This window comes from Coregonus clupeaformis, unplaced genomic scaffold (assembly GCF_020615455.1).
Source record: "Coregonus clupeaformis isolate EN_2021a unplaced genomic scaffold, ASM2061545v1 scaf0810, whole genome shotgun sequence".
NCBI lineage: Eukaryota > Metazoa > Chordata > Actinopteri > Salmoniformes > Salmonidae > Coregonus > Coregonus clupeaformis.
The window spans coordinates 62,435-174,214 of NW_025534265.1; the positions used below are offsets into that span (position 1 = coordinate 62,435).

The 111,780-nt window shown below is 45.0% G+C and overlaps 1 protein-coding gene and 1 pseudogene across 1 annotated transcript; one reads left to right on the forward strand and one right to left on the reverse strand.

Annotated features, from left to right (window-relative positions):
• Nucleotides 1–2,259: 2,259 nt before the first annotated feature.
• Nucleotides 2,260–21,037, forward strand: LOC121533277 (centrosomal protein of 95 kDa-like). The gene is given in 22 exon segments (XM_045216821.1): nucleotides 2,260–2,661; nucleotides 5,351–5,479; nucleotides 5,815–5,922; nucleotides 6,716–6,829; nucleotides 9,227–9,344; nucleotides 10,048–10,169; nucleotides 12,754–12,968; nucleotides 15,777–15,843; nucleotides 16,008–16,075; nucleotides 16,286–16,370; nucleotides 16,372–16,477; nucleotides 16,739–16,871; nucleotides 17,174–17,291; nucleotides 17,591–17,787; nucleotides 17,909–17,998; nucleotides 18,228–18,381; nucleotides 18,681–18,859; nucleotides 19,126–19,200; nucleotides 19,346–19,498; nucleotides 19,826–19,972; nucleotides 20,152–20,223; nucleotides 20,353–21,037. Coding segments are annotated over 22 exon segments (2,652 nt in total). The 5' UTR covers nucleotides 2,260–2,636; the 3' UTR covers nucleotides 20,530–21,037.
• A 1,975-nt stretch (nucleotides 21,038–23,012) lies between these two features.
• Nucleotides 23,013–90,654, reverse strand: LOC121532596 (annotated as a pseudogene).
• Nucleotides 90,655–111,780: the final 21,126 nt, after the last annotated feature.

Here is a 111,780-nt window from a genome sequence, read left to right on the forward strand (position 1 = left end):
CACAGGAACACTACATTAGCTACAGCTTCTACTCAATAGTCTACTGAAGGAAGCGACAATAAAATTTCCCCCAAAAATTGGGAACCAAAAATGTACAAAAGCAAAGAGTGACCACCCCCAACCTTTGCAATTAATACCTATCTTCAAATAACATTTTACCAATGTTCATTTTAATGCAGTCAACAGTACCGGTTACTGGTAGATAGATACCAGATCATGGATACCAAAGACAGTATATTATTAAGATAGGCAGAAACTGCTTCTCTAATAGAAAACCCAGATCACACTTGTAGGCGATGTCATGGCGACTTTGGCTAGCTAAGCTCATGCGCAGAAACACGTCATCGGGTCTAACGGACTGCGCATGTGCAAGCCGTCAAATCAAAAGGCGTTCCTTCCATATACGGTTGTTTTTTAACGAAAATGAAAAAGTGTCTGTTTGTCAATTTCACGAGGTTGGAGTAATAACATGTTCAACTACTTAAGACATTGGCTCGAATCTAGGTTGTGACTTCAGATTTCGACAAAATGAACAACTAAGGAATCATTTTTCACTTCTGTTATTAGCAAGTTTCCATTGACCCAGGTTTATTCGACAAAAAAAAGTTGCCCCACGAACGGAAGAAATGCAAATATAGGAGACATTTTCTAAAGATCTACATTTTTATCTGTTAGACAGGGGTGGATTTTTATTTTGTCAAACTTTCTTTATTGCGACAAACGATTATGGAAACAGTGTTTTTCGAATAAATGATGATTGCCGAATAATTTTGAAGGTCACTGGGCAGGTGATGTCATCAAGTAACTATAAAGCTCCACTTCACATTTACTAAATGCTTACAAAATAATTGTTTTAAACTATACTAATATTGTTTCTTTCGAGACAAGGATTGTCCTGACTTTCAGGAATGCCTTAATGCTTCGACTTGCTTTTCTGTTTCACCATCCAATTATTATCGATCTACAGGAGTTCAAGTTTCACCATGGCACTGACTGTGGCATATGTTGGCACATGAGAATTATTGGAATATGGCAAATATGAGTCAATTCTCACATTCTATCCATGCAGGCTTTTGCAGCTACCCGAGACATTAAACAGAAAGGTGGGAGGGCATACAGGCGGTCTGCCAATTTATTAATGCACAAGTTGCCTAAATAGGTAAACACTTCAATCACTACATTTTTATTTGACACTAGGTTTTTGCGGAAAAAGTTGTGAAATTATTTTTGGTGTGGTGTCATTATGTCCAGCTGTTTTTATAAACACAAGATAGTTGAAGCTACAATATGTAACTTTTTGGGCGACCCAACCAAATTCACATAGAAATGTGAGTTATAGATATTTCAATCTCATTGAAAGCAAGTCTATGAAGCGGTAGATCTGTTCTATGTGTCTATTTCTAGGCTTCCCGTTCTTAAGTTTAGTTTTTGAGTCTTTTACTTTCGGTTTTGTACACAAACTGAAAACACAATATTTTTGGTTATGGAAAATATATTTCACAGCAGTTTAGATCAGTGTTTCCCAACCCTGGTCCTCGAGTACACATATTTATTGTAACCCTGGACAAGCACACCTGATTCAACCAACCCACAAGCCCTCAATGAGTTGAATTAGGTGTGTTTGTCCCTCGAGGACCAGGGTTGGGAAACTGGTTTAGATGGTACAATGATTCTCTACACAATGACTGTTTGTTTTGTCACATAAACTGAAATAAGGCGAACTATTAGAATTTTAGCAACCAGCAGGCAATTGTCGCATCTATTTTCTATGCGAACATTCTAAATGTCGACAAAAAAATCCCTGTAGAAGTTAATGGAAACAAAGCTAATGACTTCTCAAACCCCAAACCCAGTCCTGGTCTGATTGGTCTGTTTCTCAAGCGTTCCCGGAAGTCTCGCGACGTTGCGCCTCTGGGTTTAGAAACTCGGGAACTACTTTAAGACAGATACTCGGAAGAACACCCTGTCTAACATGTGATATTTTTATAAAAAATATGGTTAATTTATTAAATGTCTGTCTCGGCTATCTTGTAAAATAACTGAAGAGTAAACTGGACAAACTAGAACAAACAGACAAGAGGACAGCGAACCCATTTTCATGAACGTTCATACGCTACTTCCGGAAACAAAGTGCCAGTTTACCTTGGCCGTCACTAGTTACCACAGCCACAAAGTCATAAATCCCGCCCATTTCTACAATGTATTTTCTTAAAATGTGTATTTTAAACCTAACCACACTGCTAACCATATGCCCAACTCCGACCTTAAATTAAGACCAAAAAGCTAATTTTAGTTTTCATGAATTTATACAATATATCAAATTCTGACTTTGTGTCTGTGGTAACTAGTAGAAACCGTTTACCACCCAATCAGAAAACACTTGCATTTTAAATGTCGATTACTTTCTTGTTGGCAGCCAGCAGCCCTTTTCACTTCTGTTCTCCTGATGAAGGTTAATCAGTGAGTGACTAACCTCGAAACTTTGAAAACGTACCGCTACTAGCTAGCTATGTTAGTTCTTATTTTCAGAGGTCAAGGGAGCCAGTATTGTTGCCAACTGCTTCGCCTTCGTTGTTGCCAGCTCAACTGACTACCACACAGCTAGTAAGCTGGCTAGCTCGCTAGCTAATGCCTAAATGGGAACACAAGAAGATGAGAGAGGTATGCTAACGACTGTTCATTTATAACTAACTAAGAAGAAATAGCACCTAACTTGGTGGTTACTGTATTTGGTAGCTAACAATATCAATCAGGAGAATAACTAGTAGGCTATTTAAGGAGTTATCCAGTACATTTCGTGAACCTAGCTATCTAACTTAGCTACTGTAACATACAAAGCCAGTTTGCTAACTAGTGATATTTGCGCTAGTATTAGCTGGCTTACCACACTGTAGTTGGTGTTGCTAACATTTCTAAACTTAGCTACTGTGAAGTTAGCTAGTAGCATACTGTGCCTGCCTTCTGCCCGCGCATGCCACCAAATTAGCCGCCAATATGTCAACAATCATGTTGGGATGGTTGCCACCAACTGAGCAGTTTTGTTGTGCATTTATGTCAACAAACTGAATCAAATCACATTTATTTATAAAGTTATTTTTTACATCAGCAGATGTCACAAAGTGCTTATACAGAAACTCGGCCTAAAACAGCAAGCAATGCAGATGTAGAAACACGGTGGCTAGGAAAAACTCCCTAGAAAGGCAGAAACCTAGAGAGGAACCAGGCTCTGAGGGGTGGCCAGTCCTCTTCTGGCTGTGCCAGGTGGAGATTATAAGATTACATCAATCAATCAAATTGATTTATAAAGCCCTTTTTACATCAGCAGATGTCACAAAGTGCTGTACAGGAACCCAGCCTAAAACCCCAAACTGCAAGCAATGCAGATGTAGAAGCACGGCCATTAAGGCCAGATCGTTCTACAAGATGTTCAAACGTTCATAAATGACCAACCAGGGTCAAATAATAATCAAAGTGGTTGTAGAGGGTGCAACAGGTCAGCACCTCAGGAATAAATGTCAGTTTGCTTTTCATAAGCGAGCATTCAGAGGTCAAGACAGCAGGTGCGGTAGAGAGGGGAGAGAGAGAGAGCGAGAGGCAGAGTGAGGGTCGAAAACAGCAGGTCCGGGACAAGGTAGCATGTCAAGTGAACAGGTCAGGGTTCCATAGCCGCAGGCAGAACAGTTGAAACTGGAGCAGCAGCATGACCAGGTGGACTGGGGACGGGGACAGCCAGGAGTCGTCAGGCCAGGTAGTCCTGAGGCATGGTCCTAGGGCTCAGGTCTTCCGGGAGGGAGAGATGGGAGATTACTTAAATTCACACAGGACACCAGATAAGACAGGAGAATTTCACCAGACAGGACAAACTGACCCTAGCACGTAGACTATTGCAGCATGGAGGCTGAGACGGGGGGGTCAGGGGACACCAGGCAGGACACTCAATAATAGGACCTACTGAAGAGATGATTCTTCAGTAAAGATTTAAAGGTCTAGATCGAGTCTGCGTCTCTCACATGGATAGGCAGACCATTCCATAAAAATTGAGCTCTGTAGGAGAAGGCCCTGCCTCCAGCTGTTTCTTAGAAATTCTAGGGACAATAAGAAGGTCTGTGTCTTTTGACCGTAGGTACGAGCAAGTCCATGTAGCAAGTCCATGTAATGCTTTGTAGGTTAGCAGTAAAACCTTGAAATCAGACCTAGTCTTAACAGGAAGCCAGTGTAGAGAGGCTAGAACTGGAGTAATATGATCACATTTGTGGGTTCTAGTCTGTATTTAACACTAACTGAAGTTTATTTAGTGCTTCATCCGGTTAGCCGGAGAGTAGAGCGTTGCAGTAGTCTAAGCTGGAAGTGACAAAAGCATGGATTAGCTTTTTTTGCATCATTTTTGGACAAAAAGTTTCAGATTTTTGCAATGTTACGAAGATGGAAAAAAGCTGCCCTTTAAATATTCTTGACATGTTCGTCAAAATAGAGATCGGTGTCCAGAGTAACACAAAGGTCCTTCCAGTTTTATTTGAGACGACTGTACAACCATCAAGATTAATTGTAAAATCAAACAGCAGATCTCTTTGTTTCTTGGGACCTAGAACTAGCATCTCTGTTTTGTCCAAGTTTAAAAGTAAAACATTTGCTGCCATCGACTTCCTTATGTCTGAAACACAGGCTTCCAGGGTAGGCAATTTTGGGGCTTCACCGTGTTTCATTGAAATGTACAGCTAGCTTGTGTGTCGTCCGCATAGCAGTGAAAGTTGACATTGTGTTTCCGAATGACATCACCAAGAGGTAGAATATATAGTGAAAACAATAGTGGTCCTAAAACGGAACCTTGAGGAACACCGAAACGTACCATTGATTTGTCAGAGGACAAACCATCCACAGAGACGAACGGATATCTTTCCAACAGATCAGATCTAAACCAGGCACAAACTTGTCCGTGTAGACCAATTAGGGTTTCCAATATCTCCAAAATAATGTGGTGATCGATGGTGTCAAAGCGGCACTACGGTCTAGGAGCAAGAGGACAGATACTTGGTCTGAAGCCATTAAAAGTGAATTTACCACCTTCACGGGTGCAGTCTCAGTACTATGATGGGGTCTACAACCAGAATGGAGCGTTTGGATACGTTATTTGGCTTCGGGAAGGCAGTGAGTTTTTTTGAGAGGAATGCGAGATTCGATATAGGCCGGTAGTTTTTCCTGGTCAAGGTGTTTTTCAGGAGAGGCTTTATTACTGCCACTTTTAGTTTTAACGTAGCCTAGTTCATAACTGCTCTGAGAAGTATGATCTACACTATGCATTTTATTAATAAATTCAAGGTCTACATTTAGTGTGTGATGTCCCTTTTTACAGATTGGGTGGACGTGGCGAATGATATCCTTAGCAAGTGTCACATTAACCTGAGACTGAGGAAGGTGACGGACTGTAATGCCAATGTTTTTGTCGCCTTGTATGAGGCCATCTTGGGGGAGAAAGTCCCAGGTAAGTTTACACCAAACATGACACAATAAACATGCCCCCCAAAAGAGCAATATGTGTTTTTTGAGACATCTCAACTGTCCCATGTTAGTTCATGTTGTGATTTTAAAAAAAAGCTGCTGCACTGCATACTGTTAAGGCCAAGAACTGAGTGCTTTAGAGGAGAGTATTCTTAGAATTTCAAGAATGCCACACAGTGCTACTTATGATCGTCAATCCTGCCAACACAAGACTGTGTTTGTCAATGAGCTCGTTTGTGTGTACTGAAGTGATCATTAGTAAGTGGCCAAAGTGCACAAGAGGCTGTGATTTGGACCCGTGTGTGTGTGTGTGTGTAGACTACATCGCCGCCCCGGGCAGTCAGGAGGATGATGTCCACAACATCCAATCTGTGATCGACTCCCTGGCTCTGGATTACCTTCAGATCAGCCTTTCACACATCACAGGTGAGCAGCTCTTACACTGCCTTTACTCAGTATTCACTAGTTAATGAACTGGTAACTGCTACTCTATTCCCTAGGTATTCAGTCGTTCATCGTCTGATCAAATCAAATGTTATTTGTCACATGCTTCATAAACAGGTGTGGACTAACAGTGAAATGCTTACTTCCCAACAATGCAGAGAGAAAAGAGAAATAATAGACAAAATAATGAGGAATAAATACACAATGAGTAATGATAACTTGGCTATATACATGGGGTACCAGTACCGAGTAGTTGTGCCGGGGTACGAGGTAATTGAGGTAGATATGTACATATAGGTAGGGATAAAGTGACTTGGCAACTGGATAGATAAAACAGTAACAGCAGTGTATGTGATGAGTCAAAAGAGTTAGTGCAAAAAGGGTCAATGCAGATAGCTAAATAGTTAACCAACAGCTACCCGGACTAACTATTTAGCAGTCTTATGGCATGGGGGTAGAAGCTGTTCAGGGTCCTGTTGTTTCCAGACTTGGTGCATCGGTACCGCTTGCTGTGCGGTAGCAGAGAGAACAGATGATGAATGCTGAAAGAAAATCAAGTGATCTATTTAGCTACAACTAGAGGGTCTCTGGCTAAATTGCTGTTTGAATTCCAAAGCACAGCCTTGTTCAGAGCAAACGCAACCCTCTTTGTTTTGGGAAATTCACTGTAACAAGATGCAGACTGGTTGGTTCTATTAAAAGGACAACAATGTGGTGTTGATTATAGTTCCACTGATTCATCTCTTGTCCTAATGGGTTTTTCCCCCGGCTCTAGGTGAGAACATTGTACGAGGGGACAAGGAGTCCATCAAGAACCTGTTGGAGATCTTTGACGGGCTGCTTGAGTACCTCACCGAGCAGATCAGTGAAGAGGAGTCGCAAAATGGAGGTAGACAAAATACTTCTTATTCTTACTCCATTACCCTCTCAACTGTTGTATTTAGGCCTTTATTTAACCAGTAAGTCCTATTGAGGTCAGAAGACCTGCCTGGAAACATACCTAAATCTACAGCTTTAAAGAGAAGAAGAGGATGTTAAAGCACTGTCTCCTTCTTGAAGCCTCGTTCTTCCTGATCTGATATCACCCCATCTCCCTCAAGCTTAATCTGTGTCACTGAGTGAGACACACAACCCTGTTTGGGTGAGATCACCCACACATATCAAGTGGACATAGTGGCCTTTATAAACCCGGTTTAGAGGCGGCTGGCGCTGGGATTACTGGGAAGCGGTTGGCCCATTCAATTGGCAGCGCTCCGCATGCCTTTGTGTCCGTCTATGGTGGAATGCTGGTCTGCTGGCCCTCTCTCCCATCGCAAAACACCAATTAGACTTTTAATGACCGACTATCTGCTCTGGAAATGAAAATGACATGCACTGAAAGAAGGCCCTGATGAAAAAGGCTGGTTTATCAAAACTGATGGGGTTGGCGACTTGATGTAAATCTAAAAGGAGCTGTGTGTGTTTGTCTGTGATGCTACAGAACGCGGTTCACCAATATTATCGACCGATATTGGCCTATTACAGCTACAGTGGGGGAAAAAAAGTATTTAGTCAGCCACCAATTGTGCAAGTTCTCCCACTTAAAAAGATGAGAGAGGCCTGTAATTTTCATCATAGGTACACGTCAACTATGACAGACAAAATGAGAAAAAAAATTCCAGAAAATCACATTGTAGGATTTTTAATGAATTTATTTGCAAATTATGGTGGAAAATAAGTATTTGGTCAATAACAAACGTTTCTCAATACTTTGTTATATACCCTTTGTTGGCAATGACACAGGTCAAACGTTTTCTGTAAGTCTTCAAGGTTTTCACACACTGTTGCTGGTATTTTGGCCCATTCCTCCATGCAGATCTCCTCTATGTTGATGTTTTGGGGCTGTCGCTGGACAACACAGACTTTCAACTCCCTTCAAAGATTTTCTATGGGGTTGAGATCTGGAGACTGGCTAGGCCACTCCAGGACCTTGAAATGCTTCTTACGAAGCCACTCCTTCGTTGCCCGGGCGGTGTGTTTGGGATCATTGTCATGCTGAAAGACCCAGCCACGTTTCATCTACAATACATGGCCCCATTCATTCTTTCCTTTACACGGATCAGTCGTCCTGGTCCCTTTGCAGAAAAACAGCCCCAAAGCATGATGTTTCCACCCCCATGCTTCACAGTAGGTATGGTGTTCTTTGGATGCAACTCAGCATTCTTTATCCTCCAAACACGACAAGTTGAGTTTTTACCAAAAAGTTATATTTTGGTTTCATCTGACCATATGACATTCTCCCAATCCTCTTCTGGATCATCCAAATGGACTCTAGCAAACTTCAGACGGGCCTGGACATGTACTGGCTTAAGCAGGGGGACACGTCTGGCACTGCAGGATTTGAGTCCCTGGCGGCGTAGTGTGTTACTGATGGTAGGCTTTGTTACTTTGGTCCCAGCTCTCTGCAGGTCATTCACTAGGTCCCCCGTGTGGTTCTGGGATTTTTGCTCACCGTTCTTGTGATCATTTTGACCCCACGGGGTGAGATCTTGCGTGGAGCCCCAGATCGAGGGGAGATTATCAGTGGTCTTGTATGTCTTCCATTTCCTAATAATTGCTGCCACAGATAATTGATATTCAATATATAGGATGAAAAAAGGGACTCTCATGCTTACCTTAATTTCACAATGTAAGAAATCAACATTTGAACCATATTTATTGGACAATTTTTGGATAGCAATTTATGCGAATTCGGTGTGGGAAGATTACACTTTTAAATTTTCCCGGCATAAAACAGTATATCGGCAGATATATCGGTATCAGTAAGTTTGTCCCCCCCAAAAAATCAAAACCAGTATCGTACCCAGAATAACATATCGGACGGCCTCTAGTTTAAACCTCTTGATATTTCGGATTGCTGGGATAAACTATGCATGAGTCACTACAGGTAGTGTTACTGTCATACTCGATGAACTCTTCGATGCACTTTCACAATGACATGGCAAGAACAGTTGCTTGTTTCACTTCTGCTTTTGGAAATGGTTGTATCATTTGTGTATCTATGAGATCCGATGTCTATGGATAAGTATGTCCAGTGCTGATTCTACTACTCTAACCGAGTGTGTTAATGTGACTAAAATATTTGTATATTTACGGACTGATTGGTGGTCTGAAAGTCGACTGGGAGCTTGTTCGTTTCCTCATTGCATCACAGCAGGAGCCTGTCACCGTCACCACATTGTGCTATGTTGTAGTCACCAATCTCTCTCTCCTCCCTCCTTCAATCCTCCCCCTTTCCCCCCTCCAGACAAAGAACCAAACGATGGTCCCGTGGAGGATGCCCCCCTCCCTACAGGGCCAGTGGTCCACCAGACAGAGGAACAAGAGGCCATAATGGAGAGAGCCTCCCAGTATTCTAGTGTGCAGTGAGTGTTTCAATCAACAACTAGATATTCCACACTACAGGTGCTATGTACATTTCCATGGTTTCCGATTCAGTTCCGTGTTCAAGCAGAGTTCCAGTTCTGTTGATACAACCAAAGACACTACATCATGAGACAAGACACTTATAAATGCTATTTAGCAGACGCTTTTATCCAAAGCGACTTTAGTCATGCATGCATACATTTTACGTATGGGAATCGAACTCACTACCCTGGCATTGCAAACGCCAAGCTCTAGCAACGAGCCAGACAGGACCACTTCAAATGTCATCATCGTGCAGGGCAAGTCGGTACATCCTATTGACACAACAGCCAGTCAGGCAGTCACAACACAAATGTCAACAGTAACTGCGAATTCTAAGGTTGGACACGGAACACAAACATCTGTAGCATCAGTATGTATACACAGCCTGTTCCGATGGCTGTCGCACAGAAAGGCTGGCTGGAAAGTCAGCAAAGCTGAATGAGTCATTGTGGGTGACGTAAACCTCTGTTCCTAAACCTGGAAACACAATGGACTGTTTTGAATACGTGCACGTTGTAATTCTCTAACTTGGACTGGTATCACACAAACCAGACACACTGACGCACCTTTAAGTCCATTTAACTGTTTGGGTGGTCTTTTCTTTGATTGACTTTGATAGTGATACATCTGTAACTTTAAGATTGTTCTTTTATCTTCCAGCTCTGCAGTCCAGTCTAGCAGCAAACATTCCCTCCACTCTTGGAATGCGGAGGAGACGGGCTCGACCAATGAGCTTATCCGGCTGGGAGACTCCGCCCGCACATTCACGGCCAAACAAGAAGGTAGGCGGGACCAAAACCTTGTTCCTGGCCCATGACATAGAATGCTAAAAAATGAAAAACTTTCCTCTGTCTTTCTCTATTTACATTTGGACTCATCAAATCACATTTTATTTGTCACATGCTTCATACACAACCGGTGTAGAGTAACAGTGAAATGCTTACTTACGGGTCCTTTTCCAACAATGTAGTAAAGATAAAAATATAAATAGTAACACAAGGAATAAATACACAGTGAATAACAATAGCGAGTAAAAATAACATGGTACCTGTACCGAGTTGATGTGTTGGGGTACGAAGTAATTACATTTAAATTACATTTTAGTCATTTAGCAGATGCCCTTATCCAGAGCGACTTACAGGAGCAATTAGGGTTAAGTGCCTTGCTCAAGGGTAAATCAACAGATTTTTCCCTAGTACGCTTGGGGATTCGAACTAGCGACCTTTCGGTTACTGGCCCAACGCTCTTGACTGCTAGGCTACCTGCCGCCCCTAATTGAGATAGCTAATTGAGCTAATTAATGTAGCTATGTACGTATAGGAAAAGTGAATAGGCAATAGGATAGATAAGACAGTAGCAGCAACGTATGTGGTGTGTGTGTGGTGTCAGTATGCATGTGTGCGCGTGTTATGTGTGTGTTGGGTTACGTATGTGTGGGTTAAGTCCAGTGTGTGTGCATAGAGTCGGTGCAAGAGAGTTGGTGTAAATAAGGGTCAATGCAGGTAGTCCGGGTAGACATTTGATTAGCTATTTAGCAGGGGCCTGTTCAGGGTCCTGTTGGTACCGCTTGCCATGCAGTAGCAGAGAGAACAGTCAATGGCTTGGGTGGCTGGAGTCTTTGACAATTTTTTGGGCCCTTCTGACACCGCCTGGTATACAGGTCCTGGATGGAAGGGAGCTTGGCCCCAGTGATGTACTGGGCCGTACTCACCACCCTCTGTAGTGCCTTGTGATTCGGTGTCTTGTAGTTGCCATACCAAGCGGTGATGCAGCCGGTCAAGATGCTCTCAGTGGTGCAGCTCTATAAGTTTTTGAGGATCTGAGGGCCCATGGCAAATGTTTTTCAGCCTCCTGAGGAGGAAGAGGCGCTGTCGTGCCCACTTCACAACTGTGTGGGTGTGTGTGGACCATGTTAATTCGTTAGTGATGTGGACACCAAGGAACTTGAAGCTCTCGACCCGCTCCACTGCAGCCCGTCAATGTGGATGAGGACGTGCTCCATTTCCTGTAGTCCACCATCAGCTCCTTTGTCTTGCTGACGTTGAGGGAGAGGTTGTGTTTTCCTGGAGCCACACGGCCAGGTCTCTGACCTCCTCCCTATAGGCTGCCTTATCGTCGTCGGTGATCAGTCCTACCACCATTGTCGTCAGCAAACTTCATCCACCTTTCGCTTATCAAACAGCACATGATGCTGATGAGGTATCCAGTTTTTCCGGTCGTTTTTGCCGTCTTTCCTATGGAATTGTGTATGGAGACAGTGCGTAATGGTTATTTTATTATGTGGTCAGGGGGTTCGTTTTTCCTCAAGTGGAAGTTACAAAAATAACCAGGATTATGTCACCTTTTCCTTTAAATAGCCCCTGTCCTCTCATTAGTTTCCACTAAGTCCCTCTCCTGAGTCGCTACATTAACTGTCTTCAACAGTTAGTTAGAATATGAATGGCCTGTATACTTGTCTTTCCCCATTGTATGGATCTTGTGTATATTCGCCAGACAATGCCAGGGTCATTGGCAAGGCTAGGCATTGATAGCTAGGACTACAGAACTGTATCTGAGAACATCATTCAGAACTGTAGGCTACTTAAAGAACAGTCAGTGGTGGGAAAAAGTACCCAATTGTTGTACTTGAGTAAAAGTAAAGATATCTTAATTGAAAATGACTCAAGTAAAATTGAAAGTCACCCAGTAAAATCCTACTTGAGTAAAAGTCTAATAGTATTTGGTTTTAAATATACTTAAGTATCAAACGTTTTTAAAGTAATTTCAAATTCCTTATATTAAGCAAACCAGACAATTATTATTAATTTTTTTAATTTACGGATAGCTAGGGGCACGCTCCAACACTCAGACATAATTTACAAACAAAGCATGTGTTTAGTGAGTCGGCCAGATCCGAGGCAGTAGGGATGACCATGGATGTTCTCTTGATAAGTGTGTGAATTGGGCCATTTTCATGTCCTGCTAAGTATTCAAAATGTAACGAGTACTTTTGGGTGTCAGGGAAAATGTATGGGGTAAAAAGTACATATTGTCTTTAGGAATGTAGTAAAGTAAATGTTGTCAAAAATATAAAATAGTAAAGTACAGATACCCCCAAAAACTACTTAAGTAGTACTTTCAAGTATTTTTACTTAAGTACTTTACACCACTGAGAACAGTGAACCAGTTAGTGGCAAATATAATATTTTTCTTGAACCCTTGGTCATACAGCCTGCATAACACTATAATATAATATAACAGATGCCATGAACAGCCATAACATCTGATAATCATGTACAATACTGTACAATGTACACATACTCCTACAATACATTGCCTACAAAATCTATAGCTCTAACTGCTACCTATGTTACCTCTCCCTAACAGTGGACGCCTCTTCCACGGGCCCCCCGGGAACCCCAGGCATCCAGGCCACTCTACTGAGGGAGCCCCTGCACTCGGCCATCCCCCTGCAGCCCCCCTACCAGACCACCCCCCACAGGCCGGACAGAGCTCCCCACTCGGGTAGCCAGTCTCCCCCAGCCAACGGTCTCGGCAGCGGGTCCGCAGTGGAGCAGGAGGCACCCGCTGGCACCTCGGAGGTATGTCCATCTAGTTAAATATATCCATGCTGAATCTATTCAAATTACGCTACACTCTTTTGTTTATTGCTTTGTAATACAGGATCAACTTTCCCAAGACACGTTTTTAATCAGTGTTTCAAAGGTCTCAGCAAACTACTGTGATCTGAAACACATTCTGAAGTGACCTCAGCCAAGTACAGTTTACAGAGTAGCTTCCTTCTATCTCTGAAAAAGGATGAGCTGTTGCTGACTCATGCCGACTCATCCAAAATGGCCACTAGACGCATCACAGGAGTCACTTTTCCAACGCGTTCCTCCTCTCTGTTTATGGGCGACAACACTCCTAACCTGGGAATGACGTCACATCCCACCTGCATGCCTCTGGCAAGTCCAGACACGCTAACAGGGGCAAATACTTTCCACTTTTTATTCCATTACAAACTGGGGCTCGCTCTGTCTGAAGAAATTCGACATCGGTGGATCTAGAGTTGGAGAGACCTTTATGGTCTATGTATGCTCTGCCTGGCATACCTCAACAAACTTGGCTAGCTCTGACACTGGTCGATGAGTTGACTGAGAAACAGTTCTACATTCACATGCCATTTACAATATGACCCAGGGCCAGAGTGGGGAGAACAAGTATTTGAGTCAGCCACCAATTGTGCAGGTTCTCCTACTTAAAAAGATGAGAGAGGTCTGTAATTTTCATCATAGGTACACGTCAACTTGAACAGACGAAATGAAAAAAAAAATCCAGAAAATCACATTGTAGGATTTTTAAGTAATTTATTTGCAAATTATTGGAGACATAAGTATTTGGTCACCTACAAACAAGTAAGATTTCTGGCTCTCACAGACCTGTTATTTTCTTTAAGAGGCTCCTCTGTCCTCCACTCGTTACCTGTATTAACTGGCACCTGTTTGAACTCGTTATCTGTATAAAAGACACCTGTCCACAACACTCAAAAATCACACTCCAACACTCCACAATGGCCAAGACCAAAGAGCTGTGTAAGGACATCAGGGACAAAATTGTAGACCTGCACAAGGCTGGGAGGGCTGACAGGACAATAGGGAAGCAGCTTGGTGAGAAGGCAACAACTGTTGGAGCAATTATTAGAAAATGGAAGACAGTTCAAGACGACGATCAATCTCCCTCGGTCTGGGGCTCCACGCAAGATCTCACCTCGTGGGGTCATCAAAATGATCACAGGAACGGTGAGGGAACAGCCCAGAACCACACGGGGACCTAGTCAATGACCTGAAGAGAGCTGGGACCAAAGTATCAAAGACAAACCATCAGTAACACACTATGCCGTCAGGGACTTAAAATCCTGCAGTGCGACGACGTGTCCCCCTGCTTAAGCCAGTGCATGTCCAGGCCCGTCTGAAGTTTGTAGGGGAGAGAAGGTCATATGGTCAGATGAGACCAAAAATAGATAGTTTTTGGTAAAAACTCAACTCGTCGTGTTTGGAGGACAGAAGAATGATGAGTGCAACCCAAAGAACACCATACCAACTGTGAAGCATGGAGGGTGGAAACATCATTCTTTGGGGCTGCTTTTCTGCAAAGGGGACCAGGACGACTGCACCGTGTAAAGGAGAGAATGGATGGGGCCATGTATCGCGAGATCTTGAGCGAACAACCTCCTTCCCTCAGTAAATGCATTGAAGATGAAAGCGTGGCTGGGTCTTCCAGCATGACAACGATCCCAAACACACAGCCAGGGCAACTGAGGAGTGGCTCCGTAAGAAGCATCTCAAGGTCCTGGAGTGGCCTAGCCAGTCTCCAGACCTCAACCCCAATAGAAAATCTTTGGAGGGAGCTGAAAGTCCGTGTTGCCCAGCGACAGCCCCAAAACCTCACTGATCTGGAGAAGATCTGCATGGAGGAATGGGCCAAAATACCAGCTACAGTGTGTGCAAAACCTGGTGAAGACCTACAGGAAAACGTATGATCTCTGTCATTGCAAACAAAGGGTTCTGTAACAAAGTATTAAGTTCAGCTTTTGTTATGTACCAAATACTTATTCACAATAAATGCAAATATAATTCTTAAAAATCATACAATGTGATTTTCTGGAATAATATTTTAGATTCGTATCTCACAGTTGAAGTGTACCTATGATAAAAATTACAGGCCTCTACATGCTTTTTAAGTGGGAGAACTTGCAAAATCGGGTGTGTTCTCACTGTATGCACACCAACACAAGTCATCCCTTTCTAATGAGTTTCCACCTTCTAGTCTCTCCACTGGATAAGGCCCAGTCAGGATATAAATATATATATATATATAACCCATGAAGTCACATTATGGGTGATGGAAAAGAGCTGTGGTATGGATGAAACAAAATACAGTATTTACCCCAATTGACCTGCACACTACTGCTATTCTTTCTTTCTGTCTCTTTCTCCTTCTAATTCACTCCAATGATAAGGCAGTGTACTACTTTACTACTGTATTTACTTAGCATTGTTTTACATTTGAGTCATTTAGCAGATTTACAGGCGCAATAGGATTAAGTGCCTTTCTCAAGGGCACATTGACAGATTGGGATTCGAACCAGCGACCTTTGGTTACTGGCCTAACGCTCTTAACCGCTAGACTACCTGCCGCCTGTGACACTGGTATTTCAATGCTTTATATTGACCCTCAGTCATTTCCTGGTAGCGGTAGTTAATGCCATGCATCTTTTGTGTGATATTTCGTTAGCATCCGCTAGCTAGCCACTGAGACTCCTCCTCCCCCATTGAGTGGAAATGCATCCACTCCTTTGTCTCTGTCCCCTTTTCTCTTAGTAATGAATAACCAGCTCTTTCTCTCAGTCCCCAAGGCCAGTGGCTGACGCGGTTACCAATGGATTGCGCTCGCCAGCCCTGCACCACTCACCCGGTGAGTAGACAGAACGGACTGCTCTGAATAGCACGTCTGTAGCCATTGAACTAAAGTATTTTTGCACACAGTTCAATGCATCAGAAATAAATGTGTAGCACCTCAAACCATGTATCAATTTGACTTATTCAACCTCTTACTCCCTCCATGCTTTTCATTTGTAGTCGAGAGTGAGAAGTCTGTGTCCAGTCAAACCAAGGCCAGGCTAGAGGAGGCCAAGGAGCAGCCGGAGGTAAGGCATGACGAACCGCTCGCCCTCTAGACTGTTGTAGTTACAATGCTTCAAATGAGGGCTAATTCAATAATTGAAGTCTACCTCATGCCTAATTCAAATCTAATTATTATTTGCCAATGCATGTCCAGTTTATGTCCAATTCATGTTCAATTTACAGCTAATTCATGACTAAATTGTTTAATTTGTCACAAATGTCTCTGTCTATAGCCTACCAGTGTGGGGTCCAGGAGGGTTCTATTCCGGACACAGCCAGACATTCATTTCCTCACCCTGCAGGATGAGCTTGAGGACAGGGCACCACTGGACACTGAGGAAGACGAGCGAGGAGGAGGAAGAAGTTGAGGAAGAGACCTTCACGCAGCAGGACAGCCGGGCTCACAGGGGGCGGACGGGCCTCAGGTAAGTACAACAAAATGGGAGGTTGTTAGAATAGCATAGCGAAAAAAGCAATATATAAGTTAGTTACACACAGAGGTCCTACACACTGCCACTCAATCTAACATTCACCTCCCTGCCTACCTCTTTTTCTGTCTCTACTCTTCCTATCTCTCTTTCTACCTTTTGCCCCCCCCCCCTCTCTCTCTCTCTCTCTCTCTCTCTCTCTTGCTCTCTCTCTCTATCTCTCTCTCTCCCTCTCTCTCTCTCCCTCTCTCCTGTCAGCAGTAGCAGGGTACTAGATGAGGAAGATTGTAGGGAGCCTCTCTCCTGGCGTAGACAGAGGAACAGGAAGGCAGAACAGGAGCTGCACCACATGTCTGAGAAGCTGTCCCGACGGCTAGAGGAGCTGGACCTGGTGAGTGGTACACGCTTGTCTTTATGTGGACCTTACTGTGTGTGGCCAGCTATATTTCCATTGTCGGAGATACGGGACGAGTTCGGAGCAGTCTAACCACGTGTCGGATGCCTTCCAATCCCATTCACCTGGAGAATCTTCTCACCCGACGTGATTTCACTTTGCATGCGCCACGGCTGACCATTTAATCGCACCGGTAAATTGTGTGCGGGGAAGAACGGAGGTGTCGAGAGCTGGGATTGTGTCACCCCCGCATCTCAGCAATGTCAATCTAGATTTAACGGTGTGTTTCCACTCCTCAGATGTTAAAGAGAGCGCTAGGAGAGAGCGGAGAGCCCGATGAGGTCAAAGGGGAGGACAAACAGTCCCACCACAGTGACAGTGTCATGGAGTGTCACAGGCCCCAAAGGAGGCCAACAGGTACACACACTCCTCCACCTCTTCAATCACATCAGGGCCCGTATTCATACAGCATCTCAGAGTAGGAGTGTTGATCTAGGATCAGTTAGCCTTTTAGATCATAATGAATAAGATTGTATGGGCAGATCCTAGATCAGCACTCCTACTCTGAGATGCTTTGTGGGTACGGTCCCAGATTGCACCACACTTCTCCAACAAAAGCACAGTTGACTAGCCTGAATGTAGAATTATAATAAGTAATTATTGACCAACTCTATGATTAACATTTCCTTGTCTTTAACCTCTGACCCTTCTCCCAGGTACGACGCGAGCCACCGCAGCCCCCTGTACCCGCTCCCTGTCCCCCTCTCCTCCCCGGGCCCGCCGTTCCCTTTCAGGTCAGCTAGAGGGCGCCATGAGGGAGGCGGTGAGTGGAGGGGTCACACAGAGACACAGCGCCGCCCGTACGCGCCGACGAGAACTCCGCCATCTACAGAGCCAACAGAAACACAGCCAGGTCAGAGGGAATTGCCATATCATCACATTAACCAACGCCATATTCAGTGTAAAGACTGTCACCTTTTTAAGAGACAAGTTGAACGATCTAACATAGTTGGTGGGTACACATCTCTCTCTAGCTGGAAAAAGCCTATGAGGAGGAACTGAAAGTGTACGAGGACAGAGAACGGGCTGCCATGGCCAAGGAACGAACCAGAGCACAGGAGGCGGTGAGAGAGAGAGAGAGAGAGAGAGAGTGTGTGTGTGGGTAAACAGCATCGGCCCTACTCGTTGTAGCCCTGGGGAGGTGTGAGCATTAGACACCATGTGACTGTGTATACAGTATCCCTCCGGCAGATCATGTCTTGTGTGTGTGTGTCCATATGCATGTGATAGAGACTGTGAGTGTGTCTCAATATTATCTACAGCTGACTTTCTATATGTGGTTGTGTCCTGTAGGAGAGGGAGTACAGAGAGGCCATACTGAGAGATGTTCCCAGAACCCCCAAACCGTCCCAAGTGTACACCACAGCAGCCCAACACCGCTCCCCCAGGACCAGACAACCAACACCGGGCCGCAGACGACAGGACAAAACCAGGAGAGCCCCACCAAGTAAGACCCCCAAGCTGGAGTCTCTGCCAGTGAGATGGAGACAGTATCAACTCAATCTGATCTAAGTACAAAGTGGCTTCCTCTCCTTCGTTTGCCCGGAAGTGAAAATGCAGTATTGGCCTCGGTGAAACTAAAATGGAGGATGCCTACTTGGCTATCTATTCAATCCTTTCAGATCTACATACGCCTTAGGAGGAGCTTGATATGGATTTGCGCAGTAGTCTAAGTGCACGGTATGGATTTGTCCCTCTATATGAACCGTTTGTGCTTCTCTCTCTGTCTCTCTCCCCCTTTTCCAGTGAAGGTGAAGGACAACGACCTGCTGCCCCTGCTCCTGGAGGAGTTCCCCCACCTGCACCTCTCGCCCCACGCCCTGGGCAGGATGTGGCAGCAGCAGCTGGGCCAGGTGGACCGCCTCAACGCCTCCCTCTCCCTGGACAACCAGAGACAGGGGCCACGCACTAAACTCACCAGCCAGGTGGGGGCGCTAAAACACACTATCACCATATAAACCACAGGGAGAGATGGGAGGTTTTAGCTTAGCTCTGCTTGCCAGATGGATCTCTGCAAGTCTCCTACCTGTCTGTAATGTTAAAACAGATGTCTAAGTGCGGAGCCTGTGATTGAGCGGTGACCCCATCATGACCCCAGAGACCAGGGTTCACCCTTCCAACTTTGCCACATCGATCTCCTCCTGTTCCCAAAGGGATGATTGATGTTAACTCATCAATGTTCTCTCTCCAGGTGGAGGAGGCTCAGAGGAGACACAACCTGCTGGTGGAGATCATCCGCAAAGAGCAAGAACACAACAGACGCCTGGTGAGCCACTCAAAACATGCACAAGCTTCAGCGTACACATTACCAGTCTTATGTCTCTCACACACTCTCAAACAAACACGCGCAAAGCAATAATAAAAAGAGCCCCTCTAACTGTAGACCCGTCTCGCTCCTCTCCCCCCTCCAGAGGGATTTTAAGGAGCGTATCCAGCAACAGAAGTCGACTCAGAACCGTCTGAAGGAGCAGAGGCAGCAGATTGCCCGGGCCAAGAAGTACCACAGTGACTACCACGTCCAGCTCCGCGCCCGCATGATGAGGGCCCGCACGAAAGAGGAGAGGGTCAGTCAGAGCGACGCCACGCTAAACCTCAATACCCAACACGGTTTAGATGCTCCTAGAATTTCATGTTTCAACGCTTCAAACACTGTACGGTCTTGTAAGGCTGCACTTTCCATTCCATTTTCCATCCATTTATTTTTCGATGGAAGGATTTTTGACACAATTGTTATGTATTTAGCTCTATTGTAAAGTAAACCAGGCCATGAACACAATGACTATACAAACCTATGTAATGATATGATTGGTTGTTTAGTGGTTGCATGATGGTTGTATAGTGGTTATGAAACTGTTGTATAACAGTGTGTGTGTGTGTGGTGTGTGTTCCAGATGTTTAAGCAGGTGTTTGAGGAGGGCTTGGAGGTACAGAAGGCTCGTCTCCGAGAGCAGAGGGCCTACGCCAAGGAGCAGCGCCAGGAGCACCAGAAAAAACACAGAGAGCAGATCCAGTCTATGGAGAACTATTACAAGGACCAGGTAGGAGCAACACACACACGACCCTCTTTCATATTAACACACACAAATACTATACAGATGTAGTGGGAGAGTAAACCCAAGAAACGGCTTCCTAATCTTGTCTCTGTTCCTGTATCTGCACTGATGGGAAAGAACGGGACAGCTGAATGCTAATTCCACGCTGTTCTGCACTCTTTCAGTTTTCATTGTTGGCTGAAACTCTCGCTATAGAGAGACAGGATATCCAAGTACGGAAGAATGCCCAAGAAAAGGTGAATGCATGCTAATGTACACATAATTTACTACATATACCTGTACTTTATTGAGTCTGTACATTTTGGGGAGATTGGGATGAATGCTCATACTTGACAGGTGAACTTATTCAAAGCGTTTCTCTGCAGGCCCTTCAAAAGATGAAGCGAGAGCTGCGCTCCAAGATGGAGAGGGAGATAGGTGAGCTGCAGAAGATTATCGTCCAGAACGACGACGACGACTACTTCCACGACCTGGAGGTCCAAAGGTTACGGGGTCGCGTGCAGATGGCTTCCTTCCAGTACAACACCAGCTGTCTGCACTGACCCCGCTAACGAGCTAGCAATCTGTAGCTACCTACCGCTAACTTTCCTTCGGCTGCTAAAAACAAACTCTCTAAAGTCTCTAAAACCCACGGATCTGAGTCCTACTCTTCGATTGTTTTAAATACTTGATTATTTAAGAATATTTTAAGAAATGACTCCCTCACTGTGCATTTTGATGGTAGTTCCACAGCCAAATGGGACCATTGTGAAAATTGCATGCAACACTAATTATGAGAATGTCTTGCCAGGACAAGGTTTTTGATTCCATTGTTTTCCCTATTCCTTTTAACTGTATGCTGGATTTGTCTTCCGTAGCGTTTTTAACAATGTTGATGGATTATTTATTTGATTGTACTGTAAATGACCTATTAGTCCAGTTTCTAGGTTATTTAACTAACCTGTTACGCTTTTTGAACACCAGAGAGCGCTGATAATCAGAATTCTGTAAAAGTTCCCTTTGCCAGTAAACGACCATACATACTAATAAACAAATCAGACTGTTAAGACATCCTGAGTTGACAAGGCCAGGTAGCATGAGAACAGGCTGTATGGGGCTGATTCAGACTCAGGAAATGTATGCCTTTCCTATGCACTTCTCAGTAGTTGGTATTCAGACTTGTTTATGGAGGTGCATAAGGAGGTTTGCGAGCGTGGTTCCATTGCACGCACTGAATACATTTAATTAAACTCCAGAAAACACACCCAATGGGTGGCCTACAAATTTGATCATGTCGTTTTTGTTCAATTAGTTTTTCTATTAATTTCTCTAAAGCAATCCCTTTAAATATGGTGTACCTTTTAATTTGATCAGTGCAAGACTTGAATGTAGACTATGGAGAATGGTTCAGAATATAGAAAGATGGCCATGAAAACATTTGCATATTTGTCTCCGTTCAGTACACATGGGTAGCTGTAAAAACACAGATTTTACAAATAATTTATTTTTAGGGAATGAATCCTACTTCATGGAAAATGTGCCTTTATAGCACAAAATAAAAAGGTGGTTTGATTCATTCTGAATGTTGCCACATTCAGTTAATCAATGGTAATGTTGGAAGTATGATGCCCATATAATTATACAATAGTATGGTATAATAAATATACGCTAATTGCCTGCGCTGATCATGAGACTGTGTGATGGCAAGTGCCAAGTCTTCAAAGAAACGGTGTGAGCTCCATAATGATTAATAAGCCTATAGGTCCCGATTTATTTTTACTACAATTTGCATTTGGCCTTCATTAAATATTGTCCACTATTACTTCACTCTCAGCCACAACCACAAGGACGTCACCGTGTTTACAGAGGAAAGAAATAAAGGTAGGTTAAATCAAATGATGTAATGGAATGATGCATATGTAGGGAAGGGAACGAACACTAAATTGGGGATATAGGCCCTACCTGGTTATTACTTATGGTCGCTACCGATAGTGGCTAATAATATTGAACAGATGCTATAGTCTACAAATTAAATTGAAGTTAACAGGAAAAGTAGGGGCATATGATTAAAACATAGGGAGCACAAAGGTTACATTTGACGCGACTTGCCTTGTCATCCAATTTGGCTTGCGTCTCAATCCCTACAAATTATAAGGCCATACAATAAAAATTCGGCATAATGGCACAGCATTTCATACTTCACTGTAGGAAAGGGGCATAAATAGGCCTACCTGTCATGTCAGTTTCCTGCCATGACTAGATTCACATTAATCTCCAGGTAAAATAGATCTAAACACAATTGTAATTTAGCCTATATTTACAATGCCCCTTATCCAAACGGATTACTCATTTCACATAATTATTAATTAGGACATGGAGATTGCTGTCATTTCTATCTGAAAATAAGAAAGTAGATGCTTTTTCTACTTGAAACCGACAGGTTCTCTTGCACTTATTCATGGAGTATCTGTAGACACAAGCCGCCACACCTCCATTTCCTTGATCTCCAACCCAAATGCCTACCTGCTGGCACTGGCGATTTCCCCCATGCTTAAGGTAAAAATCAGAATATCACAGAGAGAAAACTGCATTAAAATAGGAATAAAGATCATTTTACGCTAAACTCGGGTCTAAATTTCCCCCATATGAACAGACATTATTATATAGGCGTGAGAACATCAATTATCACTAATCAATCCTGTGTGTTCTGTCAGTGTCAAGGACACTCGTTCCAGGGATTGGCACCGATCTGAACTGACCAAAAGCATGTTAAGGCAAAGTCCATGATGCTTTTGGGAAATCAGCCCTGGTGAAAGCCATCTTAATGAGCTCCACTACATTGTTTTCACCTGTCAAGACTTTTCAAATCATTGCAGATGAATGGGAGATGAGGAGAGGATGGATTTTGAGCAGGATTTTGCAATTGAGAGCCTACATGGGAAATAATTTACCCTCATTGTGTGTGCAATTTATCTTACATATGAAATGTCTTACCAATTCCCTTCATTTTATGTGAGACCTAGGAAAGAAAAAACATAACACATCATTCTATGAAACATTATGCATTATTACAGCATAGAGTTTATTGCTTGTTTTCTGCAAGGGTACAAGAGGTTTATAATTTCCGCTTTTATTTTTCTTATTTACAGTGTCAGTTGAAGCTCACAGAGCAGCTGATGTGAAAAAACTATGAACACACACTGTAATAAATACAAAACAGACTGAAAAATGAGAAATAAAAACATGTTTAACATTTCAGACAAAAGTTTTGCAAATTTAATCAGAAGAAAACTCATTTACACACACAATACTTACACACACACACGGAAGAAAGGAAAGTGGGTTTTACACCATGTGAGAAATTGCACCGGTCGGCTACTAAAAGTGGCAGCACTCGGCTGGCAAAGCATGCTACGAGAAGCAACAGTCCATATTGTCTGATCTCTTATCCAGAAATGACTCCACCTCTTCCAATACCATCTCCTCATAAGACTGAGTGAAAGTCAATTATGTTCGACGTAGATAATAGAAAACGGTACTGTATGTGTGCACTGGACATGAGCTTTGTGTGTGCATATCTATACGCGTATATATCTACAAAAAAGTCAATCAGTCCATTAACTATTTAGTAAATAGATGGAAGTTGCTGATTATAACGGCAACACAAGTCTGCGTGTGCAAAAATGTATTGTTTTTTTAATGCATTTTATTCATTTTCTGTAAAATTAAAAGGTTGCTTGTGATCCACCACATATGAACAATATCTTATACTGCACAAAAGCACAATTTCAGGACACTTGATAATTGTCTTTCTGAAGAAAATCAGCTTTACCTTTGAACATACTGGATTGGGTCTATTTTGTTTTGCGTGTACGCAGGTGAATACAGTCCATGGTCATAGTCCACGTCCATTGACTATTAAACAGGCAGCATTAAAAAACATTCAACAGAATTTTTCGCATGTCAACACACATTTTGCTCAGAAGGGACAAAATAATAGCAAATAAATATTGTTAAAAAGTCCATTCATGCAAGGGCTGTGGTAGAGGCTCTATTAGGGTCATTTCTAGATGGGATACAGCTTTTGTCAAATTGATGTCAAAAGGTGATTTTTATTAGCATTTTAGCTAACCCTAACCCTTTTCCTAACCTGTGACGCTAATTCTCCTAACCTGCTACGTTAATTCTCCTAAAACCTTCTACGAAACGTCCATTTTGACAAAAGCTGTATTGCATTTAGACAAAAACCTCTAGTAGGGGAGAGCGCCCTCTGGTCCCAACCTCAGTCTCTTAGGGGCCAAAAGGTTAAAGGTTATGCACTCAGCTCTCCCTCAAAGAGAGGTCACAGGTTTGACCTGACAACGGCTTCCATAACCAGAAGATACTCTTCCATTTCACAAGTCAGCCTCACAAAAAAAGGAAGATGACTTCACCTGAGAATAGAGGTCTGTGATAACACCAACATGCTAGCATGTAAATGAATAGAAAGAGGAACAAGCCATATACAAAATAGGTATGCATTTGTACACATATATACTCAAAATTACAGGTAGATATACTTTATCTGTATATTTCCATTGAATGCAGTATGGTTGGAATAAAATGTGGTATATTTATTTTAACTTAATAATATGAAGAAAGCATGTCCTTTGTCGCCATTCAGTTTGTAAAGTGCTCTAGAGTGGCAAGGGGAAAAAAATCTCCTGCCATCTTAGGTTGGATGTCACTTTGAAAACGCCGACATCTTCCTTGAATTGCTTTCAACTAGCCTGGTCCCTGGGACAGAGTTCCACTCAATAAATGACCCACTTTGAGCGTTTGATAAGGAATTTCTATGATGTGATTTAAATGTACAATGTGCTATAATGATCTTTAGCGTTAAGTTAAACTCAGACTATCACCAAAGCGCAACAGGTCTACTTTATGTGTAGCTGGACGGGGTGAGGTGTTGAGGTTAGCATGTCTATTAGCTTTTGATGTCAAGGTGGCAGGAAGTTAGCTGTGTGAGACTGTATTGGTCATCAGTAAGACCTAGTTTCTCCTGGTTAGCTCATGGTCAGGAAAAACTCCCTGGCCCTAGTCATCTACTCAGCGTTGACCTTCATATTTCTCTCTCCCAGACCAAAGCAAACATAACTTCTCTAAAATACTCTTGTTGCAGTCTGGACCTTGGTATTCGATCGCATCAGATGACCCCCCCAAAAAAAAAATGCTTTCACGGAACGCACGTACTAGGCACCAGAGTTTTCTTCGGTCAGGAAAAACTCCTGGTCCAACACAAAACTGGTTGTATTTGGACTGTGGATTTCACCGTTATAATTACATACATACATACATACATACAAGCTACTACAAAAAGAAACAAAACAAAAAACTAAATAAAAGCTGGCATTCTCGCAGGGTTTCAAGGTAAGTAATCGTCAATCGTCTGTAGCAGCTGAAAAAGGAAGTGATATTTCTAAAAAAGAATGCGGTGAGAGAGGAGAGTGTTCCCGTGTGGTCTACCTCTCAGTCTGTCCTTCTGCAGTCTTGGTCTCCATATTGTCTTGGGGGACTGGGCAGCAGAAAGGGGTGTGGTCACAATCCTCGTGGGCGTGCCTGAACGTTGCAGGGTTCCCTTGGTGACAGCAGAGTCTATAGTCTTGCTGCGCTGACCGCACAAAACACACACGCTGACACACTCACTTCCCCACTGATGTGTCACTCATTCCACAGCAAAGCCGCACGTCTCCTCGATGGCTGTCAGCAGCTTGTCGTACAGCTTGTCATAGTGCTCGTAGGCGGGAACGTCAATCCGGTTAAAGCTGGACAGAGAGGGAAGGGGAAAAGGGGGAGAGAAAGAGTTTGGAAGAGAGAGGAGTACATTTTTAGTCTGAGTGGACAGTTTCGAAGCACCTTTATAACTTCCCCTATCGATGAATGAATTACATTTTATTTTTGTGTCAAATTGCCAGTTGGCAACCCATCCCTTACGGGATTAACTGACACAAACAAACATTTCAATAATTCACTGTGATAATTTAGTGATCATTCTATCTTTAAACTGTGCTACATACAAAACATGAATATTGGATTTGGACATGCATTTAAAACCAGTAATACTATATTAGTTGAGAGATTGGACACCCTTTTCATAACATGTCTTTGCCTCATTGACAGGTCATTGTAATTAAGAATATGTTGTTAATTGACTAACCTGTATAAAGGTTAAATGTATTGGGTAGCAGTCTTGTAGCAGTGTGTATCTATGTGTCTAAGTGGAGCAGGGGGCACTGAGGGAAGTGGTACTGTAACTGTACTCACCAGGTGTGGGCTTTGGGTAGATTGTTGGTGTTGGCATCGATCTGGTGGATGGTGAAGAGCCTGGGCCCCGCGGCACCTGGAGGGTAACACACACACAGAAAAAGAGAGTCAGCATAAATTCTCAGGCTGTCCATCATTACATTTCTCTACACATAGATGTCAGACAGTTCAGGACAGTTGACCAGTTGAACTCACTGTTTAGAACATGAACAAACATGGCTGCTGTTTTAACAACACTGGGTGTATATTTGATATACTGTATATTTTCGTTCAGAAAGCCAGCTGGGTCGGCCTCAGACACAGACAGAGACAGACAGAGACAGACAGAGACTCACAGGCAGGCGCACACAGACAGACCGACACGCAGACACACATACACAGAGACTCACACACACGGGCACGCACGGCTTGCACAGAAAGATCAACTCTCAAACACACACACTCAGAAACACACACACAGCTGCACTCTGAGGACTTCTGTTCCCCCAGGGACTTCCTGTCTGTCTGGATTTAACCAAACCCACTGAGGTCGACCACGACTCTGTCATGGAGACGGGGTCACCTCAGGCAGTCTGAGAGAATCGCAGTGTTTTCCACTAGCATCGGCCGTCGGCTATATAGCCAGTTACAAAGTCACTTTCAGCTGGGTACTTTTCCCACTTAAATTAATTAGTTTTTTTTTACGAATTCGCAAGTCAGATTTTTACATATTCTAGCGATCTATTGATAGGACAGGCGCCTGTCAGTCCCGAGTGGCGCAGTGGTCTAAGGCACTGCATCGCAGTGCTAGCTGTGCCACTAGAGATCCTGGTTCGAATCCAGGCTCTGTCGTGACCGGGAGACCCATGGGGCGGCGCACAATTGGCCCAGTGTCGTCCAGGGTAGGGGAGGGAATGGCCAGCTGGGATGTAGCTCAGTTGGTAGAGCATGGTGTTTTCAACGCCAGGGTTGTGGGTTCGATTCCCACAGGGGGCCAGTATGAAAAAATAAAAAAAATAATGTATGCACTCACTAACTGTAAGTCGCTCTGGATAAGAGCGTCTGCTAAATGACGTAAATGTAAAATGTAAATGAGCGTGAAAGTGGTGAGCCTCGCTACCTGGGTGTGGGAAGGGAGTCTATGAGTCAATTTGCACGTCCCATATAAATGTGGTGATGAGTCGAAATCCACTTAGCCTATTGTTTTCTGGCACATTCATTTATTTTCTTTTGCGTATTTCATATGCCACAAAGTGCTAGCGCAAAGGCTTACTGTGATTTGATTGACAAAACATGACTAGTTTAGAACTGGTGTCGAACTGACTGAATAAAGTCGATCTCACATATCCTTGCTATTCATAAATCATACAACGTCGCATTGGTAAGATAGCCGTTCATTTGTCTCCCTAATTTGCATACTGGTAGGCTTTTTGGTGATCATCTGCAGATAAATTATGAAAACAATCAATGATAGATGGTGAATCCTATTCACTGCAGGTACAACAGGTAGGCTAGTGGAGCGATAGCCTCACTCTGCTGCAAAATATGACAAAAGAAAACAGATTTAATTGTTTTAAAAGCTAATGATGCTTACAGTTGCTTCAGAAAGTATTCACACCCCTTGACTTTTGCCACATTTTGTTGTGTTACAGCATGAATTTAAAATTGATTAAATTGAGATTTTGTGTAACTGACCCTACACACGATACCCCATAATGTCAGTGGAATTTAAAAAAACTAATTAATAAAAAATTAAAGCTGAAATGTCTTGAGTCAGTAAGTATTCAACCCCTTTGCTAGGGAGGTTTTCCAATGCTTCGCAAAGAAGGGCACCTATTGATAGAACAAAAAAAAAAAGCAGAAATGGAATATCCCTTTGAGGATGGTGAAGTTATTAATTACAATTTGGATGGTGTATCAATACACCAAGTCAGTACAAAGATACAGGCGTCCTTCCTAACTCATTTGCCGGAGAGGAAGGAAACCGCTCAGGGATTTCACTGTAAGGTCAATGGTGACTTTAAAACAGTTAAAGAGTTTAATGGCTGTGATAGGAGAAAACTGAGGACGGATCAACGACATTGTAGTTACTCCTCAATACTAACCTAAATGACAGAGTGAAAAGAAGGAAGCTTGTACAGAATAAAACATATTCCAAAACATGCATCCTGTTTGCAATAAGGCACTAAAGTAAAACTGCAAAAAAATGTAGCAAAGAAATGAACTTTATGTCCCGAATACAAAGCGTTATGTTTGGGCCAAATTCAACACATCACTGAGTACCACTTCATATTTTCAAGCATGGTGGAGGCTGCATCATGTTATGGGTATGCTTGTCATCGGCAAGGACTAGGGAGTCAAGATGCTAGAGGAAAACCTGGTTCAGTCTGCTTTCCAACAGACACTGGGAGACAAATTCACCTTGCAGTAGGCCAATAACCTAAAACACAAGGGCAAATATACACTGGAGTTGTTTACTAAGACAACATTGAATGTTCCCCAAGTGGCCTAGTTACAGTTTTGACTTAAAATCGGCTTTAAAATCTATGACAAGACTTAAAAATGGTTGTCTAGCAATGATCAACAACCAACTTGACAGAGCTTGAAGAATTTTTAAAAGAATAATGTGCAAATATTGTACAATCCAGGTATCTTAGAGACTTACCCAGAAAGACTCACAGCTGTAATCGCTGCCAAAGGTGCTTCTACAAAGTATTGACTCAGGGGTGTGAATACTTATGTAAATTTGCTATTTCTGTATTTCATTTTCAATAACTTAGCAAACATTTCTAAAAACATATTTTTCACTATGTCATTATGGGGTATTGTCTGTAGATTTGTGAGAAAAAAATCAATTTAAATCAATTTTGAATTCAGGCTGAAACAACAAAATGCGGAATAAGTCGGGATGAATCCCCCTGACAGACACACACACACACACACACACACACACACACACACACACACACACTCCCCTTCTCTTTACCTTGTAGAGCCTTGAATCCCTGCAGTGGGACTCTAGATGACCCGGTAACAAACTGCAGCAGTCTGGCCCTCCTCTCCTCATCGTAGGACTCCACGGCCTTCCAGAACCACTTGACCACGTTGCTGTCCGTGGTGCAGTGCTTCAGACGTGTGTTGCTCTTCCAGTCCGCTATGTCGATCTTCCCCAGGCCACACACGATCAACTGGGGTAGGGAGGAGAGGGGAGAAAATAGTTGATTAGATGGTTTGAAGGGGTGTATATTCGTGGGAAATAGTATGATAGCTGTCACCTTTCATTTCATTTAAAAAGTATATCCCAAGGTCTCAGATTCATCGTGGAACCTTTTCCCCCCGTTCAGGACACCCACACAAAGATGTATGCTCTTGAGAAATGATGTCATGTTTCCAGTAAGTGAATCATTTCTTTCCTAAACCATGTTAAATGCAACTGTCTACATACCTCTAGTTCCTTCTCGTCAAAGGACTTGAGCAGGTGCTGTGGGATGACCTCGTTGAAGCCCTTCTGCAGGGCCAGGAACTGAGCCTCGATGCCGTGGAGGAACCGCCAGTTCACATACAGCCTAGAGAGAGAGAGAGAGAAGGTAAGACCTAAGTCAACATAAGTCAATACAACATTGCAACATGTGAAATCCACACAGCACAAGGTATGTTTCAGGTGTATACTTGAGATGTGAGGGATGATGATGATGGTTGCTGTGTGTATTGTGTTGGTTGTGTGTACGTGCGTGCGTGCGTGGACCCAGGCAGCGGCTGCGGTCTCCTCCTCCATACCTGACATACTCCTTCTTGGTGTCCTCGGAGACAGAGACACTCTTGCCGTTGGGCTTCAGTTCATGCTGGATGATCTCTCCATAGGCATTGTGCTCCACACAGAATGTATGGTCCAGCACCCCTGTAATGTCATTGTCCCTGGAGGGGAGAAGACGGAAATGTTAGTTAATAGTTAACAGAGGGCACTAGTGGACTGTGGGCGTGCTCAGAGGACTGAGCACGCCCCCATTCTCATCGACGGGGCTGTAGTGGAACAGGTTGAGAGCTTCAAGTTCCTTGGTGTCCACATCACCAACGAACTATCATGGTCCAAACACACCAAGACAGTCGTGAGCCGACTAGGTGAAAAATCTGTCGATGTGTCCTTAAGCAAGGCACTTAACCCTAATTGCTCCTGTAAGTCGCTCTGGATAAGAGCGTCTGCTAAATGACGTAAATGTAAATGTGAAGAGGGCACGACAAAGCCTATTCCCCCTCAGGAGACTGAAAAGATTTGGCATGGGTCCTCAGATCCTCAAAAAATTCTACAGCTGCACCATCGAGAGCATCCTGACTGGTTGCATCACCGCCTGGTATGGCAACTGCTTGGCCTCCGACCGCAAGACAACAGAGGGTAGTGCGTACGGCCCAGTACATCACTGGGGCAAAGCTTCCTGCCATCCAGGACCTCTATACCGGGCGGTGTCAGAGGAAGGCCCTCAAAATTGTCAAAGACTCCAGCCACCCTAGTCATAGACTGTTCTCTCTGCTACCGCACGGCAAGCGGTACCGGAGTGCCAAGTCTAGGTCCAAAAGACTTCTCAACAGCTTCTACCCCCAAGCCATAAGACTCCTGAACAGCTAATCATGGCTAACCCGGACTATTTGCACTGCCCCCACCCCATCCTTTTACGCTGCTGCTACTCTGTTAAGTATTTATGCATAGTCACTTTAACTCTACCCACATGTACATATTACCTCAACTACCTCAACTAGCCGGTGCCCCCGCACATTGACTCTGCAACGGTACCCCCCTGTATATATAGCCTCCCTACTGTCACTTTATTTTACTTCTGCTCTTTTTTTTCTCAACACTTTTTTTTGTTGTTTTATTTTTACTTTTTTTGTTTAAAATAAATGCACTGTTGGTTAAGGGCTGTAAGTAAGCATTTCACTGTAATGTCTGCACCTGTTGTATTCGGCGCATGTGACCAATAACATTTGATTTGATTTGATTTGATGGGAGAGTAGTTGGTTCATGGTGTTGTTTTAGTGGCATTTCATGGATACAAAACAACCAACAACATGTCAGGTTAAGGTTGGAGTTTGTATTTTGTATACAAGTGCAAACTCAAACATTACACACTTGCTATCCTGTGTGTGTATGAATATGTATGGCTGTGCTTGTATGTATGTCTCCGGGTGTTCACGTAAGTTCAATTGTGTATAATTGTGTCTGTGTGTATATGTGTGCATCTGTGTATGTACGTGTCCAGGGCTCTAAAATCATTTTTTTTGCACTGGTGCTCCCAACTTAAAGTTAGGAACACCACATACAATTTAGGACCACTAGAAAATACGATTTTTCAATTGATTGAGATAGCCTTTATTGGGCCTATATGAATTCTAGCAATTTTTGAAGCAGATTTTGTGCCCTAGAAACTAATATGTAAGCCTGTAAAGGCATTTGTTTATTATAATTAGGTTTCTACATTGTGTAAAAGCACTGTTTCCTATTGAGATGCCTTACATTGAAAATGGTACACTGTCTCTTTAAGAATGTCAGTGACTTTCTGAGTGACAACATGCAAATCAGTCATTCATTCATTGCTATGATCATTGATCTCCTGAAGAAGCTATCCCTTTTCCATTCTTTCAGTGCCCCCAAATGTTTGCATATACTTGTAAAGTTACCAGGTTGTTAGCTAGCTAGCTAATAAGGTACCATGACTGAACAAGGTGTTAACGGCACGCAAGTCATTTTCGAACGGCCCACGACATGGTTTATGAATGTAAAATGCGTCCTGTCACTGGAGATGCTTCCAGCTGCAGCGCCAATGCGCTATAGAAGGAAGAAATGTAGCGCAGATAATATGGGTCACAACCTTTGAACAGTTTGGGATAGAGACGAGAATAGTGATTTTTTCTTCTCTAGGGCACTCGGAAACAGCGGTACAGTGAAGCCTAATCATTACAACAATTATTATCTGGCAGTTTTTTTTTTTCTAGGCCCACTGGTGCTCCCAAATTAAAATTCCAAGTCACACAGCAAAATATTTAGGAGCATATGCGGCCAAAATGGTCGCACTTTAGAGCCTTGTATGTGTCTGCTTGCATCGGTGTCTCCTACTCACAGGATCCAGACGAGGCTGTTGTGGAGGTCTGGGTCGACTGACTCCATGTCGTCCAGGGTGATGGGTTTCCCCAGCAGCTGTTTGTAGAAGGGCAGGGTGAAGCCCCCGTCTATGTAGTGGCCGTGGAAAACCGCCATGCCCATGATACGACCCACAAAGTGGAAGTAGGACAGGTGCTCCTGGAGGACAGGAAGGGAGAGATGAGGTTGGCATCGATGCATATTTTTGGGATTGACGTGTGAGTGTGGTCACTATTGTGTTGTAGAGAAAAGCTTGATATAAAATGTAGCTTATTATACCGAGGTGCCCTCCCCTCTGACCTTATCATCCAATGAGTTCACGAGGAATCAAGAAAATGCTATTCACATTCTCCCCATATCTCCACCCTTCAGTCTCCCTCTCTCAGGAATTCTTTATGCGGCTCATTCTCCTTCCTCCTCTCTGTTATTATGTGTCTCTCTCTATGTATCCATTTCTCACCGGGTTGACAGCGCTGTCGGGGTTGATCTGCAGGGTGTAGATGTCGTCTCTGGAGTACTGGAACAGGCCGTAGTAGGGGTTCAACATCTCATGGGACAGCAGGTACAGCCACTCCCTATACGGACAGACAGACATCTTGTCAGTCACGTGACACCAGCATAATAAACACACCATTATTTTGGGTTGCATGTTGGCCACACGCCCCAAAAAGCTTTTTTAACGTGAATTTCCACAGAGGTTGTTTGTTTCTGGACTACTGCCCTATGAGCAAAATATGTTGAAAAGTCATGTTTTTGGTTGAAAAGACATTGAAAACCACTGAATGACTGTTTTGCTCACTAGGTGGACCTCATGGTATTACTGAACGGTGTTTGAGCCTGGTGTGGATGACTGCAGTACCTGGCCACTCCTCCGTAGTCCAGGCCCTCCTCTCCTCTGAACTTGACCATCAGTCTCTTCCACAGGTCCTTGGGACGCATCTTCATCACCTGGCGGTACGACTCCTGTAACACAACAAACGAGGGCATGGGTATGTTAACCTTGGGTGTGTTGAACTAGGAACCAAACGGGGAGGGTCCTACCTGAATTGGTCCAATAGAAACTCTAGTTTTTGTTGCAAAATGTCAGTTTGCACTAAGGAATACACCCCTAATCTTAAAATGGGCCAACCTGCAGGCCATTCAACTTGACCCTCAATCATACTGTTTCTGTTCTAAACAGTGAGTTGTTTTATGCAGCAATAAGAGCAACAGTGGATTACAATGTGCCGGATCCGAATTCCACCTAAATCGCTTTATTTTTTTAAGTGGGGCAGAGAGTACAACAATATGCAGTCGACAATTTACCATTGTCATAATACTCCCTCAGATTAGTAGACTCACCATCCAGAACTGTTTGACAGCGCTACACTCCTCTCCTCTTTCGCTTTCCCTCTTTCTCGCTCTCTTGTTCTCTCTCTCCTGGTAGACTAGGCCCTAGTGGTGCCTGGGGGAAAGCAGCAGGAATGCACCAACACCATGACATCTGTGCCTGGGCAAGAGAGTGTGTGTGTGGGCTCTATGTGCACTAGCACCCTTTACATTACGTAAGGGCTCGCTCTCTCTCTCCTCTCCCCTCCCCACCCCCTCCCCGCTCCCCCCTCCCCTCCCCGAAACTTGCCACTACGGCCTCCTTCCCACTCTCTCGCTTCCCTCTTTCCCCCTACTTTTAACTGCTGAAATCATCCTGAAAGAATGCCTTGCCGTGGAAGAACAGAGGATTGGGAGGAGGAGAAGGAAAGATGGAGCTGTGGTGTTTGAAGGGGCCTTTTTGGCTTGGTTTATACTGCGAATCGAAAGTGCACAGTTGTCGTAGGCCTTTTCTTGTAGACTGTAAATGGGTGCAAAGCAACCTAGAAATCGTATGGTGTGCATTTGTGTGCATGTTTGTAACTTGTAACGGAGTGTGTTTAAGTAAGTTTAGATATATTTTCACTTCTTACAGTATAAAGGCTTGTTTGGGTTTTATGATCATGCACTGTATTATCAGTTTTACATGTATGCATTTGAGTGTGTACACTGAGTATACAAAACATTAAGAGCACTTGCTCTTTCCATGACATAGTCTGACCATTAGTCTGATCCCTTATTGATGTCACTTGTTAAATCCTCTTCAAAATCAGTGTAGGGGAGGAGACAGGTTAAAGAAGGATGTTTAAGCCTTGAGACAATTGAGACATGGATTGTGTATGTGTGCCATTCAGAGGGTAAACGGGCAAGACAAAATATTGAAGTGCCTTTGAACGGGGTATGGTAGTAGGTGCCAGGCGCACAGGGCTGTCAAGAACCGCAACGCTGCTGGGTCTTTCACGCTCAACAGTTTCCCGTGTCTATCAAGAATGGTCCACCACCCAAAGGACATCCAGCCAACTTGACACAGCTGTGAGAAGTGTTGGAGTCAACATGGGCCAGCATCCCAGTGGAACGCTTTAGACACCTTGTAGAGTCCATGCCCGACAAATTGAGGCTGTTCTGAGGGCAATATTAGGAAGTTGTGTGTAGGCTACTTTAAAATGTATGCTTGATTTGTGGTAGATGAGTGAGTTATGCCTCTCAATGTAAAGTGAAAAAGCACTACCTATATACATGCAAATGCAATCCATTACGATACAGTATAAATTAAGCCATCAATCATACACTTGTACAGGGTTTTCACACAGGGTCCCTTAGTTTACCTCAAAGATCTCCTCGCGGCAGACCTCGATGCGACAGTGTCCTGCCTGGGGCTGCTGATTGGACAGCTCCTGCCGGAGGATCTTGAGCTTCTGCACCAGGTCCCTCTTGTACTTGGGCACGGTGAGGCACTCGGCCTCCTCGGGGAGCTGGGCTGGGGACAACACCGGGACCTGCGGGGGGGGCTGCTGCTCCTTCAACTGGTTCGACTGACGACTACTGGGGAGGGAGACACGAGCAGAAATGATAAATGTTAACAGTAAAATAATGCAATATGAAATCAAACACAAGACAATTATAAAATATGGTATGAAATGATTAACACTATCTTTCTCTCGCTCTATTGAGTATTGTTTTGGCAATAGTGGACTGCTCCTTTAATGGCAATGCAGCTCATTTGAATTTAGAGAGAGAGAAAGAGAGAGAGGTGGTGTGGACTGTGGAGAATACGGGGTTAAAAGTGCACGGGTTCAAAAGAACCCCTTCAGGGAAACCTTAGGACTTCCGACAAGCCCTCTAAGCACTAACCTCTAACTGGAACTTTATAGAACCCCGCTATTTCTCCTCCCCAAATCTCAGAGTCGATCTGAACTAGATCTTTGGCTAGACTGGGACTTCACTGCGCGTCAAGGTGATATTACCACAGGGCCAAGAGAAAGAAAGAAAGAGAAGAAAAAGAGATGCACACAAACGCCAAGTGTTGTGAGCTGTGAGGTGCTGGTGGCTGGCGCCTCTGGGCTCTCAGCTCGTGGTAGACGAGAGGGAGTTGTGGTCTGTCTGCCTTTTGCCCTCCGCCACCTCATTCTCTCCTTCCCTCTTTCACTCTCATTCGGTGCTGGCAGACTAATTAAATATGCAGGCTTCGCTTGGTAAGACACCTCCGTTTCCCTTTAAAGCCTCAAAGCGCCTTCAAAGTGAAACTGGCGCCTTCGTCGCTGCCCTCTGCCACCCTGCCCCTGGCTAACCGCGGCTGGGGCCACCGCTGCCCTGGCTCTGTACCCACGTCAATCTATGGCCCGTATGGGATGGTTACATGCCTGGATGGGCCTCGTAAAAACACAATTCACTCAACAACAAAAAAAAAGGGCCAGAGTTTCCAACAGGACAGTACTGTACAGAAGACGGAGCTCCTAATAAAAGGACCTACTGTCCAGTAGAAGTACAGTTGTGGTTCACAGAGAGGAAGTTCTTTAAACCTGTGTCTGAGAGGGGAGGCCACAGGCAGAACAGAACATAGCCACCCACACATTCTCTCACACACCCTCGTTCACCCCTGTCACTCCCTCATTCTTCAGGGGTGGGAAAAAAAAATAAGTGTTATATTTGGAGTTCTCCAAACTAAACGGGCCCAGTGTTCCGCCGGTCGGTATCCCTGTATAATCAAGTCAGCTGGTATTTATTTTATTGGCAGTGTCGAGGCCCTTCCATGTCAAAGTGAGGGTAAGGCTCGGCTCGCAGGGCTGAAAACCACTTTAGGAAGACACACACGGAAAAGAGGCCCTTAAACAAAATGGAATGAGTTTCTCTTGGCTCGGGTTGGGAAGCCCTTGAACCATATAATAAAGCATCATTTGAGCGTTTTCGTCCAGGGCGCGGTGTAATTAAAAATAGGTTTCGCATATTTCGCCGTCTCGGGTTCCCAATTCGGAATGACCTCGGCATATTTCTAACTGTAAATATAGAAGTACAAGTGCGGCTCAGTCAAAAATCACTCTGGCACGGAGACACACGAGGGGAAAGAGTCGAGGGTTCCTTTCTGGGACGGGCCTCGATGAAATACGACTATCCGGGTAGAAAGACAAACTTTCAAATTCAATCTAGGAGTATTATTGTTATTCCAAGGTAGGAGAACAAGGCGAGGCGAGAGCGAGTGTTGCCAGAACAGAATTCGCTGGACCGAAGCGGTCACGATCATGAAGTTGGCACAGGTTCGGTACAGAGGTCCCAGCGAATCAAAAGCTCCTTTATTGAGCCTGGCGCTGGCGGGTGCTGGGAGCACTAGCCCGCTCTAACCTCTCTCTCCCTGGCCCTTTATACTTGGTGTGAACAGTGGGGAGAAGGCCGCCAAGGGTCGTCCAAGCGGTGCTGCCGTGCTGACTACTACCCACAAAGGAGAGTGTGTGTGGCGTGCCGTGGCGCTGGAGCTCAACCCTCAATCATCTTCCCTGGCTCCGGAAAGGAGGGGAGATGTTCCCATTGGCAGTGAATGGGAATGGATGGCTAAGTTCTCCCTAAGGGAAGACAAGGGAAGTATTGCACTATATAGAGAATAGGATGTCAGCCAAGGACTACCCTAGCCCCACAAAGGTAGCTTTCACAAGCCTGGGGCTGCCTCACTGTCTGACACTCAATCAGAGCCCCCATAGACACTGACAATAACACTGCTTACAGACAGGATGTTTATAGTTTTTAGGCTACATAAAATGCACCTATATGCCACAAAGACACAAACAAAACATGAAACTAAAAATACAAAGACCCATCCAAAGACCCTGACAATATAACACTGTTTACAGACAGGACGTTTACAGTATTTAGGTTACATAAAAATGCATCTACAGTGGGGAGAACAAGTATTTGATACACTGCCGAATTTGCAGGTTTTCCTACTTACAAAGAATGTAGAGGTCTGTAATTTTTTTCATAGGTACACTTCAACTGTGAGACGGAATCTAAAACAAAAATCCAGAAAATCACATTGTATGATTTTTAAGTAATGAATTTGCATTTTATTGTATGACATAAGTATTTGATACATCAGAAAAGCAGAACTTTATATTTGGTACAGAAACCTTTGTTTGCAATTACAGAGATCATACGTTTCCTGTAGGTCTTGACCAGGTTTGCACACACTGCAGCAGGGATTTTGGCCCACTCCTCTATACAGACCTTCTCCAGATCCTTCAGGTTTCGGGGCTGTCGCTGGGCAATACGGACTTTCAGCTCCCTCCAAAGATGTTCTATTGGGTTCAGGTCTGGAGACTGGCTAGGCCACTCCAGGACCTTGAAATGCTTCTTACGGAGTCACTCCTTAGTTGCCCTGGCTGTGTGTTTCGGGTCGTTGTCATGCTGGAAGACCCAGCCACGACCCATCTTCAATGCATTTACTGAGGGAAGGAGGTTGTTGGCCAAGATCTCGCGATACATGGCCCCATCCATCCTCCCCTCAATACGGTGCAGTCGTCCTGTCCCCTTTGCAGAAAAGCATCCCCAAAGAATGATGTTTCCACCTCCATGCTTCACGGTTGGGATGGTGTTCTTGGGGTTGTACTCATCCTTCTTCTTCCTTCAAACACGGCGAGTGGAGTTTAGACCAAAAAGCTCTATTTTTGTCTCATCAGACCACATGACCTTCTCCCATTCCTCCTCTGGATCATCCAGATGGTCATTGGCAAACTTCAGACGGGCCTGGACATGCGCTGGCTTGAGCAGGGGGACCTTGCGTGCGCTGCAGGATTTTAATCCATGACGGCGTAGTGTGTTACTAATGGTTTTCTTTGAGACGGTGGTCCCAGCTCTCTTCAGGTCATTGACCAGGTCCTGCCGTGTAGTTCTGGGCTGATCCCTCACCTTCCTCATGATCATTGATGCCCCACGAAGTGAGATCTTGCATAGAGCCCCAGACCGAGGGTGATTGACCGTCATCTTGAACTTCTTCCATTTTCTAATAATTGCGCCAACAGTTGTTGCCTTCTCACCAAGCTGCTTGCCTATTGTCCTGTAGCCCATCCCAACCTTGTGCAGGTCTACAATTTTATCCCTGATGTCCTTACACAGCGCTCTGGTCTTGGCCATTGTGGAGAGGTTGGAGTCTGTTTGAGAGCCGGAATTCTTACTGGTTGGTAGGTGATCAAACACTCATGTCATGCAATAAAATGCAAATTAATTACTTAAAAATCATACAATGTGATTTTCTGGATTTTTGTTTTAGATTCCGTCTCTCGCAGTTGAAGTGTACCTATGATAAAAAATACAGACCTCTACATGCTTTGTAAGTAGGACAACCTGCAAAATCGGCAGTGTATCAAATACTTGTTCTCCCCACTGTATATGCCACACACTGTGATACAAAGAAAACACAAAACATTAACTTCAAATATATAAAGATCGCTTATAAAGACAATTATTTTATTCATTCACTCGCCTTCATTTCACCAGGTAAGTTCAACGCCTCATGCGCACCAAATATAAACGACTTGCTTGAAAAATATAACGCAGACATTGACGTAATGCTGCAGAAATATACATGTGAGCGACAGAGACAGTGTGGCTGAGTGCAGACCACAGCAGCGTGGATGTGTGAGACTAGCAGTCTGAAGGTATTTTCCAGTCTGAGGCTGAACCAGCCAGTCAAATAAAAAAAAACGGTCGGTGCTGTGTTGACAAAACAGCAGGCAAATGCCACTCCACCTGATCATAGAAATATAATCTATTTTTTTCTCTATTCTATCGATTGTCTTTCTATCCCACTGACCCCCAAACCACTAGCAGTGGGTTAGTCTGTCATCTCAGTCTTTTTGATTATCTGATTTAAATGAATTCATCTTTCTACTCTTCTCCATCACTCTTCTTTCATTCCTCCATTACTCTCCTCCTTTCATTCACTCCCTATCCCTTTCCTCCACATCCAATCACACCTCTATTACCACTACCTCTCTCTCTCACAAATCACATCTTATTCTACCCCTTACTCTCTCCATTCCTCTGTCTCCTTTTCTCCTCCAATCACTCGCTCTCCACTACAGCATCCCTTCATTTCCTGGCCACTAGTCTAGGTAGGGTGGAGAACGCAGGAGTGAAAGAAAGAGGAGAGAGAAAGAGCGAGAAGAAAGGGAAGAGAGGAACCTCATTGCAGAACAGTAGTCTGCACTTTGGCGCATAACTCTCACATTCCTCTCCTTCCACATCCTTCTTTCTCTCGCGCTCTCTCATTCTCTAAATCTCTCCCTCTGTCTGGTATACAACTATGCATTGAATTCCTTCCTTTCCAACCTTGTAAAGTGTGACAACGTAGCGATAATGACAAAATCCTATGTTAAACACGCCAATAAGTGGTCAGGCTATTTTCCTACCTTTGCCTTACATGGAATCAAATAAGAACTTCGAAACCTCAATCAAAAACCATAGCAGCATTAGCTAGGGACTCGGTACCTTTCCGTTTTTCTAGGGGTCACACACACTGCAACACAGCATGCTGTCACCACACAGTCTTTAACAGTGAGGTAACACTTATGGTGAGGTCATCATCTACAGCATGTCCTCTCTGAAACAAAATTAAATGGCCCAAGGAATCCCCGCGAAAAACATTTATCAAGCGTGTTGTGGGCCACGGCGGTTTGTTGGGTGAAATATTCTGAAATCCTGGGGCTGATCGAAGACAGATGTGCTGCTGATGGCAGGCCAGGCCTGGCTGCAGCACCGCTAGGCTAGGCTAGCTAGCTAATATGTTTTCCAGCAGCTCAGAGCAGAGCTTTCTGGGATGGGCCAGTAGGGGTGTTACTGGAGCCAGGGGAGCCCTCAATGTTTGGAGGGGGTGACACACACACACACACGTAAACATGCATACACACACCAATCATAAACTCACACATAATTGTGCAACACACACACACACTCAATTCATAAAACAGGGTTCACACACACACTTTGTCCTCCCTCCCGGTCACAGATAACTCACTCTGCTCCCCAGACAATGCTTCTATCAGCTGCATCATCTGGTCTCACTTGGTCTGTTTACTTGCCTGTTTTTCAGTCAATAAGGACTGTTTATAGTTCCGGCTTAGAACCAGTCAACAATCAAACAAGATGTCCATGTTCTGCTAAATGCTTTTAATACCCAATAAAACACGATTGTGCGAGTGCCAACAAAGCAATAAAATATAGAAAATTGTGTCTTCATAGAAGGGTACTGACTGAGGGGGTGGAAGAAATGTTGCCGCATTGTAGCATTGTTTAAATGGAGTGTACACTAGTAGTCTGGGGGTTAAATTCCAGGGAGAGAGACGATTGGCTCCTGACTAACTGCCATCTGAGGAGAAAAGTAACACACACACACACACACACACACACATTAACACACCTGTGCTCAGCACACACACACTAACACACATTAACATACACACACACACACTAACACACCTGTGCTCAGCACACAGGTGCTTATCCCTACTTGTATCTACTTACACAGCTACACAGACAGCTCTCTAACAGTATTTGGTGTCTTTTAAAAATACTAAACAGCACTAAACACTAGAACACGTAGGGTAGTGACTAGTGATGTAACGCACTTTGAGGTACAACAAAGGCCTAAACATAGCCAATTAAATAAGACACTATTGGAGCCGACTGCTGCCACCAAATGTATATTATGCAAGTCTACAATATGTGGTAGTTTATTACTTTGGTTTGCATTGCTTTACTTTTCCCTCATCTGTGAATAAAAACGACATTCCAAGTATCCAAAAGCAGCTTCTTTCAGTGTGGTGCAAATATTGCCCTCGAAAGGGAATAAGACAGCGTTGTGCATCACCGTAAACTCACTAAGCTAGCTCCCCTACCGGCGGCCATTTTGACACATATGGATACTATTTCGTGCCGAACGACCAGATGTTGATTTCACAAACACGCATCTCGTGCCAGGCGCTGTTATTGCAAGGTTTCGACTGAAAAATCATATCAAGCTCTCTATATCATAGCTTAGATTTACCTCGTTCCAAACGGGGTTTAGATACTGCCAAATAAAATAAACAGTCCCTTCACCTGCTCCCTCCTTGTCCATCTTACTGTGTGCAAAGCAGCGTGGGTAATAGCGTGATAACTGGACCGTTCCACTGGGGCGCACGGTACACGGCTGGTGTTTGAACAGCTGCTCAGAGGGGGAATACCAGCATGCACGCACGACACGACACGACACACACACACCTACCTGCTGGCTTTCTGCAGAGAGATCTCTAGCCTAGCAGCATCTGATCCACATTACAGTGAGTTTCCTCAGTAGTGGGATGGCTCCAGCCCAGAGGCCTTTAATGGCATGCCACTACCTGTGGTTCAGCTGAGGCAGCTCACTCACGACTGCTTGCGCACAGACAGACAGCCAGGAGTGTGTGTGTGTTTGGTGAACCTGAATGGCATACGTGAAAATCAACAGTGGCGAAGCTACACACACAGACGGCCCACTGGTAGGGTCACACGTGTCAGCGTTTTTTTCAGCCTGAACTTACGCTGCTGTCGTGATGTGTGTGTGTCAGTGTGTGTGTGTGTGTGTGTGTGTGTGTGTGTGTGTGTGGTGAAAGGTTGCCGAGTTTGCACACACTTGTGTCTGGTTGAGTGGTGTGTGTCAGTGTCGTTGTGTGTCACCCCCTGAAGAGTGTGTGTGTGTGTGTGTGTGTGTGTGTGTGTGTGTGTGTGTGTGTAGGGTGGAGGGTTACCTGAGGTTAGTGTTCTGGCTCTGGCTCTCCATGGCCACGCGGGAACCGTTTGGACCAGGGCCGTTTGGACCAGGGCCGTTTGGACTAGGGAGGAAAAGAGGGAGAGAGAGATAGAAAGAGAAAGAGAGAGAGCGAGCGCGAGAGAGAGCAACAAAACAACAGTGAGATAAAATAGTACAAAAAGACCTTGGGCTATCACACAGCAGACGGATTCACTAGCAGCAGGTAGAATTCTTCCTCAACATTTTGCTACCATGACATTTTACTGTGATCTAGAAAATAAGCAACCCCAGTGTTTTCAGTTACAACAAACCCCCTGAGTAGACCACTAGATTAGAAGTAAAGACCCCTGCTCGAGTCAAAGGTCACAGCCTGAAACAGTGACAGTGTTTGCACTCACTTGAGGACCAGGTGGAGGTTGGCGGAGAGGCGCGGGTCGGTGAACTGCGTGGTTCGGTTGTTGTGGTCCACAAAGTAGACACGTCCCGTTGCCGTGTTGCGGATCTCCCAGCCCGGCGGCAGAGGACCCAGCTCCTCACAGTTGACGTTGCTCAGATCCCTGGGCAAGAAAATAGGACCACAGGAGACCATGAACACAACTAAACCATAACCACATTACCCCATTGCTCACTCAACATAGGGTGCTAAAACAACAAGGGTATAACACAATGAGCATAATAATGCAGTATTTACAACTATTATTATCATTATACTTTATTAAGTATTAATCATCTAGGTTAATGAGAGTATATTATATTTTATAGTGTAAGAACCAGGCTATTATAGTACAAATCGACTTGTAAGCACAGTCCTATTGCTATCCATATTTATTCTACCAGTTAGGTAGGATTATTGAGTGCTAATTCTCTTTTCCAAGTATACAACAATCTTTTCTTCTAAGTATAAAAAGGACATCCCAGAGGCGTGCCTAAATTCAACTCAACAGAGTTGGATCGATCGCAAAACATCTGAGAAAACACTTGAATAAATTCCAATAATTCCCTATCTCTCTAATCCCCCATAGACCTACATTATTTTCTGTTGAAACCTAAACCCTGAAGTGGGATGTTTTAACTGTCCACTAAGGACTCATCACTAAAACAGTCTGCACATGCCTGGCTAAGCTGTTTCATGACATAATGGGTGTTTGTAAAGCGTTCTGGGCCAAATGACCATGATTCAAGGATCAATCTTACGGACATAGAATATCTGAAGATCAAGACTTCAATATGGTAATTATTTGGGATAAATCGCTGTGCTTGTGTATTAGCTCATCAATAAACAAGAAATACTCAGTGGAGTGTTCAATTGAACCTTTGTGCAAAACAGTTAAGGAAGGTGAGGAAAGGTCAGGGTACACAAGCAGGGTTGTGTTCATTAGGCACCAAACAGAAGAAAACGGACTGAAACAAGGAAGTCTGCCTGGAGAGGAGAGAGGGGATGACAGAGAGAGCGCGACAGAGCGAGCGCGAAAAGTGAGGGAGAGACAGTGAAAGACAGACAGTGAAAGAGAAAGAGAGAGAGAGAGAGATTGTTATATGTATGGTTATTTTGAAACTTGATTATTGTTGTTACTGTTGTCCCATTGACAATATTGATTATTATTATTTTAATTATGTTAATATTGTAAATCTCCAAAGTAAGCTTTGGCAATTTGTACATTGTTACGTCATGCCAATAAAGCTAATTGAGAGAGACAGAGAGAGAGAGAGAGAGGAGAGAGAGAGAGAGAGAGAGAGAGAGAGAGAGAGAGAGAGAGAGAGAGAAAAAAAAAAAAACAGGGAAAAAGAGAGAGAGAGAGAGAGACAGAGAGCGAGAGAAAGACATGGAGGTGAGTGTGTGTGTTCATAGCAGACTGTACCTGGGCACTCGGGGGTCGTGCCATGTGCTGACGCCCGTCTGGGTGTGGAGGAAGTACACCTGGCCCTGCTGGGTGGTTCTCTGCTCTGTGAGGGGGGACACAGAAAGACAACACCGTGAGAAAAGCAGAGGGAATCTTAAAATGGAACACTCTTTTTTCTTCAATTCTTTCAACTTAAAATGGCACACAAATGAGTATTTATGTTCTAAAAATATGGACAGGACACCAAGTGTATGTGTACCACCCGGTATGTGTGCACCGACGGCGACAAGGCACCGGTGTGTATGTGTGACTCTTGCCTGCACATGTAGTCCCTCATTCATCCCCATTAACCCTCCATTTCCTTCTGACACCACACACATATCCCACCCAGCTCTCTCACCTCTCACTCCCTCAGTTTTTGGAAGCCACACCCAACTGGTCAGAGTCAGAGACTGAGTCTAATGAGAAAAATGCCCTCTGGCCTTAAGTGAGTCACCTCTGCCAAGCACACTGGGCATTTTCAGAGGCATGGATCACCGCCATTCTAACTGAATGGCATTCATCACCACCCTTATAATTTCCTTCACAGACTCTCTGGTTCAGTTCTTCTACAGAGCTCAGTGTTGAGCCTTGAGTTTATCCAGTTCAGCACTGAGAGGCCCAAGAGCTCTGCAGGAGATATACACTGAGTGTACAAACCATTAAGAACACCTGCTCTTTCCATGACAGACTGACCAGGTGAAAGCTATGATCCCTTATTGATGTCACTTGTTAAATCCACTTCAATCAGTGTAGATGAAGGGGAGGAGACAGGTTAAAGAACAATTATTTAAGCCTTGAGAAATGGATTGCGTATGTGTGCCATTCAGAGGGTGAATGGGCAAGACAAAAGATTGAAGTGCCTTTGAACGTGGTAGGAGGTGCCGGGTGCACCGGTTTGTGTCAAGAACTGTAACACTGCTGGGTTTTTCACGCTCAACCGTTTCCTGTGTGTATCAAGAATGGTCCACCACCCAAAGGACATCCAGCCAACTTGACACAACTGTGTGAATCATTGGAGTCAACATCTCCATGCCCCGACAAATGTTTGGTATAATCAGTGTTTACTCATAATTAATACATTTGCAAGACGGGCCGTGCAGGAGGGGGCCAAAAAAAAAAAAAAAAGCACTCACTAACTGTAAGTCGCTCTGGATAAGAGCGTCTGCTAAATGACTAAAATGTAAGTTGTGTTGTATATAAGAATAGAGGTAGAAATAGAGGATGGGGAACTTCCACAGAACAGGGAGATTATGGCGACTGGTGGGCTGGTGTTGTAAATTAGTGCATTGCTACAGCATATTAATAATGGTGCAACATACTTTGACTGTTGACATCCAATGTGTCAATGTTTTTAATTGTATATGTCCCTATCAAATTAATATCGTCCTCAGGCTAACCGCTACCACATATACAGAGAGAGAGAGAATCGGCTGGCGGACGAGACTACTAGCAAATAAGCTATTATATACATACATTAACTGTGTGTTGGTCTCTGGCTGTGAAAGTCAAACTGGTCCAAAAACTGTGTGAATGGGGTGCTCGAAACAGCAGCAATCCATAGCAACAGCCTAGCAACCACCAGCCTGTAGTAGTTAAATCATATTGCATAATGTATGTAATACTTTCCATCTGCTGAGGCTGTACAGCGGGAACAATAATAATATCTGACACTTTGACAAGGGCAGACTTGGGGTTGACCAAAAACACACAAATGAAAAACATTCTAAATGCACCTTTTGTCCACATGAATTTTCTTCCCCTCAATGCCCTCCCCCCGTCCCCCCATCTTTCACCCATCCCCCGCTCCCCCTCTTCCCCGCCCCATCTGTTACCCGCTCCCCCCATCTGTACCCGCTCCCCCATCTACTTACCCGCTCCCCCCATCCCCGCTCCCCCTCTCTTGCCATCTATCTTTCTCTACCTTCCTCTCTCCGTCCCTCCCTGTGGGAATATCACTCGGCACTGCGAGAACACTTCGGAGCGCTGGGAAGTATTCGCAAACATGGGGAAGAGAGGAGAGAAGAGGAGGGAGAGGAGAGGGGAGGGGTGAGGAGAGAAGAGGGGCCTGCGCTGATTGCAGCTGTCATGATGTGGTGCTGTGGGAAGAGGGGAGCTGAGCGAGGGAGGGAAGGAAGGAGAGAGAGGGAGGGAGCGGAGAAAAGCAGGGAGGGACAGAGGGATCTAGAGAGACAGGGAGGAAGGGGGTGAAGGCTATGGTTGTAGCAGCAGGGAGATTGCTGTACCACACTCTCAAAGGCTGATAACAAAGCCATCTTTGACCTGGTATTACCCCTGCTACATGGATACTGCAAGGTCCACTAATTCCTTTCACTGAGAATTACGGTGTGTGTGTGCGTGTTCATGTGTGTGTGACCTGCTCACTGTAACTCTGAGTCAGGTCAGTTGAGGTGTGTGTATGGGTGTTTATGTAAGCATGTGACTGTGCTTACAGAAGCCTTTGGCACATCATGCTGGCTGAGTGAGCTACCATGTGTCTCGCTCTTCCCCGATAATGAGTAACTGTACACATATCCCTTAGGTAGGTTAGGCAGAGGGTGTTGTGTGTGTCTGAGTGCACCCCTGTCCTCTGCCCTCTCCATATCCCTTGGGTAGGTTTATGCGGGTTTGTAGGCTAGTGTGTGTGTGTGTGTGTGTGTGTGTGTGTGTGTGTGTGTGTGTGTGTGTGTGTGCGTGTGCGTGTGCGTGTGTGTTTCTGTAACCACATCACTTGACCACCATATCCCCCAGGCAGGTCAGGCTGTGTGAAAATGAGTGTTTATACATTAGTTATGTGAATGTGTGCGTTAGTGTATATGTTTGTATGCAGGTCTTTGTATGCAAGTATGTTCGTTTTTTTAGTGTGTCTCACCGTATCCCTCTGGCAGGTCCGGCGGGGTGTGGAGGTGGGTCCTGCTCATGTAGTTCCTGTGTCTCTGGGAGCGGACGCGTCTCTCCTGGACCCGCGGGTCACTGCCACTGCTGGGCAGCACACCGATGGCCGCCCCGTTGGGGGTCATGACCGGCGTGTTCTCATCCACCACGCAGCTGAGGGGCCGCCCGGAGGGGCTGGAGTACTCAGACGCCGGCCTGGAAAGGAGGGGGGACACAGAGGTTGAGATAATATCTAAGTAAGTGTGCACATTTGATGGGGTATTGTTTGTGTGTGTGTGTGTGTGTGTGAAACGTGTGACGGCGTCGGACTGTGTTCGTCCCCCTGCCTGTGTGTGTGTCTCAGTGGCAGTCTAGTCCATGAGTGGCAGGAAAACAACTGATAAGACGACTGGTCAAAGGGGAGGGAGTAAAGGAGAGGAGACGAGAGAGAGAGAGCCCCCCTCCACTCCCCCAGACCACTTTGTCTGGCCATCCAGGGCCACTGACGCCTTGGTTATCTCCTTCGACAAACCCCCCCAACCCCGCCTTAACCCCTGCCTCACCCACCTCCTGTCCCCTAACCCAATCCCACCATCCAACAGCACACCCCTCCCCCTCCCCAGCCCGCTTAAAGCAAAATAGGAAGGCCAGCTCCAGAGCAGTAATTTATTTGCTTACTTCCCTATCGGCTCCACTGATACGGGTGCCCTGTAAGGAAGGCGACAGTTGTTCCAGGAGAAAGGTGGGCCAAGCCAAACCTGGCTGGCCCTATTTAGGGGGCTGAGCCTTTCAGGAAATTGATAGGAACTCCCTCATTAGGCTACCCAGTGACTGTTTTGTTTTCCTTTTACAATAGTGCAAGGATGGCCTATTTTCTGGGGCAGTGAGGCACAATATACTACTAGACAAGCTTGTTGATGTTGTGTTGTGGCATATAAGCAACTGTTTCCCTTAGGACTTAGTTGGAGAGGATGTGTGCCCTTTTTTAGGGACAACGTAAGGAAAATATTCGAATAAACAGGCTAGAGGTGAAGAGGGAGGTTGATGTTGTATTATAAAGAGTGTCTGGACTATTTATGGAAATTACAGATGATGGATTTGACCTTTGGTACTCAGTGTGTGAACAAACGGTCTGCTGGATGTTGGCAGCACTCCAGGGTCAGTAGCTGCCGAGGGGGATTCTATCTGGTGCAAAGGTAGGTGTGTGTGTGTGTATGTGTGTTGACGTACCTGGTGGGCCTCTCCCATTGTGTGGTGCGTGTGATGTGGTTTAGGTACTGGATCCGACCAGAGGCTGTCCTCCGCTCCTCCCAGCTGATACAGACAGACACACAGCAAGACAGACACAGTGAGCAACAGACCAAGGAACAAGTATTTCATATGCATTTTGCAACCAGATTCAATATGCCCCTATTCCAACCAGATTCAGATCTACTTTCAAGCTAAACCTTATACAATAACAAATAACTATCTCTACGTAAGAAAACTATGTAAATCTAGTAGCGGATTTATGCTTGATCTGGCAATGCGGTCCGGAGGCTCCGTACGGAGGGTGTGACGCAATTGCGGAGCCTCCGGAGGCATGCTGAGGCCAAATTGAGCTCCTCACAAATGTTGTAACAATGCAGAGGGCTCCGTATACTGCCGCATTATAAACACTGTATAAACACAAAACTCACTTCCTTGACAACAGTTATGCTCAACAGCTCTGCTACACAAAGTGCAAGAAGTATGAAGCCCTGACTTCTGCAGAGGCTGTATCGCCGTAAATGCTGTACGGCCAATGCAGACGCCTGATTGACCACGCAGAGCCTTTAAGCTCATTGGATACACGCAAACGGGTACATAATGTAGCTTTAGTCATAAGATACATCAGGAGCCCTTACCCATCAGGTAAATCATTATCAAACAGACGGCTGCAGTCCACCACGGGGCCTCCTGTGCCGATACGGTCTCTGGACTGTAGACTCACTGGAGACAGGAGACAACAGCAGCAGTTAGACCAATATCATGTAATGCTGTATAACTAAGGCCATGAGAATGAGATTATCCTAACCGTAACCTGACCGAGGGAAACTCTCGACCCTAGTAGAACCAGGGCTCAGAGTTCTTCCTGGTCAGGTCACATCGTCTGGAAAACACTAAAAGCAGTGTGTGGTGAGGTCAACCCAGAGTATCGAGACACCGGATCCTGTCTGTGTTGAGCAAACAGACTCTGTGGAAACCTAAGAGGTCAAAGGTGGTTTTACTGAGAAACGAGCTCCTCAGACAGACATGGCTTTCCTTTCAGATAGACCGATGATAGTGGCGAAACATCCAGCAGACCTGTGGTTGTGTCAGACAGAACCACACGTCTGATTTTGTGTGTGCGCATGCTTCTGTGTGTGTGTGTGTGTGTGTGTGTGTGTGTGTGTGTGTGTGTGTGTGTGTGTGTGTGTGCGGTTCAGAGCACTATACACAGATCTACTCACCAACTATCTGGCCTCTCACTGTGTCGTTGTCATTGGGGTCCCAGCTTATTCAGGTCCAGTCTCTGATCTGTGGGGTTAGAAGAGAACAATTTGAATGAGCAAAGAATAACTTATCAAAGCTCTATTTTTCCCCAAGGGAATTTCAAAAGTGACATCGACAAGCTTTCTATCCGTCTGCCCTTAGTATTGAGTAAGGACAAGACAAACAACGCTATTACAACACCGTTATGTCATCACCACAAGAACAACACCATCCCATGCAACACCACACCATCCCATGCAACACCATACCAGCCAGCAGCATACCAATCTGCATCACACTGCTGGTTTGCTTCTGAAGCTAAGCAGGGTTGGTCCTGGTCGGTCCCTGGATGGGAGACCAGATGCTGCTGGAAGTGGTGTTGGAGGGACAGTAGGATGCATTCTTTCCTCTGGTCTAAAAAAAGATCCCAATGCCCCAGGGCAGTAATTGGGGACATTGCCCTGTGTAGGGTGCCGTCTTTCGGAGGGACATTAAACTAGAGTCCTGACTCTCTGTGGTCACTAAAGATCCCATGGCACTTACAGTAGGGGTGTTAACCCTGGAGTCCAGGCTAAATTCCCAATCTGGCCCTCATACCATCATGGCCAGCTAATCATCCCCAGCTTCCAATTGGCTCATTCATCTCCCCTGTAACTATTCCCCTGGTCGTTGCTGTAAATCAGAATTTGTTCTCAGTCAACTTACCTGGTAAAATAAGGGTAAAAAATATTTAGAAATAAATCCTCATACAACATACCACTCTCCCTTCAAAACAAGAGGGGAAGAAAACGTTCATACCGTGGACAACAAGAGAAATATGAAAAGATGAAGACTAAGATAGTCAGAAAACTACATCAAATCTGCCTGTGAACAAGACTGTCAGCCAATGGAAGGAGGCCTACAGTAGTAGAGCGGTCTCCATTTCACAGTGCGGGTTAAAGACCTGATCCCAAATCAGCCGTAGCTGCTCTCCCTCTACTCATCCTAGACATTCTAGATGTAAATGTCAGCTCCTATTAGCTAACTCTTTGGTCTGGGTCAGGGGGAGCAAAAAGTGAGAGTACACCCTAGGTTGTATCCAGACTATGGGAGACGGGGTAGTGAGACCATCCGCTCACCAGTGTCTTCCTGACAGACAGCACTGTACTGTGGATCAGGGATCTGTTCCGGATACGCGTCTAGACTAAACAGGGGCGGTCTAAAGGGTTACAAGGCTGGAATAGTAAGCAGCTTTCAGAAGAGGAAAAAAAGAGACTAAGTGGAACTGTATCCTGGCCTGCAAACATCTAAGGTGCATTTAAAAAAACTAAAGGAAAAGGGGAGGGGGACAGGCTCAGACGAAAGGAAAGAGCAGGGGAATAAAAAGGGTACATGAACCAAAACTACCACAAAAAATACACTATCTATACAACATATGTAGGCTTAATTACTAGTGTATCAACAGTATGTCTCTCTGTATACAAGTCTTGCCACCCAGACCGTGCATAGCCGATATAATACAAATATTACTGATCCATGTATACATTCTATACATACTGTCCGCCATCACAGACGCACCAAAACCAGTTTAAATAAACAATGGTAAAATAAGACAAAAACAAAAGGATAGAATCCCGAGGCCTGCAATTTGTAACTAGGACAAAGGGCTCTGAGGTTTGTGTCAGTGCGTGTGTGTGTTTGTATGATGCTACAATAAGTTATAGTACAGGAAGTGGTAGAGCTGTACCGGGCCAGACTGTTAGGAAACGGCGCGGCAGCAGAAGAAGAAGAGGCCCCTAGAGACTGTGGTGGCTGGACCACAGACAGACAGACAGACAGGCGGGGGGGGAGGGTTATGTGAGGACTGGTGCCCTGCGACAGCCTGTCTCCCTTGTTGTCCACTTCTTGTCTACATCAGCAGCATCGACCCATACTGACTGGCTTTAGTGCCACACTGTCCGACTGACATTTTCTAGAGGACTCTCATTGTCACAGCCAGTTATGGCCTCTATTCTAAACCACTTAGGCAGAAAACCGCTGAGTGGTCTAGATAGATATACAGATATACTATAGATGGAGGGTGAGGAAGGTATGGCAGTTTGACAGGCCTACATCATAGATAGGCAATATATTGTAAGTGGAGACAGCTAGTTTAACAGCCTAGCTAGCATCTTTAACTGTTGACTGTTATAGCTTGCTGAAAAAGGCAATGCTTTATACCTATGGTTGCTCACTGCTAATGATAGCAGTCGGGATGGGACCCAGTCTGAATGCAGCAGCTAACTGCTAACAAGCCAGGTAAAACAAAGGAAACACACTTTCCAGTAAGTACTCATAAAGAAGCTGTCACTGCAAGCGTAGAAAAGGGAGAGAGTACGTCTACTTCACATACAGTTAGTCTGTGTCTGAAGAGACAGCAGGACGAGTGTGTGTGTGTGTGTGTGTGTTTCCCTTCACGCTACAGAGGTGGAAACCCCGGGGAGTGTGTTTGAGCTGGCAGCGCCAGGCATGGGCGAGACACCCAAATCCCAGGAGTCCCCTATCCCGCTCTCGATGGCGTCCGTCTCACCAGGCCAGGCAGCGCCAACAAGCTCTGTGCCCTAGCCAGCCAGTCTGGCACCTGATACCCAGGGAGTGGGCAGAGCGGGACAGCGACAGTGCCAGACTCCCATATGGCCGTCAATCAATAGGGTTTAATGGCAGGTGTGTGTGTGTGTGTGTGTGTGTGTGTGTGTGTGTGTAATAGGGCCTTCTAGGCAGTGGGGCAGGATAGAAGCCTGTCTTGTCTTTGATGTGGTCTATAAATCAGACCATGCGCTGCGTAATAGGAGTGAAATAGTGATGACTAGAGGGGGGAATGTGTGTCTGTGTTTGAGTAATCGTTGGGAGGTTTTCTGCTGTTCACACTAGACTGAGACCACCTCCAGACAGACACGCACTGTGTAAAGCACACTCACACGTTCACATACACACATACATTTTTGCTCAAAACGTGCGTGCAAACATACATTCTTGCTCTAATACATGCTTGAACGCGCACACACACACACACACACACACACAGTACACTTACAGCCGGTGTCTTTGAGGCGGTTGATGGCGTTGGAGAGCAGGCGGACACAGCCCAGGAAGCCGGCCCCCTGCTTCTTGTGAATCTTCTTGTGGTTCCACACACTGATGGTGATGGAGTCAGACTTCCCAATGTACCTGTGGATGACAGGAGAGAGAGAGAGAGACAGAAGGAGAGAGATAGAGATACAGAAGAGAGAGAGAGAGAGAGGAGGAAAGAGAGAGAGAGAGAGCGAGAGCGAGAGACAGAAGGAGAGAGATAGAGAGACAGAAGGAGAGAGATAGAGAGACAGAAGGAAAGAGAGAGAGAAGGAGAGAGAGAGAGAAGAGAGAGAGAGAGAGAGAGAGAGAGAGAGAGAGAGAGAGAGAGAGAGAGAGAGAGAGAGAGAGAGAGAGAGAGAGAGAGAGAGAGAGAGAGAGAGAGAGAGAGAGAGAGAGAGAGAGAGAGAGAGAGAGAGAGAGAGAGAGAGAGAGAGAGAGAGAGAGAGAGAGAGAGAGAGAGAGAGAGAAGAGAGAGAGAGGACTCTTTAATGTGCATCATTTAAGATCTTTAAATCCATTGCTTATAACACTGAGTGGGCCTGTGTCTCATCACTGTGCTTTTGGAGCGCCGAGTCATTATCCCAGGGAAACAGCCAAGCTATTAGGGAGAGACGGACATCTCATACACACACCTGCACTTACATACGTTCCACTGAAGAGGAGGACCTACTAAAGAAAGTGTGTACACGCAGTCACATCACAGAGAACGTATGGAGGGGTCATGAGGTCTAAATGACTCTTCTATAACTACAGTGTGCCAACTGTCCATGATGACGATGATGAAGCTGCTTGTCTGGCTATAAGGTCAGCCTAGTCATCATGAATCAGAGAAGAGAACCCCTAGTCTCCCCTCTCTCTCCTGCACCACAGTTTCCCACACAGACAGCACTTACAGTAAAACACACACCGACTGGTCTAATTACAGCTTTCCCAACACTGCTGCCTACTCAGCCCTCTTCCATGGGTACGTATATATAATGAAGAGAAGGGTTTCCAGGAGAGGGGTTTCCCAGAACGCACCTAGAAAATGCACATAGCCCATACTGTAATAGGGAGTGGGGAGAGGATGTCTAGTCAGTTTAAAAATGTGCTCACTCAGTGCCTCCTTTTGTCAATAGACAAGTCTGCTCAAATATCTGATACTAATATCACTGGAAACTGATGACTGAGGAGAAATTAAATGTTTCCAAAGAGGCATATGTCTTTTTGCATTGTTCTGTCTTTAAAGGAGTGATGGACAGAAATGAAATAAAACTTTAATCTAAGCACATTAAATCTAATCTGTTTTTTTATATTAAAAGCCTTGCTTGCATTGTGGGTTGAAATTTCCGCCTGGTGTCTTATCTAGATTCGGATAAAGGCTTCAAACTAAGCCAAGTTACTCCACCTCTATGCTGTGGTCATAATGCATGGGCCAACAACATGATTTGGTGTGTGTGTTCAAACCCAGGCTGCGTTTAAGGGGAAATGAGAGAGCAGAACAGACAGTGACCTAGCGTCTGGGGCTTTGAAAATGAGGACAGGTAAACACAATTTCCTCACTCAAAATGACTTGAGCAAGACACACGTGTACACACACACACACACACGGTCACAAACACACGTTCACACACAAGCACGCGCACACACATTTGTGAAACCATGTACCGTCTGGCTTTGCAGGTAGAGCTGGTGATTAGAACAGTGCTTACCGCAGTAAATGAAGGAGGAGAAAAAAAAACACAGAGAGAGAGAAGGAAAACCACTGATCTCGGATCAGTTTACTCTCCCAAATCCCTTACCTCAACCATTAAGGTGGAACACTCAAAACTGGCCTCAGATCAGTTTCTAGGCTGATGATGCATCAAGTTTGGCAATTCACTGGTTTGTGACTAATGGTGACTGGTGAGCTGGGGTGCCACAATGGGAGACATTTTAGTCATGCCAGTAGGTGCCCAGTCACGCCAGTCTGCCAGCCCAGACTGGTTTAAATTTAATGAGGCTAGATATAGACATCTAGACTAATCAACGGCCCAGACAGACTGGCAGACGACACTGTCACACTTCCTCCCCTGACGGCTGGCGAGACCAGCTCTGCCTTCTGGGATATGACAGCACGGCGGCCACCTGCTCTGGGTTTCCTGGGCCGAGAGGGACGGGCGATTAGGGAACCAGGGAGGGAGAGAGGGGAGGAGGCTGGTGAGGAGAATAGCGTGGTTGGTGCAGTGAGAGAAGGAGCGTGAATGGGTTTTTACCAATCAAGGCCTCTGAAAAATACAACCGTCAATCGTATCAATTAACTTCTCTATAGAAATACCACCTTCTACTATATAAATTGATCAAGGGCTCTAACATACAGTGTGAAGCTAAAATGGGTCACATCTACACCCAGATTGGTTCCTACAAAGGGCAGCGAGAGCGCTTACGGGCCTTGTGCTCTAAAACAACCCCTTTACTATTAATGACGTCTCTAGCTTGCCTAAGGGATATACAGTGCATTAGCATCACATTAGCATCACATTGGGAGCTACATGACCTGGTACTCTAATGCCGCCTGTCCTGCTGCAGGCGTTGATGCAGTGAATATGAAAACAGAGCGAGGCAGACTGTATGCTCCTCAAGCTCCAAACACTGTCTGAACTAATACATATTTTGACTTCTCTCTCTTTTCTGGTTTAATGGCCTCTGTCTGCAAACGTATAGCTACATAAGTTACGCTATAATTGCAAAATCACTGACTGTATTAGTGAAAACTGCAACAACAAAACTCAGCCTGAGTTTTGCAGTACACAAGCACTAGTCAATTTGTGTGTGTCACACACTCCCTGACTGTGCCCTATTTCTTTAAAGTGTACACTCATACACTCAACCCCATGCACTTAAAAATAAAAGCATTGGATTGGTGTATTTCTTACACCAGTACAGTCCCTTCCATAAAGGGAAGTGAACGTGCACATGTAGGGTGGATGAAGAATGTGTTCTGCAGTAACTGTAATGGTCTGTAGTTCAGAGGGGGTTACACTACACTACAGTAGCAGACCCACAGAGAGTGGGCTGCTGGGTTGGCTGTGTGCTGAGCACTTAGCTTGGCCTGGTGTGGAGGAGGGAGGTGTGGAGAGCAGTGGCAACCTGCCAGCCAACAGGCTGGGGCTGGGGCTGAAGGCTCAATCTGTGGCTTGTTGTGCTCCTTGGCATGTCAGCCATTTCCTGTGACAGAGCCCTGGGGTCAGGGGTCACTGGAGGGGAGACTCCCTCAGGACCAGTGGAGAGGAGAGTGTTTGAAGAAGACAAGCATGGGGGGGGGTGTGTAAGCACACACACAAGCATGCAAAACACACACACGGACAAACATACACACACACAGAGCGAGAGACGGACAAATAGGTCTTCCCTCTGCAGTGCCAAACGTAATGTTTTTTTTCTTTTTCTTTTTTGGGGACCTAATTAATGATGTAACCCACATTCACACACACACACACACACACACACACACACACCTCTCTCCTCATGTCTAGCTTTCTCTCCTCTCCTCTTCTCTCCCTCTACATCCCTCTTTTCCCTCTCTCACCCCTCCTGTAACTCATTGCCAGTAGGTCCTTTGGGTCCTGTGGTGATTACTCCCTAGAACAGCATGTTACGCTTGCAGCTCAACATTCACAACACATGGCTCATTTCAGTCGGACAGTCCCAATGGTTAGACTAGGGTTTCGTCTGAAATGGCACCCTAGTCACTATATAGTGCACTACTTTTGACCAGGACTTTAGTGAAAAGTTGTGCACTACATAGGGAATAGGGTGCCATTTCGGCCAGTCAAAAGGCCTCAAATGGTTTATGGTGGGTGTTCCTGCACATTAGCACGGGAAGGGAGGGTAACCTGCTGCATTCCTTGCATGCTTATCATAGCAGCGCATGGAGATTGGAGACGCCACAGCTTAGGCAATAAAACCAGACCAGTGTGATAATGTTGAAAACCATAGTCAACATGGAGGTTGTGTTAGCAGTTGTCTGTGGTTCTTTGGCATCCATTATAGGAAGTGGTTTAATCCAGACCCTAGTCCCTACTTTCTTAGTCTCACACACCAGCCGTTCTCCCTGGGGACGAGGTTATGCTACTACTTCCTACTAGGCACTTTTGTAGATCTGAAAGGATAAATTGCTGAGACAAGCTGGAACAAGGAATACATGGTGAAACAAGGGTTTATTGGTCTCAGGCGGTCACCCCAGTATAGAGTCTTCCCTGGTAACTTACAGGTCGTAATGTTGGTTCCACTTGGGGTCCAGCGTGTTCCTCACTGTGTCCGTGGAGTGGCATTGCCCCGAGCCATCCACCACCACTTTGGCAAAGGGGTCAGGCAGCCCTGTGGAGGAGGAGCCAAAATGGAGGATTGTATTCACAACTGTGGATGGCATAGAAACAATGGAGTCAATGGAACTATATTTACAGTATGGTTAATTTATCTAGCATGGAAATGAAATGGTTTATATGAAATGGAGATTATATGTTGCAATTGGAGCCAAAATGGAGGATGTATGCCTGAATGAGTTTCTAGGTAACTGTAATCACAAGCGGATGGGCATAGAAACATTGACTAACAACAAACCTATATTCACATAATAATGTTCATTATCTAACGTGAAGATATGTTATAGGTGAAATTGGAGCCAAAATGCAGGATATGTATGTGCACGTCAACATGATAGAGTTTCTATGGAACTGTATTCAAATACAACAGCTGAGTCATAAGGTGGCATACAAAACATTCATTGTCAATGGACCTGTATTTACACTGGATCTTTAAGATCATATAAATGGAAAATATTGTGTTGCAGTTGAGAAAGCAGGTCAGAGGAATGTCTTTCTTTCCACCCCTGTCTATTATACTCTTTGGAAATCTGATAATGGACGGTACACACACACTGCTACCAACCTAGGCAAGATCAACATATGCCGCCCTTGTCGTGTATAGTATAAAGATTTGGAATGGATTGATAGGCTAAGAATAACGATGTGTATCATGCAGCAATTAGTACATTTCAGTTGTGCTTATTCCGTAGCACTTGGAAACAAAACATTGTTGCCAACTATTCACATCGGAGAGTTACAATGTTGCAATCACTAGGCAGCCAACTGCCTATAGCAGGAAACAGAGTTATGACACGAGTCACGACCCCACGATAGTTCAAATTACAATAAACATAACATTTGTTAACATCATCCAGTAGAACTGTAAAAAGAGTGAGATTTAATTTGAGCTTTGGAAACATGTGCTTTCATAAATGAATGGCGCGGGCCTTGTTTCACAGGAGCCTTGTAAAATAAGCTTTCTCGCAATGAACCAGCCTTAACGAATTTCGTTTCTTTTCATATCGAATTTGATTGTCCAACATCAGTTTTACAGCCATGACTAGAAGGGATCCAGCTTTTGTCAAATTAATGTCAAAAGTTGAATTGTTTTGCATTTTAGCTAACCCTAACTCTTTTCCTAACCTTAACCTAATTCTCATAACCTGCTCCATAAGTTCTCCTAACCTGCTACGAAGTCAAATCGGACGTTAATTTGACAAAAGCTGGATCGTTTCTAGCCAATATTTATTAGGCTTACTTAAAATGTTCATGCCTAGGCTAAATTAAATTAGAAAGGCTAGATTGTATTTGAAAACAGCTGTGTTTTGCTATTTATTAAAGTGTTCATACAAATAGCCTATAGGTCAGGTCGTTTGCAAATTATATTATACAAATATGATATTTTGAAGTTGTGTTTTACTGTGTAGGCGACTTGTTCTTCTACGCTAAATGTTTTTAATTATAAAAAAAAATGATATTAATTTATGATTTATAGCAGGGATGAAGACGCAAAGGTAATATTTTGCTTTTCAATAAAACCTGTCATGTTGGTATACGAACACCATTCTACCTTATTTTATTACAACTTTACAGGCTCTTTTCTATTCTGTTAAGATGAATTACAATAATCTAAATGTGATGTTGAGCACCGTGGGTGGACGCCCTAATGCGTTACGCACCCAATCACGGTAAATTAAAAATCCTGCCGGTCACGTTGTTCGGAGCCAAATTTTCCTAACGGAAACCCTGGTACACACACACACACTGACTGTGCTCCATAGCAATGACATACTGTGTGTGACTACTATAGTTAGGAGTGTGTGCCTCCAGGCTGATACCTCCCACAGGTCAAACTTGTTGAGTCACATTCACCCCTTTGCCATACTGGCAGAGGAAGCAGGGACTTCCCTCTGCAGGCAGGTGTGTGTGTGTGTGTGTGTGTGTGTGTGTGTGTGTGTGTGTGTGTGTGTGTGTGTGTGTGTGTGTGTGTGCGCGTCATTTTACAGGAAACGGTGCCTTAAAGCCCACAGTAATCCAATACATGGCTTCAAGGGAGATGTGCAACTGCATAGCCTAAAGAATGTTCCAATTCACTATTTTTATTTTATCAAAATCATACACTATGATAATTAGCCTACAAATGGGGACGTGCCTGTGCTTTGTGTTCAATCAGAGGTATTTATCTGTGATGAGTATCTCCGTCTCGCCATGATATGAAACTTCACCAGATCCTCTGGCATAAAGCCAATGTGAAGATAGTAAGATACAGGAACTTCACATTTACGACCTGTAGCCTTTCACAGTCAGCCTAATGACTGAGAACGTTAAAATACCATTAAAACTACATTAATGGTTGCTCATCTGTGTCAGTCATAACAGCACACGACAGGCATTACCAGCTCATCACCGACGCTCTTCTACCTCATTGGATATCATTGGGGACTAGCGTCAATGTGCATTAGGTGTTCTATCTGTAATCTGTATTCGTCAGCCAATACTGCAGGCAGACTGAGCTCCTATGGGACTCCATCTACTGAAGGCTTCAAAGCCAGCCAGCTAGCTGACAATCCCATCCCAACACACAGGGGGGTGGGCAGAACAGAAATGGCACTGGAAAAAAATGGGTTACTACTCACGGAAGAAGTCTTTCTTTGACAGGTTCTTCGCACACAGCACTGGAAGAGAAGAGAAGAAGAAAACGTTAGATGAGTAAATGATGGATGTGCTACAATGGAAGAGCATTAATAGTGAATTTCACAATACAAAGAAAAGCAGATGGGGAGAAAAAAAACCTACGAGCTTACATATTAAATAAAACGACCAAATGCACAAAAAGACAGCTTGTGGGTCAAACACTGTTAGACCTACACTACCAGTCAAAAGTTTGGACACACCTACTCATTCAAGGGTTTTTCTTTATTTTTACTATTTTCTACATTGTAGAATAATAGTGAAGACATCAAAACTATGAAATAACACATATGGAATCATGTAGTAACCAAAATAAGTGTTAAACAAATCAAAATATATTTTATATTTGAGATTCTTCAAATAGCCACCCTTTGCCTTGAACACTCTTGGCATTCTCTCAACCAGCTTCATAAGGTAGTCACCTGGAATGCATTTCAATTAACAGGTGTGCCTTGTTAAAAGTTAATTTGTGGAATTTATTTCCTTCTTAATGCGTTTCAGCCAATCAGTTGTGTTGTGACAAGGTAGGGGGGGTATACAGAAGATAGCCCTATTTGGTAAAAGACCAAGTCCATATTATGGCAAGAACAGCTCAAATAAGCAAAGAGAAATGAGAGTCCATCATTACTTTAAGACATGAAGGTCAGTCAAATAGGAACATTTCAAGAACTTTGAAAGTTTCTTCAAGTGCAGTCGCAAAAACCATCAAGCGCTATGATGAAACTGGCTCTCATGAGGACCACCACAGGAATGGAAGACCCAGAGTTACCTCTGCTGCAGAGGATAAGTTAATTAGAGTTACCAGCCTCAGAAATTGCAGCCCAAATAAATGCTTCAGAGTTCAAGTCACGGACACATCTCAGCATCAACTGTTGAGATGGGACAGTGTGAATCAGGCCTTCATGGTCGAATTGCTGCAAAGAAACCACTACTAAACGACACCAATAAGAAGAAGAGACCTGGTTTGGGCTTAGTGGGAACTATCATTTGTTTTTCAACAAGAAATGACCCAACACACCTCCAGGCTGTGTAAGGGCTATTTTACCAAGAAGGAAAGCTGCAACAGATGACCTGGCCTCCACAGTCCCCCGACCTCAACCCAATTGAGATGGTTTGGGATGAATCGGACGGCAGAGTGGAAAAGCAGCCAAAAGTGCTCAGCATATGTGGGAACTCCTTCAAGACTGTTGGAAAAGCATTCCAGGTGAAGCTGGTTGAGAGAATGCCAAGAGTGTGCAAAGCTGTCATCAAGGCAAAGGGTGGCTATTTGAAGAATCGCAAATTTAAAATATATTTTGATTTGTTTAACACTTTTTTGGTTACTACATGATTCCATACGTGTTATTTAATAGTTTTGATGTGTTCACTATTATTCTACAATGTATAAAATAGTAAAAATTAAGAAAAACCCTTGAATGAGTCGGTGTGTCCAAACTTTTGACTGGTACTGTATATGACAAGGCAAAGTCCAGTTTAGGCCTACACAAATAGCCTAAGCTACACTCCATTTCAATCCTTCACCCCAGGTATTCGGAGTCCGACAGATATCATGAAATGAGAACCAACCTTAGCTTGGAATCTAATCCCTGCCAGTGCCTTGGATTCCTGCTCTGAATCCCAGTCCCCTTTTGAGATAACCTCACTTTTGGGTGGTGCTCCCTCAAAACGTTTAACAGCTCAATTTTTGGAGGATTTCTGGCTTGGCTCTACTTTGTCTTCTTTATGGTTGCTCTAGGTAACCGCTGTTGTCCGTCAGTCAGTCCGTCCATTACGGGCTAGCAGAGAGAGCGGTTAAAGAGGCTTCCCTTGTAAAATATTGAGCAGACAAGCATTCTTTCCAATATGAAGTGAGTCCCTGAGGTAAGCATCGCAGCCAAGAGCCAACACACAATGGCTTCCAGAAGAGAAGCAAAGATGAGTTGCAGGAACTGTGCCTAGCGCTCTCGCTCACGTATACAGTTCTCTCTACCATCTCTCCATCTCTGTAAATCTCTCTCTCCTGGTGTAATAGGGTCCAGGTGAGCCAAAGTGTGCCAAAGTCATGGAATGTCTTCCTAGTACTGCCAAGTTCTTATTGGGAGCAATTGAAACTGAGTAGGCTTGGGCGGTATACCGTTTACAGTGCCTTGCAAAAGTATTCATCCCCCTTGGCGTTTTTTCTATTTTGTTGCATTACAACCTGTAATTTAAATTGATTTTCATTTGGATTTCATGTAATGGACATACACAAAATAGTCCAAATTGGTAAAGTGAAATGAAACAAATAACTTGTTTCAAACAATTCTAAAAAATAAATAACGGAAAAGTGGTGCGTGCATATGTATGCTATGCATATGTATGCCCTTTGCTATGAAGCCCCTAAATAAGATCTGGTGCAACCAACTACCTTCAGAAGTCACATAATTAGTTAAATAAAGTCCACCTGTGTGCGATCTCAGTATATATACACCTGTTCTGAAAGGCCCCAGCGTCTGCAACACCACTAAGCAAGGGGCACCACCAAGCAAGCGGCACCATGAAGACCAAGGAGCTCTCGAAACAGGTCAGGGACAAAGTTGTGGAGAAGTACAGATCAGGGTTGGGTTAAAAAATATTTATCAGAAACTTTGAACTTCCCACGGAGCACCATTAAATCCATTATTAAAAAAATGGAAAGAATATGGCACCACAACAAACCTGCCAAGAGAGGGCCGCCCACCAAAACTCACTTACCAGGCAAGGAGGGTCATTAATCGGAGGGCATTAATCAGAGAGGCAACAAAGAGACCAAAGATAACCCTGAAGGAGCTGCAAAGCTCCACAGCGAGAGATTGGAGTATCTGTCCATAGGAACACTTTAAGTCGTACACTCCACAGAGCTGGGCTTTACGGAAGAGTGGCCAGAAAAAAGCCATTGCTTAAAGAAAGAAATAAGCAAACACGTTTGGTGTTCGCCAAAAGGCATGTGGGAGACTCCCGAGTGGCGCAGCGGTCTAAGGCACTGCATCTCAGTGCTTGAGGCGTGTCACTACAGACCCCCTGGTTCGATTCCAGGCTGTATCACAACCGGCCGTGATTGGGAGTCCCATAGGGCAGCGCACAATTGGCCCAGCGTCGTACGGGTTTGGCCGGTGTAGGCCGTCATTGTAAATAAGAATATTTTCTTAACTGACTTGCCTAGTTAAATAAAGGTTAAATAAAAAATATAAAAAATAAACATATGGAAGAAGGTACTCTGGTCAGATGAGACTAAAATTGAGCTTTTTGGCCATCAAGGAAAATGCTATGTCTGGCGCAAACCCAACACCTCTCATCACCCCGAGAACACCATCCCCACAGTGAAGCATGGTGGTGGCAGCATCATGCTGTGGGGATGTTTTTCCATCGGCAGGGACTGGGAAACTGGTCAGAATTGAAGGAATGATGGATGGCGTTAAATATAGGGAAATTCTTGAGGGAAACCTGTTTCAGTCTTCCAGAGATTTGAGACTGGGACGTAGGTTCAGCTTCCAGCAGGACAATGACCCTAAGCATACTGCTAAAGCAACACTTGAGTGGTTTAAGGGGAAACATTTAAATGTCTTGGAATGGCCTAGTCAAAGCCCAGACCTCAATCAATTATGCGACATCCAACTTGAAGGGGCTGGAGCAGTTTTGCAAAATCTGAGACATCCAAGAGACTTGTGTGCTGAGGGGCTCTACAAAGTATTGACTTTGGGGGTGAATAGTTATGCACGCTCAAGTTCTGTTTTTTTGTGTTATTTCTTGTTTGTTTCACCCCAAAAAATATTTTGCATCTTCAAAGTGTTAGGCATGTTGTGTAAATCAAATGATACAAACCCCCCAAAAAATCCATTTTAATTCCAGGTTGTAAGGCAACAAAATAGGAAGAATGCCAAGGGGGGTGAATACTTTCGCAAGCCACTGTATAACGTATAATGGAGTATTTGGAAAAAGCCACGGGATGGTTTTTCAATACCGTCAATACCATTTTTATATGTGTAGCTACTTTAAGTAAATACCTACAGTCAACTTGTGCAATATGTTAGGAGATAAAGAATAAAGAACATTGCGTTCTTCATTTCACCTGTCACATTATTATGAAGCTTATGGTAGTCCCCAGTCACGTGTTGTTTGTTTACAAGCACACAATGACGAGAGACCGGAGCCTTCTGAGTCACTCACTGTTATGCAACATGTGCCAGGTGATCTAATTACAGTACGGAATTCACAACTAAATGTTTGCCAGCTAGATATATTATAACTATTAAGTTAACTGTCTAAAATGTGCCAAATGTTCTGCATTTGGTTTGCTAATTTAGTAGCTAGTTAGCTAAGTGGTTAGCGTCTTCCAAAATCAAGCATTTGCTTGCTAACAGCAGAGAATCCCCTCCTGGATCAAGAGCCTTGCTGGCAATATTTGTGTTGTACGTGCAGCAAACTGTGAGTAGCATTTTTGAGTTACTTGTATAGTTTAGGTCAGAAACTGTACAAAATGTTCCCAATGCGCTCGTTAGCATTTAGTTAGCATTCTCTATGGGATTTTACATGTACTTGTTGGCATCGCTAACCTTCGGTTACAGAGCATCAGTGGGGTTTGAAAATAGCGCCCCTTGTGTTCAGTGCCAATATTACCTAATATCTCGGTATGGCACAAGGTCGGTATGAAGGTATGACAATCTGGATACGGCCCAAGCCTAAAACTCAGTACTACATGACACACACACACAGGCTACACTTAGTTCTACCCCCAATCCCCTCCTAGCAGCTAGGCAGTAGGCTACTACCCAGCCTGGCCCCTACAGATTAGCCAGAGGAGTGGAAAAGACATTCCAAGGAGATGTGTCTGGACCCTGGAGGTACCCAGCTGGCCGGTCTCGTCAAGACCACTGGTGCTGATTGGGTGGAGAAATGGGGGGGGGGAAGGGATTGTTGAGGTAAGGGTGTAGCAGCCCCAGTGTAGTCTAGGAGTCTGACCTCCATGACTTCTTAGCTCACGTGAGCCTGGAGGAGTCTAGGCAGAGTCTGACCCAGACAGATAGATGGATGACCCTGGAGAATGTGAGGACACAAAATGGAGGAGGGGAGAAGAGAGGAGAGGAGGGGTGTCTGGGTCTCCTTCCATCATATAACTGCTGTGTCTCAGTGTCTAGGCTACTTTCTCATGCCTGCAAAGTGACAGGTGAAATGTAACAGTCGAGCCTACAGAGATGAGAGATGAGATAGTACTTTTTAATCCCCAAGGGGAAATTATTGTCATGGTAACCAACCTGTCTGGTATCCAACGCCAAAAAACCTATTGACTCACATATGCCTAGACTATACACGTACAAAATGTGCCTACTTAAACTAGTGTAACTAAAATTCTCCCCATACAGACAGAGACAGGGAAGGTATTTTCCCTTGCAGCCGCTGGGAGGACAGACTGGGGAAAGGTATCCTTTACACAGGCGGTCCTGGGGAATGCACTGCTCTCAAAGCCCACCTCATTACTCAAAGCTGTGGTATGCACTCACTCTCAATGTCTGTCACGACACACACTCATTTCAACGCCCCACAGACTCAACGGTCATTATCTATGCAGGGTGAGGAGTAGGGAGCAGGTGATGGGGCACTTTCCATTCCCATACCGCAACACAGACACACACACACACACACACACACACACACACACAGAGGATCCAGAGACAGGATCCTGAGAGAGGCTTATAGCCATAACACAGACCTGCCTGCATTCTCTTAGGTACTGTATGCTATCTTTCAAATGTCTGCCAGTTTCATATACAGGCTGTCATGGAGGAAGAGTGCTAATGAATGTATGGCAGACAGTTTCATGCTTTGTACACTAGTTCTGGATGAGGTCAGAGAGTTGGTGGTGTGTGTGTGATTCTGTCTGTTTTGGGAAAGAGGAAAAGTGATAGCAGGGTGGGTAGTGGAATGAACCAGTCACACCATGGAGTTATGTATGGAGGCTGGGGAGAAGCGCACTAAGCACTGACAGCGTCATGATACTGCCAGGAAAAGCCAGTCTGTCAAACATACTGTCACGCTTACCAGTCCCCAACGGGCCAGACAAACACACACACACGTCCCGGAGACAACGTGAAAATTGATTACACACAAGAATGTCAAGGGAGGAAAAGACAGTCACCGAAATACCACGAAAATGACACAGGGAAGCACGAAGCAAGGAAGTTACGGCTCAAATCACGCTCGTTTAATCCGGAGACCAGGACAGCGACCAAAATTACACAGCCAATCGAACAGAATCACAACATCATGACACAGAATCACGACACAAAACAAATTACACCGTGAAGACTACCAATCAGCTCGTCAGGGGGAATTACACTGTGAGTTCCGACAGTTTGGCTATGAGCCAAGAACACAAGACAGACTAAACTGATCCTGCAGGGACCAAATGGACATGTCGTCACCAGGGGGAAATAAGGAGAAAAGGAGGATCATAAGAGGTCACAATCTTGGCTAAAGCAAGTGTAGGCTTATATCATGGAAATGGATTTGTGATTCTAAATGGTAACAATATGCTGTCAAAAGCTGATTCTAAGGAACACAAAATCCCACACATCTGTCAAATTGCTAAAAAACTGAAATAGCTTAGCCTTAGTGAATTCATCAGTCACTAAAGGTTAGTGACAGGCTGGATAGCCAGATCCTTAGGGTGCCCCTAACCACTGATACAGGGTCAGATATTTGTTAATTGCTGTAATGTTAAGGTTAGGATTATGACCTGGTTAATGTTAGGATTACTCTGAGTGAAATCTCAGTGGGACATGTCACAGTGACCTCCAGGGGAGGTCATAACCCATGGAGATGGGCCTCGGGAGGTCGTAACCCATGGAGATGGGCCTCAGGAGGTCATAACCCATGGAGATGGGCCTCGGGAGGTCGTAACCCATGGAGATGGGCCTCAGGAGGTCGTAACCCATGGAGATGGGCCTCGGGAGGTCGTAACCCATGGAGATGGGCCTCGGGAGGTTGTAACCCATTGAGATGGGCCTCGGGAGGTTGTAACCCATGGAGATGGGCCTCGGGAGGTTGTAACCCATGGAGATGGGCCTCGGGAGGTTGTAACCCATGGAGATGGGCCTCGGGAGGTTGTAACCCATGGAGATGGGCCTCGGGAGGTTGTAACCCATGGAGATGGGCCTCGGGAGGTTGTAACCCATGGAGATGGGCCTCGGGAGGTTGTAACCCATGGAGATGGGCCTCGGGAGGTTGTAACCCATGGAGATGGGCCTCGGGAGGTTGTAACCCATTGAGATCTGACCAACCCTGAGCCCTCCCATTCACCACACATACCATACCGTAGTAATGTCGGTACCAGTAGATCTTCTGTTACCCTAATGCTAATGGAGAAAAAGGGGATTAACTGCGCCCTGCTCCAGTGTCTGATCGTACTAAAATGACCTCTCAGCGGCTCTGTTACCGGGCAGAATTGGCCACCAAGCTTCCAATGAATGGAGGCACTCACAGGATGTACGGGATGTTATGTGAGAAGTCGAGTGAAAGGCAATGCCGAAATTCAAGAATTTCTCTGATGTGAGTGCCTTCTCATCAAATATGGATACCATTTCAATTCTAGCAATTCTAAATGGGAGACAGCAGACACCATTCTTGCCTAGAACATTAATTCAGATTAATGCTGAAGTTCTGCCTTCGAAGAGGCATGTACCTCCCCATCATCTTCCAGGCGTAAACAACACCAAGTTTAGTTTTTGTGGCACCCTGCCAAGTAGGGCAATCATAGGGTGTCAAGGCGTGTACTTCCATGCCTCTGAAAGCAACCGTGCATGCAAAGGGGATATCTAGGATTGTGAGTGTGTCCACACACACACCTCTGATAATAGTGTGGCCTAAATGACATATGGCACTACGGACCACCCTCATGACAGCTGTGCTGTGAGGAACTACTAGCCTCTTAAACTCCATTTGACCTCTATCTGGGTGAAGCTACACTCAGACAGAATACATATCTAACACGCAAATACGTTGTGGAAGTGTCTAGATAGGAGAGGAAGTAGCACTCACACTGTCTAACACTAACTCCCCAGACTGCTGTCTGTTGCATCTCCTTCACACCAACATGCTGCATTATTAATAAACTGGTGAACTTTTCACCCCTGAAAATCAGCCATCCCCAATTTCCCAATTCAGTTGAACTTTTCAACCCGGGATGGGTTAAGTTTTCTGGAAAGTTATCTCAGCGATTTACTTTATAGGAAACACTTTGGGATACGGAATTAAATGGGAGTAATAGGGACTGGGAAATGTCAAGATGACAACCTTCCAGTACAGTAGCCTATAGGCCTATTACATTTGATTTTATTTGAAGAAATTAATAAACATCTAATTCAGCATTAGGTAGGCAGCTATGGGGAGAGATGCAGTGAAGAAGTCAATGGAACACAGACCGTGGGGGATAGAAGGATGCCGAATTGGCGCACATTCAACAAATCTGATCTAACAAAGTGGATATTTGTCAAATCCGTCATGATTGATGTATTGTAACAGGCCCAAAATGTGGTTACAAAAGTCAGATTTGGATATATCCCCTTTCAGGTTTAAGACTGCTAAATGCTAACTCCCGTTCGTAGAAGCTGGTAGCATAGCTAGCATACAGAAATTGGTGGTGGTAGTCAGTTGTTTTGAACTAATGCAGTGTGAAATACACGTAAACAATAGCCTAAATGTAGGCTAATTTTGCTAAGGGGGCAATGAGGAGATTCAGGATCTTTCCCCCCACGGCATCTTTCCCTCACGCGTTTCCATGACATTTCCATTGTTTTGGTCAAGTTCCATTGACCTCTTTACCGCATCTATGGAAGGGGAAGCTTGCCACAAGAAGTGGAGGCAGTTGCGGGACAAGCTCGTAAAGCTAAAATAATTATGAAGGGTTGAAGTGGAGATGCAGGTGGGAAAACGGTACTGCCTTTTTACTTCATGCTATATTGGCTGAGCTCCTATGTCAAGCACCGGGAAACCGATCAGAGGTCTCAGAAGAGGTAAGGTCTTTTCGTTTAGCCAGTTGCTTGTAATTAGCTGGCTGGCTATGGAGATTAGTCCTGAACAACTACGAGTGGTACGTTTTAAGTGGTGCAGACCAATTTATTGGGTGTGTTTGACACACTCCGCTCTGCTCACCGAATCGCAATAAGTATGGAATGCTCTGACTTTTGCAGAGGCCGCATCGCCGTAAATGCTGTACGGCCACCGCAGAATCCGGACTGACCATAAGTCGGCTTTCAGTCTTTACTGCTCCTGTGTGTGCTTAAAATGGATCTAATCCTCTTCTGCACTTTTGGGCTAAATAGGTACTAGTAGCTAAGATAATGTATCACAGCCTTACAAGAACTTGGCCTATGAATGGAGGAACAAATCATGGCCAAAATAAAAATCTTGTTCAAGAATCCCAAACCACATGTTCAACCACCATAACATTTGCACGTTTGACTAGGCCTACCTCCTGGCCAAACCAGTAAAGTGAGGGTTAACAACTTTATTCTATCTTCCAACTGAAGGTGAGGAGGCAAGAGACAGTGGTCAAACCAGAGCCCTCTCCCCTCCATTATGTCTCCCTTAGGAGTTATACCTGAGGGCCACGTCACTGCAGGCAGCCAAGTCACCGACTACTGACTCAGAGTATTGAAGTAGCCAAGGGAATTGACCTCACAGTCTGAAACAATGGCCATTGTGGATGGCTCCGAGTGGCGCAGCGGTCTAAGGCACTGCATCTCAGTGCTTGAGGCGTCACTACAGACCCCCTGGTTCGATTCCAGGCTGTATCACAACCGGCCGTGATTGGGAGTCCCATAGGGCGGCGCACAATTGGCCCAGCGTCGTCCGGGTTTTTTCGGTGTAGGCCGTCATTGTAAATAAGAATTTGTGCTTAACTGACTTGTCTAGTTAAATAAAGGTACATTTATAAAAAAATAAAAATAAAAAAGTGGATGTGGACATTAGCCCTGGATGAGGGGTAAGGGGTTATAGGGCCAGGAGTTTTTCCTGAACATCCTGACCTGACCACGAAAAAAAAACTCTGTCCCTCTGGCTGACACAGGACAGAAATTCTCCCTCTGCCTCTTTGCTGACAGTGTACCTCACTATAAGCTTTGAGAAGTCGAGTGGGGACCATATGTTGCAAACATAAGCCTATTCTAAAAAAGGACACACACTGCACAGTGGAATGATGTTCAAATAGCCTTGTAGGACATCTGTTGTTCAACATGATGAAATTTGGATAAGTGAGTCCAAGGAGGGAACTAACTAAATCAGACCAGTTGTCTTAAATTCTGATTGAGGTATGATGAAAGCATTCTGTGCTAAACCACCATGAGCCAAGGGTATGTGGCTGCCTGGTAGCTGGTGGAGATTGCGTGACTGGGCAAGTCTCCCACAGTCAACTACGCAATTTTCTGGTCCATTTGTTCACATTAGAATACAATTTCTGGCGGGCTGAGAGGGGATTGCAGTGAGGCGATTGGAGCCGAAAGGGTCGATCAGCCTCCAAAGATGCCTTATGGTTGGTAGAGCTTAGATAGTAGAGCCTCAAACCATGAGAGGACTGCTTATAGTATTGAAGTGACTGCATCCCCTGCAGGCAGCGTTCTAAAATCCCATCATCCAGTTCAGGAGCAACAACAACATAGTTATTATGAGGCCTAATGCATGCTTTTCAAAATTATTAATGCTAACAAAACTCTGCTTGTAGGCTACAACATTGACAGATATTTCAATTTCAGTCAAGTTCAAGGTTAGCTTTGCCATTTTACATCCTCTAGTGTGAATAGACACTGTCAAACGTAATCCCAGACAGTGTCTCTGTCCATAGAGTGCTGACATTGAGAGAAAATGGCACCATATTGACTTAGTCTGCGTCTGGATGGACAAGTAGAACGGGTTTTAGGGACGCTTTTGGAGTATTGTCTTTCTAAACTACCAAAGAAAAATACCTTGTGTAAGAAAGAATGTCAACTTAAGAGTTTTTCCATTTCAATTATTATACAAATTTCTTGCAACAAACAGAATGTGATATATATGGGGGATACAACCATCCCAGCTCTGCATATTTTGCTGCGAAGAGACAGAATCATTAGATCATTTGTTTTGGTACTGTTCAGCTTGTTTTTGGTCACAGGGTTCAGGAATGGCTGAAGGATTGCAACATTTACCTGGAGCTAACTCTGCAAATAGCACTGCTGGGGTGATTAGAAAAGTCTTAGTCAATCAATAAATAATATAATAATACTGTTTCTTTAATTTACAATCTGTAGAAAGTATGAGAATAGAAAGGTTCGGAACTCTTGTGAAACATCACAGCACAGTTGAAAAATATAGATAGAAATCAACTGGATGTTCTTCAGAAACAGATGGGAGGGGTTTTGGATGGGACTAAAAACAAACAATAGATAAAATGTATATAGTATGTACAAGCTGGAAGTAGAAGCCTAAGTGTTGTTGTCCATTAGTTTACTCCAATTGGGGAGGGGTGGTAGGGTTAGGGGAAAATAATAAAGGAATAATATATACAGTACCAGTCAAAAGTTTGGACACACCTACTCATTCAAGAGTTTCTTTATTTTACTATTTTCTACATTGTAGAATAATAGTGAAGACATCAAAACTATGAAATAACACATATGGAATTATGTAGTAACCAAAAAAGTGTTAAAAAAAACATTCTTCAAGTAGCCACCCTTTGCCTTGATGACAGCTTTGCACACTCTTGGCATTCTCTCAACCAGCTTCACCCGGTATATGTGAATATAAACAGAACAAAAATATTAACTCAACAATTTCAAAGATTTTACTGAGGTAAAGTTCATATAAAGAAATCATTAAACTGAAATAAATTCATTAGGCCCTAATCTATGGATTTCACATGAGTGGGAATACAGATATGCATATGTTGGTCAACATAAAAAAAAGAAGAAGGTAGGAGCGTGGATCAGAAAACCAGGCAGTATCTGGTGTGACCTTAATTTGCCTCATGCAGCGCGACACATCTTCTTGTAAATGTATAACGGATTGGAGATGATGCAGACGATTGCATTGATGGAAGCCACAATCTATCTGCAATATTAAAGCTGATATACACCCCCCAAAAAATTTTTTTAAAGACTGTCAACACAACATTGTTTCCCACGTGAATCGCAAACATGCGTTTCCGTCCCTCAGTTCTCTCTACTGCCGTGCTAAATTACATCAATTCACACATTAGCTTCTATAAAGGTTTGAGGTGGTAAATATTAGCACGGTGAATACACTACGGCTAAGAGGCTGTTTACAAGGAAGTCCTCTACTTTGGAGCACGGATTTAGCGGTTTTATAGCATGAAACATTGCAGCAATTGCCAGCAATATGAATAGCCTATAAGCTAGGCTAAGTGCTGTAAGATGTAGCCTAGCCTAACGAAAGGCAAAGTAACAAATCAAATGACATCAGAATGTTATTTTATTCCTAAATAGATTTTTCTTGGAGACAGACGGTTGCAGTCCAACCAGACACGCTGCAGGCCAGCAGAACAAACAAAAAAGGGTTCAATGTCCTCAGTCACTGAGACCCAGCTCCCCCCTGCAAGCAAGGACCGGCCTACAGTAATAACCAGAGGAGAAAGACATTAAATGTAACACGAAGTGCGTGAGATCTGCATTTTATGGCGTTGCGCTAAAAAACACACTGCTCACTGAGAGGTGTCAAGTTAGCCATGACTAAGGCATACAATGCCTTCAGAAAGTATTCACACACCTTGACTTTTTCCACATTTTGTTGTCTTACAGCCTGAATTTAAAATGGATTAAATTGAGATTTGTCATCACTGGCCTACACACAAAACCCCATAATGTCAGTGGAATTACATTTTTAAATTATATTTTTATTAATGAAAAATGAAATGAAATGTCTAGAATCAATCCCCTTTGTTATGGCAAGCCTAAATACGCTCAGGAGTAAATATTTGCTTAACAAGTTTAATAATAAGTAGCATGGACTCACTCTGTATGCAATAATAGTGTTTAACATGATTTTTGAATGACTACCTCATCTCTGTACCCCACACATTCAGATAATTGTAAGGTCCCTCAGTCGAGCAGTTAATTTCAAACACAGATTCAACCAAACCAAGGAGGTTTTCCAATGCTTTGCAAAGAAGGGCACCTATTGGTAGATGGGTAAAAATGTAAAAAGCAGACACTTTGAGTATCGATTTGAGCAAGTTATTAATTACACTTTGGATGGTGTATCAATACACCCAGTCACTATAAAGATACAGGCATCCTTCCTAACTCAGTTGCCGGAGAGGAAGGAAACCGCTCAGGGATTTCACCATGAAGCCAATGGTGACTTTAAAACAGTTGCCGATTTAAATGGCTGTGATAGGAGAGAACTGAGGATGGATCAACCACATTTTAGCTACTCCACAATAATAACCTAAATTACAGAATTAAAAGAAGGAAGCTTGTACAGAATAAAATGCAAAAAAAAAATGCATCCTGTTTGCAACAAGGCACTAAAGTAATACTACAAAAAATGTGGCAAAGCAATTCACTTTTTGTCCTGAATACAAAGTGTTATGTTTGGGGCAAATCCAATACATTACTGAGTACCACTCTCCATATTTTCAAGCATAGTGGTGGCTGCATCATGTTATGGGTATGCTTGTAATCATTAAGGACTGGGGAGTTTTTCAGGATAAAAATAAATGGAATGGAGCTAAGCACAGGCAAAATCCTAGGAAGGAAACCTGGTTCAGTCTACTTTCCACCAGACACTGGGAGATTAATTCACCTTTCAGCAAGACAATAACCTAAAACAAGGCCAATTCTACACTGGAGTTGCTTACCAAGAAGACAGTGAATGTTCCTGAGTGGCCGAGTTACAGTTTTGACTGAAATCTACTTGAGAAAGTTATAGCACGGCCCGATGAACCCACAACCCTGGCGTTGCAACGCCATGTCTACATAGTAATTGCGCCTCACTAACAGCTACGACAGAGCCTGGATTGAAAGATTTAGTGGCACAGCCTTAGACCACTGCGCCACTCGGGAGAGTGGCACTAGCAATTATGGCACTAGCAATTATAAAAAAACTATTTGACAGAGCATGAAGAATTTTGAAAACAATAAATGGCCAACTGTTGCACAATCCAGGTGTGGAAAGTTCTTAGAGACTTACCCAGAAAGAATCACAGCTGTAATCGATGCCAAAGGTGCGTTGACAAAGTATTGAATCAAGGGTGTGAATACTTATGTTAATTGGATATTTCTGCATTTCATTTTCAATAATTATGCCCACATTTCTAAAAACATGTTTTCAATTTGTCATTATGGGGTATTGTGTGTAGATGGGTGAGAGACAATTATGCACTATGTAGAATCTTTACAGCCATCTATACAGTCAGACATTACCCTGTCAACTCAACTGTATATTAGCATAATGAGACAGCAGAACACTAATCCAAGGTTAGTTCAGCTATTGACCCCCAATGGATTGGGATAGGATAAACTGAACGACCTAGACTTCTAGTCTGGAGAGCTTTGGCGATACTGACCACAGTATGAAAAGACTATGACAATGTGGGTTGTGATGGGAAACTACTGAGAAGGGAGAAGGACGGGGCTGCTTTTGAGGAAGCGGGGGTGTGGGAAAACGAGGGAGAAAAGAGTCAATGGATGGATTCCCAGCTAGTTTAGGGCATAAGTCAAAATGAGTGCATGTATGCAGCTGCCGAGAGAGAGACACATCCCAACCACCTCCCTGCCATGGGCTCTGTGTTATAACCCAGGCCATGCTTTGCTGTCGAACAAGACTCCCCTCCATCCTCCACTACTCTCCCCCAACACACCACCCACGTTGAAAACCTCATTACCGACAGGCAGGGCCTGTAGACGCCCATCAGTCACCTCTGCCTTGTTTGGACTCCTGTTTCAGCCCCACACTGTCTCATTCACAGCATTGTTCCAGTACAAAACAAAAGGCTTCCTCTTCCCCTCCACCACGCCTCCCTCCCTGTTCTGTCGGCTTTCAGTGGAGAAACCTACCCAATCACATAGACATACAGGCATGTACGTATGGAGTTTAGGGTAGTAAACTGACCCAGCCGCTAGAACGACCCGGGCCGTCTACACACACACACACAAACTGATGCAGAGGACATCAAACAAGAGTTCTAATCTACAGCACACTTCCTTTGGCCATCCATTACACCCTCCATCCCCTCTGCCTCCCAGCTCTACGAATGCTCAGGATGCCAATTATGTCATCCATTAAATAGCCCAGCCTCAGCCATGGCTCCCTGCTCTAGAGCTGCTCCAGCAGACACACCCCTCATCAGCGCCCAGACGCTAATCTGGAATCTGGAGTGGAACGCAGAGCAGCGCCGCCGCTCACAACAAGCTGGCACGCTGCCTGACAAACAGGGGAGGACGGAGGGAGGGAGGGAGGGTTTGTTCATTGGAAGAGTAGAGGAGAGAGGGAGTGAGTGAGCAAGAGGGAGCTAAGCGAGTGTAAATACAGAGTATTACAGAATACGCTCAGTAGGAGAAGTACGCTAGCTGATGGTTGTTATCAGGTAAAATAATAGAGGCTACATTAGAGCTACATTAGGCTATATTGTACTCAATAATATGGCTAATCTAGCTTAACTAGAAATGCGTCAATCATGTGGGAGGTCCGTGTGACCTGTGCCAACACGAGCGCTTTGTGGTTTTGTATAAAAATAGTATATGGATCCTCTTTGGAATGCTGCTCTACCTGTGACCAATGACAAAGCCATTTCCTGCGGGGCCTTTCTGGTTGAGGCTCTGCCTGGCTAAAGCGATGGGAGGGAGAGCCTCAGAGATACATGACTCAGGGTATGACCAAGCCCTACTATTCTTCCTTTACCTGGAACTGTGCCAGAGGCTGGGACTGGACAGCAAGAGAGAGTGGATGTGGATGTGTGTACGTGCCTGTCCTACGGTGCACATTTGCAGTCTGTAAGTGCACCATACGTGTTTTATGTGCAGACGCCGTAGTTCTCCCTGTATGCATCCACTTGACTTCCCATTTTTCCCATGATATTAACATAAACCCAAAAGCAGGAGCGGCTGGGGAGGAAAGGAGGGAGGTTTGGGAATAGCGCCGGTCACATTACATGGCGGCTTACATACATTTAATCTCGTTTGGGCCTTTCCAAACCACAGGCCCATACACACACACACACACACGCACACGCACACACCATACATGCACACACAGCGGCCCATTCAGAGACGATGAATCATTTCCCATCTGGCGCTGCGGATCTGCCCCAGGAACGGGGGAAGAGGAAGAAAGAAGAGGAGGAGAAAAGGGAAGAGGAGGCCTCTCCCTGGGAAATGGATGTGCCAGTTTTTCAATTGAAAACCCCTACGACAGTGATGAGCCACTTTGGGGTTGGAGGGAGGCCGCTGAAGCAGGAGCTCCGTCAAAGGGGACTTAGTGTGTTAATAAATACACTTAGTGAAAAGGTGGCTTGAATCTGCGGACACATACATATCAAGTAAGCCTATATAGTAGATTGAGGGGTATGGGTGAGAGTGCGATATTTCCGGGGGAATTTAGGGACACATATCAAGTCTCTTTCTATAGCAGATTGAGCTGAGACGAGAAGTGGGAATGGGGGAGGGGGAGCCGGGAAAGTGCTAGACGAGAGACAACTTTCGCATGAGAGGAAGAAGTGCACTGGTAGTGACATCACATCTACCTCATCATTCACGCTAATGATAACGTGTGTGGGTTATGAGACGCACGGATGGGTGCTCTGGCAGACTGGCACTTGGCACACTACAGAGGGGAACAGATTCTCGCCACCAGCTCACATGATGCATACCACCCCCTTGACAATATGGCAGTGGAACTGGTGGGAGGGTGTTACAGCACTTTGTGCTTCTAGTACGGATGAGAGCCCACTCTCGTCTGACATCCATCATCATCATCAACGTTAAGATGGGTGGAGAGAGACAGACAGACAAGCGAGACTGAGAGGCGGAGCAAACGAGAGAGAGAGAGCGAAAGACATGACAGAGAGAGTGAGCGACAGAGCGAGACACACAGAGAGAGAGCGAGAGAGATAGAGGGAGAGACAGAGAGAGAGAGATAGAGGGAGAGACACAGCGAGAGAGAGAGAGAGAGAGAGAGAGAGAGAGAGAGAGAGAGAGAGCAGACAGACAGACAGACAGACAGAGAGAGAGAGAGAGAGAGAGAGAGAGAGAGGGGGAGACAGACAGAGACAGAGAGAGAGAGAGGAGAGACACAGAGAGAGAGAGAGAGAGAGAGAGAGAGTGAGAGAGAGAGAGAGAGAGAGAGAGAGAGAGAGAGAGAGAGAGACAGAGAGAGAGACAGAGAGAGAGACAGAGAGAGAGGGAGAGACACAGAGAGAGAGAGAAAGACAGCACAGCCTGTTCTCCTGCCGTCTGTGTAATTCCCCTAGAAAGAGAGAGAGAGAGAGAGAGAGAGAAAGGTTACTCAGGCTGCAGTTCCTGACAGTCTCTGAGTACAGTAGCTAGACATGCAGCTGAGTGGTATAACAGACACACACTGCTGTGGTGTGGTGCGGTGGTGGACGGTAAGACTGACCGGATCTGTGTTCAACAGCCTCACCTTCACCACTTCCTCAAGGGTTTAGAGACCACCTCGCCTCCCCAGAGTCAGGCTGCTGTCTGCTACCTCCAACGACCGGACCATAGAATGACTGGGAAAGTCAATTGACGGAGGACAGCCAATGCACTTTCTCTAGTCGAAATAGGCTCTACAGATCCTGAACCCCCCCTCCCCCTCTGTGCTTGAATACCAAATGGATAGTCAGATAAGTTGAGTGACATCTGAAGCTGAACTGAAGCCACACTGTTCAACATCTTCATGCAAAGATGTTATCAATGTCTCTCACGTCACCAGCCTTTCTTAGAAGCAGCAGAACATTCGCTTGGCAAGCTGGCCACAAATCTTACACCTTTATGCATGACGTCAGCGTCACTAGTTCTTTCTAAGAAGCCATGCTAGGTCGCGGCAGCTAGTATCTGTTGTGTTGCGGTGGTGCAGGGGCTACAGACAGGAGAAGCGAAAACAGATCAAACTGCGACCTGGAGCCGTCGGCAGCGCCGTCTGTACGCCGTCTGGGCCAGATCCGGCGAGCGATCGCTAACAGCAGATGGAGAAGACAGGATACAGTACCTCTTATCACCTTACAGGGCACTGAGGTCAGATGGTAAATATAGCTCAAAGTGAAGCAGCATCAGCACCTGCAAACTGACTTGGCTGCATCTTGACATTGTGATTCTGTGCAGGGGACCACGTGCATTGAGATACACTTGGGTGAACGCACAGCAAGATAGAATATTAAGGCATACACTAAGACACACTAAGATAAGGTGGTCCTTCTTCCATATGATATGAGCTTACACTAAGACATAAGCCCAATGCACTTTTAGAAAGTTTAATGTATTTTGCATATTGAGTGTGGTCTTTCAGCCCACCTCTGAAACTTCTCCACTCTTTCCACTGTCGTACTCAAAAGCACAAGAATGCCACAAGGTTCAAGTATAATTTGAATAACAGATAAAGCTCCCTCTTGCTCTCCTTTGTGCAGACCTAGACGAAGAGAGGATTTAACCAACCGTGATAAAGCACTATAGAACGTGCTTTGTAGCTGGTGGGCCCTGAAGCACCAGACACTTCAACCAAACTTGATGCATGCTGTGCTGGTCTTCTGCTTGCCAAACCTGGGCTTCGCCCATATGAAACCTTGTTTGAAGGAGAATGAACATTGGACTGCTTCTGGTTCGGTGAGCAGGCACTATTGCTAGCTGGACCAATAGGGGTGTTAGTTTCAAAATGGTGAGAATGTCTTTACCTGAGAACCAGCCACGGCAGCCATGATTAAGGGGGTTGAATGCGGCCTTGGAAAGAGCCTGGCAAAGGATCTAGGCCTACGTTTTTAAATTTGAATGTGAAACCCACTGTGAGACAATATTCTATTACAGTATTTTTTATCTGTATTATTGAGACCAAGGCACAATTCAACTTCCTTGAGACTTCATGGGCCAGCCTTGGTTAGAATTATGCTTCAAATCATATCATCAAAACCCTATCGAATATCAAGAGCATCCATCTTGGGCTACACAACATGCAAATCCTCTACATGCCAACAGCAGACTTCTATTTGCAGAGCAGTGTTCCACACAAACGTGCATTCAGAAAGTATTCAGACCCATTGACTTTTTCCACATTTTGTTACATTACAGCCTTATTCTAAAATGGATTAAATAGTTTTTCCCCTCATCAATCTACACACAATACCGCATAATGACAAAGCAAAAACAGTTTAGATTTTTTTGCAAATGTATAAAAAAAAAAAGGAAATATCACATTTACATAAGTATTCAGACCCTTTATACTCAGTACTTTGTTGAAGCACCTTTGGCAGCGATTACAGCCTCGAGTCTTCTTGGGTATGACGCTACAAGCTTGGTACACCTGTATTTGGTGAGTTCCTCCATTCTTCCCTGCAGATCCTCTCAAGCTCTGTCAGGTCGGATTGGGAGCGTCGCCGCACAGCTATTTTCAGGTCTCTCCAGAGATGTTCGATCGGGTTCAAGTCCGGGCTCTGGCTGGGCCACTCAAGGACAATCAGAGACTTGTCCCGAAGCCATTTCTGCGTTGTCTTGGCTGTGTGCTTAGGGTCGTTGTCCTGTTGGAAGGTGAACCTTCGCCCCAGTCTGAGGTCCTGAGCGCGCTGAAGCAGGTTTTCACCAAGGATCTCGCTGTACTTTGCTCTATTCATCTTTCCCTCGATCCTGACTAGTCTCCCAGTCCCTGCCGCTGAAAAACATCCTCACAGCATGATGCTGCCACCACGCTTCACCGTAGGGATGGTGGCAGGTTTCGTCCAGACGTGACGCTTGGCATTCAGGCCAAAGAGTTCAATCTTGGTTTCATCAGACCATAGAATCTTGTTTCTCATGGTCAGAGAGTCCTTTAGGTGCCTTTTGGCAAACTCTAAGCGGGTTGTCATGTGCCTTTTACTGAGGAGTGGCTTCCGCCTGGCCACTCTACCATAAAGGCCTGATTGGTGGAGTGCTGCAGAGATGGTTGTCCTTCTGAAAGGTTCTCCCATCTCCACAGAGGGACTCTGGAACTCTGGAGCTCTGTCAGAGTGACCATTGGGTTCTTGGTCACCTCCCTGATCAAGGCTCTTCTCCCCAGATTGCTCAGTTTGGCCGGGCGGCCAGCTCTAGGAAGAGTCTTGCTGATTCCAAACTTCTTCCATTTAAGAATGATGGAGGCCACTGTGTTCTTGGGGACCTTCAATGCTGCAGAAATGTTTTGGTACCCTTCCCCAGATCTGTGCCTTGACACAATCCTGTCTCGGAGCTCTACGGACAATTCCTTCGACTGCATGGCTTGGTTTTTGCTCTGACATGCACTGTCAGCTGTGGGACCTTATATAGACAGGTGTGTGCCTTTCCAAATCATGTCCAATCAACTGAATTTACCACAGGTGGACAACAATCAAGTTGTAGAAACATCAAGGATGATCAATGGAAACAGGATGCACCTGAGCTCAATTTCGAGTCTCATAGCAAAGGGTCTGAATACTTATGTAAATAAGGTATTTCTGTTTTCGCTTTGTCATTATGGAGTATTGTGTGTAGGTTGATGAAAAATATATATGTAATCCATTTTAGAATAAGCCTGTAACGTAACAAAATGTGGAAAAAGTCAATACTTTCCGAATGCACTGTATGTCCATGTAAAATGAAAACAAATGTATTAATGAAACACAAGCCATAATCTTACACACCATACCCGGGGCTCCCTCGCAGGGAGAATGAAACTGAGATGGCCACAAACAGCATGGTGCTCCATTTCCCGCCCGCATTATGGGACATGCCAGAATCAAATACACACAGGACTGTGTGAGACCGTACCAAACCCCCACTTCTGGGGGTTGTTCTTAATCCTAGGATTCAGGGCTATAATAACAACATTATTTGCTTGTTGTCTAGACAGAACTTCGGTGTCTGCCAGAATTCTTAAGCCAGAATTCAGAGAGTGAACAGTGCAGAACTTGCATGAATCATCAAAATTAAGGGAAGTAGAAACTCGGCACCAGAGAGGTTGAAGGTGCAGGTAGTTTTACAGACGCTTGGGATGCGTCCCAAATGGCACCCTATCACCTATATAGTGCACTACCTTTGCCCAGAGCCCTATGGGCCCTGGTCAAAATAAGTGCACTATGTAGGGAATAGGGTGCCATTTGAGACACATCCTTGGTTTAAAGACAGCCACATTAGGGTAGACTACATTTTCCAATGACATGGCAAAACATTCAGCAGACGTTTAGACAATCACTCCCTTTTAACGACTGAAACGCTTCATCTGTTAAACTGAAAAATCTAAGGGAAGTTGAACGGAGAACCATTGCTAAAGGAAACAACTTCCTAAAAGGGTCCTAAATCTATGTACTCTGTCTACACTGCCTACACCTGCTTGCTCTGAGAAAAAGCAAAGTATTTTCTGTGCAGTATCAACATTACAAAAATAAATGTTGACTACCCATCCTCCCTCTCCCTTCCTGTCTTGTCTGGCCAGGTGAACCGTGGATAAACGTACATGTGTGTGTTCACGACTACACCATGTTGACTATTTCAGAGCCTTTCAATTCCCCACAGAAAATGTCAAACCACTGTCCAACCAGAGGGGCTAACGGAACTGAGAACAAGACAAATGTAATCTTCTATCCAGAAAACACAGTTTGGCAATAAAGCAATCAACTGCCCAATTGCCAGCGATGTGCCAATTTCCAAACGGTCCAGTCAGACAGCTGTACATAGCAAAACCATTATGCAGATAAAACAGTCAGACCCCATCTGCTAAGAGAGGGGCAGACTAAAATTGAACTGTCTAGAGGACTCGTGATGATTAGACTTACGAATAACAAGAGGAGCTTCTAGGAATTTTAAGATCTGCAAAGTCGTAAAGGATTTCAGACAAAACCCTCTTATCTGTTATTGATAAGTGAATTCCCTGAAGTGCATAATTCTAACAAATGTCTAACTAACACATGCAATAGATTAACCTAACTGCCAGTGCCAGCTGGGCAGCATGGATTAAACCCCACCAGACAGGCTATGTAGCAGCAAGGGTCGCATTAATGCAGTATTCCATGTTTTTCACGAAAATTACATATAAAACACATAAGAAATATCTTTGTAAACACAGATCTAAAATGCTTCTTATTGTAATTTCTGCTCAGCATCAGACTAATTTGTGCTTCAGTTCACAAACACATTCTATTAGCAGACAGCACTCTGACTGATTTGTAGCTGGTAAAATTTTACTTCAAGCAAAACATTAGGAAATTGTGCTGGCTATATTTCTAATGTTTATCATAGAAAGAATGTAATGGCCATGCAAAAATACCTTGCTTTTTCATTGTAAACTAATTTACTTGTGTGGCTGCTAGCCAAATAGCATTGCACTTCTGTTGTCATCTGATGAAAATGAAGCTATTTTCTGCCAAATGTGTTGCACCAATTTATTTTCTATGAAGGAAAACTAGTTGCATGCCCCTGATCACAACTGAAGCAACAAAAAACAAAAAAACACTGGACTTTCAATATAAAACGCAGGTGAAATGGTTTAAAACAGATTTTTGGAAGGACTGTGTTTTGAAAATGCAGATTTCTGAACTCTAACACGACCCCTGACCAGACAATTAAGACACGATAAAGCCACTGACTGTACGCACAGCAACTAGTAATGAAGATAACCAACCCATTAAACCATCAAGCAGCCCAAAAGCATGTGATGTAAACATACTACATTGTCCAGCGCTCACACTAGGCTATTTTGCCCATTGAGTATTATCGCTCTGGGTTATCAAACGCTCTTTTTGACGGCTCACTGGCACACAGAGCAATCGTTTATAAAGCAGGCAGGCGGCGTAGGCATACTGCCAGATAGAGACAGGATATAAAGGTTTCCATGTGAGAGGCGCGGACCACCACATGAACAGAACAGTGGAGTGTGTGGGGGGCCTCCTGGGGCAGCTCCGCGTCGGAGCCCAGTCATCTGGAGTGAAGAGTGGAGTGGGGGGCCTCCTGGGGCAGCTCCCCGTCGGAGCCCAGTCATCTGGAGTGAAGAGTGGAGTGGGGGGCCTCCTGGGGCAGCTCCGCGTCGGAGCCCAGTCATCTGGAGTGGAGTGAGAGCAGCCGGGGCAGACTAAACAGAGCCGAGGAAGTCTGGATGTGCGTGGCAACACCTGGCCGCAACACAAGCCCTCTCTCTCTCTCTCCATCTCCCTCCATCCACAGATCATTGAAAAAATCTCTGGCTCGGACAAGGGCTATGCACACAGACTACACTATAAGGCTACAGACTACACTGCACTATTCAGACTTCAATGCAGATGACACAGGACTCCCTACAGAGCTGCTTACTGACCACAGTCAACACATATCACTATCTGCTCTTGGTCCTTTGTAGCTCACTTGGTAGAGCATGGTGCTTGTAACGCCAGGAAAGTGGGTTCGATTCCCGGGACCACTCATAAGTAAAATGTATGCATGCATGACTAAGTCGCTTTGGATAAAAGCATCTGCTAAATGGCATATTACAAGGGCCATGCACACAGACTATACTATTTGGCTATAGACTACACTGTTCAGACAGGGGTCTATTCAATGCAGATGACACAGGACCTCCTAAGTTACTGCTAACTGACCACAGCCGAAGCCCACACACTTAAACAGACCTACTCTGACAAGGGCCATGCATTCACAGGTTAGAAAGACTAGCTCTGGTCTCCACCACACTACTCCTCTGACTGACATGCCTAGGGTTACTTATAACCTAGACCAGGGGCATCCAACTCATTTTTGCCCTGGGGGCCGCATTCGGTCTTGAATGAGTTCGGGAGGACTGCACTGAAAAGTGCTTACAGTGGGGGGAAAAAGTATTTAGTCAGCCACCAATTGTGCAAGTTCTCCCACTTAAAAAGATGAGAGAGGCCTGTAAATTTCATCATAGGTACACGTCAACTATGAAAGACAAATTGAGAAAAAAAAATCCAGAAAATCACATTGTAGGATTTTTTATGAATTTATTTGCAAATTATGGTGGAAAATAAGTATTTGGTCACCTACAAACAAGCAAGATTTCTGGCTCTCACAGACCTGTAACTTCTTCTATAAGAGGCTCCTCTGTCCTCCACTCGTTACCTGTATTAATGGCACCTGTTTGAACTTGTTATCAGTATAAAAGACACCTGTCCACAACCTCAAACAGTCACACTCCAAACTCCACTATGGCCAAGACCAAAGAGCTGTCAAAGGACACCAGAAACAAAATTGTAGACCTGCACCAGGCTGGGAAGACTGAATCTGCAATAGGTAAGCAGCTTGGTTTGAAGAAATCAACTGTGGGAGCAAATATTAGGAAATGGAAGACATACAAGACCACTGATAATCTCCCTCGATCTGGGGCTCCACGCAAGATCTCACCCTGTGGGGTCAAAATGATCACAAGAACGGTGAGCAAAAATCCCAGAACCACACGGGGGGTCCTAGTGAATGACCTGCAGAGAGCTGGGACCAAAGTAATAAAGCCTACCATCAGTAACACACTACGCCGCCAGGGACTCAAATCCTGCAGTGCGAGACGTGTCCCCCTGCTTAAGCCAGTACATGTCCAGGCCCGTCTGAAGTTTGCTAGAGTGCATTTGGATGATCCAGAAGAGGATTGGGAGAATGTCATATGGTCAGATGAAACCAAAATAGAACTTTTTGGTAAAAACGCAACTGTTTGGAGGACAAAGAATGCTGAGTTGCATCCAAAGAACACCATACCTACTGTGAAGCATGGGGTTGGAAACATCATGCTTTGGGGCTGTTTTTCTGCAAAGGGACCAGGACGACTGATCCGTGTAAAGGAAAGAATGAATGGGGCCATGTATCGTGAGATTTTGAGTGAAAACCTCCTTCCATCAGCAAGGGCATTGAAGATGAAACGTGGCTGGGTCTTTCAGCATGACAATGATCCCAAACACACCGCCCGGGCAATGAAGGAGTGGCTTCGTAAGAAGCATTTCAAGGTCCTGGAGTGGCCTAGCCAGTCTCCAGATCTCAACCCCATAGAAAACCTTTGGAGGGAGTTGAAAGTCTGTGTTGCCCAGCGACAGACCCAAAACATCACAGCTCTAGAGGAGATCTGCATGGAGGAATGGGCCAAAATACCAGCAACAGTGTGTGAAAACCTTGTGAAGACTTACAGAAAACGTTTGACCTGTGTCATTGCCAACAAAGGGTATATAACAAAGTATTGAGAAACTTTAGTTTTTGACCAAATACTTATTTTCCACCATCATTTGCAAATAAATTCTTAAAAAATCCTACAATGTGATTTTCTGGATTTTTTTTCCTAATTTTGTCTGTCATAGTTGACCTGTACCTATGATGAAAATTACAGGCCTCTCTCATCTTTTTAAGTGGGAGAACTTGCACAATTGGTGGCTGACTAAATACTTTTTTTCCCCACTGTATATTTCCTTGCCGTCAAAATCCACACAAAAATGGTCCTCTATCAATTGTTTTGGGAATTTACGGTGCTCCCTGACTGTCTAGTGATTGTTAGCGAGCTGGACAGTCAAGAAACTGTATGAATATAGGTTGATTATCATTTCTAAACAGTTTCGATTTGGTTTTAGTTATTTCAAAGTATATTGAGATCATTTCCCCCCCCCAAAAAAAAGAATTGTCAAACCACCCGCGGGCTGGATTGGACCCCCTCGCCGGCTGTATGTTTGACACCCTGACCTAGACATCCGGAGTCTAGATCATGGGTTGTCAATCACTGCAGCTAGGAGGTTACTAGATCTATCATATTGGCATAATAGTGAGTCATCTGATGATTACCTTAAGGAAACAGTCAAGATTGATGATGACTGAGCTTTTGACAGGAGCCTTCAGAAAACTGTTGCCCTGAGGTAAAGGAGGAAGGCTAGTTCACCTTCTGTTTGCCTGTAGGTCAGTCTCTATTAAACCTTACTGACTCTCCATTCCTCTGTGTCTATTGTAGCTTGTATGGGAGCATAATGCATGTATGAAGCAGACAGAGGCAACATGAAAAGACAACCTTGACTGAGGAAAGACTGACTGGTGAAGGAAAAACCAGAGAAGAACAGACACCGCAGGCCATCCCAGATGGGCTGCTTCGCTTCAGTAGGCTACAACGAGTGTGAAACGTTTGAGAAGACACACACACACACACACTCCCCCTACGCTAGACACCTCTCACACAGAAGGGTTGTCATAGGGGGAACGTTGTACTGACGTACGGAAAACCGAGTCACAGCCTATAGAAGAAACATGCAAAAGAACAGAGAGAGGAGCGATAGAAAAAGAAGGCAAACTGTATGCAGTATGGAAAGGAGCATGTAGGCTAGTTTGCAATACGTAGTAGTACCCTTTTGATTTAAAGAAAGGCATCAAGCCCCACATTTCAAGGCAGTGAACCGCAATACAGCCAATTCACCTGACTCTCCTCCCATTGATATTCAGCTGGAGAGGCAAGGCAACACTGAGAAGCCTTTTCATTCCAACGCAGAAACTTAGAGGAGATTGCTGCAATGGATTTCTGACAAAGCCTATTGATTGCGCCTTAAAAATGGGTCAGACTGCTCTGCAGAGCCGGACGAGCGGAGAGGGCAACGTGGCCAAATTAAGCCTCTGTCTGGACGGATGCTGTGCTGCCCCATCTTAAAATGTTTTAGCGAATCACGCCATATAAAAAAAAAACATCTAACTTTCTAATCAATATGGCTGCTAGGCTAAATCGTATTTGCAGCTGCCGTCACCTTGCGTGTGGATCTAGTTTGAGCCGGGAGAATCGGTTTCACGCGGCGGAATACAACTAGCCAACACCAAGTGACAACAATAACATATGGGCATGGCCTCTTCTCACTGTGTAGATTTAGATTAACAGCAAATGAATGCCACTAATCTGCTTTCATTCAAAACATCTGGCCCAGCCTGCTGGACTGTGTAAACCAGCATGAACCTAATCCAGCTAGGCGGGAGGGTGGGACAGGACAGCGCTGAGGGTGAGTAAAACCAGCTCCCAATACCATTTCAATTGTCTTGTTGGCGTCCCTTTCCAAGATGTAGGTTACCCTTCACAAAACACAATCAAATACATTTCCTTCATTTTAGGGGCAGGAGTCAACAGGGCTCCTAATTTAGCTGGGCATCGCGTGCTGACGATACAGCCTGTGGAAGTGTGTGTGTTCCCTTTAAGGACACACATACAGGCTCTATTTTCTGACCGATGACTGAGTGAATGCTGAGACAGTGGCCCCTGCTAACTTTCCAAAAATGCACTCTCTCTCTCTCGCTCTCTCTCCGCAGGCTAATGTTCGGCCTAGGAAGGACGGAGGCTGGGCCTTGATCTTAATCGCCAGCTTCCTGGCTTTTCCCCACTCACACACTCAGCTCCTCCAGGCCCACTTCCCAAAATGCTAGAGAGACTGAGTGGGTGCATCTCAATAGTCTAAAGTGGCTTCCTCCCCTCGTCTGCACTGACCTTTAGTCATGGGATAGATTCATGTCATATATTAGCTGCCTACTAAGTAGGCTAGCCTAATAGCTTTCACCAGTCAATTTTTGTCACATCGGTGCAGGAGGAAAGGAGGCCTAAATGGTGAGAGAAAGCCACTTATGACAACTGAGATGCACCCGGTGTGATTGCAGACTGTGCTGCATAAGAGTGGATCTGAAACGATTCTTCCAGTCTCGCACTATATGCTCACTGTGCCAACTGGAGGCGAAGGAGCAAATGGAGTTAGAATAGCTAGCTGTTTAGTAGTTAGCTCACAGCAGCAGGCAGTGTTATAGGCAATAGACGCTAGCAGAGCGAACAGCAGCAATTGTCACCTCCCCGTAGTGTTGGGAATAGCGGCTCAGCCCCAGACTGTTCCCATTTACTGCTTGGCAACGGCATTCCATTCAAAACGGCAGGTGACTTCATCAGACAGCGAGCGAAGGAAAAAGCCCAGTGAGCAAACAATAACAGGACCGGTTCACACTAAACAATCCATCAATCCTGATCTGGGACCAGCAGTCGGGTGCCAAAGACTGTGGCTGGTGGAAAACAGTGCAGAAAAACACTCACAGACTAACACTGATCTTAGAGGTCTGTGGAATGCGGCCTATCCGCTAGGCCTTGATTAGCCCCAACTATTCCTTGAGCGAAATTGCATCTGAGACGAGAGGAAATGGTAAATAAATTGCATTGCAAAGCTGCAACTACTGACAGTTTGAATGTGGCCTCTAAATGGCAAACGCACAGACAAATGGCCTGAGAATACCTTCAGGCGTCTCCCAGACTGCTGGTAGCAGACACAGTAGTTTATTGACGATTACATTACGATTAGACAATAATAGTGGCTCAGGTCTGAATAGCGTCAATAGACCCAAGGAAGCTATAAGTGCTTAAGAGTAACCCAGCAAGCTCTACTGATCGAGCTCTACTGTCTGCAGCCCATCCCTTCCCCTATCCTAAATGACAAGCGAGCACTCAGTGAGACCACAGAGCAGACACACAGACCAGGGCGGAGAGGCCTGTCTATGACACACACACCACACACTTAAAAAATGTGCAACATGTGAAATGTGTGGTGGTGTTCCCCAGTTTGAGAGGAGCAGTGGTTTGAAGTGTTCTTCCCCTCCTCCATGGCGTGAATGAGACAGAGGATGTTCCTATGATCTGGAGAGACTCACATTTCCTCTCTGTTTCACATTCCTGGGATTCCGAGTGAAGACCACTGCAGCAGCCCATTTAAAACCATTTCCCATATGGAAAAAAAAGACCCAGGCCTTCACTGCACTAATAAGATACTTTTTGTATTATTATTGCAGGATGCCTCATTATTGAAGAATAGCCTTGGCTTACTGCATCATAGAGGACTTGGGCAAAATATAAATGTACAGCCTTTTAAAAGGTCAAACTAAGTACTTGTTTTTCTATAATCCAGCCAACAGAAGATAGCATTTGTATGGACAGAGGTAACATTACAGGCTACTTTGTTAGTAACAAGTGATTACCTTGGTATTATGCAATTAGGTCTGTATGGTAAACACTTTCAAAGTAATGGAATATTCCAAACAACCAGACAACTCTTGCCGGACCGCGAGGAAGCCTTCTTCACTCAGTGCTTTTTTCCAGTACATTACAAGATTAAATATTTAATTTGGCTGGTCCTAGGAGATAGAGGGGTCTGGAATTCAATCTGATCCTGGAGAAACATGAAACACAGGGCTTGCAATCGCCTCCTCTCCCCAGTCAAAACACTGCTTTCTCATGTAAACAGACAAATGTTTGGGTTATAAGAAACCGTGAATAGGACCAAATAGGACAGAAAGTAAAGGGGTCTCAGGCTGGCTTCCTTCCCTAAGGAATAGTGTCTTAAAACAGGGGGAATGCACTACAAGCTGAGGCTATACAGGGGTGCTGAAAGTTCATTACCAACACAAATCAAAGTACTGATGGAAAATCTTGAAACACTAGTGCAGTAAACAATGGAAATATTAGCTACAAATGCAAACTATTTGGAACATGCATACAAATTGCTGGTCTAAATCAATACTACATTTGGTAATGGTGTGTCAGTCTGCAGAGCTCTGTCTACTATGGGCAGTCTCTGCACATTCGGGTGGCAGGTAGCCTAGTGGTTAAGAGCGTTGGGCCATTAACCGAAAGGTCGCTGGTTCGAATCCCCGCGCTGACTAGGTGGGAAATGTGTCGATGTGCCCTTGAGCAAGGCACCTAACCCTAATTGCTCCTGTAAATCGCTCTGGGTAAGAGCGTCTGCTGAATGACTAAAATGTGTAACTAGCTATGTATAATAATGTCACTGATATTTGAATTTACTAGTACTGTAATTCAGATTATAGGACAACACATGTGACAAAGACTGGGCAAACAAAACTGTTGCAAGTTGTAACAATTAACTAATGCAACCATTGTGATGACCCCAAATGTGTTGGCTAGCTAGCTAACGGTAATTCAATGTTAACCACGACTATGTCAGCTAGCTAGCTAGCTAAACTAACGTTGGCTAGCATTACACAAACTGAAAAATAAACACATTTACTTGTTAGAAAAACCGTATGCTTATTCGAAGCGTAGCAACGACATTTGATCAGTGTGTTTGTAAATATAACATCGCGTTGATGTGAATAACAAAGTGTAAACATTCACGCAGAAGACTAGCCAACTACTACTGTAGCTAGCTAGTAACGTTAGCTTGATAGCGCCATTAGCTAACAAGCAACTGAAGCTAGAGACAGCGAGGGGGTTTTACATTCTCACCTGTCAACCGCAGTTTCACTGGGCCATTTCTCCTAACTCCTTGATTAGACATTCCCGTTTGTGTTCCAGCTTGACGTGGGGTTATCAAAAATATTTATAATACATGTGTCTAGCTATTTCACAAAAATGAATCCCTATTTAACCCCTATGGCTATGGCAGTTTCACAGTGAATGAAGAAGAATGGAGTCACGGCACAGTGGCCCGGATGAGCACAGCTCTAGCGCTATACACCACCGTCTCGAGCACATACTCCGAAAGAACCAAAAATAAAAGGCTAATTTCCAATAAACCAGGATCTCTGCCCGAAAGAAACGGTGCTCTGTGGCGTCCAAGGCTGCTTCAAAAGCCAAGGGTGAGCTCCTCTCCCGCTGGGGGTGGCATTTCTGCTTGAAGTGGGGGTAGCTGAAATTTCCAAGCGGAGATGTCTTGCTGGTCTCAATTTTTGGATAGTGAACCTCCCCTCTAGTGACATCACTCACAAGGTTAAAACACAAGCAAAAAATGGATGTAGAATGTTTATTTAAATGAGAGGAAATGATTGGACATATTTTACTTTTTTTAATGTTGTGTTCATCAATATGGTAGGCAACCACAGTCTCTGTCACTGAGGACTGCCTCACTAGACTGATCTAAGGTCAGTTTTATGTTTCACTCGTCCTCATGGTTATGAATAGGTTTTGTGGAGCCACTGGAGGGTAAATTGACCCTACACTTGTGTGTTCATAAAAGCATTGTCTGGATCTTTATGGCACAGGACTGTGGACATACACCACTTTCTGTCTGTTCCTCTTGAACCACTACATTACCAAGCATAGCACAAGTCTGCAGCAACTAACTGGAGAGACCTAACTGGAGAGAAGGGGGTTGATATGTAGTAGTCTACATTAATCAATCAATCAATCAAATTGTATTTATAAAGCCCTTTTTACATCAGCAGATGTCACAAAGTACTATACAGAAACCCAGCCTAAAACCCCAGACTGCAAGCAATGCAGAAGTAGAAGCACGGTGGCTAGGAAAAACTCCCTAGAAAGGCAGAAACCTAGGAAGAAACCTAGAGAGGAACCAGGCTCTGAGGGGTGGCCGGATGGAGATTATAACAGGACATGGCCATTAAGGCCAGATTTTTCTCCAAGATGTTCAAACGTTCATAGATGACCAGCAGGGTCAAATAATAATTACAGTGGTTGTAAAGGTTGCAACAGGTCAGTACATCAGCAGTAAATGTCACTTGGCTTTTCATAGCTGGGCATTTAGAGGTTGAAATAGCAGGTGCGGTAGAGAGAGAGGGAGTTGAAAACAGCAGGTCTGGGACAAGGTAGCACGTCCGGTGAACAGGTCAGGGTTCCATAGCCGCAGGCAGAAGAGTGGAAACTGGAGCAGCAGCACGACCAGGTGGACTGGGGACAGCAAGGAGTCATCAGGCCAGGTAGTCCTGAGGCATGGTCGTAGGGCTCAGGTCCTCTGGGATGGGAGGGAGAGGGAGAGAGAGTTTCTCAATCGGAATAGTAAACTACCCCTCATACCATACCTCATTCCTATCATAGACTATCCACAGGAGGGGGTACTAGGGAGACATAAGAACATAGGCCTAATGATTGGTTGCACATGAGGGGTGCTTCGGGCAGAGCATAACGTGATTGGAGGTAGGCCTACATTAACCAAAAATAACCATTGGCACTGGCACTTTTTCCCCTGACACTTTATTGACATAAAATGGTTTATTTCTCCATCTACTGGCTGCTTTAAGAAGTGCATGAGACAAGCTAGAAGCCATATCACAGAATATATCACATTCAATGAACAGCATAGGGAAAGTTTTGCCCACACAAAGACAGACAGGTCAGGTGATAAACCCGCAAGGAGCCCTCTTGCCCAGGTCAAAATTGCACAAAAAAATAAGCCTTTACTGGGATTTAAACTGTGCCTCCAAATAAGACTATGACCTTTCATGTTAACCAGGATACATAAACTGTGTTATCCTTTGATGTGTGTGTGTGTGTGTGTGTATGTGTGTGTGTGTGTGTGTGTGTGTGTGTGTGTGTGTGTGTGTGTGTGTGTGTGTGTGTGTGTGTGCGTGCGTGCGTGCGTGCGTGCGTGCGTGCGTGCGTGCGTGCGTGCGTGCGTGCGTGCGTGTGTGTGTGTACTGACCCATCATTCAGCTGTTTCCCAAAAAAGTGGCGGGGTGTTCACTTTGTTGTAGTTTTAATCTCAGAATGACCCTTTAAGTCAATGTATGGTAACTGCTCGTCCTCCGACCGCAAGGCACTACAGAGAGTAGTGTGTACGGCCCAGTACATCACTGGGGCCAAGCTTCCTGCCATTCAGGACCTCTATACCAGGCGGTGTCAGAGGAAGGCCCTAAAAATTGCCAAAGACTCCAGCTACCCAAGTCATAGACTGTTCTCTCTGCTACCGCACGGCAAGCGGTACCGGAGCGCCAAGTCTAGGTCCAAAAGACTTCTTAACAGCTTCTACCCCCAAGCCATAAGACTCTTGAACTAACCAAATGGCTACCCGGACTATTACCTCTACCTACATGTACATATTACCGCGGTTACCTCGACTAACCTGTGCCCCCGCACATTGACTCTGTACCGGTACCCTCTGTACATAGCCTTGTTACTGGTATTTTATTGTTGCTCTTTAATTATTTGTTATTTTTCTATTTTCAATTTTTTTGTTCATTTTCTATTTCTTTTTTTTATTTTATTTTATTATTGTTTACTTCAGTTTATTTAGTAAATACTTTCTTAACACTTATTTTTTCTTAAAACTGTATTGTTGGTTAAGGGCTTGTAAGTAAGCATTTCAATGTAAGGTTGTATTCGGCGCATGTGACAAATAACATTTGATTTGATAAGTTGGTAAAAAATGTTGGTTAAAGGCCAGATGCAGATGTTTTTATATCAATATCAAATAATTTCTGGGTAACAATTAAGTACTTACTGTAATAGATTTCCATTAAATTGGCAAAATTAGCTTTTTAGCAAAAATATCTTTCTCAAGCAAGAATGTTGCTAGGACTGTCTGGGAGTGGTCTGAGTGGGGAGGGGAAAACTGAAAACTAGCTGTCAGAGGTTTGGAACTGTTTGTTATTGGTCTATTAATCTATTTACCGCATGGTGATGTCACCATGGAAAGCTGAAACACACGCCTATGCAAACCTGCTGATTGGAAGGTCCTTTGTAGATTGTATTTTCAACCAGCAACACTCAGGAAATAACACTGATCAGTGTTAGTTTCATAATCTATTGTACAATATGATATAAAAGACATGAAAAACAGAATTTTGACTGCACTGGTCCTTTAAAATGTGGCATCAAAATGAACATCATCAGGCTATATCTTGGTTTACTTTTTAATAGAACTTTCATAGAAAACTCACACTTTCATTGAATTTAGTTAAAGGCACAATCTGTAATATCAACAGCCTGAGTATCACTTTATTTGGTAAACTGAGGGATGAAGCTGGACACACACACACACACACACACACACACACACACACACACACACACACACACACACACAAATAAGGACATTGTAGACAGTTATAAGGACATTGCAACAGTAACTTTCTCCTACAATCTCTAACAACAGGAATAGAGCCACCACCAACCACATCACTAGCTAGGGTACTGAGTTTCATATACACCTCTGGCAGGGACAGGAATACACTTATCGATCGATTGATCCATCTATCTATCTATCTATCTATTAAATTCTCCCCGAAGGACAATCCTTGTGCAGTGTAAAAATATGTTTACATACATTTAAAAAAACATGCACACAGTAAATACAGTGGGGAGAACAAGTATTTGATACACTGCCGATTTTGCAGGTTTTCCTACTTACAAAGCATGTAAAGGTCTGTAATTTTTATCATAGGTACACTTCAACTGTGAGAGACGGAATCTAAAACAAAAATCCAGAAAATCACATTGTATGATTTTTAAGTAATTAATTTGCATTTTATTGCATGACATAAGTATTTGATACATCAGAAAAGCAGAACTTAATATTTGGTACAGAAACCTTTGTTTGCAATTACAGAGATCATACGTTTTCTGTAGGTCTTGACCAGGTTTGCACACACTGCAGCAGGGATTTTGGCCCACTCCTCCATACAGACCTTCTCCAGATCCTTCAGGTTTCTGGGCTGTCGCTGGGCAATACAGACTTTCAGCTCCCTCCAAAGATTTTCTATTGGGTTCAGGTCTGGAGACTGGCTAGGCCTGTCTGAGGAGTATTTTTCTCCGCTCATACCGGAGTAATAAAGGACTAATGCACTAATTTAGTGGGGGAAAAAAAAACAATCAAAAAAATGTATTATTCTTTTTTATTTTGTTTAAAAAAAAATCTTATTTTTTCAGCGCCCCTACCTCCCACGGCTATGCATATTGAACATTGAGATTGCCAAAGGCCACTGTCTTTGGCAAATGACAGCAGTGGCAAGGAGTGGAACGTTAGCTAAAAAGACTGGTACCCAGACTAGATTATATAAAGGCTATGCAACTCTTCTGCCAGGCCCTGGAGCTGCTGATACCTATGAGAATATTACAGCTGACCCAGGCAACACAGCTACCAGAGAGAACCTCAGAGAGGAAGCTAGCAGTGCCACCTATAAGTCTCTCAATACAGGCTCCAGGGGCCTCATTTATAAACCGTGCTTACATACAAAATATACCCCAAAATGTGCATGCGCCAGATTTCACGCTAAAATTGGCATTTATAAAAATGTAACTTGACATGAGAATGTGCTTACCTCCATCTCCCCGCAAACTTTAGACCATGCATACGCTAGTATTTAAAATACTGTATTGCAAGCTGGCAAGTAAGTATTTTGTGCAAATGGGGATTTGGTAAAAATTTGCTTATTCATAAAAACTGAAAACAGGAACACATATGAACAAGAATGCAGCCATTTGCCGTTAGTGAGAAAAAGCGAAAATCTATCTGTTTTATTTTTTAAATCTAAAATACAGACATAGGAGTCTTTTTCCTATTTATTTTATTTTCATAATCATTGCAGAATACATTCCTCACCTTTTAAGACAAATTACCATGCATGCGCATCTCTCATTTAATTGGACCTAGTAGCCTAGTGTCACGCTCTGGCTCCGGGACTCTGTATGTTGAGCCAGGGTGTGTTCGTTTCTTTGTGTTCGGTTTCTTGGTTGGGTTGTTCTAGGTTGTTGTATTTCTTTGTTTGAGTGACTCCCAATCAGAGGTAACGAGTGTCAGCTGTTGGCTCGTTGTCTCTGATTGGGAGCCATATTTAAACTGTCTGTTTTCACCTTGTGTTTGTGGGTTTTTGTTCCTAGTCAGTCATTGTCACTGTGGACTTCACGAATCGTTATTTGTTTTGTTGTTTCGTGTTTCGCTTTAATTAAATAAAGCATCATGTTCGTGCAACACGCTGCGCTTTGGTCTACTTCGCTACTAGACGATCGTGACAGAAAAACCCACCACAACTGGACCAAGCAGCGAGTTGAGGAGCTGAGTGACGAGGGTTGGAGACAGAGGAGCGAGAGGTGGGCGAGAATGATGGAGGCCTGGCCCACGGGGAGGAGAGACCCCCAGAAAATTTTTAGGGGGGGGCTCACGACGTCGGGGCAGCAGGAGGCCGCTATGGAGCGGTCCAGCGGGGTTGCAGAGGAGGCCGCCAGGTTACGGGGGCCACTGGTAGAAGAGGGGATGGAAGGTGTGGAGGCACGGCGAGAGGTACTGGGGTGTGTTGCCAGTCCGGTCCGGCCCGTTCCAGATCCCGGTGTAGGGCCAGTGGTGTGTGTCCCTAGTACGGTCCGGTCTGTTCCTGCTCCCCGCATCAAGTCTGTGGTGCGTCTCGTCAGCCCGGCTCTGCCCGTTCCTGCTCCCCGCACCAGGTCTGTGGTGCGCGTCGCCAGCCCGGTCCGGCCCATTCCTGCTCCCCGCATCAAGTCTGTGGTGCGTCTCGTCAGTCCGGCTCTGCCCGTTCCTGCTCCCCGCACAAAGCCTACAGTGTACGTCGCCAGCCCAGCCCGGCCTGTCCCTGCTCCACGCACAAAGCCTACGGTGTGCGTCGCCAGCCCAGCCCGGCCTGTCCCTGCTCCACGCACAAAGCCTACGGTGTGCGTCGCCAGCCCAGCCCGGCCTGTCCCTGCTCCACGCACAAAGCCTACGGTGTGCGTCGCCAGCCCAGCCCGGCCTGTCCCTGCTCCACGCACAAAGCCTACGGTGTGCGTCGCCAGCCCAGCCCGGCCTGTCCCTGCTCCACGCACAAAGCCTACGGTGTGCGTCGCCAGCCCAGCCCGGCCTGTCCCTGCTCCACGCACAAAGCCTACGGTGTGCGTCGCCAGCCCAGCCCGGCCTGTCCCTGCTCCACGCACCAAACCTACGGTGTGCGTCGCCAGCTCGGCCCGGCCAGTTCCTGCCACTCGCGCCAAGCCAGGGGTGCGCGTCGTCAGCCAGGTCCGGCCCGTCGCTGCTCCACGCACCAAGCCAAGGGGGCGCATCGTCAGCCAGGTCCGGTCCGTTCCTGCCTCACGCGCCAAGCCAGGGTGTGCGTCGTCAGCCTGGTCCAGCCTGTTCCTGCCACTGCGCACCAAGCCAGGGGTGCGAGTCGCCAGCCCGGCCCGGTCCGTTCCTGCCACTCGCACCAAGCCAGGGGTGCGAGTCGTCAGCCTGGTTCAGCCCGGTCCTGCTACTCGCACCAAGCCCGGGGTGCGAGTCGTCAGCCTGGTAAGACCGGTCAGCTGCTCCACAACGGAGCGTAAGCAATCCGCTCCGTCATTGTCCAGTCCAGATCCAGCCAGCGGGGTCAGACCGGACCAGGGGCGCTATGGGGGGTTGTTTGGAGGGTGGTGGGCAAGGCCGGGGCCAGAACCGCCGCCGAGGAGGTATGCCCGCCCAGCCCTCCCTTGTTTAGCCCTTATTGAGGCGCGGTCGCAGTCCGCGCCTTTAGGGGGGGGTACTGTCACGCTCTGGCTCCAGGACTCTGTATGTTGAGCCAGGGTGTGTTCGTTTCTTTGTGTTCGGTTTCTTGGTTGGGTTGTTCTAGGTTGTTGTATTTCTTTGTTTGAGTGACTCCCAATCAGAGGTAACGAGTGTCAGCTGTTGGCTCGTTGTCTCTGATTGGGAGCCATATTTAAACTGTCTGTTTTCACCTTGTGTTTGTGGGTTTTTGTTCCTAGTCAGTCATTGTCACTGTGGACTTCACGAATCGTTATTTGTTTTGTTGTTTCGTGTTTCGCTTTAATTAAATAAAGCATCATGTTCGTGCAACACGCTGCGCTTTGGTCTACTTAGCTACTAGACGATCGTGACACCTAGTAAATAGATAGGCTATGTATTTCAAGTTTTGCAATCCCATAGGCAGTTAGGTTTGTAATAGGCCTATACAGTCGACTTTAACAGGTGAACAGTTTATATTTTACATTGAAGTAGGCCTATGTACAGTGGGGGAAAAAGTGTTTAGTCAGCCACCAATTGTGCAAGTTCTCCCACTTAAAAAGATGAGAGAGGCCTGTAATTTTCATCATAGGTACACGTCAACTATGACAGACAAATTGAGAATTTTTTTCCCAGAAAATCACATTGTAGGATTTTTTATGAATTTATTTGCAAATTATGGTGGAAAATAAGTATTTGGTCACCTACAAACAAGCAAGATTTCTGGCTCTCACAGACCTGTAACTTCTTCTTTAAGAGGCTCCTCTGTCCTCCACTCGTTACCTGTATTAATGGCACCTGTTTGAACTTGTTATCAGTATAAAAGACACCTGTCCACAACCTCAAACAGTCACACTCCAAACTCCACTATGGCCAAGACCAAAGAGCTGTCAAAGGACACCAGAAACAAAATTGTAGACCTGCACCAGGCTGGGAAGACTGAATCTGCAATAGGTAAGCAGCTTGGTTTGAAGAAATCAACTGTGGGAGCAATTATTAGGAAATGGAAGACATACAAGACCACTGATAATCTCCCCTCGATCTGGGGCTCCACGCAAGATCTCACCCGTGGGGGTCAAAATGATCACAAGAACGGTGAGCAAAAATCCCAGAACCACACGGGGGGACCTAGTGAATGACCTGCAGAGAGATGGGACCAAAGTAACAAAGCCTACCATCAGTAACACACTACGCCGCCAGGGACTCAAATCCTGCAGTGCCAGACGTGTCCCCCTGCTTAAGCCAGTACATGTCCAGGCCCGTCTGAAGTTTGCTAGAGTGCATTTGGATGATCCAGAAGAGGATTGGGAGAATGTCATATGGTCAGATGAAACCAAAATAGAACTTTTTGGTAAAAACTCAACTCGTCGTGTTTGGAGGACAAAGAATGCTGAGTTGCATCCAAAGAACACCATACCTACTGTGAAGCATGGGGGTGGAAACATCATGCTTTGGGGCTGTTTTTCTGCAAAGGGACCAGGACGACTGATCCATGTAAAGGAAAGAATGAATGGGGCCATGTATTGTGAGATTTTGAGTGAAAACCTCCTTCCATCAGCAAGGGCATTGAAGATGAAACGTGGCTGGGTCTTTCAGCATGACAATGATCCCAAACACACCGCCCGGGCAACGAAGGAGTGGCTTCGTAGAAGCATTTCAAGGTCCTGGAGTGGCCTAGCCAGTCTCCAGATCTCAACCCCATAGAAAATCTTTGGAGGGGAGTTGAAGGTCTGTGTTGCCCAGCGACAGCCCCAAAACATCACTGCTCTAGAGGAGATCTGCATGGAGGAATGGGCCAAAATACCAGCAACAGTGTGTGAAAACCTTGTGAAGACTTACAGAAAACGTTTGACCTGTGTCATTGCCAACAAAGGGTATATAACAAAGTGTTGAGAAACTTTTGTTATTGACCAAATACTTATTTTCCACCATAATTTGCAAATAAATTCATTAAAAATCCTACAATGTGATTCTCATTTTGTCTGTCATAGTTGACGTGTACCTGTGATCAAAATTACAGGCCTCTCTCATCTTTTTAAGTGGGAGAACTTGCACAATTGGTGGCTGACTAAATACTTTTTTTCCCCACTGTATGCTACTACTGTAAGTACTGTAGATAATGTTTTTAGTAGCCTGCCCTAGACAATGTTTCAGAATTCGCAGGCAGCCCATCATATTTAGGTTGGGGGAAAAACTGCATTGCTTAATTTGTAAATCCGGAGTTGCCGGAACAAAAAGTGAGCGCGAGAGTGGGGTACCTGATGTGCTCTGAGGTAACTGAACGCATGAGGAAAAAATCACCTTTATAATAAAGCATTGCATACATATCATCGCATTTGCGTAGTTGCATAGAGCAGTAGAGTAGAGGTACTTACAAAAGTTGCACACATGGGGATTTTTTTTTTGTAGTTTAGGGTCTGGCCTTTTATAAACGCATTTCATGCAATTCTACATCATTTTACATGTCTGGAGACTTGTGGGGGGGGGGGACACATGTCCTCCCCACATTCTGAAATTGCATTTTTGTCCCCCACAGTTTTATCATTGGAATATGATACAAAACGAGGCAACTGTGTGCTTTAGGACCATGTGGACGCCTACGAGCGGTCGGGTAGGCTTTTTGGAGTGTTTATCTGACTGAATAAAAAAAAAAAAAAAAATGGTCAACCCCACATCTAAAACCAAAGTGGAACCCCTGCTATATTTGGAAGTTGATCAAATATTTTGGTAGACTACAGCAGACAGATGAGTATTTTCCTTTCAGCAGGAGCCATTTCAAATAAAATCAAACCACACAAAAAATTTCACATGCGCCGAATACAACAGGTCCACTTACACTGAAAAGCTTACTTACAAGCCCTTAACCAACAATGCAGTTTTAAGACAAATAAGTGTTCAGTAAAAAATAGATAACAAAAAAAAAAGTAAAATAACAGTAGCGAGGCTATATACAGGGGGTACCGGTACAGAGTCAATGTGCGGGGGCACTGGTTAGTCGAGGTAATTGAGGTAATTTGTACATGTAGGTAGAGTTAAAGTGACTATGCATAGATAATAAACAGAGAGTAGCAGCAGCGTAAAAGAGGGGGTGGGGAACAATGCAAATAGTCCGGGTAGCCATTTGTACTTATTAGGGATCCCCATTTGTATTTATTAGGGATCCCCATTAGCTGCTGCCAAAGCAGACATCATATAACATGATTACACCACTACATATCTACAATACAAAATGTTTAATACCACCATACAACAATATCACAATGTGTGCGTATGCATGTGTCTGTACCTTTGTGTGTGTCTCTTCACAGTCCCCGTTGTTCCATAAGGTGTATTTTTACCTGTTCTTTAAATCTGATTCTACTGCTTGCATCAGTTACCTGATGTGGAATAGAGTTCCATGTAGTCATGACTCTATGTAGTACTGTGCACCTCCCATAGTCTGTTCTGGACTTGGAGACTGGGAAGAGACCTCTGGTGGCATGTCTTGTGGGGTATGCATGGGTGTCCGAGCTGTGTGCTAGTAGTTTAAACAGACAGCTCGGTACATTCAGCTTGTCAACACCTCTTACAAAAACAAGTAGTGATGAAGTCAATCTCTCTTCCACTTTGAGCCATGAGAGATTGACATGCATGTCATTAATGTTTGCTCTCCGTGTACTTTTAAGGGCCAGCCATGCTGCCCTGTTCTGAGCCAACTGCAATTTTCCCAAGTCCCTCTTTGTGGCACCTGACCACACTACTGAACAGTAGTCTATATGCAACAAAAACTAGGGCCTGTAGGAACTGCCTTGTTGATAGTGTTGTTAAGAAGGCGGAGCAGCGCTTTATTATGGACAGACTTCTCCCCATCTTAGCTACTGTTGTATCAATATGTTTTGACCATGACAGTTTACAATCCAGGGTTCCTCCAAGCAGTTTAGTCACCTCAACTTGCTCAATTTCCACATTATTCATTACGAGATGTAGTTGAGGTTTAAGGTTTAGTGAAGGATTTGTCCCAAATACAATGCTTTTAGTTCTGGAAATATTTAGGACTAACTTATTCCTTGCTACCCATTCCGAAACTTACTGCAGCTCTTTGTTAAGTGTTGCAGTTATTTAAGTTGCTGTAGTAGCTGACGTGTATAGTGTTGAGTCATCCGCATACATAGACACACTGTCTTTACTCAAAGCCAGTGGCATGTCGTTAGTAAAGATGGAAGAAAGTAAGGGGACTAACCAGCTACCCTGGGGAATTCCTGATTCTACCTGGAATATGTTTGAGAGGCTTCCATTAAAGAACACCCTCTGTGTTCTGTTAGACAAGTAACTCTTTATCCACAATATAGCAGGGGGTGTAAAGCCATAATACATACGTTTTTCCAGCAGCAGACTATGATCAATAACTTCAAAAGCTGCACTGAAGTCTAACAAGACAGCCCCCACAATCATTTTATCATCAATTTCTCTCAGCCAATCATCAGTCATTTTTGTAAGTGCTGTGCTTGTTGAGTGTCCTTCCCTATAAGCGTGCTGAAAGTCTGTTGTCAGTTTGTTTACTGTGAAATAGCATTGAATCTGGTCAAACACTATTTTTTCGAGAAGTTTACTAAGGGTTGGTAACAGGCTGATTGGTCGGCTATTTGAGCCAGTAAAGGGGGCTTTACTATTCTTGGGTAGCGGAATGACTTTAGCTTCCCTCCAGGCCTGAGGGCACACACTTTCTAGTAGGCTTAAATTGAAGATGTGGCAAATAGGAGTGGCAATATCGTCCGCTATTATCCTCAGTAATTTTCCATCCAGATTGTCAGACCCCGGTGGCTTGTCATTGTTGATAGACAACAATACTTTTTTCCCCTCTTCCAAACTGACTTTACGGAATTCAAAAGTACAATTCTTGTCTTTCATAATTTGGTCAGATATACTTGGATGTGTAGTGTCAGCGTTTGTTGCTGGCATGTCATACCTAAGTTTGCTTATCTTGCCTATGAAGAAGTCATTCAAGATTAAAGTAGTTGGCAATATCAGTGGGTTTTGTGATGAATGAGCCATCTGATTCAATGAATGATGGAGCAGAGTTTGCCTTTTTTCCCAAAATTTCATTTAAGGTACCCCAAAGCTTTTTACTATCATTCTTTATATCATTTATTTTTGTTTCATAGTATAGTTTATTTTTATTTTTATTTGGTTTAGTCACATGATTTCTTAATTTGCAGTATGTTTGCTAATCAGTTGGGCTGCCAGACGTATTTGCCATACCTTTTGCCTCATTCCTCTCAACCATACAATTTTTCAATTCCTCATCAATCCAAGGGGATTTAACAGTTTTTACAGTCATTTTCTTAATGGGTGCATGCTTAATAGTAACTGGAATAAACCATTTCATAAATGTGTCAAGTGCAGCGTCTGGTTGCTCCTCATTACACACTACAGACCAGCAAATTTTCTTTACATCATCAATATATGAATCACTACAAAACTTATTGTATGACCTCTTATACACTATATTAGGCCTAGCCTTTGGAACTTTGGTTTTCCTAGATATGGCTACTACTGTATATTGTGATCTCTACATCCTATGGATTTGGATACTGCTTTAAAGCACATTTCTGCAGCATTAGTAAAGATGTGATCAATACATGTTGATGATTTAATTATTGTGCTGTTTGTAAATACCCTGGTAGGTTGAACCAGGTTGCAGGCACTGGTTACAGTTTGAAGTTTATTCTTGAGTGGGCAGCTTAATGAGAGCCAGTCAATATTTAAATCACCCAGAAAATATACTTCTCTGTTGATATCACATACATTATCAAGCATTTCACACATATTATCCAGATACTGACTATTAGGATTTGGTGGTCTATAGCAGCTTCCCACAAGAATAGGCTTTAGGTGAGGCAGATTAACCTGTAGCCATATTACTTCAACAGTATTTAACATGAGATCGTCTCTAAGCTTTACAGGAATGTGGTTCTGAATATGGACCGCAACACCGCTCCTATTGGCATTTCTGTCTTTTCGGTAGATGTTATAACCATGCATTGCTACCACTGTATCATCAAAGGTAGTATCTAAGTGAGTTTCAGAGATAGTCAGAATATGAATGTCATCTGTTACAAGCAAGTTATTGACTTCATGGACCTTGTTTCTCAGGCTGCATATGTTAATATGGGCTATTTATAGCACTTTTCTGGGTTGCTTGGTTGTTTTTAATGTTTTACTGGGAAGCTTATTAGAAGTAGACTTGCTCATGTTATTTATATTGGAGCTGATAGTGCAGGGTGAGCTGCACACAATGGTCTTCCTACTAGGGCACACCGCCTCAGTGCTAACAGTGTAACATGATTACAGCATACAATAGCTGTAGGATCAACAGAGGTATTCAGGGCAATTAGGGGGACATAAATTAAGTTACTTATATTGTGTCTGCCAACGCCCCTAGGATAATGTACATTTGATGCAGCATTATGACGACTCATTGTTACAATGGTAGGGATTAACTGAGCTGGTCTTGGGTCATTGATAAGTCATTGTTTCAACGCAGCCTTGAAATGCGTGGACAGAGTCCAGGAGCCAAGATGATTTGGATGGTGTCACGACTTCCGCCGAGGCTGCCTCCCCTTCTTGTTCTGGCAGGTTTCGGCGTTCGGTGTCACCGGCTTACTAGCTACTGCCGATCCATTTATCATCACTCCATTTGTCTTGTCTTCAATCACACACACCTGGTCCTTATTCCCTCATTAGTCATTGTATAAGTGTTCCCTCTGCTTCCTTGTCTGTGTGGGTGATTGTTTATTGTGGAGGTTAGTGAAGCTCGGTGGAGCTCGTGTATTTTGTATTGACGGGAGTATTTCCCGTGTGCCTTGTATTTTCCAGTGCACCTGTTTTGTGCCCTGGAATGCGTCAAGCATTTCTGCGTAAACCTGTATTTTGCGGACCCTCCTGTGCCTGACTCCTTCAACACCACCTCATCACAGAATCACCCACCCGCTATGGAGTCAGCGGGAGAGACGCACATGCCTGGAGTCGTGGAACGGGTCCAGGAGCATTCAACTCTGCTAGCCAGCTTGGGTGAAGCGATGGATCGGGTTCTTCAGATTGTCCAACGCCTGGAGAGGAGAGAGCCCGATCCGTCGAGACCAGCTGGCCAACCGGATCCCGCCACCTACAGCCCAGCACCCGGAGGGATCCAGATATCCCGACCATGGGAGTTCGACGGGACAGCGGCGCTGTGCCAAGGATTCCTTCTCCAACTGGAGCTCTACTTCTCCAGCATCTGGCCAGTCCCATCGGAGCGGGAGAGGGTCTCCGCCCTCGTCTCCTGCCTCTCAGGGAAAGCCCTGGAGTGGGCCAACGCGGTGTGGAATGAAGGAGGAGCTGCGTTGGAGAACTACGGGGAGTTCGCTTGCCTCTTCCGGGCGGTCTTCGATCACCCGCCCGAGGGTCGAGAGGCGGGCGAGCGGCTGGTCCACCTGAGGCAGGGGACGAGGACTGCGCAGGACTTTGCATTGGAGTTTCGAGCTGAGATTAGGAGCACACTCTTAAAGGGAGTGCTCCTAATCTCAGCTTGTTACCTGTATAAAAGACACCTGTCCACAGAAGTAATCAATCAATGAGATTCCAAGCTCTCCACCATGGCCAAGACCAAAGAGCTCTCCAAGGATGTCAGGGACAAGATTGTAGACCTACACAAGGCTGGAATGGGCTACAAGACCATCGCCAAGCAGCTTAGTGAGAAGGTGACAACAGTTGGTGCGATTATTCGCAAATGGAAGAAACACAAAAGAACTGTCAATCTCCCTCGGCCTGGGGCACCATGCAAGATCTCACCTCGTGGAGTTGCAATGATCATGAGAACGGTGAGGAATCAGCCCAGAACTACACAAGAGGATCTTGTCAATGATCTCAAGGCAGCTGGGACCATAGTCACCAAGAAAACAATTGGTAACACACTACGCCGTGAAGGACTGAAATCCTGCAGCGCCTGCAAGGTCCCCCTGCTCAAGAAAGCACATATACATGCCCGTCTGAAGTTTGCCAATGAACATCTGAATGATTCAGAGGAGAACTGGGTGAAAGTGTTGTGGTCAGATGAGACCAAAATGGTGCTCTTTGGCATCAACTCAACTCGGCGTGTTTGGAGGAGGAGGAATGCTGCCTATGACCCCAAGAACACCATCCACACCGTCAAACATGGAGGTGGAAACATTATGCTTTGGAGGTGTTTTTCTGCTAAGGGGACAGGACAACTTCACCGCATCAAAGGGACGATGGACGGGGCCATGTACCGTCAAATATTGGGTGAGAACCTCCTTCCCTCAGCCAGGGCATTGAAAATGGGTTGTGGATGGGTATTTCAGCATGACAATGACCCAAAACACACGGCCAAGGCAACAAAGGAGTGGCTCAAGAAGAAGCACATTAAGGTCTTGGAGTGGCCTAGCCAGTCTCCAGACCTTAATCCCATAGAAAATCTGTGGAGGGGAGCTGAAGGTTCGAGTTGCCAAACGTCAGCCTCGAAACCTTAATGACTTGGAGAAGATCTGCAAAGAGGAGTGGGACAAAATCCCTCCTGAGATGTGTGCCAACTACAAGAAACGTCTGACCTCTGTGATTGCCAACAAGGGATTTGCCACCAAGTACTAAGTCATGTTTTGCAGAGGGGTCAAATACTTATTTCCCTCATTAAAATGCAAATAATTTTATAACATTTTTGACATGCGTTTTTCTGGATTTTTCTGTTGTTATTCTGTCTCTCACTGTTCAAATAAACCTACCATTAAAATTATAGACTGATCATTTCTTTGTCAGTGGGCAAACGTACAAAATCAGCAGGGGATCAAATACTTTTTTCCCTCACTGTACATCCCTCCACTTCACCCGCCTCCTCAAGTTTCTTCTTTGTGAAGAAGAAGGAAAGAGGTCTGCGCTGTGCATTGATTATCGACCACTGAACAGGGAGACTATAAGATTTAGTTATCCTCTCCCCCTCATTCCTTCAGTGATTGAATCAATGCATGGGGCGCGCTTCTTCACCAAATTAGATCTCAGGAGTGCGTACAACCTGGTACGTATCCGAGAGGGAGATGAGTGGAAGACAGCATTCAGCACAACCACGGGGCATTATGAATACCTGATGATGCCCTATGGTTTGATGAATGCTCCCTCAGTTTTCCAGTCCTTTGTGAACGAGGTGTTTCGGGACATGCTTGGTCACGGTGTAGTGGTCTACATCGATGACATCCTGGTGTATTCCACTATGTGTGCCGAGCATGTGTCCCTGGTTCGCAATGTGCTGGCCCGACTGTTGGAAAATGACCTTTATGCTAAGGCAGAGAAGTGTATGTTTTTCCAGCAGTCCATCTCCTTCCTTGGATACCGCATTTCCACTTCAGGTGTGGAGATGGAGGGAGATCGCATTTCAGCCGTGCGTAATTGGCTGACTCCAACCACGGTTAAGGAGGTGCAGCGCTTCCTTGGCTTTGCCAACTACTATCAGAGGTTTATCTGGGGCTTTAGCAAGGTTGCAGCTCCCATTACCTCCCTGTTGAAGGGTGGGCCGTCCCGGCTCTGCTGGTCTGCTGAGGCTGACCTGGCCTTCAGCAAACTGCGGGGTCTGTTCACCTCAGCCCCAGTACTGGCCCACCCCGATTCATCACTACCGTTTGTAGTGGAGGTGGATGCTTCCGAGGTTGGGATAGGAGCTGTCTTGTCTCAACGCTCGGGTACGCCACCCAAGCTCCGCCCCTGTGCGTTCTTCTCGAAGAAGCTCAGTCCGGCGGAGCAGAACTACGGCGTTGGTGATCGGGAGCTGTTGGCTGTTGTCCGAGCCTTGACCGCGTGGAGGCATTGGCTCGAGGGGGCGAAACACCCTTTCCTCGTCTGGACGGACCACCGTAACCTGGAGTACATCTGGGCAGCGAGGAGGCTGAATCCTCGCCAGGCCAGGTGGGCCCTATTCTTCACCCGGTTTGATTTCACTCTATCATACATCCCGGGTACGAAGAACGTGAAGGCAGACGCACTGTCCCGGGCTGTATGACACAGAGGAGAGGCCCAGCGACAACACCCCCATACTGCCGGCCTCCTGCATTGTGGCGCCGGTAGTATGGGCGATGGACGCGGATATAGAGCAGGCATTACGCACGGATCCCTCTCCACCTCAGTGTCCAGATGGGCTACAGTACGTGCTTGCTCTTATCCGTGATCGTCTGATCTACTGGGCGCACACGTCACCCTCCTCTGGTCACCCAGGTATCGGCCGTACAGTGCGCTGCCTGACCAGAAAATACTGGTGGCCTACCTTGGCTAAGGACGTGAGGGTGTATGTCTCCTCCTGCTCAGTGTGCGCCCAGAGTAAGGCACCTAGGCACCTCCCAGCTGGTAAGTTACAACCTTTACCAGTTCCACACGACCATGGTCTCACCTAAGTGTTGATTTTCTCACTGATCTTCCCCTCTCCCAAGGTAACACCATCATCCTAGTCGTTGTGGACCGCTTTTCTAAAGCCTGCCGCCTCCTTCCTCTGCCCGGTCTCCCCACGGCTCTGCAAACTGCGGAGGCCCTGTTTACACACGTCTTCCGGCACTACGGGGTAACAGAGGATATAGTGTCTGACCGAGGTCCCCAGTTCACGTCCAAGGTCTGGAAGGCGTTCATAGAACGTCTGGGGGACTCGGTCAGCCTGACCTCTGGGTTCCACCCCGAGAGTAATGGGCAGGTGGAACGGGTAAATCAGGACGTGGGTAGGTTCCTGCGGTCCTACTGCCAGGACCGGCCGGGGGAGTGGTCAGTGTTCTTGCCATGGGCAGAATATGCCCAGAACTCTCTCTGCCACTCCTCCACTAACCTAACGCCTTTCCAGTGTGTTCTAGGTTACCAACCGGTTCTGGCACCGTGGCACCAGAGCCAGACCGAGGCTCCTGCGGTGGATGATTGGTTTTGGCATGCGGAGGAGACGTGGGATGCTGCCCACGTTCACCTCCAATGCGCCGTGCGTCGTCAGAAGGCCAACGCTGACCGCCACCGCAGCGAGGCCCCCGTCTTTGTACCGGGGGATCGGATCTGCCCCTCCGCCTGCACTGCCGCAAGCTGAGCCCGTGGTTTGTGGGGCCATTCAAAGTCCTGAGGAGAGTCAACGAGGTTACTTATAGGTTAATACTTCCCCCTGATTTCCGTATTAACCCCTCGTATCATGTGTCTCTCCTCAGGCCGGTGGTAGCTGGTCCGCTCCAGGAGTCAGAGGTGCGGGAGGTCCCTCCACCTCCTCTGGACATCGAGGGGGCCCCGGCGTACTCCGTCCGTTCCATCCTGGATTCGAGGCGTCGGGAGGGGGGCCTTCAGTACCTCATGGAGTGGGAGGGGTACGGTCCAGAGGAGCAGTGCTGGGTCCCGGTGAGGGATATCCTCGATCCCTCCATGTTACGGGATTTCCACCGTCGCCATCCGGCTCGCCCTGCTCCGCGTCCTCCCGGCCATCCCCGAGGCCGGGGTCGGCGCGCTGCTGGAGCCGCGCGTCAAGGGGGGGTACTGTCACGACTTCCGCCAAGGCTGCCTCCCCTCCTTGTTCGGGCAGGTTTCGGCGTTCGGCATCATCGGCTTACTAGCTACTGCCGATCCATTTATCATCACTCCATTTGTATTGTCTTCAATCACACACACCTGGTCCTTATTCCCTCATTAGTCATTGTATAAGTGTTCCCTTTGCTTCCTTGTCTGTGTGGGTGATTGTTTATTGTGGAGGTTAGTGAAGCTTGGTGGAGCTCGTGTATTTTGTATTGACGGGAGTATTTCCCGTGTGCCTTGTATTTTCCAGTGCGCCTGTTTTGTGCCCTGGAGTGTGTTTGACGCATTTCTGCATAAACCTGTATTTTGCGGATTAAAGCCTGTTATTCTGTGATTTACCCTCCTGCGCCTGATTCCTTCAACACCACCTCATCACAGATGGACTCTGTCCTTCCTGTAGAGTATCTTCTGTTTCCAGAAGGTGTCAAAGTTATCTATAAAAGTGATTCCAGCAGAGCTACATTAATCTTTTAGCCAGATGTGTAATGCCAGTAGCCTGCTGAATCTTTCACACCTGTGGCCCTACGATAATACTGAACCTGAAATGATTGGCAATTTTTTGGAGTCTTTTAATGCTAAAATCAGTTCTTTAAAATCAATTGTCAGATGTTCCGAGCTAGCCCTCCTGATGTCGTTTGACCCCACATGGACTATGACAGCGTCAGCTCCCGGTTCCAGTTGCAGATGGAGGTGTTTAGTCCCAGGGTCGTTAGCTTAGTGTTGAATGAGCTGTAGTCAATTAATAGCATTCTCACGTAGGAGTTCCTTTTGTCCAGGTGGGAAAGGGCAGTGTGGAGTGCAATAGAGATTGCATCGTCTGTGGATCTGTTGGGGCGGTATGCAAATTGGAGTGGGTCTAGGGTTTCTGGGATAATGGTGTTGATGTGAGCCATGACCAGCCTTTCAAAGCACTTCATGGCTACAGACGTGAGTGCTACGGGTTGGTAGTCATTTAGGCAGGTTACCTTAGTGTTATTGGGCACAGGGACTATGGTGGTCTGCTTGAAACATGTTGGTATTACAGAGAGAGGTTGAAAATGTTAGTGAAGACACTTGCCAGTTGGTCAGCGCATGCTCGAAGTACACGTCCTGGTAATCTGTCTGGCACTGCGGCCTTGCGAATGTTGACCTGTTTAAAGGTCTTACTCACATCGGCTACGGAGAGCGTGATCACACAGTCGTCCGGAACAGCTGATACTCTCATGCATGCTTCAGTGTTGCTTGCCTCGACGCGAGCATAGAAGTAATTTAGCTTGTCTGGTAGGCTCGTGCCACTGGGCAGCTCGCGTCTGTGCTTCCCTTTGTAGTCTGTAATGGTTTGCAAGCCCTGCCACATCCGACGAGTGACGGAGCCAGTGTAGTACGATTAAATCTTAGTTCTGTATTAACGCTTTGCCTGTTTGATGGTTCGTTGGAGGGCATAGCGGGATTTCTTATCAGCGTCCGGGTTAGAGTCCCGCTCCTTGAAAGCGGCAGCTCTACCCTTTAGCTCAGTGTGGATGTTACCTGCAATCCATGGCTTCTGGTTGGGGTATGTATGTATGTACAGTCACTGTGGGGATGACGTCATCGATGCACTTATTGTTGAAGCAAGTGACTGATGTGGTGTACTCCTCAATGCCATAGGAAGAATCCCAGAACATATTCCAGTCTGTGCTAGCAAAACAGTCCTGTAGCTTAGCATCTGCGTCATCTGACCACTTCTTTATTGACCGAGTCACTGGTGCTTCCTGCTTTAGTTTTTACTTGTAAGCAGGAATCAGGAGGATAGAGTTATGGTCAGATTTGCCAAATGGAGGGCGAGGGAGAGCTTTGTACTGTGTGTGGAGTAAAGGTGGTCTAAAGTTTTTTTTCCTCTGGTTGCACATTTAACATGCTAGTAGAATTTAGGTAAAACTGATTTAATTTCCCTGCATTAAAGTTCCAGCCACTAGGAGCGCTGCCTCTGGATGAGTGTTTTCCTCATCCACGATTATAGTTGAAATATTGTGAAAAGGCCTGTTTTTGTCTGCATGCTTTTCACTGACAGATTTGCTGTGCGTTCCCCGACTGTAGGCTATGCCTTGTTATTGGGCTACACACAATCATTCCACAGATAGGCAATTTTTTGAAAGAAGCTATTGATCTGCTGTGGATAAATTATAGGCCTCATGATGTAGTAGGATATTCTGAATTATTTCATTTCTTTCTGGACAGCAGTAATTCTATACCTTTGGCCAATTTATAAAAAAATTCAGGGGTGCTGCAGCTCCTCGAGAACCCTTCGTGTGGCTATGATTCTATAAGGAAATAAATGAAGTGCAACGCTGGAGAGATGAGAGATGAGAGTTGCAGAGTCATGTCTATCAGAGTTGAGGAGAGAGATCATGGAAAGTGCGCAAACCATAAGCCCGAGCTGGCCCAACCCGAATCAACTCTGAAAATCAACTTTTTCACATTACGTTTTTTTGGAGGGGCCTGGAGAATTAAGGAAGAGGCAACTCGAATGAACTTTGATCGCTTTTGTTATAATTTGTACATTTGTAAAAAGTGCGAGAAAAAAATGCATGCCAAGAGAGGTACCGGATCCGGCTCAAATTAAGCACTGGGGAAAAGTCATGCAAAACATTGTTGAATTCAAACGTTCTGCTGACAGGTCCAAAACAATTTGCCATTGTTTTCTCTTTCAGAAACTGACACATTCCTTTCCCAGATACAGCAGAAATTACTGTAAAATATTAAAACATTCTGCCAACACAGTAACTAAAACAGTAGCTTATGTCAAATATTTTACAGTAACCTATAGGCTACAGTATTGCTGTGCGATAGAAGCGTGACATCATTGCCTATTTAATCTCAGAGACTAAAGCAAGGCAGGACATATAAACCCAATAATCTATTGATAAACTAAATATTGAAAAACAATTAGTCTGTTGCATAGAAGTGTGGGCTGTAGCATTTAACCTACTTTTAAATTGTTTGTAATATACAATCAATCTTTCAGAATGCGCAGACAGGCACTTGCTATAGACAGCATGCATGTTTTAGAAAAATCACTGTAAAACATCAAAACATTCTGCCCACCTCTACAGAAATGTGATCAAAATTA